The sequence below is a fragment of the Uloborus diversus genome, chromosome 7, assembly GCF_026930045.1.
Source record: "Uloborus diversus isolate 005 chromosome 7, Udiv.v.3.1, whole genome shotgun sequence".
NCBI lineage: Eukaryota > Metazoa > Arthropoda > Arachnida > Araneae > Uloboridae > Uloborus > Uloborus diversus.
The window spans coordinates 45,829,879-45,974,057 of record NC_072737.1 but is presented as its reverse complement, the minus strand read 5'-3'; the positions used below and the strand labels follow the sequence as shown (position 1 = coordinate 45,974,057).

Sequence of the window (144,179 nt, the reverse complement as noted above, 5' to 3'; positions counted from 1 at the left end):
AAAATAAAACCTTCCTTTTAATGTAGAATAGTTTTCCATACGAATATATTACATCTAGTCATTAGCAATATTAAAAAAAATATTTAAAAGCAAACTTAAAGCAGGATGGGAAAACATACGGGTAACACAAAACACCCCTATGTTTTTTAACATTTTTTTTTTTTGCCATTTCGGAAAGTAAGCAATTCACCACGCGCGAACATGATTTTAGATTTAATTGCTAAAAAATACTGTCGCCTTCCGTTTTTCTCTTAGTTATGTGTCATTAGTTATTACTTTTTTCCATCTTATTTTGTTATTTTTGTTTTATTTACTTTAGCATTTAGTTTGGGTATTTTTATAACTAATATATGCATTCCATTGTTTTGACTGTTGAACTGTTTTCTTTTTGTATTAACTGGTTATTTTTTTTTTAAATTCAGAGAGCGTTATCTTGTTTTTATATTATGGAACTAATAACTAAATACAGCTAATTATCAGCTATTCTAACTGAAAGACATGCCATTGCAAAGTATGAACGCAAACGTAAGCCTAATTAATTAACAATCAATAAATCTAATTTACTGTATCCTAAGACCCTAACAAAGCTGAGAACAAAACACTACCAATGAATGAGAATCCAGGATGGTACAAGAAGGCGCATACCAGAACTGCAGTAACTATCCCAAGTAAGAGCTGAATCCAGCACACAATTGTTTCCTGGGCCTAGCATCGAATGAAGTTCTAAAAGATTGCAGAGAACCCACTCGCTGACCCATACGATGACAATTGCATTGAACTTTTAGAAGCTGTCTAGACCGGCGTCCGTCCAATAAGACCTCATTAATGGACAAGCAAACAACAACATTAATACTCACTTTGCTTAGTCTACCAGGATTCTGTATTAATAAAAAGTCATATAATCCAAACTCAATAAATGTAATTTACTGTATCCTAGGACCCTAATAAAGCTGAGAACAAAACACTACCGAAGAATGAAAATCCAGGATGGCACAAGAAGGCATACCAGAATTGTTGTAACTATCTCAAGTAAGAACTGAATCCAGCACACATTATTTACTGGCCTACCATCGAATGAAGTTCTGGAAAATTGCAAATAATCCACTCGAAGACCCATAGAATGACAATTGCATTGAAGTTTTAGATGCTGTCTAGGCCGGCGTCCGTCCAATAAGACCCCATTAATAGACAAGCAAACAAAATTAATACTCAATTTGCTTAGTCAACTAGGATTTTGTATTAATAAAAATCCATAATTCATTCGAGAAGCTATCATTTTGGTTCAGTCATGGTAGAATATCGGATAAAAGAACATCCAGCTTAATGTATTACATTTTCAATGAAGTACCAAAGCGTTGGTTTCTATTATTTTATTCCCCTTTACTGGAATATACCGCCTATTGGAATAAATTTTGGTGTACAATTGGCTTTCCATTAAGCGGGCTCGACTGTAACTGGTTGTGTTGATATGTACTTGAGTACAAGCACTACACAGCTCTTTGCAACCTTACTCATTTTTGCAGCCGCCCTTCAATGGCTAAGCCTTAAAGTTTTTTAACAAGGACAAACATACTTCAAATATTTAAATTTATTTTGTATAAGCTGTAAAAAATGAAATATAATATGTATTTTTTATTTTAATTGATATAGGACAGAAATAAATTTCAAAATATGACTTATTATTCAGCATTTCAGTAAAACACGACTTTTAGACTTTACTTTTATTGGTGACTGACGATCATTATTTAATGCCTTGTTTAGATTAACAAAAAAAATCGATGCTTAGATTTAATTAAGGGCAAAAAGAACATCCTTCGCTTATTTGAATTAGTGTAGTTTTGAAAGGAAAGGGCATTGTGATATTGATTTCTTTCGTTAAAGTGCAGAAATCTCATTAATTCAGGTGTTCGAAAAAGAACATTCCAAACTTGAATAGCGTAAATTTTTCTGTTTAACATCTTTTGTGTCTCGTAAATAACATTTTCCAATTACCCCCCACATTTCATTTCCCAGAGCAGTTTAGATAATTGGATCTGGCTTTTAGATTTTTCAACAGTTTTGATTCGGAAGTGCATGTTCAGTTGATGTTAAAAGATTATTAGTGATATGTGTGCATTTAATATGATTGCGTTTTAAATAGAAAAGTTAGCTTGAAGATAAAAAATTGAACCAATTTATCTTTGCGTAAAACGTTTTTGGTATATATACAGAATTTATGTCAGAATCTAAGTTTTTTTGGAAGCAAATGTTGTGCTAAAATTTTATTGTTGTTTGTTGTATTAAAATTGTAGTTTTAAATAATTAATGGAAATTGAAGGCAGGAGCATATAACTACGCATTCTGATTAATTCTTAATTTTTCGGCAATTTACTGTGTAAATCTAAAACATATTAAGTATTTATATTCAAAAACGAAGATTTCACCACCAAAGTCCTGAAATCGTTCGCGAGTAGTAAGTGACTCCTGAAGACCAGATCTAACTTTCAGTACAATGTTGAAATTCTAAAGTTCTTAGTGACCCACTAGCCACTGTTTGCCATTGCATTTATACCATTTAGATCATTTAAAATGTTATTTGAGGGAGGGTGCAACTGAGGTGCCAAGTGGCTAAGGAAATGGCCTTGAACGTCCATCGTCGTTGGCAAAAATCTCGCTCAAGTTGGCGGATTTTTAAGCTGCGGAAAATCAACAATATGTTTGGCTTATTTTTTGGCATCATGATAAAGATCCTTTGGCTATATCTATGGCTTGGTTAATTTCGACTAAGTTGAAATTACGGGGTGAAAATTTAAATGTTCAAAGCTCAAAAACTTTGCTCGTTGAAATTCTCAAGTTGAAAGAAGGGGGTACACCGATTATAGTATCGCATGGTAGAGTTGATGTTTCTAGTAAATGCCAACAGTCTGCAAAAAGTAAGGGGCCAATGCTATATTGTAAAAAAACTAGCTTCCATATGAAATAAATACATGCCTATCTGCAAAGAAGTGAAAGAAAATAAATAATGTTTTGCCGCACAAAATTAACAGATTACTGCAGACATTTAGAGCTCTTTTCTAGGCAACTAGGAAGCGTTAACTGGGGGGGGGGGATTCATTAAACGTGAGCCTAATGGATACATCTTTCTGTTTGAAATCTACTTCGGATTTATATGTCATTGATAGATTTTTTTTCGTTAATCTGATTTTTTTTTTTTTTTTTCAAAACGATTAAAGCTGACTTCTACTCATTCTAGCGTCAACCTGATTTCATTACTTTGCACTGAAAAAAAGGTTCCTTGATATCCCAAAACACGTGTCTACAGCAATTTGTGCAATAAAACGTTCTATTTCCCGTTTACTTAAGCTTCCGTTTGCTAAAAGCTAAAGATTAGGTAAACAATTTAAAAAAAATACCTTAAATAATTACTTGCACCTGCTCGGGTAATCATTTATCGCACCCTCCGTTGCATAGGTGGGATATTGCTACTACTAAGTTAAAAAAATTTTGCACTTGGGTCATTAACTGAAAGTAGTATGCATAACTTATTTTTGCTTTTTTTGTTTTCAATGTGGGTAACGCGTATCAAATAAAAAAAAAAAAAAATACTGTGATTGAATTACGTAACTTTTGTAGACACATATTTATTTTTTGCAAAAAGAAGAACACATATTCGTTGTGTAAATAAATAAATTTAAAAACAAATGCTTTACTGATTACGGCTACTTTTAATGGAAAAGTTAGATACCCTGCAAGTGAAATCGTATTCATAATTGGAAGTATAAGTCAAATTTAAATGCATATTAAAACGTCTATGAATGATTGAATTATTGCTCACAGACTTGGAGTGCATTGAGAGGCATAACGGCATTTTTTAAATTTATTTCTGAATGCTATGCTTTTTTTTTTCACTTCCTTTCAATATTCCACTTTAATCTGTGGTGAAAAGGTAAATGGTAGTATAAAAGGGGGGGGGGGACAGTATACACACAAGCGCTGTAGTAAAGAAAACGTCATTGAAGCATTTAACACGTGATCTGTTTATGGTAAACTAGAATTATGTTTTTTTTTTAATAATTATTTAAAACTTACACTTTGAAATACGTAATGTTAGAAAGGCTTTAAAATAATTTTCCATTACATGAATTTTAAATTTTAATTTTAGGGACTAAGATTAATTGCTTTTAGTTGCGTTGAAAAATTACTAAAAAGTTTTTTGTGGCAAAAATAAAAATATCTTGAATGTGTTTTGTTAATTTTAATCACCTGATCTAATTTTATCTCAAAATATGATGTAAATAACTATGAAAAACATCTCACCTTATATAATATATAATTGTTTCTTAACTAAAGATTATGGCGCATCAATTTAAGTAGCTTAATACATGAAAATCATCCTAATAAGTTAAATAAGAATGCGAAATGTATAAGTGGAAGCAACACAGTTATACAAGGTAAATATTTTTATTTAAAAAAATATTTCACAGAAAAAAATAAAAACAATAATACAAAAAAAAAACCTATTTCTTTCGAACGTTTCATCGTTTGAGTGCATGTCTTTACTTCCATAACCTTGACATACTTCCATAAGCATATATAGTAAATTTAGTGTAAGATCAAAACCGTCTTGAAATGATAATATATATTACTACTTTACGCTTTTACATATTTTCAATAAAAAAATAAATTAATTTAAAAAAAACATTTTTTTTCTTGTCCAACAATTTATTTAACAATAACTTTTTTTTTTACCTGACACAACCATTTGACGCACTAAGGAAAATATAATACTAGTAACGTTCGGAAAATTTATTCACAAAGCCATTTTTTTAAACACTAAGACGCAAGAATCAAACATCCACGAAGTGAAAGCTTTTGATGTCAGGCAAATAACAGGAGCGCATTACCACTTTTCTTTCGAGCAATTTTATCTTTGTTGGATTTTGATTAATTCAAGAAAAATTCAAAAGTTTTGCTTCAAATATGTCAAGTTACTTTATTTATTTTTTTGAATAACTCTCCTTTTATGTGGTTAAATCTCTCCTCATTTCAAGAAATAGTTTATCTTCTTTATTAAACTCGAATGTATTTCATTCTTTCAATGCAGCATAAAGATTAAAGGGAGCAATAAAATAAAGAGCCATATCAAAGAAACAGAGGACACGGGAGTAAACGGCATCTGTGTATGCTACCCCAGTCGTTAATGTTCTTTTTAAAGAAGTTCTCCCTACAGTTGTTCCCTTTCATAAATCTCTAACATCTTTGTGTAGAGACGGTGGCATGAGGAAATGTAAATTACTCCTTTATGTTGTGAATGGTGGGGTATTTAAAGCCAACCGTTATCCATCACTTTGTACTTTTTTTTGAAAGTACAATGGAGTTGTAGCCAGGAAACTTGAAGTTTCTTGGTGTCAACTCTTTTAATTCGAGCAAACTTCCTCTTTTGAAAGTTTCTCTCTGACAATGTTTCAGTTTTGTTAGAAAATGTATTTGAAAATAGTGATACTAAGCCTTATATTTTTACTTTATGAAAGAAACATATTTAGAAAAATGATGTCTAAAAGATTACCTAAAAACTACTACATTGAGAAACGTATTGAATAATTACATTTTTATTGTAACATTACTTATTAAAAAAAAAAAACATTTTAAATACTGTGATAAAATAAGAACATTATTAAGGTCCAAAACCTGGACAGTGGTGGAACAGGACACTTCTTGTGTTCTAGAAGCCCCAGAAAGGTGGCTGTGACTACTTTTAGATGGACTTAGGACGCAAGTGTTTGAGGTGCCATCTGTACAAATTTTCAATTGCTGATTCTCCTCAATGTACTCTTTGTGACTCCGGTCGGGTTATGATCACTAACCATTTGAACGTGCGCACTGTGCTGAGTGATTTTAGTTCTGCTGTTAAATATATTGGAGAGCAATGCACTAGTGTCATAAGAACTATTTTTAGCTCATGACACTTGAAAATTAAAAAAAAGGACATTCTATAAACATTTATCAATTTGCTAAATCTTGGAATAAAATGTTACTCTCGCTTTTTCCTTATTTAAAACAATCATCTGTATCAAACTAGTATTTATATATTTCGTTAAGTGTTTGATTTATGCCAGTATCAATTTGATCTGCTTAAATTGTAAAACGTATCAATATACTCGTATTTGAATATAACGGAAACAGTTATAATTTATGAAACTGTGATTAAAAGAAACGTTAAATGCACACTGCTCAACAATGAAAATATACGAACGCAGTAATACATCATTAAAAAAAATCATTAGTAAATTATTGCGCCTGTTCATCTTCTCTTTCAGTAAAAAAAAAACACCAGAATAGAGTATTTCTTCAGTATCCCGAAACTTCAAATGTTCTTTAACTTTAATTATGCCAAAGTACTCGACTGTTAAGAAATTCCTTCAGAGAGTATCTTCGAGGAATCAGCAAGTTGAAATTATGTGACACAATAAAATCGTTATCTTACTCTATCTAAACTGACGTACCATAGTGTTCATCAATTCACTCATAGATCTGAAAAACAAAGTACAAAACAGAACACGACTCGCAGAACAATTGATCACTTACAAGTTGTTACATTATTCACTACTTGACACTTAAAGAAACGAACTGAAACATGGTCCTATATTGTTCAGAAGGTTCTTTTAAAATATCATTGTGTTTTGAAAGATGATACTAAAGTCTCATTACGCCATTTATATAGATTAGAAAGTGCTCAAAAAACGTATATTAGAATGTCTTTATAAAAAAGGTTCAAAATACTGCTCGATATAAATTTCTTTTCTTTTCACTTTTTTTCTTTTAAATTACATTACTTTTTGCTGATTTAATGCATCATTTTTTTGACATATCAACATGCGTTGTTTTAAGCTGAATTACTGGGCTATTTAAATTTAGATGCATTTGACTATGCTGAAGAAAAAGATAATAGTATAGCTTTAAATAAAATTGAGATTGATGATCTAGCTTGATGTATGGGTTTAAATAAAGATTGAAAGGGGACAGTTTTAGTTTTTTTTCAAAATACGAGTTTCACATATAAAACGACAGTTGATCGAATACGCTTACATCTTGTGTGTTGTCTTTTTTTTTTCAACGTGAATTTATTTTTACGATTTTGTGTGACTTCTAGTCAGAAAAGGAAGAAAATAGAAGAGAAAAAGCTCAGTTGGTTCAGTTTTATTAATGCATATAGTTTTCTTCATAAATGTATACTCGTGTTTATTTAACTGTAAATTGAAATGAAACAAACAATGAATACTATACAACATATGGTTAGCCATAATAATTCTAATGAGTCTTTCCTTTTTCATAGTTTAATTGCTTTAAATTGTAACTTTAACCAACTCTGTGAAATATTTTAGCTCTTTTTCTTTCATTATGTGTCTAAAACCACGCAGCCCAAAAGGAAAATCCTTTATTATACAAACGACATGTCATTGAATAATAACTATATTAGTTAACTGGCATAAACTTTGTCATTATGTTTAATATGCCGTATTAGACTCAAGGAGACCGCTGCGGAGCGAAATTTTAATAAGCAATAAAATAAGTGTTTTGAAACTAAAATGTGAATTAAATATATAATTTTTTGTATTCAGATTTCATAAGTTTACGACTGTGTCCCTTTAAGATTAACAAACGACACCCATCAGAGAAAAATAACCCTTTCTGCCATTCCTTATTGTCTAAATACCCTTGAAATTAAACTGCGTAGGTTGTTGCCTTGATATAAATAGTACTGTTTAAATTTTACTACCCTTGTATTACAATACAATATACACTTATACTGATATATTTTAAATATATTATTGTGATTTACTGATAAAAATTAATTTAAAATGTGCGTTTTTCTTTTCATTTTAAAGCAATATTTTCCTTTTTCCATGAAAAAAACTAATGCTCATTGAATTGAAAAAAAAAAATTTGGAAATGCTTGAGCAATATAGATGCATTAGATCAAAGACCTTTATGAAAAACATCGGTAGTTTTTTTCTCTTGTATTTACGTGCTTAAAGAAAGACAAAAAAATATTTCGCTAAGTTATTTTTTCTATAGTGATTTCTACGTTCAAAATTTTAATAAGATGATGACAAAAACAAGGATTAAATTAAATTAAAAAAAAATAATAATAAATAAAAACAAGCTGATGTGTGCATCACATGACTTCCTTTTACTTCAATTTAATGCCATTTTCTCATTATTAGCAGTTTTAATGTGATTCAATAGTTTACTTTCTAAATATCACCAACAGTAATCAAATTGAAACCAGATTAAAAAAAAAAAAAAAAAAAAAATCGCCAAATTTGTCGCCAAGTTGGTGACAACACTAGGCGACCAAAAGACTGGCGATATATTGCCAAGTGTCCACCAAATTGTAACACTACTTGAGTTTATATCGAAATTAACAATGATTTCCCCCCGAAAAAGGACAGAAGACCCCCTTTGGAGCATCTGAATGCAACCAAAAAAGAGGTGCACAACAAGACCCCACTAGGAGTCTAAGTACCAAATTTCAACTTTCTAGGACATTCCGTTCTTGAGTTATGCGACATACATACATACATACATACACACATACGCACATACATACGTACATACAGACGTCACGAGAAAACTCGTTGTAGTTAACTCGGGGATCGTCAAAATGGATATTTCGGATGTCTCTGCGTTCCTAGGCATATATCCACGTGTGTTCGGGTTGAAAAATAAACCCGACATTCATTCGAGGGTGAGCGAAATGGAAATTACGGTCGATTTTTGAGTGAAAATTTTTTCGCGAATGCAATGCTTCCTTTTTTGTAAAAGGAAGTAAAAATACCAAAGTTAAATTTTGAGTTAAATTGCTATTTTCTTCACGTTGACAGGAAAATTTACATTATTTGTTTTATTTTATTTAAGTTTTCTGAACATGTGTTGATATACAAAATCTTTATACTCGAATTAACCGTGCAACGCATGGCAACGCAGCGAATGTGTAAATGTAATTGGAAAAGAAGGAAAAAAGGGTCTTTTGTTTCTGCTCATACAACAAATCTATTCAGTAATACAAAGGACAAAGCGAAAACTATTTACGTTCGCATTTCGTTACAAACTTTAGAAGCTGGACAAACACCAAACACAACTGTAATTGAAGTTTAAAAAATGGCGAAACAAAACCATTTCGAACAGAAGAAAGTGTTAAGAAACAGGAAATACTACAGTCCAGTGTGAAAAGTTTCAGAAAAAGAGTTCTTTGAGCTAATGCTGAGAAAGAAAATGCTTAACGATATCGCTTTCAATTCTCTACGGATATCATTAGAATCTCTAGGGATTTTTAAAAGAAAGAAAATAGGGAAATATAAAAGAGAATGCTACTTAAGGCATGACTTAAGACGTTTGTCTTTCCTACTTCCCAAAATGCACAGGTTTTTCTTAGGTAAATAATTTCTTCAGGATCTAAAAATACTTGTTATGTATTGATTACTACCTTTTAATTTCTGAAATAAGTACAGTAAACTCCCGATTATTGGCGTCCGGTTTATCCACGGTTCGGCTTATCCGCGGGTTTTCGCTAATATTTCCAAAAGGGTCATTAAATGTTTTTTTAAACTTAATGGTTGTGTTACTGTTTGTTTTGAGCTTTTACATTTGCATATTTTTTATATTTAATGTTAGTGGATGGAGTATAGCAATGTTTTTAGCTATAATTTAAATGTATACGTGAGTCTTATTCACATTTATTAGCTGTTGTATACAGCAGTGTCGAGTTTTACCTGATATTCAGATTATCCGTGGTTTTCGCTTATCCGCGGTTACGGTGCCACCCTATTCCGCGCATAATCGGAAGTTTCATGCATTGGAGATGAAAAAAAGAAAAAAAGGAAAAGGTGTTTTGCTGTTGCATTTTACAGGTAAAGAAACAACTATTTTAACTTTTTTTTCCGTGTATACTGCCAAAACGTATTTACCGATACAAAAAATAAAAACATAATAATAAACGATTAGTTCTTTTTAATGTTCAAAAACATTTTCACGTTAAATGGCAATCAAACCCGTTTTGACGGACAAAATTAGCAGATTACTGTAGACAAAAGTTTCGGGGTTACATGAAACCTCTTTTTTTCGATGTAAATTGCCTTTGTTTTTGGATGCGACGTTGTTGATTGCCATTTATTATTCCGAACAAAGATATTTATTTATTGTTAAAATCATAACGTTGTTTAAAAAGCCTAGCGTTAACGTTTTTTGAAAATTTCAGTATTAGAGTGTGGATTATGTTATTTACAACCAGAAAGAGACTATTATCCTCACATGCAAACAATTTGCCTCAATGCATTTGGTTATATGCTCCACTTGAAATGAAATCACAGAGTTTAATTTATTTAATGCAATCGGCATTAATAGTTTTTCAGTAAGCACAACATTTATGAGTGTCACAAAATATTTACGTACAGTCGAATTTCGATAAATCGAAGCTCATAACTCGAATATTCATTTTTCCCAAAATCTTTATCGGATCCCAAATGTTTGAAAATATTGCGGAAACTTCCCACAACTCGAACTACCAATAACTTGAACGTTTTAGTCGGTCCCTTGGGAATTCGAAATGTCGAGAGTTGACTGTACATCAAATTAAAAAGTAATGCAGAAGATAAACAAATTTTTTGCATAATCTTAGACATACAACAAAGATACATATAACGATTACCATTCGGTTCGTAGATAAGAATTTCTCTGATTTCTACTCACAGTAATCGGCAGATATATATGAAACTCAAGACAATACGGAAGAAATATTATGGTGGGATGCCAATTCATTTTTGAATTAAGAGGGAAAAAATGCTTCTAAGAACATACTAGCGAAGGAAGAAAAAATGTCAATAGCACACTATATAAAAGATACATCACAAAAGTCTGCTAAAAATCGATTTTACCAGAATTTTCTATTTTGCTACAAACGCTATGTGCAATAGAAAACATCATACATTACTTATTATTACGAAAGGTTATCAGAAATTCCATTGCTATTTGTAAGTGCATTACAATTCCACTCATACAACGAATATGCGAGAGTGACTTTTACGCGATTATAATTGATACATTTGACATAATTAAAAATATTTATTTTATATTTTGGGTGATACAAAATTTTTTAAATGCAGTAGATAAATAAGGTAATTTAAAATGCAAATGTACAACCAATTTTTAAAAAACAAAATAATTTGTCATGGTTTTGTTCCACTTGAAAAAGAATTGCTTCAGCAATAAACATGCTGGATGATTACAGATTAATCGTATTATCGATTAATAATACTGATAACAGTTCTTATTTCTTCAATTTCTCCACCATCATTTTTTTTAAAGTTTTTAGTTTATACCTTTCCGCATCTGTAGATTGCTCGTTTCTGTAACTTTTTTTTTTAATTTTAATCTAAGCTTTTATTAAAATTATGTAAGCAAATAGGCTTTTTAGTGTTAATAAACCCCAATCTGTTGACTGAGCTTAAAATTTCTAAAATTTCTTTAATAACATGATCAGTAAACATTGTTACCTCATTGTTTACCGTTTGACTCAGTTCTATTTTTTACCCTTATGAGCAGCTACTTAATACAAGGATTTTATTCGGGGATTTTATTTCAAGGATTTTACTATTACTAGGTAATCTTAAAACACTATGCTAAGGTAGATTAATAAAAAAAAGTATTGACGCGTGAAGCATGTTGGACCATTTTATCTGTGTGAGTGTACAAAGTACAAAAACTAAATTTAACATACTGACTTTGCCTTACTTTTTTTTTAAAACTATAAAAATTTAAGCAAATTAAATAAAACTAAAGGATGTTAAAAAAATCAAAACATACTGTAATAATATTTTTGTTGAAGTAAAAAGGAGTATTTTTTAAAATAATGTGTAAAATGAAAAGACATTGGTTCAATAAATGAAAACTAAAAAAATAAAATAAAAAAGAGCGAAAACAGCTTCGTGAGCATGATTAAGAATTTCCCTCTAAGGAAACTAAAAGAACTGAGAAAGATATACATATAGCCACCTAATAACCATTTAATTTATTTTTAAACAATAAAAAAAATAATATTTACGTATTGTTTATAAGTTTATTCAGTATAGTTAACTGCTTTACAAAACATTTTCCTGACGACCGAGATTGGACGCTTATAACTACTTCAATATGGTCGCTTAATACAATTTGGTCGCTTACTAATTAGAATAGACAGGGGAAAATTTAAGAGGATTTTTTTCAATGAATTTTCTAATTTTTATTTTTTAGACATTGTGGTTTTATAAAGCAGTTAATGGAGTCAAAATTGTTTTTTTTTTTTTTTTTTTTCAGGTTTTCCTCAGTTTGTGGTTTAATTGTTAAAAAAGTTATTTTTGAGTCCAAGTCCGTTGCATAAACTTGCCCCGCACGCGGGAAACTTTTGCGCACATTTATTTTGACACATAACATGGTTCTGTTCGTGATTTGAACAGAATGTCTCACCATCGTTAAAACAAAACAAATTGATTCTACGCTGAATAGTGTATAACGATGAAGGGAACATGAAGAGTCATGAAGACAGGACTATATGATTGTAAGCTGAAGATACGAATGTGTATCTTAATTAAAAATTAAATGGTAATTTTCAAAACTAAATAGCCGGAAAATAATAAAACGGTTTGAGACAGTTTGGAGAGAAAAAGCGTCAAGGATACGTTTAAGTAAGACACAGTGGGAACGTGCGTAAAGGTGCTCCGGCGTCAACGCGCAAATTTTCCCTGTCGCCAAGTTTGGATTTATTTTTAACGTGCGAAAAAAAATAAAAACATTTCAGTTCATACAAATACAATTCTCAAAAATAGTTAAAATTATAATTTTTATACTTTTTCTTTAACTAAGTATTATTCATTAGCAATTAGCTTCAAAACGTTCAACCCAAAATTTACTCAACTTGGTAGAAAACAGATTATTCTTTCAAGGTGCTATACCGAAGCTCGATTGATGCTCAAAAATTCGTGAGAATATTTCCTAGGGAACATCATTGATCTGTTATGACTGTTGGTTCTCCAGTTATAATTTGTCTTGAAAAAATGGCAATGCGTAAACGTGCTCCGGTCTACCCAACTGCCGCTGTATCAGACCCCAGTTAATTAGTTTCCAGTTAGTTCTCCAGAGTGAGAAATAAATATTTAATTATGCCGTTTTAATAGGAGAGGCAATGCTACTGAATTTGTTTTAAACTGACTGTAACTATAAATGTTTCGAGGAGTCGCGAAGCCAGTATTCAGTAATCAGTTAGCTAAACTTACAATCAGGTCCTATATCCTAAGCAAGTTGAAACTTATCACTAAGTTGAGTTGAAAATATTATTTAGTAGCTATGTTTTAATTTATTTTATATATCACCATGTTTGAGAATATTCGCAAAATAATGGAAATTTATACTGTTAAAAATAAGACGTTCTATTCCGGAGATTTTTATGCTGTGTATAAGAGGAATTTTGATTTCTACAATAAAAAAATGGTACCAAAATTCACCACCAGGGGGAATTTTTGCGCTGCAAAAGAGTATCACTTGCGAATACTGAAAAATTAAATGCCAGAAAATGCTGCACACATCAAGTTTTGGTACAAATAATTGTTGCTTACAACTGAGGTTCAATAAAACCAACAAGAAATTTCAATTTGAAACAAGAGAAGAATTTTACTAAAAGTCGTCAGGAAAAAATTTCAGTGCGACAGCATTGATTACTTTCTGAATAATATACATGTAAGATGGTTCACCACCCCTTGTTGGACTTTAGGTACTGAATGCACGGCGGCAGCGTTTCTTTGATAGCAGTTGTATTAGTCACGCATTTCCTGCGGTATGGAGACCGTAGTCACCCAATGTGATTTTTAACCATGGGGAATTCGTAACGGTGTTGTGTATCTGCGACATATTTCCGATATTTCAACATTCAAAAGTAGAAAAATGTTACAGATAGGTGAAATTAATTCCCCCCCCCTCCAGAGTTGTGGAAATTATTGTGCATTGTATGCAGTACCTGGGAAATCTCGATGTTAGTCATATTGAACTTCATTTGTTGGTAAAAATCATATTTTTGTGAATAAAATTGATGCATATTTTATCGGTTAGCATTTAATCCTTCAATAGTCACAGAAATGCACTTTTTCAACGCCAAAATTTCCCCCGGCGGCGATTTTTGGTACTATTTTTTATTTCAGAAATCGAAATTACATGATCTACTGTGTATGCCCATGAAATTTGGCAATGTTTTGTCCAATACGTCACTCGCTTTAGGGCTCTGAACACCTCACGTTATTTTATAACCACCCTGTATATTTTAAAAAAAAAGTAAATTGTACAGCATCAATTGCACTTTTACCCATCACATTCTTTTGTGAGATGGTTTTTAATCAATATATAGGGGCAGAATGGTCGATGTCATTCTTATTTTTTATTCTAAAATAAATTTAAAATAAAAGAGAACCTTCACAGACAAATTAAAAGATAATAGCTTGGTAGCGTGTGTAAACACATGTATTTTTTATGTTGCTAGCTTTTTTCTCTTAGTGTTGCTGCATTAAATCGCTATTATTTGCGTGTGAATGCATTATTTGCCTGTAAAGCAATCCTAGTGAGGAAGGGATCTTTGATGATAACTATATAAATTTCTATGAATAACAACACAATCGTCGTATTTACATCAATCTTAAAATATTTGTGCGGCAATGAATCGTTATCGTACCTACAATTTGCATAAACTCAATCAAAGGTTTATGAACTTCCATCGGTATTTTAACGATAAATCAACTCATATGTTCCTCAGGTGCTGTCGAAAATTTTCTAATTAAGTAGTTTGACATAGTTACTTTAAACAGCATTTGATATTTCCATAAATTGTGCGCAATTTATTCATGAAAACAGTTATGATTTAGTTGAAAGCCGTCTGTTGGATAAAGCATGCAATTTACTCACACGGTTAACAATAATTCTAATGGTAACTTTTAAGCAATTGTACTTGAAAGCATTGTTGATCCTAAAGCAATAATTGGTGTATTAATTGTTTTCGCTGAATATTTTTATATTGTTGGAATGTTTCTTCAAAATATATGTTTAAATAATGTTTACTTTATTGTAATTGAATAAGCATAAGCGAAATATACTTATAACTAAGTTGTAAATCAACAGTTTTACAAAAAAAATGCGAGTTTGGAAATTGGTGCTTTTTTCTTTACCACTTCATTTAAGTGTTCATTTATTCAAGTTTATTAACTTGCACGTTATATGTACATTACATTTAATTACATTACATTCTAGGGTCTCCCACACCTACTAATACGAGTGATTAAAGTTGTTGAACGGGGTCCTGATGACAGCTTAGTTTATTGTAACAATTTTATCCAGACCAGTAACTAAGAAATCTCTAATCAAGCACCCTTAGGCTTGCAGATTTTGAATGGGAAGTAGGAGTACTCTGAGACACGACATTCTGAACATGTCCCAGTCCCCATTAGTGGACATGGACCAAAGCCATACTAAACAGGTCATCACAGTCGTATATAATAAGTATAGTAGTTCTTTGGTAGGTGAAAAGATCCCGGATTTCATTTCAGAGAAAATGCCCCTTTTTTGGATTATTAAATATCTGAATATAAAGCACAACTGTTGTGCTATGTTACAGTTAACACTCACAAAACATCTATTAGTTTTTTTCCGTACCCTTTGGGAGTAACCGCCTGATGATGTCCCAGGGTATTTTCGGATTTTTTCAAATTTTCGTTCTTTTATGCTCAAATTTAATACAGATATATATTAGCACTGTATAGCTTTTTATTCACCAAAAAACCAATAATAGGGTACAATAAAAGGAAACACTTTTTCTCCCATCATTAATATGTTCATTATTTAAAAGATAGTAAAATCTTTTTCAAGCCACCAGTAGCTGTACTAAAAGTGTGCAGTTATAAATTTAGTCTTAAAAATATATTTGTTAGTTAGAAAAAAAATATGAAAATTGCTGTTAATATATTATTATGTTTCCTCTTTCCATATGAATGTTCTGTGAAAGTACACTCGAAGGAATAAGCCATATTTTCTTTTTTTTAAATCTCGAAAACTCCTAAAATGTTCATGATGCATTTATGTTATATACCATATAACGACAATACTCCCCTAATTTGGGCAGTTTTTAAAATTAAACTTTCGGGACTTAACTGCGAATGCATGTGACTATTTTAATGTATATAATTATATGTTTTATGCTGAAAAAATGTAAATGTATAGTTTTGGACGTAAATGTGTTGAACTTTTCAATCGCCTCTAAGTTGAGTTTTTGTTTTTTCACAGTAGTTTTGTTTAATTATTCAGACACAATCCATAACCAAAAACTTTTTTTTCTTTCTGAACTTTCTAAGAATAAGAAAAACCCTCAAGGTCATAGCTCAAATTACCTATGCAACACTACAAAACAGCATCTCTGCTCCATGCGCAGTACTGTTAGAAATAAACGTTGTTTGAAAAACTAGGAAACGATGGGAGTAAACATGCATCATACGATACCTTCACTGGCACTCTTATTGATAACCAACTGCTACCGAAAACAAAACAAATCTAGACAAAAATTCCATGTCCAAAAATCAAAACTTTTATTACTTCTACTTTACAAAACATAAAACAACCAAAAGCACTACGAAAGAAACTTTCAACAAAGTGAATTTGTAAGAAATTTCTGTGGAAATCGTTTTTCATTGTCTGATGAAAGGGGAACATCAAACCTGAGAGCCTGTTTCATCTGAATACTAAGAGAAACAATTTTAGGTTTCTGAAGAATCGCCTAAGATTTCTTCGATGACGTAATAGCTGCAGCAGTTGTTGCCAAATGGTAAAAAGTAATATTATGTTTCATTGAAAAACAGAAACCTCGGGAAAACATTAAAAAGACTCTAAGAAATGGTCGTATCTTCTCAAGACAAATTTATTTATTGTGCTCAGAATTGAGACTAAGAGCCAATCATTTCAAACGGTTCTATGTCTGATAAGTCGTAAATAAATGTCAGGAAGTAAATAAATGTAACCTTAAAAAACAGAAAGACTGTACATAATTCATGGTTCAAAGTTAAAAAAAATGGAATAACATGAATTTAAATAAATTATGTACCTAATCATGAAATGGTATTTTTTTTTACGTATTAGACTGATTTTTTTTCTTTGAAGTGAACAATTTTATGCGAGAGCTTTGAAGTTGAGAGATCCTTTTGTGTGACAGAAGAGACGTAGTTGCTCCTCAACTGATGCTAAAAACAATGAAAAATATTAGTAATTATAAAATTAGTTTTGTTAAACAAATTAACAAATTCAAGGCTGAAACTAAGCAAGCATGTAACTCAAGTCAAATCCGTAGTTAAACGCGTAATCCACAATGCTTAAATTCAGCATTGACATTTATTTTTTAAAAACTTTTTTGAATAAAAGTGACTGTATAATTACTAATATTTGTCATTGTTTCTGACAATTATTAAAAAGCTGAATGAGAGTATTGCTTAGTTTTCTCGTTAATATTAGTAATTATAAAATTAGTTTTGTTAAAAAAATTAACAAATTCAAGGCTGAAACTAAGCAAGCATGTAACTCAAGTCAAATCCGTAGTTAAACGCGTAATCCACAATGCTTAAATTCAGCATTGACATTTATTTTTTAAAAACTTTTTTGAATAAAAGTGACTGTATAATTACTAATATTTGTCATTGTTTCTGACAATTATTAAAAATCTGAATGAGAGTATTGCTTAGTTTTCTCGTTGTTTTTATTGGTTTCCTTCGTTAACATATACAACTTTGTTTTGAATATCCCTTAGTTAATACGAGAAAGAACAACATCGCGTTATGAGTGTAAACATGTGGGTGAAGTGATAGTTCAGAATGTGAAAAAAAAAATCGTTTCTATCGCTTGTTTTTGTGACACAGATACACAGAGTTTTAAAATTGCTAAAGAATTTGACGATTTTGAAAACATCTTCTTAAGAAAGGTGTTTATTGATTAGGTAGTCAAAGCAAAAGCAATAGTAGGGGTAAGTGGGGTAAAATCGGGACCCTAAGTTTTGCCAGCTTCCAGAAATCAGTTTTTAGCATAAAGGAACAAAATTTTGCTAAAGTATTTACTACTTATCTATTAATGCAACCACAGTTTCAAAGCCACAAGTGTTTTTGTTTTTTTTAATTTTTATTAATGTTTTTTGTAAAAAAGGTCATTTTACTTGGTTTTGCCCACTAATGTGGTAAAACTGGGTAAACATGTTATTGCCATGCAAAAATAAAAAAAAATTGAAAGTTTCCAGAAAAGTCTAGTTTTATTTAGTGACATACCTTAATTATTGTTATAACATTCTAGAATAAGTATAAAAGGACACATATTGATGAGTTGAAAGCAAATTTGTCTTTACCTGTAATATTTTGCTGTAATATAAGATCGATTGACACCAGTCGCAAGTAAAATTATTCTACTGGCTGCCTGGGGCCGAGTCTTCCTCCTCGGCCCCAGAGCAGTTTTCAAGGGCCCGACGACGACATTAGAAGTATAGGATCCATCCCTCACCTCCCTTGGAATCCGAAGCTCATTGCAGTAAATGAAGGTAGTATTGTCATCCTCTTCACTGGACTGATCCCTCATTTGCCCCTTCAGTTTTTCTTTTTTTTTTTTTTTTTTTTTTGGGACGTTTTTTTTTTTTTTATTTTCTGTCTGTTCCTTTTTGGCATCTTTATAATGTTGCCTTTTCTTTCATTCGTTTATCTTTCTTTCGGGGTTTTTTTCTTCCGTCCATCTTTGGTCTTCTTTCTCTCTATCATTTTTCTTTTTCTTTTCTTATAATACTGCCTGAAAATGAAGCTTGTATTGGGAGCCCGTCTAAATGAGTTTTTTCTTTTCTCTTGCCCTCCATCGGCTGCGTCTTTCTCTCAATGTTTGGGGATAGTATCCGGCATTGCCCCTCATTTTGTATCCGGTTTGGCCCCGCACGTACAGCTTTCATAAAAATGCCGTCATATGAATATATTGAACGCTACAGATAATTACTTAGAATGATAATGAACGTAATTAAATGTTGTACAAAGAGAGCTACATACCTTTACTGTTGCAAAAACAGGAACGTAGTATAATCGGTCTAATTTTGTTCCAAAATTTTAAGCAAAAACCACTCAAACAGAATTTTCTTCACAGGAACAAAAGAAGCGAGTCTAGTGCGTTCTAATTTAATGGTCGCTGCTTTTTCATCAAGGTGGAATGTAGTTAATCTCTTGTCCACGCGATTGCAGCTCTTACAGGGGCTAGAAGGGGGTACCCGGTTTGCTCCCGACTTCCCGGTTTTACCTCACTTTCCCATGCGTACTCATTTTTGCATTAAAATGTTTTTCATAACTCGTACTAATGGTTCGTTCAACTCGACTTTTTTCGACTTGATCAAATTCATTTTAGCTTCTTAGTAGCGAGAAATTTCCCTCTGGGTGGTTTCAAAAGAAATTTCTAGCTGCGATATTAGTAGATACAATAAATCTAATTCAATTCGTTCGAATCCTGTTAGAGTTGAATAAAGTTCAGAGTTTCATTTTGTCAGTGATACTTATTTAATCCTTATATGTTGTGTTTTGCGACGAAAACCCCCTTTTTTTTTTAAAATAAGTCATACAGTTATTACTGAAGGAAAAGTAAGGACATCACAATTTTATTTAAACATTCATGTAGTCTAAGGGGCATGTTATATTATATCATAACTTCATCGCATGGAATACAATCAATCGTAGGCACCAATAACAAATCCAGCCATTATCTTTGCCCCACCCAGAAGACACCTCTCGCTACGTTACTAATGAGATAATAATTCGAACGAATGAAACACAATTAAGTTGACTCAGAAGGCTTTGCATTTCATTTTTTAGTAACATTTTTACAGTTATGTTTACTATGTTCCTTGTAATAGTTAAAAAATTTTAATTCTATGGAATGTCTTTACTCAATGTTTAAAGAATTGTTTTACTTTAATTGAAAACCCAAAACAGTTGAAAAGGAAAATCAACATTTTTCTCACACTTTTTTTTAATCAATAAAATCGTTTTCTTTAAACAATAACTATCTAAAGTTGTTTAATTAATACACATGTTTAAAGAAATATTCACTGCAAACACCATTTCAATGTGGTATGCTGTAACTAATTTCCCCCCAGTGGTTTTCAAAGATAACATTTCTTTTACGAATTAATTGATTGTCCTTGAGGATACAGAAGTACATTTAGATTATTCAAAGCACGCTGCTTTGAAGTTTCATTTAGCGACACAATTTACTGTTTTCTAACTTTATTTTAATTTCTACCTCATGTACGGGACTAATTTGCATATCTGTTTTCGAAAGAAGTAGTTTTAAATGAATTAGTTGTCTCAAATGGTACAAAAATGTTCCATTTGTGGCAATACGTTTTTTTTTCCTTTTAGTTTAGTTACGCATTTTTGGATTGAGTTTCTAATGATGCGGAGTTCAAAAGTAAAGATATTTTGATTTGAATGGTGTAAAATAGTGCTAAAAATGGATTTCTTTAACGATTATCAAAAACAAAAAATGAGAATTCTTTAATTTAGAGCAATGTATTTTACTAAAAATCTGAATTTATTTTGCAAAATATAGAAGAAAAACGTGCATTGCACAACTTTAATGCCAATTTAATGATAATAGTGCCATGGAATAAGCAAGGAAACACTTTTTTTTTCAACCCTAATTTATTGCGAACCGAAGCAAGAAAACTTGTACACAGATTTATTTCCCCATTATTGGAAATTTTAATGTGATTCAATGGTTCACTCTCTGAATATTGCCAATACTGCTCGAAGTGATACCAGATTTTTAAAAAAAGCAGGGGGTTGAGTAGAATGAAAATTAAGGCCGATTTTTGAGTTAATTTTTTTTCTCGAATACAATACTTTCTGTACTATGTAACAAGAAGCAAAAAAAAAAAAAAAAAAATTGATATCTTGAATTTAAATCATGTTTTTCGCAATCACGACTGTGTGTGTGGGGGGGGGGTATGTTTGTTTGTGTGTGGGCGGTTTGTGTATGTGTGTGTAGGCATGTGTGTGTGCGTGGATAGTTGTGTGAATGTGTATTTGTGTGGGGGGTATGTGTATGTGTGGGTAGTTGTGTGTATGTATTTGTGTGTGTAGGTGTATGTGTGTGTAGATGTATGTGTGTAGATGTATGTGTGTGTAGGTGTATGTGTTTGTGTAGGTGTATGTGTAGGCAAGTAAGTGACGCAACCTGGAGACGGTTTTCGCAAGAGGAGCAGCATCGTGAGGCGGCCGGCCGGTTTACGGTGGTAATGGCAGAGGGTGCTGGCGGAAAAATAAAATCATAGCACATCAAAACAGTCATTTGAGAACAATAAGCAATCGTGATTGCTCAAAAAAAAAGTTTCAGATAATATGGCCAAGACCACATGACAGCATGAATTACATGCCTCTTTGGAAGTGCATAAAAATCATATAATGAGATAGCTAATTCTGCACCATTCATAGTTTATAAGAAAATGCGAGACATAAAAGCGACGCTTTAACGCGGTGAAGAGGGCGGTCTCAAACAAATAAAGGATACAGCTAAAGTTTTACAAGTAATAAATAATCATACCAAACATGAAATTCCTCTTAAGGTAGACAGCAGGTCCTACCATAGTGAAAACTATAAATTCCTGTTACAATCTATTGAAAATCAAATAACCCAGCTAGCAGGGTCAGAAGTCAATACACTTTATAAATACGCTCAGTTAATCTTTAAACTGGGAGCTAAAAATATTTTTCACAAATGTGAGAAGTCTGCATTCATGCGAGTTGTAGCAATTCAGGAAATTTTTTGATAATTATACTTGTTTTTTCCAGGAAGTGTATGAAAACCATTAAAATCCCCAAACGTTACACGGAAATCCTCAGGAACGTTTCGGAACATTTTTACAGTGTATTTATGACACATATTATTTCGGTACACTAATAAAAACAACATACTCGTCTAACTATAGTGCATATCCTTTAGACGTCACTGTGAAATTTGTTGATAGCTTTATAAAATATATATATATATATATATATATATATATATATATATTTTTTTTTTTTTTGATGCAAGCTCAACTTTATAGAAAGCATGCTCTTCCATACGGTCAAATGTTAGTTGATATATGTTATATTTTCCACATTAATGACTCAACGATTAAGCCAGTTTTTAACACGCCCATAACAGTTTTTATATACACATTAATAATTGACGGTCCTTTGCAGCCTCACAATGGGCCACCCTCACGTTAGGATCATCAATTAATGTCTGCCCCTTTTTTTCAGTTTTAACGGTTTAAGTGCAAGCATACATGTTTCATTTTTTTTTTCTTTTTTATAATTACCTTAATTTGCCTTTTTGTCTGATGAATAACTATAATTTTTCAAACCTCTACCAGAGTGGGTGATACCATTTTAGAATACATCTGTCGTTTAAAAGATATACTTCTGATGCATTAAAACTAAAATAAGTGGTGAAGAAACTGTTCACACATTTTTGCCTTTCACATCAATTATCAAAAATTCGTTTCTTAAGTTTTTAACATCGGAATCCTGTTTTCTAGCTAAATTTTTAATACATTTTATATAAATTCAAAATAATAATTTTTAAAAAAAAGAATTTTTTTTTCCTATTTTTTGAACAACTTCCTGCTGTCAAATCTCATATATTTTATAAGAAATATGTTCCTTAAATTCACTGTAAAAAGAAAAAATCCTTTATTTTTAATCACAAATTATGTTTATTTATTTTTCTATTGTATTCATTTTTACCACGCATTTTACCTGAACTAGCACTTTAAAGTACTATTGTTATTATTTTTATAGACAGTGAAACGCTTCTTTTTATTACTCCACCTTGAGGATTAATAAATAATCAGGCTTCAACACCACTTGTTCATGGTTGAACACTTTGTTCCTGTTTTTGAGACGAAATCTAAGAGAGAGGAAAACTCAATTAATTCTTCTAGCGATCACAGATCCGTTCTCGGATAATCAAAAGAGATTACACGCCAGAATTGTTCTTGTTACTCTAGTTGTTGTAAAAGCAATTTACTTGAAGCATTTGTTAAATATAAGTAGAAACTGATCTTAAAGAATGTAAAAGTAATTTCTTTTGATTTTGACAAGAGAGAATTTTATTAGAAAAGCGATTGTAAGGAGGTTTTGTTGTAAAATTAGTTTATAAACCATTTATTGTGTTTTTATTTGTGAATAATTGTGTTTTTAAATATAAGGGTTTCCATTGCTTTTTGTCAAAAATATATAGTTTACACATGAGGCACAAAAAGCAAAGAAATGCAAGTGGATATTTTCAAATTTTGAGTAAAACGCGTTTAAAGATAAGGTCTTAGGTAGACTTTCATCGAAAAGTTTTTTTTGAGCAATCACGATTGCTTATTGTTTTCACTTGACTGTTTTGATGTCCTATGGTTTTATTTTCCACCCGCCTCCCTCTGCAGCACCACCGTCGGCCGGCCGCCTCACGATGCTGCTAATCTAGCGAAAACCGTCTTCAGGTTGTCCCAGGCGTCGCTTACTTGCCTAGACATACACGTACACTTACACACACACTTACACGTGCACATACACCTACACACGAAAACACTTACACACACGCATACATACAGACACACAAAAACATACACACAAATAAATACACACAACTACTCACACATACATACCCCCACACACTCAAAAAAACATACACACAACTACCTACACACGCACATAACCCCCACACACAAACCAACATAACCCCCCACACGCAAACGCACACGCCTACACGCTCATACTCGTGATTGCGAAAAACATAATTTGAATTCAAGATGTTAAAGTTCAAATTATTTTTTTTTTATTATGCTGTATAATAGCACCTACCAATGCTACTAGTACTATTGCCCCAAGACCCCCCCAGTGGAGAGGTTCATCTACCATCAGGGCCGTCCGAAGAGGGGGGGCGAGCGGTGCAATCGCCCCGGGCGCCACGATACGAGGAGGCGCCCCTTCATTTCGTGTATCATAGATGCACAGTCATAAACACACAACCCAGAGATGAAAAATGAAATTTTACAGGAGAAGCGTTTGAAGTTGAACTCTTCAGGTAATTTGCATTAAATTATGTAAGTAAGTTTGCTGTGCTTTCCCGTGGTTTATATTAGAACAAAAATTCTGATGTTATTTTCCATAGAAGATAACGTCATTTGAAAGTCTTCAAGCGAAAAAAAAAGAAAGAAAAATTTCGTATTGCGGAAGCTTTTTCCAAACGAGCGAGATATGAAAGATGGTATTATATTCATAGAAGTAAAAGCAAAAAAATCTTGAAAAAGAATCACTGAATAAGTCCATATTGAAATTTAATTTTAATGTTTCTTCAATAAATATGTTTTCCATTTATGCTCAATAAATTTTTGGTTCATGTTCTTAGTTTGATCAATGTGAGTAACTATATGAGTTAAGTTTAATTGTTTATTTATCTTGTGGGGTAACATTGTACAAGAAAAATACTGTCTGACCACGGATTGTATGGAAAGACAAACATCCGTTTTACAGCCGGAAATGGACGAATCTATTATTTTTTTTTTACCGATGTCAGCTTTTGCAGAAGCAGAGTCTCATTCAAATCAGCAAAATACGCGCATCTAATTTTTTCTTTTCCCCCTTATTCACATATATTCGTCTTTTTTGGACATTTGAAAATTCCATGCAATCCGGGTTGCAATTTTAACATTTCCATTTTATGCAAAGTTTTTGGGGTATTAATGAATGATAAATATTAGAGACAGATTCATTTCTTTAATTTGTATTATCTATACCCCTCTGATTGTTTTGTCGTTCACGCGTACAATGCAATGATGTTAATAACTAACTTGATTTTTCTGTGTTTATAAAGGGGGGTCGGGAGGATCCAGGAAGCTTTCGCCCCGGGCGCCGTCAGCTCTTCAGACGGCTCTGTCTACCATTTGTACTGGTTACCTCCAAATTTTTAATTTTGCCATTTGCACCTCTTTGCTTCTCACTGCCTCACTTGCACCTGAAGTATTATTGCTTTTAAATGGAAGAAATACCCACAAAAATATAAAATATTTTGATTTTCAAAAAAAAAAACCGTAATGTCGCAGTGAAGTATTATTTATTCTTCTTGTTCATTTTAAAAATGTAGTGTTAGGTTTTTCAAGATACTTTAAAAATAATTTCTACTTCTAATTTTTTTTTCACTTTCACTTTTTAAACTGATTGCTTCATAAGAAAAAGTCCTGTGATGGTGTTGCTATTTGATAAATTTTGGTAAATCATATGATACATTCTGCCGTGTGCAAGTAAAGGGCAGTAACAGCAAAATTTTCATTTTTCATTTTTTGGGATTTTTGTCGTCTATTGTACGTTATCTTTATTGTGCAAGCTCGCTTATTTGGTTTCCGCTGACAAAAAGGCGCGAAAAAGACGTCTCATTCCAACATTTTCCTAATGTTAGTATTGAATCCACCAACACATTTCTTCAAATATCTCGGAAACTCATTTCTGCAGATACTGCCATTATCTGCACACGGCACCATCAATGTTCATCCGTGATCGTGTTCTGTTCAGTAGAATGGAAACGAGGACATTACTAATATTATTAAGCTCTTATTTTCAGGGATTATATCAAGATATATTAATTCAAATGGTACTCAGTCCACTAAAAGGCATTAGGATATTCAAATAATAATGAAAGGCTCATTTTTCAATACAAATACAACTGATTAGGAATGCCTTACTTATTTTTTCAAACGAGGCATACGGGGCGGCATCTGAACGGTGTTATCCACACCCACTATATCTCTTCTCTCGGTTCCTCATCTGTTTTCAAACATTTCCTCCGGAACCCAGACAAGTTCCTTGCCAATTCGCTTCCCCCATAGTGAAAGAAAAACACGCCAAAAGCACCAACACACGTACATTTTCCACTGCTCTTCCGCGAGACAGGTTACCATATTAAAGAGATTTATATATTCAGGCAAAAAATAAGTAATCATGTAATGTCGGCATTACATAAACCCGGTAGGTAGATCATAGCGCTGTGAAATTCCACGCCGAAAGACCACGTGCTCACTTCCTGGGTTGGGCACTGTCAGTTAAGACCTTCATCCCTTCAGTTGCAGGATAAAATGAGCATCGAGCGTGCTTAGGAGCTAAACCCTGAGAGTTCCACGCTAGGTGTATCAACTAGCGGGAGCAACTGCCTTGTACCCCTGAGCCCTTAGTCACGAAAACTGGGATGCGCACAGTAGGGTTTGGACCTCATGGGCTGTTGCGCTACTGAGCTTAGTTCATATTTCCCTGTAGAAATGATAAAACTTTAATCAAAGACTTGCAAAAGAAGGAAAAAAAGATCATGGATTGTCTAAACAAATAATTTTTGCGTAAAACTCGCATTAAAATTTTGAGCGGCTGTTTTAAGAAAATGACCCACTACATAAAACTACCAAAGTTAGCTTGGGATATTTTCTTTACTGGAGAAAAAAACACTCCCCCCCCCCCCCAATTGCACAGTAACTAAAATGGGGGCCATTATGCACGAGTCACTTGATCACGTTTGCGTGACGGTTACGAAACGTCATAGTAAAGTCGTCACCAGGTTGTAACAAGAAAATAATATCAGTTCTTTAAGACATCACAAAGTGGTCGGTCACAAACTAATTGCTGCAGTGACGTCGCATTGAATATCATTTATATCATGTCATGTCATAAACGACTCACAGGGTGAATCTTATGAAGTGCCGCAACTAGATTTGCGTTTGCAGATTTGCGTTTTGTCGATGAAGCAGTTATCTGAGGCTCTTAGGGATACCCGACTGCTATGAAACAAAAAACATTTAACTATCGTCCGCAGCGCCGATTTTTACTCCCTAAAACCAGTTTTTGGTCTGCGTTGCCATCACAGAATGCCGCATTGTACGGATCCGTCAACGTGAGGAGAAGCTAGATATTTGACGTCTATGCAGTTGTGAGTCGAATTTCATTTGTCTTCACAAGGTTCTCTCTATTTGGTGAAAACTGTCATGTGTTATGCTTCCGCAATATATGAATGCTTCTCCTCTTTCGGAAAACGTACGCCTATCCGCTTAACGAGACTATTGTGAAGTGTGGATGATGTCTGGCATACGCTTAACTAGTAGTGTAACCTTATAACGCACATTGACGTGTTGTGCTATCAGGGATAGGTTTAAATTCAGAAATCTTTGATATGATGTGTACAAATTTTGCATTTCTAGCTAGTTACCATGTTTACTCAAAGTTAAAAATGCACGTAGAAAAATTTCAAAATGAACCACATTTTACTGTCTTTTCAACAATATACTGAGACAAAAGCTACTTTTTTTTTTTTTACAGAATAATAATACATAAAATTAGAAAAGTCGAGGGATTTCATACAGAAAATAGTTGAAGAATTGACTTCCCAAATCATGGAGTCCAATCAATTACGTTCATTTTATCTACATTTTTCGATAAATATTTTCATAAAAATCCAAGTGCTTGTTCTGTTTTTTTTTCTTTTTTAATATTTACTCTCTTTTGCAAATAAATTTATATTCTTTTATTCGTAACAAGTGCACATCAATAACACGAATAAACAATTTCTTTTTAATCCATTTCCTTAACTAAGGAATTCACGTATTCTTGCTTTTTTTCGTAAATACGAACAAGAAAAACAAATCAGGTGTTTTGTTGGCAGGTGTGATTGAGTGGCATGTTACGTTGTAAAGAGGATAAAGCATCGAAAGCAACTTTGCAAAAAGTGGCTCTTCTTAAATCCTATTTCTTCTCAATACATATGTTGAAGATTTAGGGTATCTTCTTTTCACGGGAAAAAAGGGATATGGTTTTTCCGGAGATATTGATTTGAATTGGGAACGCCTGAATACCTCTACTTAGATGCTATCTTTTACGTTAAGAGATGCTGCTTTGTTCGATACATTCAAAAAAAAAATTCTTACAAGGAAAATGGAAAAGAAATAAATGTTGGAGTAATGTAATTTAATGCTGAAAAAAAAATCCTTTTAACTGAAATTATTTTACAGACATAAAAAATGTGTCATTTTTGTGTTTGGTGAGACGATAAATTTTTAAGTCAAAAAAAATGTTTTGATCGTATTTTTTTTTTTTTTTGCATTGGACAAGAATTAGATAAAATTTTGCTTAAGTTTGATTATTACTATCATAAATCAAATTACATAAAGAGTTAGAATGTAAAATGTATAATATAAATAGTGAAAGTGAAAAATCTTTTATTTTCTTACGTGTGAATAGTTTCTTATCTGAGTAGTAAAAAAAAAAACTAAACTTACAAAAATATGTTTTATTTGCTTTTAAACTGCATTTGAACTTGTTTTGGATGAACCAGGGTAAACATTACTAATTTGCATCTAATTCAGCCTTACAATAAGGTCGTTTAATGGAAAACATAGGATTCGACCATTTTTTAAAAATAATTTAACAAAGTTAAAATAAAATTTAAATCGGTGAGCAGACTCAATTTTCTTTTTTACGCTTCTGCAAAGTAGTACTTTTACTGACGGAAACAACCCCATTTGGAAAAACGGGGAGGACATTTTGCTAAATTTTGAACACGCATATCGCGAAAACGACAATGCTTTGAAAAGGTATGTCATAAGCACCAGATACACGGACCTCGATGTATATAAAACCATGTTTGGAGTCCTTTTCTTGAAAAACACGTTCATATCCCCCTTGTAGAAGGAATAGTTATAGTGCAGCCATCTACCTATCAGCGATTGATCATCAACTTGTTAACTTGTTACTCGATCCACAAATAGTTCCGTTACCTTAATTCAGCAGAGTTAATTTTCTACCAAACTTACCGTGTGTATCACGCTCAACTTATATTTTTCTTCTTTTAGCATTTTTTAAAAACTTTAACTGAAGAGCTATATGGCCGCCTCAATTGCCAAATCGATTAACTCCAATTAAAAAAAAAAAAACTCATTTCTGCTGTAGTTGTGCTTTATCAAGGCTTAGCAAGTAAATTTATATTAAAGTTCTGGTTCAGTAAATTTCTGACCATGTGATGGCAGAAAATGTAACACGAGGGCCTATATACTCCAACGGGTAACACCATATTCTTCATAACTATTCTTTTTTTTTTCTTGTTTTATGGAGTTCGTCGATTTGAAAACTTCTATATATAAATGAAAATAACCAGTGATCGGTCTATTATGTTAATGGATCTTTTTTTCTTTTTTAACTTTACTTTTCTTCCGGAGTTTACTCTTTTTTTCGTTACTTAATGTTTTATACATCCGAGGTAACTATGCATTGAATTATATGATGGATTAAAAGAAAGATATATATTGAAATTACTTAAAGTTTGATGTGCTATTTTTGGCCTAGTATTAAGTACACAGTTAGTTCCTATACTAAGCTCTTTCTAAAATATTTTGCACGTCAAATTGGCAAATGAATAAAAGAAAATTCATAGGCATTCGCACACATGTAATATGCTACGTAAATTTCAAAACTGATTGCTCAAAGCTGATATTAAGATACTATGGATGAAACATTACGGTCATCTAGCACAATTCGTTTTATCAAGGCAATAAAACTGTCGACAACGGAATGACAGAGCTATGACAACCAGTAAGTGTCAATGCATGACAACTATTTGAAAACGTTATGGAAATATTTTATACGTTACATGTGGCTATATGAGTTATCCACATAATGCTAATTTATAACTAGGCCCCATTTAATTCTTATAGGCCATGACAATCGTTGAAACTCATGGAAACAAAGAGGGCTCTGCAGAGAACTCCTGTTCCCATTACGTTGCCATTAATTGGTGGAATCAGGGGTTCTTATCAGCGCCTCTTGCGGTCAAAATAGGCGACGTCCAATCAAAATAAATAAACTATGAAACATTTACATTGATTGATGGATGCATGAGCGGATCGTAGTTGCATCGGTTTAATACAGAAAAGTCAGAAATTGCCAAGGCCCGTTAAGCGTCAGCGCCACCTAGTGGGGGCCCCAAGTGACTTTAAACTCACAATTTTACGACTTTTAAAAATACTGATCTTTAAAGTTTTATAAAATAATGTAGTCACACGTTTTCTAATAATAATCACGAAGTTTAATAGGATTTCAAACTAATAACTGATGGATTTATTAATAAAGAACCACTTTCAAAAAATTCAAGAAGTATTCAGAAATTTCATCACACATTTCCTTGTTTAAGAGCATCGTTTTCACGCATGAAATGAAAACTTAATTTTAATTGAGATAAATGTGAATAAGTTAATCGAAGCATTAAGCTCTCAAAGAAATCTTAAAATCGCTACTTAACAGCTCATTAGCGTGCATGTAATTATTTTTTCTCTTTTATCTTTACGTTTATCATTAAAATTTCTCTGAAGTGCTCTAACAGGTGAAACAGTTTCGAAATCATGTCCTAGATAAAATTTCAACTGATAATAAGACAATAATATGAATCAGAGGTTTGCATCAATAGCTAGATTCATAACCTGGTTTTATGTGTGTATGGTTTTTGTTCTGAAAAAAAATGCACCTCAGTAAAAAATTAAACGCTTCGCAAGTGTATTTGAAATTAGAAATAGCCTGATTTCAGGAAAATATGCAAATTTATCGTGACCGTCATTTAGGGGGGTGCCCCCCCCCCCCCCCCCCGCTGGATTTGAAAAATTATTTTCTTACCTGTAAGTGGGCTTGGCTTTGCTGTTACCCGATTAAATTTGTATGAAGTACTCACCTTTTGACCCCCACCCCCACCTTTCCGCTTCATATTTATTTTTTTGGAATGGTTAATACACACATTTTTTCGCGTTGTTTTCAAAAAGAGGTAGCCTCAAATATTTTTAAATTGACTTTAAACTCAGTGTTAACCATTATAAAAACAATAAATCCTCAATTCAACCATTTTTTTTAAATTTATTTTTTTCATATTTTTTAAGGCTTCTGCATTTGTATACGTATTTTTAGTTTAACTTGCAGTACCAGGAGCAGCTATAAGTACAAAATCATTTTGAATATGTCATGGGTAAAAATGCAAGCCCATTACTTTTCATGTTTGATAAGTGATATTTTTTTCCTGCATGTTTTGAAGTGAGTACTACAGATATAAATACCTCACAAACATTGCTCATAAAAGTTTTTCAAACTGCAAATCGGGATATTTTCTAACTCAAGTTTATTTTAAAAATACTTTATTTTCCATTTTGTTTAGTAAATAAGAAGAAAAAAAAGTTTTTATTAATATTCTTACATCAAAAAAGGATTATCACAAAATTTTGCATTGCAAATACCCTACTTCTAATCAAGCAAAAATGGAAAAAAAAAATATTTCTGCTTGAAATTTTGAGCTTGTGGAACGTAAGAGGATTTCCTAAAAGCGTCTGCCAAAAGCATTCAACGATGCTATAATGCAAGGAATGAGAAATCCATTTATAGAAAATAATCGATTGAAGCTAAAGAATGGCGTTATGGGAAAACTACGCAAGGAGAAGGAGTAAACAAAAGATTAACATAAAGTTTTTTTTTTTAATGATCGTATGAAAAAAAAAATAACAGCTACATTTACTTTTTTACATAGCAAATCAAATTATATGAAACTTGCGAACATCATTCTTTTAAAGGCAAACCTATTTCAATTATTTAAAATAAGTATTCCTTTTTATTTTTTTAATGTCCATAAAAATGAAAAACATGTTAGCCGTCGCCGCTTTTTTTTAACCCATTCAATGACCAGCCCGAAAACCCTTAACGCGCATGCCGCAGATAACGAAACGGAGTTGCTTTTTGCTACGTTGTAATAACACTTTTCTCCCCATTTTGCTATCGGTATTTTAATGTTGTTTTTGCTGTTCAGCTTGCATTCGAAAATCGCTTCGCTTTATTTGTTTTTAAGCACTGAATTAAATAGTGCAATAAAATACAAGGTTGCTAATATGTGCTGAAATATTCATACATTTACGCAGTACATAACAGGAAAATAGGAAACAATAGAGGATTGGACGAAAAGCAATTATTTTCATAACACTAATTATTTTATTGATTTATTTTTCCTTTTTGCTTTTATCTCAGTATATCTTTTTTTTTTCTTTTACTGTTAAATGTAAGATGATCTATCTTTCAAAAGGCCTCAACAAAACATTCTTCAAACAATTGACTGATCGATCCAACGTGTGAGCAAGCGAATTGCATGGACAAAAACGCTTTAAGTGTGGGAATGATATTCTAAGAGGATAAAAAGTATTCTTCGGTGCCTTTTGATATATTGTGCCACTTCAAAACGACCAATAAATACAGAGACATCCCTTTGATGGCAGGACTATGGTCGACTTTTATCGTAATTCAGGTGACTTTTAAATCCCTTCTGAATGCCTAGATATCAGTTACTCAAGCGTGGGAAGTATTTTAAAGATAAATGATTACAAAAGATCAAAACTTGCGGCTAATCCCCTATTTCCCTAAAGGATACTTTTGTGCATGCAACTAAAAGCCCCCAGCTGAGAGGAATAACTAGACTGACTGGGAGGTCTGTATTCTCCAAGGACCCTCTTTGCAAACATCCGAGCAAGTTAGTTCCATTCAAAGAATGGTCAGAAGGTTTTAGTGTTTTGTGGTCAACCCTTCCACATTATTTTCTTACAACAAAACAGTTTAGCTCAGAAAGGAATTTCAAAGCAAGCTTTTATGCTTATATGACGAAACATGTCTTCAGAAGGAAAAAAAAAGGAGATCTTGCATGAAATCGAGTCGGATTTTAAATCATTTTTTTAAACATACTTGGATAAATTTTAGTTAGTTTCATATGATTATTTACTAATTATGGCAATTTGATTATTGAAAAGAAACCAAATATTTAATTTATATTTTTAAAATCTCATAAAAGAAGGTACAATTAAAACATTGGAGCTATTTTAAGACAATAAATAAAATCTGAAAAAGAATGGGAGATAAGGAATGTTTCGTTTCTTATGAGTAAAGCGTATAACAAAAGAACTCAAGATATTATCATTTTATTCGTACTGTCGTATCTATTTTATGTTTTACATAGACAACTTTTACGTATAGTCAATGCGGTCGTCATTTCTTTTTTCGTGAAATAAAAAATATTCAAAACCGTATCACTAAAAATCCATCAAATGGTGCCGCGTATATAAAAAGATATAATTTGCGTTTCAAAATATCATGGTTTAAAAATAAATAAGTAATAAATAATAATAATAGTATACAAAAAAATAAAACGCGTAGTAAACACATTATAATAAAAAAAAACATACTCGTACAAAATTAAGATATATAAGATAATTTAAAAAAATAATATTGCGAAAAATAAATTATAAAATTTGAGGATTATGAACAATTTAGTGAAGGATACTTGCGTAAGAAGGTGGATTTTTGATAACAAGAAAAACATATTTTTGTTTATTTGCTTTATTCAGGCATAGAAATATTGATAAATATGTAAGGAAATATTTTCACACTTGTTCATCAGGAGTTCAAATGCCAGAATGCTAAGAAACAAAGCTTCCACGAAAAGATAAAAATAAAGTGCCTGATTATTTGAAGTATTATACGTGTCCCATCCAAGAGTACTTGAAAAGTTAATATCTTAGTAAAATAAAATAAATTACAACAAGTTCCGTGAAATACTCTAAGTTACATCCCTTTTGTCTCAGAAAAGAGCTTGATTACCGCTCCCCTAAAAGCTCCAGAACCCAACAGAGAAGCGCAATAACAGGGTTCTGCCCCTGGAAGGATCGCCGACGCATATTCGGCCGAAGCAAAAACTGCTAGAATCGCCGTGACGACACAGGATCGTCGAGGGCAGTTAGGAACCATTTTCTTGCGACGAGCCTGAATCGGCCGGGGCAGTATTAACACAAACTGCGCGGCCGATCCTGTATCGGCCGGGGCAAGGAATGGGTTAACATAAAAATAATTTATTAGATAATTAATAGAAATAAGTTTCTAGTCCGTGTAACATCCAAAAGCTGCACTTGAATGTTGAAAATGTATTCTATTGAGACATACATAAGACTATTTATAAGTTACAATAGTTATTACTAGAAATATTTGATTTTCTGGACAACTTTTTTTTTAAATATAATGAACGCTAATTCTTTAAAAATTTTCCTGTTTTTTAAAGGTTTATTTTAATAAATAAAACAATTTTTAATTTAGTATTAAACATCCTTGTTGGCTATCACAACATCGTAAATATCGATATTAGATCAGATACTGTACATTCTGAAGCTAAAAATTATGATTAATTGATTTTTACTCGTTCTAAATCATGACAAATTTAACTACCAAAGGGTACTAATATACTTTAAAAGCAATTGTTCCTTTGTGTACGTATCATATAAAGAAATAACTAAGAACAAAATATTGTCTAGCCGTTGTTACTTAATATTGCTAATAACTTTCAACTACGGGTAAATAATGGAGGTTTCTTAGGACCCTATTCAGTCGGTAAAATTCCATTGCGTAGTTTATATTGTTACGGTAAATGTGATAAATTGGTGATTGTATATAATCCCCGGTGATTATACACAATCACAAATATTGTTGATAATGCTGAACAATTATTCAGTATGTACCAAATGTATCGGTTTTGTCATACAATCCTCGACACGTGATGGGAAATGTAACAAATATATATATATATATATATATATATATATAATTTCGTGGAATATCAAAAGTTAAATCACCAAAAAAAGAAAAAGAAAAAAGAAACTGAAATGTTTTTTTACCATTAAAACAAGGTTTGATAGCTATAAAAACTTATAAAAATACTCAAATAAAAATAATTAAATCGGTAATGATGTTGTTTCATTAAGTAGGGGAGACTGGGGGTTAGTTGTGCCAGGGACAACTTGTGTTATCGAGCTTCTTAAGGAAACCGATAGGTTGTGGCATCTGCCGTGCCACTAAGGACACTGAAGTGTGTAAACTTTTCAAACATATTTAAATATTTATATTTTAAGCTGTTATTCTATGTATTTCATTCGCCAGTCATAAACACTTTTCGGAAACTAATAAAAAAAGTTAAAAATTGTGTAATTCCGTGCTAGTTGTGACAAAGTCAAGTGGCATGTAATGACAGAGTCACTACATGCCATAGCATAATATCAATGTATCCAAGGGAAGTCTTACAGAAATACGACCGCTACCTAAAGCGAGATGTCGCAAATCAAGTTCTCCACTTGTAAATGTTAGAGATCTGTCATTCTTATAAGCGCCTCTGTGGAAAAGAAAAGTCAAGTAGATCAAAAGGGACCTCCGTAGCTCTGTGCCAGAAGCTTTGTCTTTTGAGCAGTAGGTCGTGAGTACGATTGCGGCTGGTGTCCTGGGTGTTATTTCCTTAACTTGTGTGATAAATCTTTTCTGATTTTGTTCGGAGGCAAGGCACATTTTACACCGTCTTCTATGTATGTGAAGCTATTGAGCTTCTGTATGAATTACAGAAAAAGTAATATAATTAATAAAATCAATACAAAACAATAAAATAAAATCGACCAAAAAGCAGGCAAGCGCAAGAAAAGAGTTAAAGAAGAAAGGACATAAAAGAAACATTATGGAGTATCCAAAAACATTTTTATCATATATTGTACGTTAGCACTACTGTACAAACTTGCTTATTTGGTTTTCATTGAAAAAAACGCGAAACAAATAACGTCGGATTCCAACCTATCGCTATTGTTAGCATTGGATCCAAAACGCGTTTCGTTAAATGTCTCAAAAATTCATTTCTGCAGATACTGCTGTTTACCGGTCCACAGCAGTACACACACACACACACACACACACACACACACACACACACACACACACACACACACACACACACACACACACACACACATACATACATACATACATACATACATACATACATACATACATACATATAGATAGATAGATATATAATATGATAGATGTATGAAATTATTAAGAATTTCTATCGCATGACTGCATCCGTTTCGGAAATGTTTTGAGAGATGAAAATTTCCGTTCATCATAATGGCAAACAACTTCCGAAGTAAAATGTCACCGATGTCAATCATCAGTCATTTTCACTGATGTTTTGACACATCATTGGCGTAAGATAATGTTTTCTTTTAAACAATTCTAGGCTTGACAACCATGACCCCGAATCTAAAATGTTGGTTTGACGTTGACTGATTGGATTTTAAAACACGTCGTCCAAGTCAGAATGTATTGCGGAAAAAAATAATTCAGTAAAAAGAAGTGCAACAGACGTTTAAACATCTTGTTTTATTATTTTTTAGATCAGATAGAGGAAATAGTTAGGGTGCATCACAGTTATCTTTGTTTAAGAGAGCGAGAAATATCCGTTTTCCCATTTCTTTTGGCTTCTAGTAAGAAGCACAAACGTAAATTTTATGCTTCTTTTTCTTTTTCAATCTTCCTTTTTATTTTTGCTTATTGAGCTTAAATTTATAGTACCTCGTCTTTACTGGTTGCAGCTGATGTATAAAATAAAGTATTTGATCGTTAGTTTGGATTGGTATTATTTGAAATACTATAAAACTAACAGGTATATTTTTCGCATGTATTATCAATAATTAATTTTAAAACCGTCTCCGAAAATTAGCACTTATTTAAAAAGTTTTTGTTAATATTGTTTTAAAATGTTTATTTTTTCCCGTTGTATTCTTTAAGTGTTGAAAATTTTATTCTCTAAAGTTCTTTTTTTCTGTTTCACGCTCCTTTCAGATACTGTTATTACAATGTAACAATTTATTTTGGCACGTAAGAAAAACTTTTCAGAAACTGGCCAGTAGCTTTTTTTTTAACCGAATACAAAATTGTACTTTGAAATTTGGCTCTAAGGGCACACCAATAGTACAAATTAATAAAAAGAGTTTATATTTGTTTTATTGAGAAAGCTTTTTAAGCTGTTTTACATTATTGTTAATTAGTTATGAATTGTCTCAATTGTCTGCTGAATTTTAGAGTTGAAATAAAGGATTTTTTTCCTTTTGTGCACTGTTTTCCCCTACTTACTAACATTGTATTTTTCTCTTTAAGTGATCTGTGTTTGCTATTTTTCACTTGGAAAACGAAGAATGTTCAAAAGGACAAAACTATATTGGTCAAAAAAAATGACATTAGGTTTTTGTTGAAATAATTGCTATGTTAAATACTTGATATTTTAGGTAAATGTCTAGCGATATTTCCGATACCTGAAGATCAGCACTGGCCTACTTAGAAAAACACAGCCACATGACAAGTTACATGTCGTTAAAGAAATCTTATAAAGATTCAGAAGGGTTTGAGCTTTATTTTTTATTGGATAAAAGTCGCAGCAGTGAGAAGCAGAGGGATGTAAGTGGACTTTTTAAAATTTCGAATGAAACGCGTTATAAGTTCAGATCCTATGTAGACTTTCAATGATTTTTTTTTCTAAATCCTATTGTACAGCAGAAACGTTTAGGTCTACTAGTACCATATCTTGCCCCAAAGCAGAGGAGATGTTCTCCTACCAGTTGTACTGATTATCAACAAATTTTTAATTTTGTCACTCACATCCCTTTGCTTCTAACTACCTCAGTTGAAGTCTGCAAATGTAAAATGCTTCAACTTTGGCAAAAGTTGGTCAGAGCATATACATGGTGCATTTCAGCTAAATACTGCAACCAGCCTTTATAAATGATATCTCTTTTCCCGTTTTAAAATTCTACTTTGAAAATTGTGGGTTTACATGGGTCGCATGCGGCAATGCAACCTATGCAATGTGCTTCTACTTTAACTATTAAATACTATTTTTAGTTCATTCTTTGACTGTTTCTTACGTAAGGTTCTGTTAAATTCCAGTGAGGTATTTTTTCGGTAAAGGGTGAGAAAGTATGCTTGAAAGAGTTAACCAAAGGACGACATACTTAAAAAAAATACTTCCAAACAGCTTTGAATTTTGTAATGACTGGAAAAAATGGGGTTTTAAAGCAACATCTAGGTGATGTGGCATTCTAAAATAAACTATCTTAGACTATTTGAAATTAGACGACTTAGAAGTCATCATTTTTTAAAAGAAACATAAAAAAAAGCATTAGAAAATCGAACTTTTAGTTGAAAGGGATGGTGACGTAAAGGAAATGAGTACTATCCATCAAAGATCAAGCTTTATTGCCTGAAAATATCAGAAAAGATGAAGAAATGATTATTCTGAAAACCAGGAAGAGAGATTTGGATGTTGGCTACATTGAAATATGCAAAAAAAAAGAAAAGAAAAGCCGATGACAGTACAAGCCAAACCCTATTAGACAGCTCGACATAATATGCTTGTGAAAAACTAGAAATAATATTTTTAAGCTATGGTTAAATAAATTCCTACGTAATAGTAGAATGGATATGAAAAATAGAGTGAAAGAGTTAATTTCAAGTTCGCCTCATTCTCCCACAGGAAAATTTAAAAAAAAAAAAAGGAAAATTCGACTTCTTTTACAGGTACAAATTTTGTTGTTTAGTGGCATTAAAACTTCATACGGGTTGATAACGTAAATATAATGTAAGGGTCATTTTTCAGAAAATGTAACTTTTGAACGCATTTTTTTTTTCCAATTTTGAAATCTTTTTATTTTTTTTTATTTTTACATGAAAGTCTTACCTACTAGAAATGCCCATAAACAGTGGCCCAGCTAAGTTCCAATTATTTTTCTTATAAATTAAGAAAATGCCTTGTTCACGGAAATAAAAAAATAATAAAACTTTATAAATATTTAAAAATTGCTGCCAATTTAATATCAAGGTAGTAATTTTGTTAATTGTGCAAATAATCAGCTATTTTAATAATTAGTGGGAATACAATATTAAGCTCTTTTAATTAAATTACGACTCAATTAGTAGTTTCAAATGTATGTTAAAAAATAGTATTTAGTAAATTTAAGGACATACTGGCAATTATCTTATTATTTCTTAGAATCCCTATTATTGACGTATTTCCCCTCCATCAGTTATTTTCACTTCAGAAATAATGACATTGATAAGATCTGTCACGAGTGTGAGGATCTTTCCATTAATATAGGCCTAATATATTCATTTTCATGGATTTTTTTCTTCGTTGCTACAGTCCGCGCATTTTATAGATATGAAAACATGTTCACTTCTTTGTTTACCAAAATTTACATCCCTGAAATTCAAGTTCACGGAGGTGAGAAGTTTTTAAATCAAAATCTATCTTCTTGTTATTCGACAAAAATCTCACAACTTTAACTATGGCTACAAGGCCCTTGTATCATGGAAAATACTATTTCATGTCATTACTGCCAAATGTTAATGAGGAATGGCATTTTGTGTTTAGATAATGGATGTGAGAATTTATTGTGGTACATGACTCCTTTGCCTTTTAAAACGAACTAAAACACAATATTAAAAAATAAAATATACTTAAACATTTAGTATTTGAGACACTTGTGAAAGGAATAATAAATAAATGAGTATATACTTTTAGTTAAAGAAGTTATTAAGCAATATAAACATGCCACGGAAGTGAGATTTCACATGTTGTGAACCAAAAATATATTAAAATAAAAATTATTATTAAAAAATTGTTGGCTGTTCTAAATAGATATATTTTTGAAGAAATTAAAAAGCTTTGTTAAATGAATTGTTCCTTAAATTTTTTACTGCAAAAGGCGTGTGACAGAAAAGTTACAGTTTTTGAAGAATGATCCGTAAGTTGATTAAGGCAGTGTAACGCTTGTGCATAAATTATTGTAAATATAAAATGCTTGAGGTACATGAATCTGAGGGTTCTATCACTTACTCCGCAAAGTAGAACAAGTGCAATCGTAAGCAGTGGTGCTATAAACAGCACTTTGAAACTTGTGCCTGCGGTTTAGTTGCAGAATTAATTGCTTGAAGAACTTAATAACAGGTCGAACAAATTAAACTTATTAACTTGGTAACTGCAAAAGATTTTTCAACAGAGCACAATCCTTTCTAATGTGATATGTTTAAAGACTTTTGTACCCACGTACTTGGCCCACCTTACCTCTGTTTCTGTTGACTGCATTTAAAAATAGGAGTCTCAAAATTACGTATCGCCAAGTTTGAATAATAAAAGCATGCATTTATTAATGATTTCTTTTTTCAATTTTTTTGTTAAAAATGTCTTATTCTTGATGCACAAATAATCTGTTAAAAATGGTATTTCTTTTTTTCTTTTTCATTCCTTGCATAATCATAATCGCATAGCTTTGCTTTTATTTCCCTTTCGTATAAAGCTAAAAATTATATTACATTGAACTTTAAGAAAACGTTTTACTAAATGTGTTTAAATTAACTTCGGCATGCATCTGAAATTACAGTACTACTTAAACTTTCTTTTCCTTTTATAATCAAAGTACTTTTCAATAGAACAAATCGGAAGTAAACGACTTTAAATTACCCTCTGCTGGAGGAAATGTGCAATTTTCTTGCTAATGGAAAACTAATACTGAAACACTTATGAACAGAAGCTAGTGTCAAAACTGAGAGATAAGGATCCAACATGCATTAAACTTCAGCTTTATCCAGTCAAATAGATATTTATATTGTATCAAGTCAATTATAAAGGTATTAGATGATAGTTAAACACATTTTTAAAAACGATTTTGGTGATAAAAATGATATCAAAATTGCTTATTAAGATTTTTATTTTTATTTATTTATTTTTTTTTTGTAAAAACATGTTGCGTGTTATTTTTACAACTGTACAAAATTTATCATCAAGAGCCATTTTACAAAAGGTCGTCTTCCTCTTAATGGTAATTTCATTTGTGTGTTAAGTAGATGCCATTTCTTAAATAAATGTTTTCGTGGGCTCCTTGTTATTAGCATTTCTTATCAGTACACTCATTTAGGGTAATTTAAACATGTTTATTTACTTTGACCTTGTTTTGTTTTTGCTTGATGGACATCAAGATAAATTGTGTAAGTCTTTATGCTGCACTATTCTGGCAAAGTTTATAGTATGTTTTATTCTTTTGTTTTAAACAATTTAGCAATATTGTACACAGCAACTGGAATTCATTATTTAGTTTGTTGTGCTTCTTGTTTTTATCAGTTCTTATCATTACACTAATTTAGGGTAATTTGAACTTGTCGATTAACTTTGCACCTTGTTTCATTTTGATATGATGAACTTGGAGAGAAAGTGTCTAAGATCTTATGCTGCCCTATTCTGGAAAGATAATATTATGTTTTATTATTTTTTTTTCTTTTACAAGTTAGCAACACTAAACATAGCAAACTGTGAGACAGTATTTCAGTTTTTGCTCTTTAGAAGTCACTCTTGTTTGCAGATTAGCTCTCTGGCTGCTTAATTTGTTTAAATATTGATATTGCTCAGTATAGTTTGATTTCAGTGGTCAAGCGGTGAAAATCGGAATATGTTCCTATAACTATAGGGAGAAAACACCATGCCGCAGAAATCTATGCTGATTTTATTTATTTTGATTTACATTTGAATAGATTTTTAGTGTCTTCAACACTATGTCTTCAATTAGTACAGGTTTTGTTGCAAAACTGAAATTTACTTTCGTTAAAGGATTGTCTGCTGAAACTAAGCAAAATGTTTTTTTTTTCAATATAATTTCAATGATTACTTTTTGAAAATCTTTAACTAAAGATCATTGGGAAAGGAAAAATGCGTTGTGGACAAATACCTTGTAGAAAGTTGAGTTGAAAAAGTTACCTTTAACTTAATATTTGCTACAAACAGTCTCAAGTTTAAAACAACATAAGAAATACGTTGCTTATGTAAAGTTGCATATTTTTAGCTGTTACTATAATTCTGAAAACAATGATTATTTACATTTTTTGAGCTTTTACAAATCTTATATCACTTTTATAAAGTGGAATAATTTAAAAGACTGACGAAAAAATCCCTTACTCGCTTGAATGAATTAATAAAATAACAACCCAGTTAAAAGTACAGAGCTCTTTAAAGGGTGGGGAAAAGTGGAATATTTAAGTTATCTTAACACTTTCAAAATCATTATATTAGAAATGTTTATAAAAGTCGCACTTCATTGGAAAAAATAATGTTTCTTGTAATAGAGCTTACATTGAAAGATTATTTTTCATTCTGACAGTATACTTTCCTTTTTTCTATGAGACAAAGTAAAAATAGAGTATTTTTCTTGTTAAATATTTTCTACTTTGCTATTAAAAGTATTTTTTATCAAGTAAATGCATGAAAAAATAAAACAGTTGTACTCATCCAAATTAAAGTCAGTACATTTTTTTATAAAACATAAAGAAATAACTGAGTTAATTAATAGATTATTTAATTGCCATCCTAAAAGATAACTTTTTAAAGTTATGCTTATCCTATTGAAAGAGAAAATCTAAGTCTGCACACGAGTCAAGAAATTTTAAATAAATCTATACTAATATTATAAAGAAAGGGCGGATTTTTGTGTGTTCATATGTTCGAGGTAATCTCCAGAACCATTGCAGCTCTTTGAAAAATTATTTCACTACATGAAATGTGCATTTTTACTGAGTGACATAGGCTATAAATTATGCACGTATATGTACTTATACTATTTTTTTTAACCAATAGTTTGTCTTTGCTACCAATTTATGTTTCGTACTGATCTATTGTTATATATGTAAACACAAGAGCGGAGTTTCTTGCACTTGCATCAATAAAATAGTTGAAGGTTTCCTATGAGCTGGATGCTAAGGAATAGGAACAAGTAAAAAGATAACGATGATGGAATAAGAACTGTCATAACCGACACATGTATTTCAGGCTACTGAGGATAACGTAAATAGCATTCTATTAGCCGTGGACATAGCGAAACATTTAGACTTGCATAAGTTTAAGGCTTCAATATTTATTCAAATCTACTAGCTGCGTGCCCGGCGTTGCACGGGCTACTTAAAACATGAAAGTGATGACCAATTGATGATTTTGTATTACTCTGACATCAGTTTTTGAAGCGCTAAGAAGTAAATAAATACGTGTAATGCAAGTTTTGCAAAACACGAGTAGAGCATATTTTTGGCAAAAATCTCTTTAACGTTAATCATAGTTGTCAACGATACAAGTTATGAGTATTTTCAATTAGCACAAAAAATGAAAATATCTACATTATCAACTATAATCTGTGCTCACGTTAAAATGAATTACATCTGATAGACTATATCTGAAATATATATGTACAATTGCAATTAGATTTTTACATAAAATGACACTCATTTTGGTTGATTACGTGAAACTAAAGCATAAAGACTAAATAAATACCGATAATTTAATACCAAGTCATCAGATTCCAAATTAGCTTTAGTTAAAATCCTTAAAAACAATCATTTTTGTTCAACTCTGTTTCACTTAAAGAAATCCAAACAATCTTAATTTAACATGTTCTTTTAACGATACAAACTGTATTTCAAAAATAGAAACAGGAAGGAAAAAGAGAGTTATTACAATTTGAAAACTCACCCATGTAACGGAAAAAAATCCAACAAAATAAACATAGCTAGTCTTACATCTTAAAAGTACCAAAATATGAGGCCGGTGAATGATAAACTTACACTAAAATTAATAAACATAGCTAAAGAAACAACTTTCATATGCTGAAAAGAGTTAAGAACGTTAAATTCAAAAAATAAAAGAAAGACAGACGATAAAATAAAAGCTATGTCGGAATAGAGTAACCAATTTTAAACTAATTTAAAATGAAATTCTAGATAGAAACGTTGTTTTAAAATTTGGACAGCAGCCAAAAAAAATCGCTTTTAAAAGAATTATTAGAATTTTACTTGCTCACGCATATGCAAAATGGCAACAGGAAAGAAATAAAAATTCCTGAACAACGTTATGTTGATTAACGTTTTAATTAATGTCTCCGCTAATTAAAGTCGCACAATTACGAGATTGGTCCTATTGTTTTCTTTGGAAAATTTTGAATTTATCGGTATCTTGTTTGACTCTCGATTCGCAGCGGTTCTCGAGAAGATCGATCTTCAGACAGACAGACAGACAGACAGAGAGACAGACGGACGTGAACAGATTTTAATATTATAGTGGATACTAATACTATAAAGAGAGAGAGAGCGGATTTTTGTATGTTTATATGTGCGAGGTAATTTCCGGAACCATTGCCACTGTTTGAAAAATTCTTTCGCTGTATGAAAGGTGAATTCTTACTGATTTACACAGGCTGTAAATCATGCTTATATGTACTTATACTAATTTTTTAAGCCAATAATTTGTCTTTGCCACCAGTTTATGTTTCGTACCGTTTTATTGTTATAAACGTAAAATCAAATACCGATTGTCCCGCACTTGCAGCGACTTGTAAGCGTCAAAGGTCTCTACGGACTGAATGTAGGAGGATGGAAATACGTGAAAGAAAATAAAATTGCGATGTCGGCATAAGAAACGCCAAAATATTCACATGTATTTAAGACTGCAAAGGATAAGGCATATATCTTTCCATTATCCTTGAAAATTGTGAGCCATTGAGAGTCGCAGAATGTTTTGCATCAAAATTTATCTAACCAAATTATAACCGACATTCGCTTCGAGTAAATTAATATTTGAATTCGAGTAGTGCAGGTAGACAATATTAATCCATGTTTTAAAAGTTGTAATTTTGCATGAATTTCGGCCTATCCTTGGAGGTTTTAGCTGTTCCTCGGACTTTTAGAGGAATATACCTTTTAAAGGTAACCTTACTCGATGCATACAATTTTTAAAACTCTGATACTAAACTCAGAGATTTTTTTGTAACAACTTTACTATAAAATCAACTTTTTGATCTTTCACTTTACGGCAAACATTTAAAATATATTTGTGATGACAAATTGCAAAGAGAGTGTAAAACATACAGAAAAAAACAGAATAGACAATGATTGTATGAAGCAATGAGTCAATGCTGCAGTTTTGTTTGCCAGCGCCGCGAATCAACGAAAACGATTCTGTAACAAGATTGCAACTTACTAATTAAGTATCTTTAAAATCAAGCAACTAAATTTGAAATCGATCAGCGACTTGCCTATAACACCAGAACGCAAAGTAATGTTTATCGGCATACCTGGTGAAACTGAAAAAAGTTGAATAAATTTACAGCTGGTCAAGATCAACAAGCACACTAAGGTGCAAGGTTTTTTTTAAAACTAAATTTCAGCAATTTTACTTACTTACTGACCACGCTAAGTTTAAACTACTTTGAATGTCTCCCTTTATAAATATTTTGTACGTTTCATAAGAAAAAATGGTCCATTTGGAATTTGCAAAGCCTGTTCAAGAGGTCAGCCTCATAATGCAGGACGGATGCTCGATGAGCAACTGTTTGAATATAGAAACCGCGGATGGAACTCTAAAAGAACTAAAAGATTGAAAAAACATTATGAGAGGTGTCATCTTTGCATTTGCCTGTGATTTTTTTTAAAAACTATTCCAGTGGTTCCTTAGATGAACACTTGAAGATATACTTCAAGCCTGTTTTAAGTTAAACTTTGTTTAAAGGGTTGATTAAAGTTAACCCTTTAAAAAACTTTGTACGATCTCTGTATTTTTAACACCACTTTTAAAAGCTCATATTTATGCTATTAAAATTAAAGGCAGTATTCAAATAACATAGTTTCGAAACTTAAATTTGTTCTATGTATACAATGGAAAGAGACCCCCAAGTAAAATCAATATGAACTAATATTATTTTAAGTATTATTGTAACTGGACCAGCAGCATGTCAGTCAGCTCATATTTCTCGAATTCCTGTGTCCTTGCACATTTCCATTTCCAATATAAGTAATTGCAGTTTGCAATTAAGATTTCTTATGCCATCACCATCATCAAAACTGACAGTCAAAGGTACAATTATACGCAGTTAGGAAATGAAGTGGATTAATTTCTTTTTAAACCTCATTAAATCGGAACAAAAAATGTTGTATACCACGATATTTCAAAATAAAAAAAAAACCTACCTAATATTTATTTTAAACGATAATTTTTCAACCCGAGCAAGTTCTGGACGGATTTCTAGTATATGATAAATTCCTACATCCGCTTTGCCGAAATGCACGTTTTTTATTTTAATAATTATAACCTTAAAATAATAATTTTAAAAAAAGCGGAAGAACCATTGTAGTTTATAGGTTGACAGTGTAAGAACAAGTTAATATTATTGACAATAAAAAGATAAGCTGGCCTTTGACTAATCACAAGTTACAAAACTTTTTTAAATGAATCTTTTTTTTTATTTTAAGCCTGATTGCGCCATGCCGCTTTACTGCTGCTGCGCTGGGACTGATAATAACTCGGAGGTGTTCGGGTAAACACGACATACGTATGCATCTCCGCTAACACACCATGGGGGGGGGGGGCATAAGAAAACCTAACCGCTTTGGGTCACCCTCCCCTAGATATTAACACTCCGTCGGGCGCAACTGATCTATTAGGCACACCTCAAATTCTTTAGTTAGCCACGCCCCTTCAATAGCTCATGGAAAAATGTATATTCATTTTTTTAAACTTATGTTAAAAAAAATCATGAGTGTTCGAAAATCATGAAAAACTGTTTTATTTCTCTTCTTTGGTGTTTGTAGTTGACAATTTTTTCGTAAGAAAATGTAAACATGCGTAGAAAAAATCAGTAGATCAAAGTGTGCTTCCTAGGCTCAATGCGCCCGATCGTGTTCTACAACATATTGCGCCCGACGGAGTGTTAAAGAACCAAATTTAAAAAAAAAAGGTAGGTGGCTCTGAAAACAGGATGAATATTTTGACATTTCACTTTACATAAAATTGCCTTATTACGGTAACGTTAAAGGAAAGCAGTTTAATGGCAGTTAAAGCACCGATTTAATGGACACAAACTTTTAATGTCAGTAAATACCAGGTAGATTAATAAAATAAGAAAACCTTTAATGTGACACTAATATTCTAGACTGTCATTTGATTTAACCGTATCCTTATACTTATTTTACTACAAAATCACCCGTCATGTATGACAGATGCAAATTGATTCTATTTAGAAAAAAATCCCGTAAAGGTAAACGTGTTCAAATAGATAAATATTAGAGATAAATAAAAAATAAAAATACCATAACGGTATACGCCGTAAATATAGTATATATATTAAGTATATGGGTGAAAATTGGTGTCTCCATTTTAATTACCGTTTATTTTTTATAGATATACCTCGTAAAACCTACTGCAGAAAATCACCATTCATAAAAATACGTGTGCAAATTTCTTCTTCATTCATATAAAGTCACATGACTGTTCTCATTCGTTAAATCCCAATTAAATTGTCTTGCTACTCAACGCTTAGCAGAATGAAACGTGCATCTTGTTTGGCCATACTGGTTTAAGCTGGAAGCGGATCCCCCAAGTTATCTCTCTTCAATGCCTCAGCAGCAGAGCAAAACAGTTTACTTATTGTATCTAGTTCAGCCTTGTCAAAACAAAGCACTTCTCTGCTTCTCAAACAATGTCAAAAATTGTTATTAGAGCATAAAAAATGACTGAACTTTAGGTGCTCCAGCAATGATATTTTGTCTTCTCGCAAGCTATGCCAAGTTCCACTGTTGGTGACTTCAAAGCATTATTCGATCAGTGATATTGGCTGTTATATATTTGAGGATTTTTAATGTAATTACGAATAACTTTTTTTTCAAACATTAGCTTTTAACTGATAACACGCTTCCTGGAACCATGGAGAATAAGATATATTTCCACAGAATTTGTAATAAAAGAATAACACATAGTAAGCAATTTATAATAATTAGGATCATTTAGCAATAAAGATTCAATATTATATTATTTTCTATTTTTCAATTCAAACTAAAAGAAATTGGCATTTGAGTTTGCTTTTGTTTTAAAAGTTTATTGTAAAAGCTCACTATTTATGAACAAAAGTATGATATTTTTGCTTACAAATTCCTAACTTTAAAGCATTTTGCGCATAAAAACCTCTACATAAATCCATAATAATAATTTATGTTTAAAAGTAAATAAACTTCTCAGAAAATTATACCTCTACAATTTTGTGAAGAGGATTGAAATTTATTTCCAGATACAGCGGTTTTGAGCAAACTGCATCCACTATTAAACCCGCTAAGTAAAGTAATATTTTAACACATGAAGCTTAACGTTTGCTGAGAGCGTTATTGTGCTCCCATACTGTTGCTCCACCATCAATAAATCCAAATTTAATCGAAGACATAGCTGCGGTAATAAATTCGGAAATTCCGAGCACATTTGCGTTTCCACAATCGCTCGTTATTCGAAAAGAAATGGAATTAGCCTACAAATGTGCATCAATTTTAAGTTATTTATGGTCCAGCGACTCCCTCTCCAGACTAATTCAGTCGATGATATTTGCTTCTGGATACCGATGTCGGGCGATATTTCTCGCTGATTCAGTTTAAAACTTGAATCCTGTTTATTGGAGTGGTGGAAGTTTTGCTTGCTCTGCAAAAAGACTATATTTGGGGGGCGGGGGCTTTTATGCTGGAGCTTTGCTATCCTTTTTCCGAATCAATGCCGCTGGCTGATGGGGCACAAAATTCTACTGTTTCCGGTAATTTAGATGTTTTATAAGAACATTGGAATTTATATCGACTCATTTTAGCGTACGGTTTGATTAATGTAAAATATTGCAAACTCTGAAGGCGGGGAAAGTTTGGGATTTATGCCCATTTAAAAGGTTATTTTTTTTCCGTCGGATTTTATGCCGGTATTTAAACATTCATATATCTTGAGAAAAGTATTTTGCAGATCATTCCTTGCACTTTTTCTTTTTCTTTTGGCTTTATTGGCTCTTTCAACTATTATTTTCACTTATAATGATGCGTGAAATTGTATTTCAGTCTAAACCGTTAAGCGTTTTGAGATAACGTAAAAGCAGTTTTAATTTTAACAAACGGCGATCATTAGTTTTCGGAATCATAAAAATTTGACTACAAATTACTACAGTCTGACCATCCATTGTATGGAAAGGCTAATTTCCAGTTTACAGGCGGAAATTGACGCGTCTAATACCTTTCATGGATGGTAGTTTTTTTGATATACAGATGTGCGCGTTTGCCTATAAATTATTTCGACTCAGTTTTATAAAAAATGACAATTTATACACTGCAATAATTTTTCAATCAAAGCTATATTCGATCTATATTATTACTCAAAAATTAATTGATTGATTTTGTATCAAACATAGTTTCGAGCTTAAGATTTTGCATCTAAATTTACGAAAAAAAATGAAAACATTTTATTTTCTTTTCGTTTCCACATAAACCCATTTTGTTTCCATTCATTTTCACCTCAATTAAGACAATAAATAAATAAGGCCCTAGTGAAATTATTAATCACGTGCATCAAAATCCCATTGTTATTTTTCCTACTCTCCGACTAGATTCATTCAGATGGAATAATCTTAACTTCGCCGATTGCCAAATTAAGAATAACCCGTGATCAAACAGTATTTATTATTGTGAAGCAGATGAAATCGGAAAATCATTAACATACAAAAAAACATTGTTTTAAAAAATATATCAACATGATTTCAGCGTGTGAACCATTAAAATTTGAAATTTTCTAGCGACGTCCATCTTCTACAGTCTTAATATACAGCAAAAAGTAAAAAGAATGATTGATCCACATATGGTACATATTAATTTGAATTTTAAAATCAAATACAAAAAGGCGCATCAAAATGTCTACAATCTATTTAAGCAATAGTCAACCGTCATTCTATATTTCCGATTCTATTAAGTTTAACACTATTGATTTTGCCAACCATTTCTTGAGGTTAAATGATAAAATATCTTTTTAGGAATTCCAACCTATACATTCCTCACGGGAACTGCAGTAGAGCTTCCATGTGACTTGAATGTCAGCTCAAGCGAAGACGAAGTTTCTCTCGTCTTATGGCACAGAGACGAATCCGGAAGCCCCCTGTACAGTGTGGATGCACGTGACGCTGCCTTGCCAACTGCCACCCACTTCCCAGCAATCCACATGGGGTCTAGAGCTTATTTCAATTCCTCCGCCACCCCAGCTTACCTAAGGATTAATGACATTCAGAAAGACGAGGAGGGTGTTTACAGGTGTCGTGTCGAATATAGGAGAGCTAGGACGGAAACATTCGACATGATGCTCGCTGTTGTAGGTGAGTTGTGTGTCAAACATTTATTGTGTTTTGTTAGTAACGAAATATTGGTTTTAATGAGGTACCAGCAAAACATAGTTATTCACTTTCTTACGATTAGTATGCTACTAAGCCATATCAAGTGTTATTTTCCATCGCAGGGGTTAGAAAACTACATTTTGCCTGCAGCGAACTACAACTATTTTATTACAAATGTAGTCAACTATAACTACAACTACTTTTTTTAATGTTGCGACTACAAATTACTTTTGAAATGTAGTCGTTACTTCGCTACTTTTTAGAAAAATAAATAAATAAAAAGCGCACACACACACGTTGATTGAACGACAAAATTGGAAAAGTTGCTCATAGTAATATATTAATTAATTCAGATTAATCTCATTTGAACATGGACTATTACTTTGAATTATTTTTTAATTAATTATTTCCATTTAAAACCATTTTCATTAATATTCGCTACAAGAAAAGATTAAAAAATTGAAATATTTAAATTTTTACAATTCGACTATTTGAAAAATGTACCTAGAAGCAGTCATAATTTGATTTACATTTTACATCGGCATACATATACCTAAAATCGATTTGATGAAGAAAACATCTATGAAACCAAAGAGAAAAGCTTTCTATATTGTAATTAAGTTAATAGGAACTTGTGTTTTGTAAGATCTAATTAATTAATTTTGAACTTCGAGCTAGGGATCTGGATCTGAACATCATCACCTTTCTTACGCTACTGATAAAACCTTTTTATTTTTATCTCGATTTCAAAGTAGTTACAAGAAATCGCTACAAATAATTTTTTTTAAGTAGTGAGCTGCACTAAAAACTACTCAAAATGTAGCTCTGACACTTGCGTCACTACTTGTAGCGCGCTTCTTCCGACCACTGTTCCATCAATATTAAAATTGACCTTTGGATTATGAGCAGTGTTTCCTATTTTTTTTTTTCTCTCAAACATAGATTGGTTGGCAATATTTTTTGTTACTTTTAAAGTGGAATTTATTTGAATTTTTTTTTTTCATTCGCCATTTTTTAAGGCTTTCCATTTTAACCTTCATTTGTTCTCGTTATTTATCAATCAAGAGTACTAATATACTTCCGAATTTTCCTTTCAAATATATCTCAAAAGCATTGAGCATCATCTCTAACGGCTAGCATAATAAGCAAGGTTTTCATTGTTAAACTTATTTTTAATATTTTTTAAAATTATTATTATTATTAATATCGTTATTATCATTATCATTATTATTATTAATATTTTATAATAATAATAATTTTAAAAAATAATAAAAATAAGTTAAACAATTAAAAACCTTGTGCTTATTATTATTATTAAGGTTATTATTATTATTACTATTATTGTTATTATTATTATTATTAGTATTAATAATAATAATAATATTATTATTATTATTATTATTATTATTATTATTATTATTAAGGTTATTATCATTAGTATTAATAATATTACTATTATTGTAATTATAATTAGTATTACTATAATTATTATCGCCATCACGATAATCATCATTATTATTTATTTATTTTTAGCTATTCTTCTTATTCTTCTTATTATTTTATTATCAGTATTCGAATTTAAACAAACAATATTTCACAGCGCAACGAATAACACTTGGACTAGGGTTTTGTTCGCAATATTATTTTGCGAATTTTCCTTATTACTATAATTGTTATTATTACAAATATTAATTCTTTTTAGCTAAGTGCACAAAACATCAAACACATTTTTTCTTTCTGCTGTTAATTGTGCGTAACACGTATCTTCATCTCTCTCTCTTCTTCTTTGTTCTACAACTTAATTACAATAAACAACACATTATATTAGTCCAAATGATTTTTAAAAAAATAGAAGCAACTGCAGAAAAAAAAAACCTGTTCTCCTAACTTAAAGGTTAAAAAAGTATGCTTTACACCTTTTAGAGAAATAAATAAATGATTATTTTGTAAAAGACTATAACCGTTTAATTATTTTACAGCTTTTGGTAACACGACACATTTTGAAAGTTTAAGAATACACTCATAATTCGCTACTATAAAGAAAATTCATACTTTAGTGAAACACAGTAAACTTTACAGAGCTCAACCTTTTAGGATACGTAAAAAGTACTCAAGATTTACTTGAAATTGAGTAAAAATTGTCTAAAAAAGATAACAGTGGAATGAAAAGCATTAGAAGACATTGCAAGTAACCGTTACCTTGCTGGATACTAAATCTGAAATTACAGAAACTTTCTAAATCGAATTTCTTACGAAGATTTAAAATTATACTTTCTTTCTGTCATTAGCAAAAACTACAATATTTTTTTTCATACAAGAACAATTTATAAATATTGTACAATTTCAAGGAAGGAAAGGAATTATATGTAAGAACAATCACACAAAACTATGTTGAACAGATGTTTAAAAAATCTGTTAATTTTTGAAAAATTTTTAAAGCGAGGAGAACATATTAGCTTTTGAAAAAAAAAGACTTTGAGACTGTGATAAATTAAGAGAATACCAGGGTTTTTCTTTATAAATCTGCAAATGTTTTTCTAAATAGCTGAATTATTGAGAAAACTACAAGAAATTTTTTAACTCAAATGCTCTGCTTATAACTGAAAATTACTTTTTCTTTCTTGATTTTCTCATAACGACGTTTTTTAAGTTTGTATTTATACCAACAGCTCTAGTGAAAAAAGTATTAACTCTAAAGATATGAAACTTTGCAAAAATGGTCATTGAACATATCACTGTGATATAAACCCTTTAAAAAGTTAACGTACATGGTTTTGAAATGATGTTCAATTAAACTTAGGGGGCGAAAAGAAATTTTTAGGGGGAATTTTTCAAACATTTACCCATAAAACTTGTTTTTAGTAAATTGTTTCCGAATTGGAGAGTTATATCGCTCACTGGAATTTAAGAAAGAGATTGATAAAACAATTTTTTAAATTATGAAAATGTGAATGCACTGGAAGCAATTACGAAATAGCATCTAAGTAATAAAGAATTTAATTTTCTTAAAAATATGGCTTTTTTTATTAAACAAAAAATCTTATAGATTTTTTTTCAACAAATTGGTGTCAAAATGTATTATTACGGTCATATTTAATATTTGTATAAACTTTAAGAAAAGTGCAATGAAAACGAAGAATAAATATTTAGGGTGTTCGCCTACATCTTTAAACAATTATTTTTCATAGTTTAGCTAAATTTCCTAAACCAATCGTTCATTTTAATGTGAAAATGAGTTATATGCAAGAACCTGTTAAGAGAAAATGTGTATATTCTCCAAATCTCCTCTAACGTGCTAATTTTCACACAAGAGTCAAATCGAGTGTCCTCCCCATCATTAACCACGTGATAAATGGTACTCTTTCAACGCTCTTGGCACTTTGAGTTACAGTTCCCTGAAATTGATCTACAAAGAGCTCTCTCAATCCACTCTAAATTTCTTCCTTCCTTGTCCACTTTCCAGTTCTGTAGCATCTTCAATCAATCTTTCTTTCGTAGAAAAAGGAGCCAGATATAAAGATTGAACTTTGATTGATAATTTTAATTTAAAATCGCTTTTGTATTTGTGTGCCAACTTCTCCAAATATATTTTTTGGCTGTTTAAGACGCTTTAATATATTGTAAAAGCATTAGTTAATAGCAATTCTGAAAAATAAAAGTTGAATTAACTACTTCAATAAATCGTCTTTACTAATATTAAAGCTGAAAGGTTGGATCTCTGTCTGGATGTCTGGATCTTTGATGCGCTTAGCGCCTAGACAGTTCTGCCGATTTTCATCGAATTTGGCACAGTTAATTTGTCGCATATGCGTGTTCATCTCAAAGCGATTAGACGATTAGTTGAAAATTCGATTTTGGTTTTATTTTTATTCAAATTTTAAGCCAAATTTTCACATAAATTTGAAAATACGAGGGATGAATATTTCATTCATATTTCATTCACATTTTTAGGTCTTCGGTCACTTCAAAACTTGGAACTTTTTGCGAAAGGTGATTTTTTCACGAAGTTTCTATGAAATTAGAATATATGTAGGAATAACTTACAGAAATAGAAACTCGAGAATAAAAATACAATTAAAGATAAATGTAAATTAATTTGCAAAACGGTAATTAATTTTTTTATGTTACTATGTTTACACTTTTAATCCCTCTGGTACAATAAATGATTAAAATATTTATGTTCGGTAAAACGTCTTATATTGCGTACAAACTATTTTTTCTCGAAAATATTTTGGATAGGAAACTTCAATTTCATTTTCTTTTTTCCCTTTTTTCTTCCTGATTTCTTTCTTTTTTTTTTTTTTTTTGAATTAATACATTTATTGCACAAGTTTTCACGCTTAAAAAAAGTAAGCATAAGGGGCTGTGAGGTGAATTAAGGCATAATAGATTCCAAATTAAAAAGATGCATTGGTTTTGGGTAAAATCTTTTAAAACATTACTTTTCCAAGTAGTATGTGCACAAATCAACGTTTTAAATTTGTCCAGAAGAAAAAAAAATCAAAAAAAATTGTAGATTATGATCTTTATCTTTAATTGTCAGAAAACTATATTTGTAATAATTCTTAAATATTCAATAGAGATGTACGTCTGATGTCATATGTTAAAAATAGATGATGTCATACGGGAAAGTAATGCTGAGTAATTCAAGAAGAACTTTTTCTTCAGTAGAAAGACAGTTTTACGTTTGCTCAGTTGTATGCTTAAGCTGAAAAAGTTTTTTTGAGCAGCCGCGATTGCTAATTGTTTTCAATTGACCTTCCTTGATGTTTGGTTCCTTTTTCAACCTAACCGTCCTCTGCAGGCTCGGCTCCTGTGGTCCTGAGCACTGTCTCCCGCAATCCGCTTCTCCTGGTTGGTAGCATCCATGTCCTACACACACGCATGCTCATACACATACACACTCACACACATACATACAGGTTTATGCACATACACAAGCATACACATACAACTATACACATCTAACCGCCCAAGAGGAGAGACAGACTTGGAGGGACAAGAGCCGTTTCTAGAAACAATAATTCCAATGAGTTGGGTCTCGTCGTCACTCGTGATTGCGAAAAACATAATTTGGATTCATAATTTAAAAATTTCAGAATTCAAACTAATTATGTTTTTGCGCTGACTTTTTACATTATATTTAATATTCGACGTTGTTCAAATACAAAAATTGTATTTGAATTCTGAGAGCAATTTCCAGCGGCAATTTTGAAGCCGGTTCTATTTCATTTATTTTTTGTGAGAACACGTAGTTTGTGTTGATACAAAATGCTTCGCATCTTTAGATATCAACAATAATAAAAACTATGCGATTGTTAGTGTTGATTTTAATATAAGGTTATAAATAGTTTGAAAAATTGTGACATATGTACCAAACGTATGAATAAATAATGTAACGACTGGACGTTACGAGCTGACCTTGCAAAGTATTCAACCTCAACAGAGGTAATTCAATTTTTTTCAGTGTAATAAAAAAAACCGGTCAAAATATGAATTGCTTGATTTTTTTCGCAAAAAATAAAACTTTTAATGTTTCACTTTTGTGGTTCACAAAACAATTAAAACCAAGCTTCAAAAAAAAAAAAAAAATGATATTGCGTTTTTTTAAGATAAAATAAAAGTTTTCTTTTCTGATTTTAACACAACAACAAAACTGTGGGCCGGAATTCTGCAATGATTTCAGATTATTTGTTCTTGAAAATTGGAATCAATATTCTGCCAAGGAAGTACTGAAAACATCCAGAGGTAATGTCCTTTAAAATCAGCAATTTTTCCTCACCGCAGGTGACAATGGGGGTTGGCAAACGATGAAAGCAGGGCTGTCGACCCCTAGTATTCTACGAAAACTTAAGCATGCGTTCTTGGTTGTGTTAATTACTAAAAATATTGTGTCAGTTTGTATAAAAACTCAAGTTTTTTTTTTTTTTTAATTATTATTACCTTTTTTTCTTACGAGCTATGCGGATAAATATTTTGTTATATCTAAAACTTTAACAAACTTAAAACATATTAGCATTGCAAATTTTCAAAAAATGTGTCATATATTTTGTGTTATATTGCCTAGTAAATTTTTTTTTTCCTTTCAATATTTGTAGTAAAAAAAAATGACAGTGGACATTTTCTTGTAAAATGTTCGTATACTATTATATTTGCGCGGAATTACAAGTATATTATAAATTATGTTTTTTTTTTTTTTTGTACCGTACATCTTTGTAAGCATGTCTACGCAACGTTCAGAAACGATGATAATTTAGCTAGTCTGATTCTATGAAAGGTAACTCAGAAATGCACTAAAACCTTTGCAAGATTTATCTAAACGTCTTTGAATTTCTCATTTTGTAATATCTACAAAATTAGAACTTTAATGCACTATTAAATTCAAAAAGCATATAATCGGTAACATATAGCCCTAAAATACAATATTTTCCAACGTTGTTGGCATAGGTTTTTACTTAAACGTACCGTCCACGCAATAACTCAGTCACTCTTGTTACAGAACTATGTACTTGCATTGAACTTGTTTCACACTATGAAAACAAGATGCAAAATGAATAGCAAAAGTGAAAATTCTTTTAAACTTGAGATGTTTCTTTGGTTACATATTAAATTCAAGATACCCATTTCAAGTGTTTTTCAGCGGCATTGAAGACCATTTTTACGTATTTTTATTAAAAGATACAGTCTGGGCAATATTAGAACGTTTATATAAGTTTTTGAGTAAAACACTGAAGAACAAAATCCTCACTGAAGTTTTAAGAATATTATATTAAAAGTATTATATTTAATATACATCTTTAAAACATAAATATACCTCTGTAAATAAAAATGACAACATGAATCTTATATTAGATAGTTTCTGCACGTAAGAAAACATTTTTATGGTTTTGTCAAGGAACCAAAGTTATGAAAATTCAAGTACTAACTATATTCATATCCTTTTGATAAACGAGTTGTTTCACCTAAATTTACATTCAGTGCACATTAACTAAAGAATTTGCACAAATAAACCATTTTTACGAAGCGTGCATAAAAATATTTCTATTACTCAGACTCCAATTTAATGCTCCGACATCGTGGCGGCTAAGCTGATTTGTCTCAAACCAAAATCAAACATTCGATCTGATAATGTCAGTTTCTCTAAGTAAGAAAGAGAATTTCTTTCCCAAACCTTTTGTTAACAACCTAGTCTGGTAAAAAAAAAATAATAGAAAGACATAATCATATTTATAGCTTCATCTAAGTACAACTATGATCCTAGTCTTTTATTTTTTTTCATTAATGTACGCATTTTTTGTTTAGTAAAATGAATATTTATCAGAGGGAAAAAATAAAGAATGTACTGTTTGAAAAATACCCAATTTTTTAGCAAGGAAATAGGCTTAAAAATTAAGTGGAAAGTGGAGTGAAGTAAAGTCTTAAGGATGAACAAACAAGCAAAAAAAAAAAAAAAGAAGAAGAAGAAGAAAAAACCGTCTATATAAGATCACGCTAGACCATGAGGCCGTTTTTGCTATGTGTAAAATAAAATTTAAAACATTAGGAGTCAAAAAAAAAAAGGCTTTTAAGAATCAACTTAAGTATAATCGGGACAAACCTAACCTGGCAGCACCGTGATGTCATGATTAGGACTTGCATAGCCTTCCCACTCCTGCCAGGCTAAATTTGCCTCGACAATTCACACATTTGCTCTAATTATGAAAATAAAAATATTTTGAATCCATTTGCAAAAGTCCAAACTAGGAATACAAGTCCCAAAAATGGACCATGCTCTTCTTAAGTTGGACCAACAACGGGAATGACAGAAAAAAAACCTAATTAAACTGGGTAATTGTTTTGTAGGATTTACTGACGATCTTATTTCGCGTAAGGTCCATTTTGGCACACTATAGATGTAATTATGATGACATTCCATGTAGTCAATTTTGTGATGTTTTTAGCTAGTTGTTATGGTCTATGTCCACTTAGAATTACACTGACATGAAATACTTGTATATTTGCAAGAAAAAGTTATGTCCTTGAAAAACCTACTCACTACTTTGGCCACGCTCATAGCTAATTTATAAGTTTTGAAAAACAAACCTGCTACTTATTATTAAATTATTAATCTCACTGAATGATTTCACATAAAAGTATCAGATGTTCAATGAAATCATAATATAATAAAATCTATTGAAGCTTTTGGACAATGCAAAAAATTTTTTTATCATTCTTAAACATTCTAGTTTCACATAAATTATGTTCATCAACAATTCTTTTCGACATATTAAATAATCTTATTACTTTCTCTCATTTCCAATTTTCAACTCAGGGTTAAATCTGTTCAATAAATTATTTCTTTTAGCTGCTGGGAATGCAAATAGCCGAAGGTTATAGCGTGTCAGTCCAAACAATTTTTCCTCTGAAATGAATGCCTTAATTTTCATCACGTAAGAGAAACCGTCTTTTCAATAGACTTTATTTTCTAGAGTAGTAATGTTGACATCATCATGTCTGTGGGCAAGTTTTAGATTTATTATAAATACGACCTGCCTAATTCAGTCCCATATAATTGTTCCAACATACAAAAATAAGGCTTTTCCCCTCATTTCATCCTCCCAATAGCATTTCCTAAAACTAAGTATTTATATATATACTGGATGGTTATAAAATAATTATATTTTTTGGAGTGGTCTTTATTTTTTGAAAATAATCCGAGTGACGCGAAAGTTAGCATACTTATTAATAATGAAATTGAAAGAAGGCTGGGGTAATAGAAAAAAAATAGTTTCCGCAATTACCAACAGTCTACTAGATGATGTCGCGTGTTCAAACAATTTAATCTTATGAAAACAAAGGAGCAGTCGTTCTGCTTCGTCTTTATTATTTTAAGGAGTTATTGAGAATTGGATTGGTAATGCATTCTGTTACTGGACAGCGATAGCTGCTTATGTTTCGAACATTCGTCAGCAAATATAGTGTCTTTTTACGACGTTTTATGCAGGATGGAGCCCCACATCATACTGAAAGAGCAGAACAAGGTTTGTTACGAAATTTATTCACCTATAGTAGGGTTATTACCCATTATTTTCATCAACGTGACTCCTTGAATCCCTGATCTGGCACTAGGTAGTTTTTGAATTTGGGGATAGTTAAATCTAATGCGTACCATGGAAGTAACTCAAATCTCTATTAACTAAAAGATGACATACAACACTATGTGCAAACACATCACTCCTGGTGCATTACATTCACAGTTACATTCACTGTTACATTTCACTGTTACATTCGCAGTTGAGCACGCCGCTTGCTTCCAGAATTGTACTAGCTCATTGATCATATGGAACCTGAACTTGATCAGCATCGCTATGCGCAAGTGTATTCTATTTGTAACCGTTTTGAATAAATAAGGTCTGCCTTTCGATTTTAAACTTTTATTGTTGTTTCTTCTGTATATCATGATATTTAAAAAGCGCCATCTGTCGGTGATTGTTACAACTATGTTGTATTATTTCATTCTTCTTCCCCTATTATGATTAGTAATTGCACCAAGTTTTGTTTCATTCGGATTATTTCTTAAATAAATACAGAATTTCCACCTTTCTTTGTGGTTAAAAAAAAAAAAAAAAAAAAAAAAACATTTTTTTTTTTTTTTAATTTTGAAAACGGATACTACTACATGAGAAAAGTAATTGTGTTTTCTGCTTACACATTGTCTTTTAGTTATCTAAATCCATAAAGAATAATACAATTGTTTTTTCTCGTTTTCGTAAATTTAAACTATATCCTTGTGAATTCCGCAGTGACGTTATGTGACTGCAATTCGTGAAATGATCTTGTTTAAGAAACAATTAATGGTTCACAATTTGTTTCACTTATAAATTAACAAAATTAAGTTAGGTGGATTTTAAGTAAGTAAGCTGTATCTTTCACAATTCACTAAAATGGTCTGAAAAGACTTGAATGTTAAGCATGAAATATTTTACGTTACCAAAGTAGGGATAATTCGAGAGTAATATTATTAGGGCAATCATTTTTACTTTTAAGTCGCTGTTTAGCACTAAAAATGTACAGAACTAAAAAAAAGAATACGAATGAAAAACCACCAAAAACACGGCAGCAGGAACTTCGGGAATTGAAATATATATATATATATATATATATATATATATATATATATATATATATATATATATATATATATATATATATATATATATATTAATGTTCATTGCGCAGTCGGAAGATATGATGGATTAGTATTATTTTCTTTTGGATTTTTAGCTATCACCGGTCACAACTTTTTTTTCCCGGAACGTGCAAATTTCGGTTTTTGTTCCCCCTCGCCCCTATTACACAGGCTGAAACTGAGTTATGGATTTTTTAACTGGGAGTTAGTTTTCAGAGCTACTGTTATGCTAACTTTACTGCCGATGCTTAAAAGCAATACAGTTACGTTGTGAAATATACGAAAAAAAAAGGAAAATAAAATGTCGCATTTTTCGTTGATATTAATGATAAAATGCTTTTAAAGGCAATTTGTAAAGAGATAAGTTATTTACTTTTCCAAAATAGAAGCACACGTTGCCACCTTTTTGTACTAGAGCATTATGAAAAACATATTTGAGCAGATTTTAAAATATCACAAGAAAACTAATACATTCTCCATTTGATAATTTTCAGGCTCGTGGGCAATATACTTTAGTGCTTTTGTCAATGGGGTCGTTTCCTAAATTTTGAAAGTATGTTTTTCTGAAAGAGCATGCTTAAAAACATAGGATTTGACCATTTCTTAAATAATTTGATGAAGTTTACTGTTTAAAAAAAAATATTTAAGTCAGTGCGCAGACTCAATTTCATCTTCTACGCTTCTGCGCATGACATCACAAATGATGAACTGCCATTCGCTGTTGCCATCCGCGCAGACAGTAATATTTAATTCGCTTCTTTACTCTCATTTCTGGCAACAATATGGTTGATAACAAACATAAAGCGCAATATTTAATTTGCAAGAGTAAGCGTTCAATGCGCAAATGGAATATGCGCCTAAGTTCATCATTTTTGACGTAATAAAGACCATGCCTTGTTTGAAAAATGGGACATTTTAAAAAATTAATAAAAAAAATAACTGTTGGGAAAATGAAAGAATTTTCTAGGTCCATGTTATTATTTTTATTTTTTTGCTCATTCTATCAACTTCAGTGACTAAAAGTAGTACTCTTGACTGAAGGAAACCACCCCATTGGTACACTTAGAAAGATACACTAAAAATTCGCTCAAACCCAGGCTTAAATTCTTTCTATTTTTTTTTCACCATGATACTATCTTTCCAACCCATCCATAGAAATAAAGTAAAGTGCATTTCTTTTTAACATGAGCTTTGTTTGAAAAACATTTCTGTATCAAATTTCGTATTGTGTGTAGCTGGAAATCAGGACGTAGGTTGAGTGTGAGGTTTCTATTTCCAGAGGTGGAAAGTTCCAATTTTACAAATACCATTTTCTATTTTACTTTCTTTTTCCTCCCTTCCAGAAAGTGACTATTTCCAAAATTAGCTGTTCCGTCTTTGTGATCTATTTTATTTGTCCGTGTGCAGTATTGATTTTCTTGCAGAAACTGAACTATTCCTAAAGTACTTTTTGGTCTAATGTGTTATATTTTCAGTAAGTTACCGCCCTACAGCCAGGGCTAAGGCATAAAATACATAAAATACATAAATACAATGCGTTAAAAATTTTCATTTTCCTCATGTTTCACACTTAACGGTTTACAGCTGCATTATGCAATTAAAAATGTTTCCTGATTTTCCACGGCATGCTGTTTATTAATTAGACTACGAAAGTCAAAGCTAAGTGTGCTTAGTTGTACAACGATGACTTTAAAACTACTGAGGCAGTAGAACTATCGTATTTCAAAAGTGACACATTTTAAGTAAATTAATATTAAGCATGATTAGCCACTGGGTAAGGGAAATATGACTTACAATTCCACTCATTTCCTTTCTCATTTAAACCGTTTTGTTTAAATAAATGAAACCATCTTGGGTACTCGTACCTCTTGTACAATTTTCTGACACATCTTTGAGTGATTAACATTAAAGTGGTAGTGTTAAAACATTTTAAAACTTGGAATCGGAAATAGTTTTAAAAGCTTCAGTTTGTTTTCGGGAATTTAATTTAGCTCGTGCGTTACTTCTAAACCCGGGAAGATTAATTACCCTTAGGTCTTCGTTGTACCTAGTTCAGTATAATTTATAAATCATCTGAGTACAGCTCGTTTAAAATAGCCTTCAAGAAGAAGTCTTCAGATGATAAATGAAGTTGTAGGAAGGTCATGTCGTGTCACAGAAATTTGAAATTTGCAATTCATGAAAGTTTTACTGGGAACTCCTTTTCCAGCAGCTAAACTTGTGACTGTGTACCCATATTGTCAAAGTCCTGAATGATTAATAGTATGTCATATATGAAAAAGGTGACAGTTCAATTTCGGTTTATCTTGCCTCATGTTTGTGGTTAGTTTGGTTTTGAAATACTATTTTGTTATTTTTAATTCGGTAGTTTATCCAAAAGTAATTGATTTTGCGTAAAAAGAGAAATGTGTCTCAAATATTAGTTCTGGATTGTTTGGTTCAATTGATTTAGAGATTTGCTATTTTCGAGTATTTAGGCTTTAGTTCGTACTTTCGTGGAAACAATGCGAAAAGTTAAAACATTAATAAATGAATCTATGAGAAAATGAAATAAAATATGTGTTACATGTGGTGTTTGGAACCAAAGAATCCTCTCTTTAATCATCTCTGTAATGCAAGAGTACGACAAGAATTTCAATGCTTTTTGTATTGAACTATTATTTTTCTGGTAAATGATGCAAGCATTTAATTAATGTAAACATTGCCTCAAAGATGCAAACATTTAATTAAACAACACTATGACTAATTATTAACACATTTAATTAAATATCGATGCTATACAAATCCAGTCATTACTCATATTTTTTTTAAATGTTTAATAGTAAACAAAACAAGAGTTTAAATAATAAATTACTGCAGTAACAATAACACCGTGTAAGTTGCTTTATCTATCTCCAATAGTCTCAGCAATCAATTTTTAATTGTGTTTATTTTATTCAGAAACCAAACGTAATTAATCATCTGTCTACTGACCTGAATTTCAATAAAATGTGCTTTAATCTGTTCTTGGCGCACATACATAAATTAAATAAAAGAGTATTTTTTACTCTTATTCATCCATCAATTAACGGGGACACATCCACAATTTGCTTAAGTGCAATTCTTAGGACAAGAACTGCCAAAAATGAAAATTTTATAAATTTTATTCATAAGTTTCAATTTTTGAAACTTGAGTAAATTTGACCAGCCAGTGTTTAGATTGCTTCTTTTTAAATGGAAATAGGTTCTTTAGATTCGTATTGAACTTAAAAGCTATAGTATATTACTTTATCAGCAAATCAGGTAATTTTAAATATGTACCTATTCAAAAATAAGTTTCATCTAAAGGTAAACGAGCCTACTTTCCCACATACCAGTATTGGTTTTTTAGCATTACATCAATGTTTTTTGAACGAAAATAGCAATGTCAACATTTTAAACATTTAACATTATTTATAAAAAATATTTAATGATATATAATGTATATCAAGTTCAGTTTTCGAACTTTTTTTATAAATTTATTTTAACCTTCAAAGCTCGACCTGTTTATTTAGACCACATAAAATGAAGTAGCTCAAATGTCCAATTTTTACTAAATTGCTATTTTAAGAGAGGTAAATTAAAGAAAGAATTGCAAACAGTATTTCTCCCAACATACTATTTCGAATCTGAATAGGTAAAAAAAAAAAAAAAAAAATACGAAACAGAAAAATAATGTAATATCATCTTTTTCAGAATAATACGAAGGCAAATTTTGTGTTAAATAAAGAATGCCTTGTATTTTTTTAACACTTTCCTTTTCCTCCCCCTTCCCGCCAAAAAACCTTCAGAAAAAAAAGTTTATTTGACAAAATATCATTTTGTTAAAAATTTAACTATTTGCAGATCTCTATTTCGGTTAAAAAATAAAGCACTCTGAATGGATTTTTATTTTCCATTGCAAAATTAAGAATTTCAACTGAGACTTAAATGAAAAATGAAAATAACTGAACAATCATTATTTAAAGTAAAAACATGTGTGCTTTGAATTTACTTGGTTTAGCCATATTTATCTCTGTTTTGCGCCATTGTTAAGTCTACAAGTGTTGTTGTTTTGATTTTTATAAGTTTTTCTTTCTTGATTTTTCGAAACCAAAATGTAAAAATACATATTTAAAATCTGCAGTTTTTTTTTTTATGTTAAAAATATTTTTTTATTTTTGTTGCTTAGATGATAAACTTTGAAGTTCCCCCGTAGATATTTTTTTTAAACATTGAATTGTTAAAAAAAATACCCTTACAGTATCCAAATAAAAATCATATTTATTTTACTTCATCTTCTTCAAGCACTTTGTCCAACAGAGCTTGTTCAGAACAAGCCCGCTTTTAAGTTTGGGATCTAAATATTTGCTTTTAAATTCTCTGTAGATGATATGTTTTAAATTGTTCAAAATTGAACGAAACATTGCTCAATTAAAAAATTTCGTTGCGGTTTTTATTCGTTGTTTTTCGAATGTTTTTACTAATACTTTCAAAATACCTAAAAAAACCTTCTTTCTTTTTTTCCTTATAAACTCTTACTGAAAAGTAGGCTTAAATGGGAAAAAAAAAATATTTTAATTATCATTGCAAGTTATTAATAGGATACTAATACAGTTTCATGTTATTAAACGATGCTTGCAATCACTTAATTTCCATGAACGGGAATTCTTTATCGTTCACTATTCTGTACAAAAGTTGAGGTAAATTTACATTTTTTAACTCGTTTAAAAAAGTCTATTATTCTAATAATTTTAACCTGATAATTTTTTCATAATTATGAACGGTTAACTACATTAAAATAATGTAAACTTTTTTAAAAATATATTTTTAATGTGGTCATTTATGGTAGGAAGAAACCATCAGAGTAAATATTGTTAAACTGCTTTTCCGTGTGCAACTTGTGGACGTATTTCACGTAATATTGAAAAAAAAAAAGGGTTAAAAGTTGATAACTGTAACTAAATTTTCTAAAAAAAAGTCGAAGACAGTAAAAAAGATACAGTGGCTCTCAAAAGTGTTCGTACACTTTGAAATGTTTTAGTAAAACCAAAATAACTCAAAACTGAATTCGAATATGAAGTCCAATATTTTTTCACATCCTTCCTATGTCATTCTAAATATAACCCATTGGATTTTTTCAAAATATTGACGGATCTTTTTTTTTGAAATGGGTCAGAAAACGAAGAGACAGAGAAATAACACGCCACAAAAGTCATCGTACACTCAAATATTTTCGAATAAATTCATGATTAAAATTATCATATGCCGTTTTATTAATATTTTTGCATTATGTTGACCCTTATAAGTCATTTGGCTTTAATTTTTTGTTTATTTATTCCTTAATATATTGCTTATTACTGTAAAGTGGCTGGTATTCGTAAAAAACCGCAAACGCCATTCAAAATTTGAATTTTTTCCCATAGTAGTGGTGAATTGGTTTAAAATGTCTCTAAATTAGTTAATTTATTTGTTTATAGTAAATTGCTTGATAAAATGCTTTAAAGAAAGAAATCGGACCGAAAACAAGGTAAGAAAAGGTCAACCGGCAAAGTTGACAAAACGTGATCGTAGATTTAAAGTTAAAAAATTAATGAAAAATACACATTTGAGCACTGTAAAAGTTTCTGCAGAGTTAAATGAAACATTTTACATTTAATTTTCACCTGAAATTGTTCGCCAAGTTCTTTGATTAGCTGGATTAAATGGGACCTCTTCCTGCAGAAATTTTCTTGGTCGTGCGAAAAACAGAAAGCTTACGCTTTTCGGCCCAAAATCAATAATAAATAAGCTAAAAACAGTTTAGAATCATGTCTTACTTACAGAAAAAAATTATTTCAACATTTTTGGTTAAATTGTTGTATAACTGTAAGTAGAAGAAAAAATTAGGAACTTAATCTTAAGAACTTAGTTGGATCAGTTAATCAGGTCGGTGAAGGTGTTTTAGTGTGAGGGTGCATATCAGCATCAGGACTTGATAGTTTGTATTTTTTTGATAAAATAATGAATCATGCTGTTCCTTTAAATATTTTAAAAACCAATTTTGAACTCTTAGCCAAAAATTTGGTTATTGGAAACAACTTTGTTTTTTTATCAAGATAACGATAAGAAGCACACGTTTGCGTCTAGTGACTCGAAAATTGTCCTAAAGATTAGAAAATACCCCCTAAATCTCCAGATTGTAACTTAATGTAACGTATGTAGAGATATCTGGAGGCCAGATTACGAAAATAGGGCTTTAAAACGAAAATAGAGCTAGAAATTGTAATACTCGAAGTGTGGTAGAACACTTACTCAGAAATTACGCTAAAAAAAGAAAGAAAAATAATGAAATCTATTCCCAGACGTTTAAAAGGTGTTATTAATACTGTATGATATTCTACTGATTAATAACTTAATCAAAAGTTGGATTATTCAATAATATATAGACATTTAATAAAGTGTACGAAGATTTTTGTGAGATAAAATTTCCGGCACTTTTCGGGTTTTGATTTTTTTTAAATTAAGTTTTAATATTTTTTAAAAAAATTTCATGCAGTTTTGTTAAAAATTGATCATAAATCTTATAATTAAATACCTATTCCGAAATATTAATTCTAACCAATGATTTAGGGCCTATTTCGTTGAAAGTCGTAGGTGTACGAAGACTTTTGGGAGCCACTGTATTTTCACGCAGATTTTTTTTTATTGTAACGAAGCACAAATAAAACCATTTTATTTGACAATAAATTAGATATAATTAATTTAATATAATTAAAATACAAAAAGTGCATTATTATCTTGGGTGTATAAAAGTTATTCCTATTCAATATAAATTGCAAAGTTGATTGAGAAAATATTACAAAAATACTCCATGATTTTTTTCCCTAAAATAATTTAGAAAAAAAAATAGGTTGAAAAAACGGAAAATCATAACAACACTGCATGGCAAAATAAGGAAAATACTTTTAAAAAGAAAAAAAAAAGTTTCGAATTGCTTCTGACATTAATCTTGCTTATTCTTACGTGATCTCATGAATCCAAAAATGAACGACCATCATTTTCTCCTTACCCCCACCCCTCGAAATAATTTCAATGGTTAATATAATGCTGCCTTCTGCTCCAAATAAAAAAATGGCTATGAAGCTGTCGAAAATAAAAACTAAAAAAGGGAAGCTATACTCCAAAATTGTGGGGTGATTGGAAAAACGGTGGTCATATTTTGATTCAGGGAGCCATTTTCCACAATTGTTCCAAAGCATTTTGAAGGGTTTTTTTTTTTTTGGCTACACAGCATAATTGCTCTAGATCACGGTATTTTGCGTGAACATGACGTAGTGCACCCTGAAGAAATTTACGGACATTCTGTACATTTAAATATGCTTTTTTAAAAAACTTAACAACATACTTTTTAACTATATTATTTTTCTGCGCCATTTTAATTTTTTTTTGAAACTTCAAAAAAAAAAAAAAAAAAAAGAGAGTACTTGAAGAGAAATTTTCTTCTGCGTTGGCAAAATGTACTCTTAAATACTGAAAATTTATTGCTTTTCTTTCCTAATAGCAGAAAGTGCATTTTTGGAAAGCATCTACTTAAAATTAAATGGGATACATTATGCATAATAGAACGACATATACTTGCTGAAAGTTTTGGCATTTTTTTTTTATTATTTCAGTTCCTCCAAGAGAAGCAATTATAATGGATGAGTTTGGGCAGCGCTTGCATGGAATAATAGGACCGTATAATGAAGGACACCCAGTTTCGCTCATTTGCGAAGGAGAAGGCGGTAAGTTCATTTGAATATTTTAAAGCTCCTAGGCCTGTATAATTAACATTTTGAATATTGTTTTCAAGTTTCATGAAAAACAAAATTTGTTGAAATTCATACTACAGGATGTTTCGTTTTAACATGCAAGGACATCTATTTTTGCCACCGTTAGCCCTACATGCATATTTCCAATTCCAAAAATGTTCAAAATCAGATGCGGTGTTAAGATGTTCAAAGTTTCAAGCAAAAATAAAAACGAGTCAAAATTATAGTTTAACTTTTTATACGGGCCCTAGGTCCCCTAACTTATATTTAGAGAAATAATCTGCATTGAAAATTATTATCGACACAAAAAACTTGACATGTGTGCAACCAAAACTCAAGTTGGTATTCCAATTCAAATTTTTAAGGGATCATACAGAAGATGAGATTGGTTATTATCGCCATTTCAGGAGAATGAGAGGTTGTCAAAGTAAAAAAAAAACGAAAACAAAGTATTTTTGTTTTTTACTGGCATTCAAAAATGTATACAAATATCATGCCGTGATATGCAAAAACACACTGCAAAAACCTTAAACAATTTGAAAAACCATACTCTATGCAAACATATAATTTTAAGCCTTTGCTAACCGCTATATTTTCCCCTAAAAGGTGTTATTGACGGCGAGTGCAAAGTGGTGTAAGTTACACGTTTCATATTTCGGGGACTGTTAGTCGTACTAATTTTAAACTTTTTTGTTGGAAATTTTTTTCAATGGATATTATTTCACAAAAAAGTTAGGGGACCTGAGGCTCGTATGAAAAGTTAAATTTGGTATTTTTTGACTCATTTTAATTTTCACTTCAAACTTTCAATATTTTATTTCTACATCTGATTTTGAAGATTTTTGCAATTGAAAGTTTGCATGTAGGACTAACGATTGCGAAAATAGAGGTAAATGACATTAGTACATTTTTTTAATTCATTTATTTTACTTATTTATTATTATTATTATTATTTTGTAATTATCAGTATACTACTTTCATAAAAGTTCATATGGTGATACATTCATTTTTGATATATTCTCATTTTCAATCAAAGAGAAATCCCGTAGTAAGTACCATTTTAAAATGTATTGTGCATTGATTTGACGCAGAGAGCGGATAATAGGGCATGTACAATGTTTTTTTTTTTTTGTTTAACTAAGTTACGATAAAAATAACAATCATGCATAGTTTGATAGATGATAGTTCTCATATATATAGCAGCGAATGAAATGAACGAGTAACGATTTGACGTCATCAACAATGAAACTTGCGCCATAGCATGATAATTTGATAATATCATTTTGGTATTGTTTGACATGCAGGGATATGTTATCTACTGGAGTTAGGGTTAAAATTTCAACTATCAAAATATCACCAAACAGGCAATAAATTCGTTCAATTGTTGAAGCAATTCTCACCGGTCATACCTTAACGGGCAATTTTCTATTTATATTTTAAAGGTATTACTGTCACATTATAGTAATATGTTGTACATGGGAGCTAAAAAAATACTTTTGCGCTTAAAAGTCAAAATAAGGGAAAAAAACAACGTTTAGTTGCACCAAAATTTGCATAAACATGTTTCAGCGTTACAAGGAACGTATTTTTAAATGAAATTAAATGGAAGTATTTTGCAATGAAAAGGACGTTCCTTTTATCGCCAAAACACGTGTCTGCCGGAATTTCCTGCATTTTTCTGCAATTGAAGGTTATTATTTCGTATTTTACTTATCACATGCATGTATCATTGCATACTACGTGATGTATGCATGTATTACTATCACATTGCTTTTGTTTTGCTCGAAGAGTAAAAATTGCCTGAAGACTGAAGAGCTTTTAGAACAAGAAGCAGTACATGAACATTAGATTTTCTGAAAAAGTGTTGTATACCTCGGAAGAAAAAAGATACCACTGTGGCTCCCCTACCTTTTTTTTTTTTTGAATAACATAGTTTTTGAAATGTTCTTGAGTGTGTCTACATGCCTGATGTATCTCCTTTTGTAACTAAGTAAAAGTGAGGTCATATCAATTTTCAGTGGTGCTTTTTCTACACGACAAAATGTAGAGTCTCTTTCTCTTTCAAAAAACATGTTAGAGACCTGTTGTTGTTGTTTTTGTTACTTATGCCACTCGGTAACCCGAGCCCGAGTAGCTATGCTACTCGATTTTAAGGCAGAGAGGCTACGGCTTCCATTTTAATCGAGCGACTATTTCTAGGTGGAAGTCCGATTCGGCTTCAGACAACACGATAAATGGCATAACTATCTACGAAAAGTTCGATAATTTAGAACCAGATCAGAAGTCGCATAACTTTCTGGTCTAGCACCCCCAGAGGTATCGTTTCACTTGGAGGACATTGTGATCACTAGCATATTTAACGTTGCCCAGTCACCATTAATGACGACAGTGGATCTTCGACCAGCGAGGATCGAACACGACATCCTCTGGTCACAAGTCCGATGCCTTACCGATCAGGCCACCACGGCCCCAGAGACCTGTTGTTAGTGTTTTTAGCATTTTTAGTTCCATTCTGCTACAAATGGAGGGAGTCAAAGGTGAAACTCAAAATTACTCCAACGTTTTCTGCTACATCATGTATGATAAAATGAAAATGTCTTTTTTTTATGCTAAACTACATTAGGAATCACATTGGCTACTCTCTCTCTTTTTGGAGGGGGGGTGTAAAGTTTAATGTGTACATTGCTGTGAAGCTTAAACCGTAATGTTAAATTAAAGACTCAAATAATACTTCTTAAAGGAAAGGCAGAACATTCCATTTAGTTCTGCTAGTTATCCAACTACTGGCATTTCAAATAATTTAAAATGAAAAATATGTATATATGAGTGCATTTTTCAGCGTTATTTTATGAAACAGAAACTAGAACATAAAAACGCTGAGCAAAATAAACGACAAATTCAATAAAATTTTCACACAATTGTTAAGTAAATATATTTTACTTAGTTCTGTATTATGCGATCTTAGTGTCGAAAAAAATATTGCATTGTATTAAGGTGGTCCGGGACATTAAAATTGTCAAGTTTTGCATTTTTAAAAAATAATTTAATAAATTCTTCGGATTTTTTCTGCATAAAATGACATTTGAATCATGTTTGCATTTTTATTAGAGCAAAACACATATTTATTTTTGTATCATGCATTTAATAAAGATTTATTCTTAACTTTAAAAACTTAAAACGTATTTTTCTCCATGATACACTTTTTTCTGATTTTTTGCAATGAAACTCTTATAAGTCAAGAACTTATAAAGATAAAGTAATAAAATTTGGAGCATATCTTTTTTAAACAGTTTATTTCAATTTATATTCGACAAAATAAAATCATAATTTTGGGAAATTTTTCTTTAAATATTTTCCATTTTTTATTGAATCAATATTTTTCAAATTGCCAAATCAAAAGTAAAGCTTAGATATTTGTTCCGTTGAAAATTTTCCAAGACTATTTTGAGTTTTTGCGATTTAAAAGAATCCCATTAAAAAATAACTAAAAGAAAAAATACATTAATATTATGATTTTGCATGTTAAAAATACGGGGAATCAGTGCCAAAAAATTCAAACTCTAAGCTGTTTACTTTTATCCTTTTTTTTTTCGAAATGTGTCCCGGATCTTCTTAAAATGTTTTTCATGAGTTTAAATAGATTATGTATGTGTGCACCGCAGCCATATGCAAAACATTTATACACATCATACTTATTTTCCAAAAACAATAAATAGCAAACTTTAGTTTTCTCAAAATAAAAAACTAAGGGAACATCTTTATATAGAAAAAAAGACTTACTATTTATGCTAGCAATACTTTAAGATTTTTGAAAATAATAACCTCTTCCATTTATGCATGATAAATTAGTTTGAAATGCATAAATGCTCCATGTCTTAACAGCAAAATATAGCAATGGACATGTATCGTCTGAGAAAAAAGAGGATATATGATCGCACTATTAACTATCAGAAGTTGTATATGGGCACTTTTAATCCGATAAAATGCATTTTTAACCTTAAAGTCGGAATAAAGTATTTGAAAGATAAGTTATGGTAAAAATACCCAGAGCTTTTAACTCATATTTTGAAAAAAAAAAAAAAACATCTGTACGTTTACTTTCATCTGAGAAAGAACATTTTTAAGCGTTTTAATTCGCTAAGCTTAAAAATAAGCCTTAATAAAGGCTATTACTTTCAGATATCGTATATCGTGCTATTTATATACGATATACGATATCTGAAAGTAATAGCCTTTTCCATTCATGCTTTCAAATTCTAAATTTAATAACTTAACCCATTTAAGCATTATATTAAAATGTAGAAAACATTGCATCGCTTTAGAATTAGGAAAAAGTATGAATACTAAAACAGCAGCTAAAAATTTGTATTAAAAAAGTATTTTAGTCGAATAAAATGCAACTTGAATTCATAAAGCCGAGTCATAAAATATTTTTGAGATAAATTAGAATGCGCATTTGTCTTAAAGTTGCAAATCATTCAAAAAGTAAAGGTTTTAATTTTTACTTTAAATAAGAAATAACATTTTTTAAATTGTCGATTTGTTTGTTTAACTTACAGTAACTGATTGTAACATTAAGGAAAGTGTGGGTACATTAAGATCCTAAAATTCAATGTCATTTTTATCATTAAAATCGCATAAATTCAATTTTTTCAAATGTTGCAATATTTTCGTCTGTAATAAATGTTAGAAAACTGGACCTAGAAAAAACTATAAATTCACAAAAACGAGGGAAAAAATAAAAAAATAATAATTTGAATTTTGTCATCTTGAATTCAAATTATGTTTTTTGCAATCACGAGTGTGTGTGTATATGTAAGCGTGTGTGTTTGTGTGTGGGGGGTATGTGTGTGTGTGAAGGCATGTGTGTTTGTGTCTGTGTGCAGGCATGAGTGTGTGGGTAGTTGTGTGTATGTGAGTGTGTGTGTGTGTGTGTGTGTGTGTGTGTTTGTGTTTGTTTGTAGGTGTATGTATGTGTGTAGGTGTATATATTGGTATATGTGTGTAGGTGCGTGTATGTATGCGTGTAAGTGTGGGATATTGACGAAACCTGGAGACGGTTTTCGCTAGAGGTGCAGCATCGTGAGGACCCGGTCGACGGTGAAGCTGCGGAGGGTGGCGGTGGGAAAAATGATAGGAACGTCAAAAACAGTCAAATGAAAGCAATAAGCAATCGTGATTGCTCAATAAAACAAAATGCTATTATTCACGTAATTTTTGAATAAGTAAACTTTGAAAATATCTAAATTCACCAGGTAAAAGATTAATAACTTTTCCCGTTTGGTTCGTTTATTAACTAATGCCTTGGAAAGGCAACTTAATGTAGTTTTACAGACAGTAGTGACCTCAACCGCCTATTTTATTGGGACTGAGATAGAATGATTTAGATGATTCTATATTGATAAATTGACTTTAAGTGTCATTCTGTGATGTAGCATTTCATTACGACGGAATGCAAAACTGTAAGATTTGTATTTCATTAATACAGCATTTTCTTTCATTCATTTTTCAGAAAATCTCAAAAATAGCTTATTTGACTTCCTTTTTTCCACGCATGTGTAAATTTGGAAATGTGGATACATATTATTACATTTAACTTATTACATGCGAAGACAAAAAAAAAATAATAATAATAATTCAAATTTAGCAAGCATGGAACGGAAATATTTATGGGATGTGATATAGCTATAAAAGTCATATCCATTCAAGCATCCACAGTTTGCTGGTGCAGTGTGATCCAACCTATTTGGCTATTATTTGAATCAACAGATTATTTGTTTTTAAATTTAACTCAATGTGTAGTTTTCCGACTTTTTATTTTAAAGTTTTACAGGGGCAGTGAGCACCAAATTTATGTTGTCTTACTATCCCCTCATAGGAAAATATAAACTCAATAGCTGCCTTTATTTGACAAAAAAATATTAACAAGATCATTGTATTGCTAAAATGAAAGTGAATTAATAGACTATTATACGAAGTTAAACTTGAAGTTATCCTAACAGTTTAGACACAGTGCAATAAACAATGGCGATATTTTACTTCTATGGATTCAAACTATGATGACATATTCAGTAAGTTACCGCCCTATAGCCAGGGCTAAAGCAGAAATACATGAAAGACACAGATAACTCAGTCGATTCCAGCCAGAGACTGCAGTTTCGTGCTTATTAGCACTCATCAGCTCGGCATAGGAAGTGAATGACCTGAAGGAGGAAAACCTCTTAAGGAAGCCAAGAGTGCCCAACAAACTGGTAGCTAATATAGAATTAGCATTGACCAGACGAGTAACTGAAGCAATGGTTCGGTTCAACTCCAATATTAAAGGCAAGGCATGGTATATTCAGTAAGTTGTCGCCCTATCGCCAGGACTAAGGCAGAAATACATGAAATACACCGTCAGCTCAGCCAATTCCAGTCGGATACTGCAGTTTCGTGCTTATTAGCACTCAAAAGCCCGGCATAGGGGTGACTGAGCTGGAGGTGGAACACCTCTTAAGGAAGCCAATAATGCCAAACAAACTAGTAGCGAATACTGAATTAGCACTTGCAAATTGTTATTAAAAATGTTAAACCATTTCTTCGGTCACTCGTCTGGTCAGTACTAATTCTGTATTAGCTACCAGTTTGTTTCGCACTCTTGGCTTCCTTAAGAGGTTTTCCACCTCCAGCTCAGTCACACCTATGCCGGGCTGATGAGTGCTAATAAGCACGAAACTGCAGTCCTCGGCTGGAATTGACTGAGCTGGCGGGGTATTTCATGTATGATGACGGTTTTTTTTTTTTTTTTTTTTTTTTTTTACAGGATACTTGAAAATAGCCCTTTTTTCAATAATATTGTTCACAACACGTCGACTTGACTGTTCTAAAATTTTATTAGGCAGCAAATATTCAAACAGAAAATTAATTGATGTTATCTTACTACTTCCTCCGGTCTCACCGAACCTAATCCTCCTCTTTTGTTCTTTACTCTGTGTTTCAGGTTTATCTTCATGTTTATTTGTAAATTTTAATTTGTTATTTGTTTTTTGTTGGAGAAAGGCATTTGGAACAAAATTTTAAACACTAATTTTGCCAACTTAGAGGTAGCAATGATCTAAGCGCGTCTCATCATATTTTACCGAGTTAAAAATGTTTCCAGACCATTAAATTACCAAATACGTAATTATATTTAGGATAATAGTATTTTTCATAAAATTAGATCTACATACAGTAATACGTATTAGCATTTTAACTACTATTTATATTAGAGCAGCACCCCCTTAAGACTTTTGAGGAATGCTATGGATTAAAAAAAGCGTGGTAGTTTTTTCTTCTAACGTGAGCAAACTTCAACTTTTGGGAAATAAAGTGTGTATAGGAAAAGTAGAGTAACTCAAAAAAAAAAAAAAAAATGCTTATCCACAAACATTTTTTTTTTCCAAAAATGTGTTAAAGATTTGAGAAAGATCATGAATTCTTCAAGGAGAAATTCCCAGCGAAAAATACTTTTAAGTAAAATCCTATAAGCATATATTCAGTTTTATTCCAAAGGAAAAGGAAATCTTCAACTACGTTTTTCAAAATACGGGAAACAAAATCAACAGTCTCGCAGGGTTTTCGAAGAATTTGTTTAAAACAAGAAGCTGAAAGAATCCACATTTAGAAATATTGTTTGCTTCTCTCTTTTTTTTTTCGTTTATGTATTTTTTTTTTTTTTTCAACTTCACGATGAAAAAAAAAATCTATATTTACTGTAAGAAAAGGGAGTTCTCAGAAATGTATTTTGTGTGTGCAGTAGATTCAGCCTATTTTACTGTCATTGTACTATTTACATTATTTGCTATTAATTAATGCTAATATTAAAACTTAATTGTACTGATGTTTATTAACATTTAACAAAAGCAACAAACAAAATACTATAAATGAGTGTATAAAATAAAGATTCATGTAATACAAATCACTTTTTTTACGTTTTTCTTTAAAAGGTAACGTTCATCGTTTGTTAAAAAGTGATTTAAAAAACAGACAACGAAATAAATTATTTTTGTCCACAATCAATCCATTTTCTGCTCTTAGTTTTTAAAAAAAATACTATGAATTTATTTCTTATTTTTTTGCCAAAAATATTAGAATAATACCAAAGGAAAAGTTTATAATGAAAACAAAGATACCACCTAATCTTTAAAAAAAAATTTGAACATAAAGTAAATTAGTTTCCTCTTTAAAATAAACTCCTTTTGATTCAATTAATTTAAACGATGTATGGGAATGTGGGGCAAGTGAAACGGTTAAGATAACTGAACTTTTTCAAAATTAACAAACTGGAATTTTGTTTTGAAAACTACATTATATAAAGGAAGAACAATGTATTTTATAATAAAATTTGCATTAAAACATTATTTTTTATTTTTTTCAGTTAAATTTTGCCTTTGATAAAAAGTGGAAATTAAAAATTTTTTTCATGGGACAAAGTAAAAATTGAAATATTTTTTTAATGAAATATTTTTTATTCGATTGCGAATTTTTTTTACAGATTAATGAGCAAATAAAAGGATAATAATGAAAATATATCGAAACAATAAACTAATAAATTAATAAATGAATTAATTAATACGCGAGGAGAAGTAAATGAGTGAATAAAATAGTGAATGAATAAGAAAATAAGTGAAAGGATGATTTATAAGTAAATTATTAAATGAAGGAGTGTAAATAAATTAGTAACTGAAACCCAATCTGCGGCGGTAGCGGTGGACGATCCTTTTTAAATATGGGCGAGACATCCTCGCTGTTTTTCTGAAATTTCTTCGTGGCGACTTTTGGTATTCTCATTTTTTTAGAGATGGGTATTCAAAGGCGATGAGTTTAGGTAACTTCTTTTGCAAGCAACAACAATTTTCATTAAAAAAAAATTTACTAGAACATTTGGCATCTTTTTTTTACTGTTTATGGCAATACCCTTTAGCAGAACCTTAACTCTCCTGGATGGCTACTTTTGGCACAATTTTCTAATGAAAAAATGGAAGTCCCATGGTTTGCTATGTACGCTCATGAAGTTTGGCAAGTTTTCGTTTAATACATCGCTCACTGGAAGGCTCTGAACAACTTAAGTTATTTTTAACCACATTGTTCATAAGAACGGTACGCTAAAAATATCTTCGAGTTATTTAGTACGGAAAAGTTGCGATTGGTGAACACTTTAAAAATAGTAACATGCTCTTGAAATAGGATAACAGTGTATTCCAACAACACGAAAAGCCAAAAAACTAAAAAAAATAAAAAAGCTAGAAATTTGCCGTTTTCGTCGTATTTAAAGAAAAAAATTGCTGCAAATCATTTGTGTATGCTATAAGACGGATAAGTAGCAAATTGTAAATTCACATTAAACACATCACAAACGTGAAACAGCGTGACTCGAGTAGGAAGTCACAAATTTGACAACGAATGCGAATGCGTTACGAAGCTAATGATGGCGCAACTTATAGCACAAAATATCTAAGCAAAACATTTGCAAAGTTTTTTGCAATTCTTGTGCTTCTCGCATCATGATAAGTAATTTTTTAAGGAGTATTTTTGTTGCTGACACTGTTTCTTTAACTTTTCTTTTGACTGCAAAATAATGTCCTCAACATTTAATAATTTATTTTAATTATATCCACATGCCCTTGAATATGGAAATAGAAAATGTGTATTTAAACCACTCGTGCTCTAATTCTGCTGCGCAAAAGCATAAGAAGAGAAACAATAAACAGTAGATAAGCATTCGACCGCAAAAGTATTGGAAGACTTAGAAAAGCTCAAGAATGTTGTTCCTTAGCATTTCTTTTTTTTCCGTTAGAACTATTTGTATCGGAACAACTCCGTGCTTTTACTTTCTAAAGCTCAAATGTAACCTCGGCAATCAAGAAAACATCAACATCAATCATAAATGCTCCCTTTGGATTTTCAGAAGGCGAAGGGAAAAGAAGAAAAAAGCACGAAGTTGGAGGTAAGGAATGCTGAAAACTGGGGAGCACGAAGAAATAAAACAGAAAATGCAAAGACGGGAGATGTCAGCGCAGTTTTCGATAAACAAAATCACACGCCAATGTTCTTAACGTTTTTACTGGCATAAAAGTTTGAAAGTGCGGTGACTTCAAAAAGCAATGATTTTTATTTAATAAAAGCACTCAAGTTTAAAGTTGTGAGTTATGACAATTAGTTATTTTGTTGATTTTGCAGTTTAAATTAGTTTTTGATGCATTTTCACGATGTTTTCGTTTCAATACTACTTTTGGAAATTTAAAATATAAACAAAGCAGAATAATAGTTATTTAACAATAGTAATAGCTTATTGATGATGATTAAAAACCAGTTCGTGCAAATTTTAAAGATATATACAAAACTAATTTATTTTTTCTGTCAAAGTAGCAATCAATATACAAGAAAAGAAAATCATGAAAAAAAAAAAAAAAAACATTTGTGCAGTCACATAAAACTCTTAAACTTATGCTCTAATTAAACTAAAGTGTAAAATAAGAAAAAAAACTTTACCAACAAGTAAACTAACTATTTCTTTTCTTTCTTTTCTGAGATGTAGTACTTTAGTTTGTAAGATTTATTATTTTACTGAGTAGTTTTCTAAGGGTTTTTTTATTTAATCACTTGTACTATTAAAACACGTTCAAACATTTTTTAAAATTTAATTTGTTCTCATTTTTCTGATATAGTATGTCACTTGCTTTTTAACAAGTATACATAACATATCCGACAAGCAACTTGTGCGAATTCTAGTTAGCAGTACAACACACCATTGACCTATCTCAACACCGTTAATAAGACTAAACCGCTATCTTTTATCAACTTTTATACAAAACATCTTTTAATTGCTCACAACCTAGCATGCGTCGATACATTTTTTTTTTGAATTTCTCTCTCTGAGTTTCTTTAAGGTGACCTGCGTTAAAATAAAATAACAGAAAATTTTTAAAATAACGACTCGTTAATGGTGTCAAATCAAAATTGTCTTTGATACATGTCTTATCAACAATTGCCAAATAGGCTTACCCACAGATGTAGAAATATTTCCTACACCTTGTAGAAAATATCTTGACACGAGAAACGATTCAAAATGAACATTGATCCACTGCAAAATAATAGAAAATAAATGGTTCATTACTAGACGGTAAAAGGGTTTTACAAACAGGAGTTCGTGTTCTAAGTTTTGTGATATACGAACATACGCTTAACCTGCTGAAAATCTTTGTTTCCAAATCGGGTATCGTAGTCAAACGTTTGTACGTATGCACGTACGCATGGATAGGTCAGAAAAAGAAAACAAAATTGATTCAGGGTTCTTTATTAATAAAATTTAGCTTGACGCCTAGGTGTCAATCAATTTGAAAAGAAAAAAAAAAAGAACGTAATGTTCTCCGTGCAAGGAAGTAATAAGAAAATGCAGAGCAAACAACTGCTGAAATTTCAGTTCATCAAATTTATGATTGGTAATTCAACAAAGGTTTGATTTTTCACTATCTATGAAACTTTAGCGTTTAGTTTTTTTCAACTAAACGTCAAACTATCTGCACTTTGTAATTTTCCACTTGGTATCTACAAAAATATGCAAACAACAATTTCAAAGAACCCGCTTTTTTTTCTTATTAAAGCTGAAACACAAACAGTATAATACAATTAATTAAAATTTTGTTTTTATGACAATTATAAATTAATGATAAAGAAAATATATGCTTACACCCTATGCATAGTTTTGCAGTAGCGGTTTTTTAATAAGTCTATGATTTATTGGAAAATTTTTAATTACGTAAGTTACTCAATTGCTGCAATAATTACATGAGAAAAAAAACCATTCAATTTAACGCTTTGTGTTTAAGTTTTAATGTAAATTTGTGATTACTTTTTCAAGTCAATGACCACTTAACGTCGGTGCAAATACTTTAAGAAAACAAACCGTCACACTAAATAATACAGATTAGTTTTGTTTGGTAATTATTTCTATATCAATTTCTCATCGTAAACTTTGCGAAATTTAAAGTATTATTCTTCACTTGGAAAACTGCGAATAACTTTAACGTAATTCTAGTTTTCTGGTTACCATAACAACATCATGCTTACTGTTTAAATGAACTATGTGAATGTCATATGTTTCCATTCTCAATGATTCTCCATGTTGCTAATGAGCAAACAACCAAAGCCATCTGCAAAATCCCTTAGTTGAGTGGCTTACTGGATTTCTGACTTCTAGAAGCCGTATAAACTATAATTTCTATTTGTTCATTTCCTCTTTACAGTTGAGCCAATTTACTCCGAAATAGTTTGACTTTAATATGATTTGCAAGAATATTTAAAAGATTATCAATGCATTTTGCGATTTAGAAGGGATCTCTTATAATATATTTGCAAAAGAAATTGTAAATTTTTGAGTATTTAAAGCTTATTTATGGATATTATTGAAATAAGAAATAAAAAATATTTGAAATATGGTAGAATTTCGCAATTTGTTGCTACATATCTATATTATTTTGAAACTGCATAATCTAAATTATTTAATTTCCTAAACGAAAACGCATATTCAATATATAGCACAGAAAATAAGAAATGAAAATGATGCATTTCCTGATTTGGATTTTCATTTTAGCGATAAATTGCATCATTAAACAGTTAGTGCATCTTAAATTTCATCTTAATAACTTAAGTATTTGTTACGCTATGTGGTTTGAAAATTATTCAAACTCTGTCAAAGATAAGCTGTAAATTTATAATGTCTGATATACGCGTTTCTTAAAATGTTATTTAATTCTGCTGCTTGTTGAATTTGAGCGTGATTTATTAAGTTAACATCATCGTTGCTAAAATGTAATTGTTGAAATACTACGAGTGGTATTCATTTGAATATTAAGTGATAGGGCAGTGATAATAAATTAATACCAAAATTGTGGATTAAAAGCCAAACCGCCAACGGGCTACATTGTTTCTGGACTAGCTTGTTTAAAAAGAAAAAGAAAGAAAAAAAAAACAGAATTTTGTTTGCCTGTCACGTGGCAATCCGTCACTCTACCATAGTCAATTGAATTTTTCCGATAAGCCCGTTTCTCTCTCAACCTGTTTTTAACCTCAAAAAAAAAAAAAAAAAAAAGTTGGTATAAATATACTATTTTACCCACATGTATACATTTTTCTTACATAGGTGATCCTTCTCCTTCAGTGAAATGGTTTAAGAAAGCGGAACTCCTAGATGGTACCTATTATGTCACACCTCAAGGTTTTGCAAGAAATGAAATCAACTTACCCAATCTTCAACGAACGGATCTATTGACGACTTTAACGTGTGAAGTGTCTAATTCCAATCTTACAGCACCAGTTTCAAGTTCTGTAAGCCTGGATATGAATCGTAAGTTATTATTTGATTTATAATTTAATAAGCGATGGCCAAAATACAGACCAAAAAAGTAAGAAAGGAAGAGACACATGTAGTTTTTAAAATTGACGAACAAGTAGAAACACGACTCTTGATGAACATACTAAAAGAATTCGATGGAAGGGGGGAGGAGGCTCTCCAACAAGGATTTTAGATGCGGTTTTTCAGTTTTCGTCTTATATATCACAAACTATTTATTTGCGACTAAAAACATTAATCAAAAAATTAAGATCGAGAAATTGTTTAAAAAAAATATTTTATGCTCTTGTTGTAGCTATAATAGGTTCCGAGAAAGTTAATTTAAAGGTTGGGATATTTGTAATAGCTGAAATAACAGAAAAAAATTAAAGGGTGTTAAGCGAGAAAAGGACGATTATAAGTGCCTGCAAAGACTTTCATCTTGCAAAATATATTTTATTGGTGCAATTTTATTCATATCCAAATATCGCATCACATTATAGACTTTTAAGTAAAATATTTTTGCTAAAAATATCATTCAGAACAAATCCAAGTACGCATCCAAAACAAATTCAAGTACGCATTCAAAATACATCATTTATACACAAAACTTGTTCACTGTAAAAACGATTCAGACGCGTTTCTGGAAAATAATGGGCAGCTGATGTGTCCAATTTCTGCCAGTAACATATCTTGCAAAAACCAGGAACGTTTTCCGCAAATATTCAGTAACCTTCCTGATATTATCCTGGAAGACTTGCCGTTAAAAGCCAATCGCATCTCTGGAGAATTAGTGTAAACTTAGAAAGGTGTAACATGGTGGCTGGCATATTCCTGATTTATCACGGAAGTTCCAGTGGCCAAAGCTAAGCCAGAATTGCTGGTAAGTAACAAGAATTTTACTCGCTTGCAATTCTTGCAAAGCAATGTAGTCCAAACTTATTCGCTCCATCCGGGAGCTTAATTAGCATGGACAGGCCGTAATTTAACGGAAGCCGATACACTTTATAAATACACTCAGTTAATTTTTAAACTGGGAGTTAAAAATATTTTTCACAACAGTGAAAGGTCTGCATTCGTGCAACTTGTAGCAATTCAGGAAACTTTTTGACAGTGATACATGATTTTTCCAGGAAGTGGATAAAAACCATTAAAATCCTGAAACGTAACGCGGAAATACTCAATAACGTTTTGGAATTTTTTTACAGTGTGGCTTTGTTTTATGAAGCATGAAATAAATGTAAAAGTAATATTCAAATACATTTAATTCTTCTTTTTTTTTCTTTTTTTTTTATCAATCTCGTTTAAATTAATATACCACGTGTAAAATTAGACTACCATCGGCAGGTAAAGGTCACTAACTGTTTTTTTTTTTATTTTTTTTTTTAATGTTTTGGCATTTTTGACATCTAATGTGCAAACGCTTTATTGTACAAACTTGCCAATTTGGTTTCCGCTTAAAACAAATCACAAAACACATAATTTTTCAACATTTTCCTCTTGTTAATACTGAATACAATACATGTTTCTTCAAACAACTCAAAAACTCATTTCTGCAGATACTGCTGTTTACCTGCCCACGGCATAACAGATGTACATCAGTTTTTAATGTTGTTAAGTAGTTGAATTCTAGAAAGAGTCTATAAACAATACATAAGTTAAAAACACAATACAGGCGTTATTACTAACTTTAAAATATACTTCCTGTTGCGTGGCAACACTACAATCACTTTTAAATTAATTTGAATGACTCAACACATTTTTTCATCGTATAAACTCGAAATAGATATCGTATCAGCATATTTTTTCTCTCTAAACGATCAGTGGTTGGTCGCGATTTCCATTCCAGTGCACTTTTGATGTAAAAATACTCAATAAATCACGCGTTATCGACAGTTCAAAAAGCAGCTTTCAAAAATATCTACCTAAATGTGAAATCGATTTTTCGATATTTAATGCCAGTGAAAAGATTGCTTCAATTTCTTTCAACTCAGCTGGCTATGTCAAGAACAAAGAAAAAAAATTTCTATTAATAGATACAATGTAACATATACGAATTGGTGAATAATTTAATATACCATGAGTAGAGAGTAAGAAAATTCAAACATCATTGATTCCAGCAGTATCGAAAGTTTTTATTTTGAATTTCAGTTCGTTATGCATCTTATTTTAAGCACTAGATTTGAAGATAAGATGTCATAAGACCACATTTAAAAAATATAAATAAATATTTATTCAAATTATTTACACTTTTCATGTAATGTCCACCGTTGATTTATCCTTTTTACGTTCGTCTATAAGAAACGTTTACATTATTATTTATGCGGTATTCACAAAAAATACAGAATATTTAATCTGTTTGATTCCCGCTATACAGAGTTTGAACAGATTGTCTTTATTAGACTCGAAAACTGGATTTATTTCAGATTGTTTCCAGAGCTAATGCATAAGTAATTAGTTGAAATGTGTTACTATTTTAGATGAAATTCGGATCTCCTCTCGGATAAGAGGTGCACGTGGGATGGAACATACAGCTATTGATATATGTCGGTAAATCTATGCTAAAATAGCGATATTTCCTTATTTGAATCGTTCATAGAGTCATCAACATTGTAGTAGAACAATTATCAGTACTTATTTTTGCTACCATAATAATAAGAATCAAAACAAATAAATATTAAATATTTATTTAAATGCAGTTTGTAACTGTTTCAAAGCGACAGTCTCTTATCTAAGCTTTTTATCACATGCACGCAAATCAAATGCGAGAAGTTGAATAAACATAAATAATAGACACAAGTTATTTAAAAATAAAAGTTATAAACATTTGAAAAACATGTTTGTTAGAATGTGGTTAACATCATCGTAGTACACGAGTTTAGCAGTAACAAAATAAATATGTGTTTCTCAAGCATGGTTTAGCTTTTAAAAATCCCTATTTAAATTTTTTTTGCTAATGTTCAAGGAGAATATGATTGAGTTTTGGCTCAATATGTTGTTAATAATAAGCAGGAAACGAGTTTAACATGAAAATTTGACATTGAAATTAATAAAAAAACAAAAATATCAGTTAAACACGCATGACCTTATCAAAATCTCTATTTTTTATGGTTAAATGTTGTAATCAAAAAAATATAAATGAAAGAATTTCAATGAAAAGTTTAGAAAGTCAAGTAATTTTATTTTTTAGAAAATGCGTCATAGTTAAAGAACCCGAGCTGATCAGAGCTGATCAAAACTCTTTAAATCTGACCTTAAAGAGCTTTTTTTTTCTTTTAACTCCCACTATCTGATTTTTCAATTCATCTAAGAAGAGTAATGCACATTTACAACTTATTGAATTGGTTGTTGCTTGTTGCTATTATGTGTGATACGCATGTTTCTTATAGACTTACATATCAAAAAAACTTATCAGAGATGAAATAACAGATTTACCCCCCCCCCCCTTACAAATACCATTCAAGACTTCATTTTGGGAAACAGCCATAATGATTTTGTCAAAAGGATGCTTTTGTCATGTTTTAGTATTGTGATGATTTTGTAATCACTGATTCGGTTCTAAAATTGGACTATAACTTGGCAGTTATTACTGTATTCAAGATAACTAAAAGTCGTATGAAACAAAAATATGTTGATTCCTTGCAAAGTTCTTCATTATTGATAAGGTCTAGTAATTCTCTGAAAACGTTTATTATCTCATTTTGTATATTTTTATTCGTTAAACTGAGAACGTTAGAGATTTTGTTGGCGACAGTTACTGTTAAAAAACTGAAATTAGATAGAACAATTCGATTTCTTAGAACTTCCTTCATTACTGATTGTGTGTCCAGTAATTCCCTAAAAAATCTTTCTCCTCTTTTCTTTCTTTAAGTACGACCAACTGATGTGAGAATTACAAGCCCATACCAACCTCTCTCTGCTGGCAAAGATGCAGACATAGTGTGTGTTGCCAGAGGAGCCAGACCACCTGCTCAAATATCGTGGTGGCTTGATGGAGAAAAACTAACAACGGGCATCACAGAAAGTACTGCCGAGGAGGACAATTTGACAATCAGCAGTTTGAGCATAAGGCCAGAAATACACGACAACTTGAGAAACCTCTCCTGTAGAGGTGATAATCCACAACTGACAGATAGTGTTCTTGAAGACACGTGGCTCATAAATGTCCATTGTGAGTATTCCACTTTTATGTAAAATGCTAATGGCATGTCTTATATTAAAAAAAACCCCTCCAACAAGTTTATTTTAAGGCATTTAGTATTAATATTAATTATAGTGAACACCCGTTTTACGTTCCTCGAATCTACGTTTTTCCCGCATTTCACGTTTTTTTCATCGGATCCGAGTTTTTCCATGTACTATTAATGTTTATTTTGCCCGCGATTGTAAGTTTGTTATTATGAATTTATTTTTCTGCTTTTCTAAGGATAATCTACGTTCTTGAAAGTTAATCAATGAAAACATAGAAGTTAACGGACTGTACTTCCGCCAATGAAGACTAGCAATAAGAACCGGAAGCTTTGCCTGCACTTTCTTTCAATATTTCATTAAACAGGTTACAAGTAGTAAAAGATAATTTTCTTTCTCATTAAGATCAAATAAAAAACTTGCGGAACATTTGAGCTCTATAAGAGATGCTGTATTTACTTTGAACTCTATGACAAAAAAAAGAAACATTATTGGGAAATTTTTTAATCCTAAAATTTTGAATTTGTAGCTAAACGTGTTAAAATGATCTTAATTGGCATACATAACAATGTTATTTCCGTAAAATGTAGATATTATACCTTCAGTTATCTTTACCACCTTTGGTTTTTTTTCTTTTTAATTTTTGCTTTCTATGTATTTCCCAGTTTTTTTCTTCTTTTTTTAAATTTTTTTAAAATAATTATCCAGTCTCTAGAGTAACGAAAAATTGGCGTTTCACTGCACTTTCTTATTAAAAAATATGCAGATAAGTTAGTGGTCACGTGAAGAGAAAATAACATTGAAGTTGGCCTTCAAAGCAAACATTTTCTAAAAGAATATCAGTCATACACTTGGTAATACGTATGTCTACTTCCTCTTTTTTAAATTTGATTACCTTTAATTATTTTACTGTTTGTAAAAGTATAATATTCAGTTCAAGTACTTTTATGCAGCAAAAAAAAAAAAAAAAGAAAAGAAAAAAAAACAATAAAATACTGAAGTTATGCAAGTTATTTATAATAGTAATTTTATTTTTAGATCTTCCGAAGCTTTCTGTCAAAATCAACACCATAATTCCAGTAAAAGAAGGCACTGATATCAGTATTACATGTGATGTCCAGGCTCATCCTCCTGTAACAGAGCTTGAATGGCTTCAAGATGGACGTTCCTTAGGTCCGCCGGCTAAAGACAGCTTTTCAAACAGAACGTTTTTTATCGCTTCTGTTGGTCCACAACACAAAGGAGAATATTCCTGTGCTGGGACGAACAGTGAAGGTCGGAGCGTAAGCGATCCTGCATTACTTCAAGTAAATTGTAAGCATTAATGATCTTGTTTGGAGAAATTTACTCTATTTGATCTACGTAATGAGTAGTTTGATAGCCTGTTAAGTTTAAAAAAAATCCCTTTGTGATTAAAAAAAAAAAAAAATACGTGTTAGAAAAAAAATCATGCTGGTTTAAATAATATTGTAATGTATTTTGTGTTTTTCGTTTACTCCCCAAATTAATGCTCGTAACCATCCACTGCGAGTTTGTGTGTGTGTGTGTGTGATTGTGCCTTTGTATGTGTCTGTCAACATGTATTTGAACATTTGTGTGTCTATATCTGTGTGTGTGTGAGAGAGAGAGATGCGTCTTTTTTATGCGTCTATTACACGTGTTTGTACATTTGTGTTTTATGTAGCTCACACCTAATCCAACATCACCACAAGTCACAAAATTGTAATTTTGATTTATATGCACGTCCTGATGCATTTTTGTTAGTTTTATTAAAATGCAAGACAACCACACACAAAAAAACTAATTTTTGAGATGTCTCGGTGTGGGTCTATACAACATGAAGCTACAGCGCATGTACATTTAAATTGATCTTTCTCGAAAAGTAGTTTTTGCGGATTTGGGAGTGTTGTATTAGATGCGCGATATGTGTGCGTGTGTCTGTGTATGGGGCCTGTGTCTACACGTCTTTGTACATTTCTATGTCTATATTTGTGCACGTATGTGTGTGTGCCTGTGTATGCGTCTGCCAACACGTCTTTGTACATTCTATGTCTATATTTGTGTACGTGTGTGAGCCTGTCTACACGTCTTTGTGCATTAGTGGGTCGAATGTGCATGTGTCTTTTTTCATTCTTGTGTGTGTGGTGCCACATTAGTGTGCTACATGTGCATGTGTATGTGTGTACCTATGTACGTTTAAATATTGTATGTATCCGCATGTTATGTGTGGGTTTCCCTCTATATGTCTCTGTAAGTGCCTGAGCGTTTGCGTTTTTGCATACATGTGAGTATGCACTCAAATGTATTGGCATGCATCTCGCTCTGTAAGAGATATTGTATGTGTGTGTTTCCCTCTATATGTCTCTGCAGGTTCCTGTGCAATTGTGTTTTTGCATACCTGTGAGTATGTACTCAAATGTATTGGCATGTATCTTGCTCTGTAAGATATATTGTACGTGTTTTTCTCCATTCCGCTTTCTGTACAGCTTTCTCGATGTGTAGAGTACGCATGTGGACTCAACTCCGTTTTTTTTTAAATTACGTCGGATTTATACTAGGTTTGTTCGTTATAGATGCTCCTAGATGTGAAAGTGTCCGAAGTAGCGTCTACGGCGTTGGACGAACAGAATCTGTTAGCGTTACTTGTGCTATAGATGCTTTTCCACCAATCGTCAACTTTTCTTGGGTCCTAAATAATGCTGCTGGCAGCTCTTTCCTTCCAATTGCTCAATACTCAAGTAATGGCACTAAAAGTGTCGCAACGGTTTCTCCCAGATCTCCTCAAGACTATGGGATCCTACAATGTTCTGCACAGAATGAAATTGGGAAACAAAGAGATCCCTGTTCCTTTAGAATAATTCCTGCTGGTAAGATTTATCAATAAGATCATTTATTGGTAGCATTTTAGCATTTTTAAAATGGTGTTGTGAAGCATAATTAATGCTTTTATTTACACAAATATTCACACAAATATTGCATAAAGATATAGAAGTGTACTTATGCAATTCATTGTTTGCGTTTTAATTAATTAATACCTATTTCAAGTTTTACTTATTTTACTGCGATGAAAGTAAAGTGTCATCACGAAATGGAAATAATATGTGTAATGAAATGACTCAAAAATTTGTTGATTATTCGGAAACCGCACTGGTGATTCATTGTCAAATATATTAGTCAAAATATATTATATTATTAGTCAAAAAGGAAGTGCCAAATCAAATCTCATCTTTGCAATTTTGATAATACCAATCATATTCGTATAGCCACTTTTTCAAACCATTGGTGACATTTTTAATCAGTTTTTGAACCAGTGTTTAACAACCACTGGCATTTCAAAGAGGCTTCTATTCATTCCAAATCCTTCCCATATTGTATTTCAATGTTACCAATGTTATATTTATGGCAAAAACATGTTCAAACTCAAGCAGAAGCATCAGATAAACTAGTTTGCTAGCTAGACGTCTTAGTAGTTTGGTAATACTTTCTTAAGCTCAAGGTCGTGGATTCTGCATTCGGGGAACTATCAACATGCAGATCATTAGCACCCGTGCCAGATGTTAGTTACGGCTATACGGAATGTTAAATATCTCATCAGTAAGCATTTGACTTTGATACTACTAGATACTCGATACTACTAGATGCTTGATAAATTTTGTATCAAGAGAGCCCAAGCAGTGGCGATGCAAATAGTTTTTTTTTTAATTTTCAGTGGAAGTTTCCGAAGTTAAAGGCCAAAAAGCGCAATTTTAGGCCCTTGCATGCAAGTTCATATCTACCATTTGTTTGCTTAATGTGAAGAAGGGGGGGATGACTGCCCATCTCCCCTTGACTACGCCACTGAACTCAAGTGCATCCATGAAGAGAAAAGCTGAGTGTAAAAATTTTCGATTGGTAGTTAAAGTGCACGCCATCCCTTGGGAAAAGCCTATATCTACAAATGAAAAATAGAAAAAAAAATAACTTCATCAAACATTTGCCTGTTCAAATCCGAGGTTTCTTATTCGTCTTCATTGTCGTAATTGTAAGTGTAGATGAGAAATAAATATTCTTCTTTAAACCTATTCACCTAAGCCTTTAAAAAAACAGATTATTAACTACTGTTCCTCCTAACCAGCCGTTCATGTATGTTTCTGTTCTGTACCTCCTACGCATTGTATTAGGTATTTACTTTTCACACAGGCAAACCTGCTCAATGAAATTGTCAATTTGAGAGGAAGAACTATTCTGATAAGCAGAATTTTTCATTATCTGGGATTAATATGAAAAATTACATAAGTTTGGTACTTCGAAAATGTATTACAATAAGCTGGATATTATTTTAACCAATATTGAAATAAATGGGCTCAACTCTATTTAACTCGGTATAAAAACCCTTAAGTATCTTTGTTTCTGAAACTCATAACAATTATTATTTTACATGCGCCATATACATTTTTAGGTACAAAACTATTATATGTATGAAATAAACTACAAACTGGTATGCAAATGAAGTATTTTATGTCTTGATATAATTACTTTGCCAACAGAACTACACTACCAAATTTAACTGCAATATAATTATTTATTTTGCACTACTGCTATAATTTAAAATTAGATTGTTTTCTAAATAAATATTTCAGAAATCCAACCTTTTGGTAACCGCCTTTTTGTGAAAGGAAGATCGTTTCTTTCCTTGAGAAATAAAAGAAGTATTTTTTCCGCTCGTGGTATTTATTCTCTTGGATAAGCAACAGAATTATAAAACTTGAAAATATCCATGAAATAAAAATAAGTAACGTAATTTTTGAAGGAAAAACGAAACTTAATAACATGTTTCCTAATATTGAATTATAAAATTTTAAGAAATTCAGTTTACATCAAAGATTGCGTTTCTACAAAAATCCTTTTTATAATTTTGTTTTCTTTCACGGCAAATTGAATTATCTTTTTATGTTATGTTATTTCATCAAAAGTTCTAATGTTAGAAATATCTAAAAATTTCAATATATGTTTCTTATCTTGCACAGTTTTTTTGATCAGTTACTGGATTTGATGCTAGAACTTTTATTTAATGTTTGATTTCAGTATAAGTAATGATAAAATATTTATTTCATGCTGGTATCTGATCTCAATATCAAAGCAGGACTCACTTTATAGTTTTAAGAAAACTTTTGTTTTAAAATTACAAAAAAAAAAGAACATATAAATGTTTAATATTTTTATTATTTGGTTCTTAATTCAAGTAAAATTTGTTAAAAAAAAGCTAATATATTATTATATTTTACTCGAGCGTCATTTTACACGTAATGATAATAAAAATATAATAATAATTCACTTTAAAAACGCTTATTTACTTATTTTAATGTAAAAATCAAGCGTTAAATACCAGTTGTTTTCGATGATAAACTGACACAAATGTTCCGAAAGTTCAAAAATGTTATTTCTGTCGTTATAGAATATTTAATGTTTTATCAATTTGTGCCAACAGTCACTTCTCTAGTAGTTACTTCAAGTACCATTTGATCTATATCAACAAAATCGTTTCCCCTAATAATCCCATTAAGGATAGTGTATTTTTCTAGTTGGCATTTTAAACGCTTTTGTTGAATCAATATCTTCCCAGTTTTATATTTATCTTGATTTTATGACCGAGGAAAAGCTTACTTTAGATAGCTAATTACATTTAAAACTAATATTCTTTTTTTTTCAAAGTTTTTCTTTTTTAAAAATGACTGTATTATTGCAAATGATGAAACAAGCATGATTTGTGTTTGTACGCGTAAACCAAGCGTTTCATATTTGATTTGAGAAAAATTATTTCAGTTAAGGGGATGTTCTTCAAAAGCGTTAATTTTTCTGTGGGATGGTTTCATATTCATAATTTTGTATCTTTTTATAATGAAAAGGAGGTACCTTTCAACTCTGAAGCACACGGATTTGTTTCCTAGATCGTGTATTTATAATGTTGCTTAGATCGCCTTACTTTTTAGAACCTAGATGATATTGTGTTCTATTCTTTCTTTCTTTTTGTATTTATTTCAACTCAAGTATAAGCTTCGTTGCTAATGCTTTCATTTTAAGTATGTGCATGAAACTAGAATCCTTTGAAGCTGGGCGAACAACCTTAATATTTTTTTTCTTCAATGTTCACTGCACCTATCTAAAATTTTATACGATTATGAAACATGACATAAATAACACACATTTTACTACTTATCTGTTGAAAAAAAATGTCTATAGGTTTTTTCTTTTTAAAGACATATTTTAAGCAAAAATCTGCCCTTACTTTAACACTTCCTGTGCATTCAATTTTTCATATTTTTAAAAAAATTTTCGTGCTCATCTTTGCCAGATACCAGAGAGTAACATGACCCTCTAGTTTTGAAATAATTAACTAAAACAGGTTTTATGAGTAAATTTTTGAAAAATTCCGCCGCAAACCGGGCTTTTTGCCCCCGCAAGATAACTAATCATTATTTCAAAAATACATAATGCATATACATTAACTTTTCAAGGTTTATATCACTGCAATATGTTCAATTACCATTTTTGCAAAGTTTCAACTCTTTGGATGGAATACTTTTTTTGTCATAGCTGTTGGCGTAAATAAAAACTTTGAAGACGTCTTTTCGAGAAAATCAAATAAGACAAAATAAATTTCAGTTGTAAGTAATGCATTAGAGTTCAGTAAATTCCTTCTAGTTTTCTCAATAATTCATCGATGTATAAAAAAAAATGTGAAATCAGAAAGAACACGGGAGCTCTCTAGATTCCTCGAAATCGATTTTTTTCGAAAATTAGGATGTTCGCTTACTTTAAGAAACAGTCATGTATACGATGAAAGCAAACGACTTCTAATATTATATTACAGTTAAACTCGCCTATAGCAAGCCCTGTTTTAACGGGAACCCGGTTTTTTGAGGAAATAAGAAGTATTTAGTTGGTACAATGTTAAGTCTTTTAGCTCATTTAACTCGCTTTTAACAAGTAAACACCGTCTAAAGCGATCAATACAAGCTTTTCCCTCTAAACACTTTAAACGTTTTCCGACACCAGTGGTACGAATGTCGGGTTTTCAGGCAATGAGCTTTCTCCGATAAGCAAGGAGTAATAAAACTTTTGAAAGTAAAGTAACCAACTTATTCGACACTGTAAAGAAACAAAAATATATTTTTTTTGTCACTAACTTGTTTTATACGAGCACTCAGTTATAACGAGCTAATATCATGTTTTCTTCCCGGTTGTTATCAGCAAGTTTGACCATGCTTCTAATAGCATTTTACACTAAAACTACTAGCGTAATCAGGATCAGCCAAATAAATTTTTGTACATAATTTTAGTTTATAAATTTCGTTTCAAAAGAAAATGATTTAAAGACTGTAAGGGAGGTTAATAGCTTTTTGTTAGCATATTTGTGGTGATAGTTACTAGTACAGTGGTTTAATACAGCGGTACCAAAGATGGTTCCATGGCACCATGGATTGCCACAAAGAGATAGAGAAGCGAGGGTTGTCGCAATGTGTCAACAGTATCAATATATATATACTGTTGACACATCGAGATGAACTAGGGTCCCGTGAAAAAAATTTAATTCTTCAAAAGAGTTCAAAGATTCGAAAAAGTTTGGGAACCCCAGGTATAATAAGAACTTCTATTGCGTGCAATCTTTCTGAAGTACTGTGTTATTATTTGCCGCTTGTATGGTATACGTAACATGTATTTAATATTAAAATAAAGTAAATCTAAAAAAAACACATTTCTAAGTATTCAACATCCGTAATGTATATACAAAGAAGAAAAAAAGTCGGTCGACAGCATTACAATAAGTATTAAAGTGACGTATTTCGAAATCAAAAATTATTTTTACCGAATGAATATTTTTATCAATCCTACTTTTTAAAGTCTGAAATGAAGAATTTTAAGAACAAATTTACTTTAATTTGATTTTAAGCACATATCGCTAAGTGATTTCCGTAATTACTTTCGTCCGTATTTCTTCGAAAACATAGAGGAATACGAACGGAAATAGTGAATGCCAGAGTTGCAAATGGAATTTTAATGACTCTCTCCCTCCATCCCTCCAAAGGCGTTCCTGATGAACCACGTGATTGCCAAGTGACGAACAAAACATCAGACTGCATAATGTTGGAATGCGAAAGCGGAGAGGACGGAGGACTTCAGCAAATATTCCAACTTGAAGTGATGAGCACAGATTCTGATAAGTTTCTGGCAAATTTGACTTCAAGAAACTCCCCATCATTCACCGTGTGTTCATTACCATCAAAGGAATCACTCATTCTCGTCGTCTACGCTGTAAATAGTAAAGGAAGAAGTAAACAGGTTGCCTTACATTCTAGTACATTAGCTGGAGCTTCTAACGAAGAAGGTAAATATATTTTAATTTCCAGACTGATTGATGATTTCGTTTCATATTTTAACATTGATGTTTTTAGCTATAAATTAGGAACGGTTGTGCTCTATCCATTTGTAAGTGGGTAATGTTTTTATTCATATATTTACATTACATTTAAGTAAAATTTAAATTTGGATATTCGTTGTGATATATTCAAATGTGAGCACCCATTATGTGTCATAATATGTAATATAATTGCAAAAATATATCTAAAAATAAAAACATGGACTTGAAAGTACTGCTTTATTTCCGTTGCGAGCGCGACCTTTTGGTCACAACTGCAAATATATTCGAATATAAGAAACCATTATGTATAATTATATGAATCATCAACTTTGTAAGAATGAACTTGGAAACATATAATTTTCACTTGTTGCTGGTGTGACCTTACGGTCACGCATCATGTACGAATTTCTTTCTTTTTTTTAATACAAGAAACTTTTTAAAAGGTTAATAAATCAAATTATGCTGCCGAATGGCATCTTGTTTTGAAACATATCTCTACTTAGCGGGGTCAGTACCCTGTATACTCGTAAAGTTAAATCGTAAAGTTAATGTACCTTTTTCTCACAAAGTTAAAATGTTATGAACTTATAATTTTTACAGTGTTTTAAAGAAATATCTAAGAGTCTACTGAAGTAGCATTGTATAGCAATTTATTTCATTTCATAGACCATAAAAGTTTAACCAATGTCCACTTTTTAAATGGAGAAAATACACTTTTCGACCATACAATTGGCTGTTTAGGAAAAAGTATGAGTCCTAAAGCAAAAAAAAAAAAGTTTAACTTCAGTATAGTTATGATAAAGACTATTAAGAAAATGTGACCAGTATTTCAAAGCAATATGTAAAGTAGTTTTCTAGGAAAGGGAACATAAATTTTAAAAATTGGCGTTTTGAGAGAATCGCGTTTTAAAATAAAATTGCACTAACATTTTAATCCATCCCTGCCTAATTAATAATTCAATCGACTTAATTTTAATCGACATAGAAACATAAATGCGAGGTAGCTTTAAAGCTCTCGCTATAAAGATATTGAATACGTAAAACCTACGTAAAACCTGATTATTTTTTTAGGTTTTAGGGTGTCACCCACGGGTTTAAGATTTAGGTTTTCTCTACTGGCTTAGTAGTCAAAGTTTAATTTTCTTGGAATACAGTGCAAATATATACATAAAAATTTCAGCTTTGTTCAAATTCCCCAATTGAGAAAAACTTCATTAATAAAAATGGCAAATTTATTGTTGTCAAGCGTTTCGGGTTTGCATCCAAAACACACATTTTTCTGGCATTCTTTAACATATGATTTCGTTTTTTTTTTCCTTTTTTTGTTTCTTTCTTTGAAATATAGTTCCCTGTTCCCGAAAAGCACGTTTGCAGGCATTTTCAAATGCTAAGCTTTCTAAAATATTTTTTTTTTTAAATCTCTTAATTTAATTTTACAGACTATATTAGAATACATAATTGCAAACCATTGAATTGTATTGAATCATGCTTATATGCGATAGTAGGTAAGTATATTGCATGTTGTTCTGGTGACACAATATATCATTTTTCAACCAGAAATACCTAAAATTATGCTTTTAAATAGTTTCATGTTTATATTTTTATACTAAATCAAACATCTAAATCATAAAAACAGTCGCAACTATATTATACTAGAGCAATTGAGCATTCATTAGGAAAAAATAGGAAAGAAAATGTCCTTTATTATTATCAATTTCTTTCAGATTGACAATATATGAACTTTTTGATATAAAATTTTCTATTTCACACACATGACTAATATTTGTGGAAGTTAGTCTTCATTGTTAATTTTGACGGTCAGTTATCAAATAATGTACATTATTGTGTAGCTGAAAATAATGCTGCAGCAAGTAATAAAAGTGCCACAAAGCTAAAGTATTGAGAGAAGAGTTAAAACCATTCAACGCAAGCATTATAGTCCTAAAGAAAAGAAACGGCATCAACACTAGAAAAGTGAAATTTTCTGTATACCTAGTAGGACTGAAGGGGCCAGTGTGGCCCCTATCCACTTTAGGGGTGAATTCTTTTAAAAAGGTCGTTCTGAGTAAGTACACATGCCCGATGCATCTTCTTTTATGACTAAATAAAAACTTAGTACGTAATTATTGTTGTTTTTTAGGACTTAACTTGCCAACAGCTAGAACTAGTTTCTTTCCAAGATCAATGGCTATCGTTTGAATGAAGTAATCGGTACTGTTTATAGCATTTGGATATAAAACTGGCTGCATAAAGAGGGAGTCATGGGTTAAACTAGAGTGAATAGCATATTTTTATGATAGAACAATTAAAATAAAGGAAAGACTATATTTTTTAATAGTAAAATAGCCTAGGGGCCACTGTGGCCCATTCCGTCTTTCTAGGTATAACGATCAATATTTACAGTACTATGAGGCAAATTATTCAATGACTTAGCGAGCATTCACATATTGTCGCTTAAATAAAAGTCAGAAAGTTCCTTCAAGCTCCGTTTGATATTATTCGAGTTATGGAACCACAAACTACGCGAGGGGCCACAAGGGCCCCTCCGTCCTTCTAGTGTTAACTAATGTTACATTTTGAAACTATTCTATAAACTTGATTTGAAGTTACAAGGAACTCTGTAATGAGCCAGAATGCGTGACCCAATATTTCTGCTTGATTAACGTTGTCAATATAACTTTAATTTTATTTCAAAAGTACCGACATATTTCTTATTTTTATTCCGGAAAACCATGTGTGGCTATTGTACATATTTTTGTGTGTTTATGCATAGCGTACCAGGACGCAAAGATGCTAAGCAACAGCGAAATATCGTAGGCTAAGGTTCATGATGTCACATTACACATTGCATTTATCCACACTTACTGAAAGAAGCATGTTTATTCATTTTAAAAAATGAATCCTTTATCAGTGTAGTATAGTGGTATAAATAGTGAAATAATCATAAATATATTTAATTATTATATCTACAATAGTAGTAAATAGCATCATTTTATTAATAATAAAGCTCAAAGTCTCTCTGTCTGTAGGATGTCCGGATGTCTGTGACGCGCATAGCGCCTAGACCGTTCGGCCGATTTTCATGAAATGTGTTACAAAATCAGTTTGTAGCATGAGAGTTAGCCCCTTGAAGCGATTCTTTGAAATTTCGATTTTGTTCTTTTTTTATTTCAATTTTAAGAACATTTTCCGGAGCGTAATTATCATAAGATGGATGAGTAAATTACGAAATTATCATGACGTGGAATGGGAGAGCGAATGAACATAGCCAATTGGCGAGAAATTTGTCATCCATTATTTGTATATATACAGGCGAACCAAATGACCTTTCAATTTTTAACTACGAGCAAAGCCGTACGGGTACCACTAGTACAGAAATAAAGTTGTAGGGGTTTTTTTTTCAAAATCACTAACTTTAAATTCAGAATAATGTCTTAAAACTTTCAATAATACAAATCATTTATCTCTATGCATAAGGCATTTTCACATAGTTTTTAAAGTTTTGTTTCCTTAAGGGCGTCCGGGACACATTTTGAAATTTTTTTTATTATGTACTTTAGAGTTTTGAAATTTTTTGAACTGATTCATCATTTATTTAATAAGCAAAATCATAACGTAAATATGAAAAAAAAAATATTTTTTTATTTACATTTAATTAGTTTTTTTCAAAAAATGGGGTTGCTTTAAATTGGCTTAACTCAAAATATTGTTGGTCAATTTTCAATTTTTTTTCAAAAAAGTATGCACAAATATCTAAGCTTTAATTTTTATTCGGCGATTTTAAAAATATTGATTCAATAAAAAATAAAAAATATTTGAAGAAAAATTTCGAAAAATTCGAAGATACTTTTTTTTTAAAAAATCATAATTTTTGCAGTAAACGTTTTTTTCAAATTCGCCGAATAAAAATTAAAGTAAATTGCTTGAAAAAGATATGCTCCAAGTTTCATTACTTTATCTCTATCGGTTCCTGACTTATAAGAGTTTGAATGCAAGAAATCGAGAAAAATTGCATCATGGAGAAAAACGCGTTTAAAGTTTTAAAGTTATGTACACATTCGTTAGATGCATGCAACAAAAATAACTATAACTTTCGTTCTATTTAAGGTAGAAACAAGATTCAAACATCCTCTTAAGCAGAAAAAAACGGAGCAATTTTTCAAATTACAAAAAAAAATTGCAAAATTTGAGGATTTTTGTGTCCCGGACCCCCTTAAGTTATGTTGTTTGCTTCATCTTCTTCGCTTAAAAAATATAACCTTCATAATAATGATAAATTCAAAACCCTAAATGCATTGTTTTTCTTTTTTTCAAAAAAAAATAAAAAGGAAAAATAAAAAATTTTCATCACGGCACATGAAATAAAATACAATTTTTGTTCTCTTTTAAATTCATCACAAAATTACTTTGTGAAGATACAAAAACCGAAAATTATATCCAATGATTACAAAGGCGAACACGTAAACCTAAAAAAGAAAGTAAATATATCGAAAGAAAAATTAATTAATAAAAAGTAAAAGCTCTGTAACAAGAGTGAACCTATGGCATTCTTTGATGATCTTGTTTTCATAGAAAGTAAATAATTATATAATGAGAACAACAACATCTGCAGGGAGTTCTTATTAAGCCATTTGCATACGCCGAAATTTTAATAACCTCTTTAAAAGGGAAAGCCAAATTTTAATATTAACTATTCAAAGTATGCTCCCTTTCAGAAAAGATATTAAATCTGTCAAATCCCTCCGCTTTCAGAAAATATCTAAAGTATCAGCTCATTTTAAAATCAATCTCTTTTTTTCGAAGCAATATGATCTCAATTTATGAGCACTTAATGATTAACATTATTATCTGAAAAAAAAATATTAATGTTTATACACACATACACAAATCACTGTCATTTTTTCTATTGGTTTTTCCACTAATTAAATTGAAAATTACGGCATATCATAAAGAGTTAACATATCATATAGAGTAAATATTTGCATGGGCACGATATTTATTTATAATACGGCTGAACAAGTTGAACTACTTATATATAGGTTAAGTGAAAAACAGAATTAAGGTTTTTATTTTTTCTTAGAGTGTTGTTTAACTGTGTGTTGCAGTTCTAGTTCATGGAAAAATAATAATTCTCACAGTGTAAGGGCTTAAGAAATAGCGCTTTTAAATCTGTGAAATTTTCATAAATTTTCAACTATGATTTATATTTTTTAAAGTCAATTTTAATACACTGGTTTTACCATTTATGATCACACTCGTTTAGTTATGGGAATGCTAAAAACTGGTAATGATCATGCGTGCTGATTTCAATTATATCAAGCAAATTCACAACGAAATACTCAACCAATCATAGTAATACATTTATTTATTTTTACAATATAATGAAATTGCAACTTATTAATTCATGTAAAAAGGTTTTAAAAAAGACGAATCGCTTTTGAAAGGTTTGTCTGCACAATAAGATCAAAATTAAATAGAACTATTCTACTGCTGCTATTTTTATTTATCGTTTCCTAAACTTAATTTATGTTTTATCATTAGTTATAGATGATAACATTGACTAAGATTGGCGAAAAAGTCGATTATGGTCACTTGTGCCCATAATTGAAAAAATAAATTTTACTTGACTGGTTATGGGCATATTAGGTTGAGGAGAGCCTATGATTGGTAAAAAGCAAAGGAATGAGTACGTACCAATAAAATTGCCAATACGATGTAGCAATGTCAGGTCCTTAAGAAAGAAACCCTCGAAAAAATTAATTGCAACGAAAACTTTATTTTTTCCTTTTTAAACATTTTTTTTTAACAAATATAAAACTTATGTTTGGAAAATCTATAATAGAGATTTTATTCAAAGCTGGTATTCTGTACAATCATTAGAGTAACGCCTCTGAAAGTGCAAATAAACAAAATTAATGTAACACAAATAAAATTAGAAAAAAAAATAGATTTTGATGCATGGAAATTTGAATTATAGATTTTTGTTTTGACAAGTTTTCTTCTGTCACAGACAAAATTTGAAAAACTGGCACAAAAACCCTTTGTTGAATCGAGCATTTATAGAAACTTACTAACGTATGAAATACACCGTCTGCTCAGTCAATTCCAGCCAAGGACTGCTGTTTCGTGCTTATTAGCACTCATAAGCCCGCCTTAGGAAGTAGCTGAGCTTTAGCTGGAAAACCTTTTAAGGAAGCTAAGAACTCAGGCCCAGCTCAGCCACTTCCTAAGCCGGGCTGATGAGTGCTGATAAGCACGAAACTGCAATCCTCGGATGGAATTGACTGAGCTGGCGGTGCATTTCATGTGTTTCTTCCTTAGTCCTGGCTATAGGGCGGTAATTCACTGAATACACTTACGTAGTGTCAAATAAGAAAAAACCTGAAACGCATTTGGCACTAGGCTGGTGTACTAAATGTTGATGCAATTAAAGCGCTTGGTTGCATTAAGTGAAATTCTGTCTCCAACACGGGCTAAATATTTATAAAAGATTTTTTATTATTTTTTAAATGTACACCCTTCTGACGAGTTATATTTTATTTGTAATCATTTATTTATTTTCCCCATTTAATGCTAAATGTGTATTCGTGCAAATTCTTTGTATAGTAAATGACATTTTACCAGTATTTCATGAAGCATGGTATCAGTTACCAACCAAATTTTCACAGACTGTCATGCAAGGTTTCCTACACTGTTTCCACATCTTTAGGGCTGGAAAAACAATTAACTTAATTATCTGTGACTTGTATTCATTTTATTTGGCGTTTAATTTTAGAATTAGAATAAATTCACATTTTTTGTATTTAGATTTTTTCTCTTGGATTAAAACGTTCCTTTATCTAAATTTAAAACTAAATACATTTTTAATTATTTCAAAGAATAAAAATAATAATTTTCTGCACGGGTTGAGTGCCCTTAAAGATTTTAAGCTTTCCTTTTTCTGTTTTTTGCTTTGTTCTGTATAAAAATCGCTCAACTAATGGTAAGACGTTTCCAGCATTGTTTAATGATTTGAAATAAAATTAGTTCCAGCACAAAAGCAAAAGAGAAGTTATAGATGTTTTTTTCTCTTTTTTATTGTTTATTTGTGTTTTATTTTGCTTTGTTCGGTAGAGAAAGTTTTAATTTTATGTGTTTTTTTTTCTTTACTCTCTCTCTCTCTCTTTTTCCTTTACATTAAGACTTTAATTTTATCCGTTTCACATAATGTTGGATGATATTAATCACTTTAGTCGACTAAAACATTTTCCCCATGCAAATTTAGTGAAATGTTCTTTGTGATAAGTTATTCGCAAAATAAATCTTGTTAAAAGCTCAGAAGTTAGTACATTTTATTACTCCTAGTATTATGATTGCATTTTTTTAATTGAAATGAAAAAAAAACAAATCTGTAGCATTTAAACAAAAATATTAACAAAACAAAACCAAAGCACAAGTGCTAAGTGTTGTTAAGAATTGAATTATGATTTGGAAGATTCATTCCGAACGATAAACTTACCGACCTATATATATATATTTTCTTTTCATGCTCGATTTGTAAAACTTTTTTTCCGTGCATTTTTAATACATTTCAATACATAATAGTTCTTTCATATTAATTTATATCTTTTATTAATGTTTTTAGTATGTTGTTTTAAATTAATACCGATACCTAATTATTTATTATTATTATTATTATTATTTTGGATTATTATTTACTTAATACAACATATAATTAGGGAAAAAAAAGTACTCTTCTCCGCAAAGGATAATATGAATGTAAAAGTTGGAAAAGTAAATCACTTAAAATTTATCTTTCAAAGCATCTTATTAAAGCAACAGATTCAAAATAAAAGATACTTTTAAAAAATCATCTGCGATATATTTGTTTAGTTAAGTTTTTATTTTTATTTATTTATTTTTTTTAGATTTTCTGTTTAGAAAAAAAAAATCAGATCAATAACCACTCAGTGTAAAATAGCACAAAACCTTTTGATGATTATTAGTTTTGCTCCACTCTGTAGAAGTCTTGATCATCCGTCCTGATATGTGTGAAGCGATCATTATATGTCTGTTTCCGCCTACCAATGTGGATTAACGTTGGTAAACACGATCTATATAATGATGGAAAACAAGAAATACTAAGTTGTAAAATTTCTGAAAGTATCTACTATCGAAAAATTAGTAATATTATAAGTGTTATAAGTGTAAAAAAATAGTATTCTGAGAGCTCACGGAAAATTTCTATCCGCATCTCTTTATAAACAAAGCATTTTTTTTACTCATGATTATTAGTGGAATGCGTTTTTTTCCGGACTTCCTATCATAATATGCCGAACGTATTCGGAACTGTTCTACCATCTGTTCTACCATGTGCTACCATCTAAGATTTAGTTTGTGTATTTTTCAGTTTTCGTTCAGTGTCTCAAAAACTGTTTCCTTGCGAGAAAAATCCTCACATGAGAAAGAAACGAGCAAAAAATACCTTTAAAATGGTGTGTTTTTACTGTTGCTGTGGGGGGCGGTGCAATAGTACTGCATTACAAAGTTCGTGAATTTTGAACCATAGCCCGAGTTGATTTTTTTTCTTATTATATGGAGGCGAGTACAGCGGTTTTTTTTTTTTTTTTTTTTTTTTTACAAAAGAATGCTCACTTGTACGATGTGAATGTACGGATGAGTAACAGAAACTATGGGACTTAGGATTGTATTCCACCTTAAGAGGAAGAAGAATGATAACAAAACTTTTTTCCTAAAATATGAGCACTGTAAAAAAAAAGTTTCAAAGGTTGCAACGATACGAAAGGTTACACACTCTGATATACTGCTATGTAAAGAAAAACTTAAGTGGTAACAGCGGTAACTAAGTACTTTCCTTCAGTTTACACCAGCAACTAAAAAAAAAAATCCGGTTCCTTTTGCTTTAATATTCCTCTAGTGATCTTTTTGTCTGCCACCACACTTGTTTTCGTAACGGCATCTTACATCGAATACAAATTCATCGTGCTATGAGAATTCTATGTGCACAGAAGAGAAGTCCAGTTGATTGAATGCCGGTGAAATAATAGGCTAAGTCACATGCCCGCCACCTTTGATATACCTCGTGGGAAATGCATGGAGATTCAACGATCATTATATTTTTGAGCAATCACAACTGCTTATTGTTTTCACTTGACTGTTTTGATGTCCTATCATTTTATTTTCCCACCGCCACTCTCCGCACCATCACCGTCGACCGGGTCCTCACGATACTGCTCCTATAGCGAAAGTCGTCTCCAGGTTGCATCTATGTCCTACACACACGCGCATACATACACAACTACACACACACGCACGCACACACACACACACAAACACACACAAACACATACACACACATACACACAACAACCACACAGACACAAACACATATGCCTACACACACATACAGAAACCCCCACACACACACATTCATACACACAACTACCCACACACTTATGCCAGCACACATACACAAACACACATGCCTACACACATACACATACCCCTACACACAAACACGCATACCCCCCACACACGCCTACATACACACACTCGTGATTGCGAAAAACATAATTTGAATTCAAGAGGTCAAAATTCAAATTAATTTACTTTTTTTTTTAAATTTCTATTGTTCAAAGATTAATGGAGTTTCCTGTTCCATTGAAGTCATCCTCTTCTTAAAAAGAAAAATCACTTATCTTATTTTCTGGAAACAACATAGTTTTCCTTGGAATGTACAACACCAAACTTCAACTAAAATCGCAAATGTGCTTAACTATAATGTTTTAAAATGGAAGAAAAATGGCAAAATTAGATAAAACCCGATCCTAAGCATTTAAGAACCGGTCAGGAAAGTACCGTATAAGAAGGATATCGTCCAAAATCTTTAAATATATTGTGGATTTTGCAAGAATGGGAAAACCGATTTTGTTTAGTAGGAATTCTAACGACTATTTTATAAAGAAATACTTTGAAATTAGTATACGTTTTTTGCATAATAATTAACGCATTAAATGTAAAAATGAAGTATTTTCTAAATTAAATTAATTACCAACAAGAATACCTTTTTAAAACTTATAACAGCATTATCAGCATCCTGACGTGGATATTTAATGCAAAAAGAAACCCCCTCACTAAATAGGAACTATTTTAAAACTTATTCTCTTTTTATTTAAGATTTGGAAGAAGACTTTGGAGTTAGAAATGCTCTGATTGGAATAATTGGAGGGACAATTTTTGCCATTCTTCTTTTTGCAATCGCAATCTTACTTGTCTTGAAGTTTCATAAAAAGAGAACTATAAAAGGTAAGACTTTTTTATTTAGCTTAAATTTCTTTCACTTGTTTTATTGTTTTCGTTTTACATAATGTCTGCACTTGAATACTTATAAAATATTTCGTATTATATACGTATTTAAAGAAATCAATTTTGCTTTTTCCTTTTTAAGGGAGAAATTATAGTCCTGATGCTGATAAGTATGTATACAATTTCTTATAATTCTTGTACTAACATTAAATATTTATTTTTGAATGTATTAAAAATAATATTAAACATTATTCCTGTATTATACTAGTTACTATACTTCAATTTGTTTTTTTTTTACGATAATGAAGTCATCATCAGGTAGCCACGAAGTTTCAATGAGAGTTTAACATGTTACCAAGAACAATTACAAATGAAATTGTCCATAATATCACATATTTGCATTTTAAAATTTTATGGTTTAAGATAATAAATCTGTAACCAAAGCCTGAACCCTATACAGTTGGCACTAACGATAAAAAAATTTTAAAAAAATGCTTTAGAAATTAAAGTACCTTCAAAACATTTTGTTTTAGTAGTAAATTATGTTTTTCTTTGAAACCATAACATGCACACTTACTTCGCTATCAATAATTTGTTTTCCAATTTTCCAAAAAATTGCCCACGTTTTTAAAAAAAAATCAAAAAAATTACAAAGATTCAATTTTTTTGACATTTTCAGACTTTTTTGTTTTTTAACTTTTGTTTTAAAAGTTTTTCGCTAAACAATCACAATAGTCATCTCTGAAAATCTGTGCATTCATTTGCTTATATATTTATTAGAAAAATTTATGTGATTAATTATGTAAAAAATCGCATTTTTTTTATGTATAACATGCTCTAAACATTTGTTTAATTTATAAAAAGCGTATCTAATATGCAGTTTCGTTAAATATATTATCCTGACTGCAAAAAATATTACTTTAAAGCTGTATCTAACTGTAAATAACTGTTCATTTCGAGCATTTCATTGTAGCTGTAAATAACTGTTCATTTTCGAGCAGAAAAAAATCGTTAGGGAATTTTAGGACATGAAATAGCAAAAAAAAAAAAAAAAAAACGATCATCGAGGAAAAGCAATTTCAAGTTTTTTTTTTTTTTCTTTTTTTTTTTTTTTTTTTTGTGCATAAGAACACATAGCGAGCATGACCTAAAACCACTCATTACTTTTTAAATACTTGAACTAAAACGGCGGAACTTTTTTCCTGTGTTTGAAATAATTTTTAGTTTTGAAATAAATAATTTAAAGAAAAGGTTGATCGTTTGATCATTTTTGAGGTACTGTAAACCCTTAAAATCATTTTTGCCTGTGCCCAAGCAAAAATGACGAATTTTAAAATAACAAGTTTTTAAATTAGTATTTGTTTACGTAGCATAATACTTCTCGTGTGTTCTTTACGCCATTTTTTTTTTGTGTGTGTAATGAATTGTTCCATTCTAGGTGTGACGCACACCTTATGAAAGAATGCAAAGACCCATGCGTCACTAATAATCAAGGTCCAGATATAATTCCTGAAAAGAGTTTCTTTCAAGGTACGATGTCGTTTTCGTTATTTTGTAAAATATATTTTCAACTGAATTCTTTGCAAAATACCTCTTTCGTATTTCTAGTTGATTTAAAAACTATTTTCGAGAAAGGAAACCACAAATTAAAGCATGAAACAAAATATTTACTATATTAGCATTTGTTAAATGTGTATCTTGTTTCGTTTGCAGTGTTTTATTGTTAGTTGTTACTTTTGTATTGTATATTTTGTGAATTTAAAAGAGTACACGCTTTTATAGAAAAGTATTTAACTTTCTACTTAAATGACTGTTGCATTATTCGTAAGCGTTTTATTTTTAAGGTTTTTTTCTCATGATATAAATTTATTTTCATATTTAAAAAAGAATAAAAGATTGTTTTGGGGCGTTTCTGAAGATAGTTTGAAATGTCTTACAAGAAGACGATAGGAACTCGTGTTTCTGAAAAACAATTAAACATGGTCATCTTCATATCAAGGATGCTAAATTCAATTGTATAAGGTTTAATATTTTTCAGGGTTTCCATTTTCAACATAAATGTAATTGAAATGTAGCAAATAACTGTACAATTTCGAAGCAGCAAAGTCTCAGCAGTACGCTATGAAGCAGCCCCAATTTAAGAAACATAACATACGGTCAGTTTTGTTATTAGTTTATAGTAATAATATTTATCAGTTTTGTACTTAACTCATCTAATATATACTGTTCAAAGCGACTTTTTTCTTCGTTTGACTTTAGGAAAACGAATCTGAGAATCGGAAATGTGGGCTTTCTTAGTTTTACATGAATCTTCTGTTAAGTTGAAAGTTTTGGTTTTCCACTGGAATGAATTGATTTATTAAGGAGACCGTCTGCTTTTCAACGCTTGAAAGTTTCTAATACTATTCATGCGTTAACTCTGTTTATTGCTTTTTCATACTAGGCAACTTAGTTGAATCAACTTTCAAACGGGTTAGGAAGTGTAACCAGGTGGAAAGGTGAAGGAATTGCATGTCATGTTTCCACACAGTAATCAACTGTTCCTGGTGTTCCCAGCATAGCAGGCACTAGTGCCTTTACCATTCTCATCAAAGCTTATGTGCCGGGTGTGCCGACACACTGGCACAGTTGATTGCCGTGTGCAGAATGACAGGCAATTCCTTTATTTGTCAACCTGGTTACACTTCCTAATATTCCCCCCCCCCCCCATGTCTATTCAAATGTTGGTTTAATTAAGTTGTCTCATGTTAAGGAGGCTTACGTGTCACAAGGCCAGCTTAGAGGTCTAAAGTTTAGGATTCATGGACAACTGGAATGTTGAAAAAAAAAAACAGCCCTATATGCATATGGCTGAAAAAATACAAAAAGGAATGTACCTTTAATAAAGATACCTTCACGATTATAAACACATTTGTGGATTTTTGTTTCAAGAAATAGGAAAAAAAATGAACACTTAAATTTATTTCATTGCTTATCTAGTTCTCAGGGAAATGAAAAACAGTGAATTGAGATAGCTAAATTCAAATTTCTTGTTTTTTTTACTTTTTTATATATTTTTTATTTATTTAGTTTTTTTTTTTTTTTTCATTCATTTGGGATTAATGTTATAAAATTAGTGTTGTTATTTTAACAAGTAGGTTCATCAATGAACTGTTGTTGTTTTTTGATGATGTTATTAATTAAAATAATAACACTTTTTTTATTCCGTCTTCTTGCCCAAATTCAATATAAATGTGAAGGAGTCATCCCGCCGTCACTTGTGAGATATTTTGTTTCTATGATTTTACCAGTATTTGGTTGTAAGGGAGACTGAGGGATAATGAGACGAGTGCATATCTACATGCCATTAAAAGTGCATGACTATGTATAATCCGTATCTCATTAGCTGTTACGACAGTTGTTAGAAAAAAGCTCGTTAATGCTTTTTATCGCGTTTTCAAATAGTTCCTTCTGTCTTTGATACATTTCTTCACACCATTCATCCCTGCTTTTTGGGAACTTAATTAGATGTTCTTCTTTTACAATTCTCAATTTGAGGTGTTTTTAAATAGTTAGCCAAACGCTGGTATAGTAGCACAAACTGACATGGGAGATAACAGGACACGTGCGTTTAAAGCTACAGAACATTATTAAGACATATATTTTTTATTTATGTTAAAATTATATTTCCCTTAAAAAATGTTAGTGACGCTAAAATGTAGTTTGTTGCACCACTCATATGAATTCCTTTTTTAACACATAAAAAATCTAGTAATATGATTCCCTTTTTTACTTGTATATTTTTAATGCGACGAGTTGAAGAAATAAAAACTGAGGTAAAAAGTAACTGATGATGCAATGAAAGTAGACATGCAAAAGGGTTGCAGGACATTATCCCCATAAGAATAGCAGCTGAAAAATATGGTAAAATATAGGCGACATTGTATCAAGACTTAGTTGCTGTTAATAAAACTATTGACTAAAAAAAAAAGTTGTTGTTGCTTGTCTCACATGGCAGACAGAAACATCATACCAAGTCCATGAAGCCGTGCGAACAAAGTCCCTCCAAAACAGCAGAAGGGTCGGAATACAGCTGATTCAGGTCACAGCCGATGCAAGAGAGAATATCGGCGGGAGCAGCCTGAGTCGAATTGCATTTTGGGCACAAGGGGAAAACCTTAATACCAGCCACATGTCGCTGTGCTCGAATGTGTCCACTTCTCAGTCGGGCTAGGACGGTTTGATGTTCTCTACTACCTGCCCGAAGTAAGGCAGCACCAGGGCGGGATGCCTCCACCTCTGGTAATTGATCTGAACAAGGAAAAACTTTTTCAGAATTTTTGATTGCTTCATTCAAACGCATAACTGAAAAACAACTGTTGAATACTGAAGTTTAAAATATTAATATGTAAAATCCATAAGAGATGATTAATAACTGGGTTGAAAACTTTCAGGCTGTACCAGATAGTATTTCGAATTCGATAAGTGAATGTTGTTGTTAAAACTCTGCTAGCATCCGCTTGCATTGGATATGTGACACGACCATTGACCATATTTTTGAATATGATGGATACAATGGTTTTCAGGATTATTTACGCACATAAAGCAATGAATTTGACATTGATTCCATATACAGTACTTCAATTCGTGTTTGCCATTAGACCCTTGGCAAGTCCAATTGAGCCCCAGAGTAAGGCTCAGCGGGACAAAATGTATTTTTTCGAAATAAATCAAATTACAGTCGAAAAGGGAGGAAAAACGAGATGATGTGTACATCATGTGACTTCTTTTTACTCCAATTTAATGTAATTTTCTCATTATTGACAATTTTAATATGATTCAATAGTTTACTCTCTAAATATCACCAACAATTGCCAAATTAAAACAAGATTTTAAAAAAAATCGCCAAATTTGTCGCCAAGTTAGCGACAAAACGTGGCGACCAAAACACTGGCGATATATCGCCAAGTGTCCGCCAAATTATAACACCACGTGAGTTTACATCGAAATTAACAATGATTTTCCCCAAAAAAGAGGTAAAGAAGCCCTTTGAAGCATCCAAATGCAACCAAAAAGGAAGGTGCACAACTAGACCCAACTAGAAGTCTACGTACCAAATTTCAACTTTCTAGGACATTCCGTTCTTGAGTTATGTGACATACAGACGTCATGAGAAAACTCGTTGTAATTAACTCGGGGATCGTCAAAATGGATATATGGTGTCTTTACGTTTCTAGACACATATCCACATGTGATCAGGTCGAAAAAAAAACTCAACATTCATTTGGTGGTGAGCAAAATGGAAATTAAGGCCGATTTTTGGGTGAAAATTTTTTCGCGAATACAATACTTCCTTTTTTGTAAAAGGAAGTAAAAAGGAAACTATGATTTCAGGTTTTTATCCCTGAATAGAGTTATACTGCTTTTTCCTCGTTTACTGCCAAGCCCATATCCTTCTATCCTTGTTGTGCTGTCTCTAAAAATGGATTGCAAAAACCTTTTAAGATTTGGCCGTTTTAAAGGGTTACATAATATGTTCCGTTAGCTTTTAGATTCTATCTAGATCTTAATATTGTAATGACACAGGAGTCAGCACATACTTTTAAGTCTTTATATTTAATACGAAGATATTCCAGATACCTTTATCCTTATTCAGTAAATTACTGCCCATTAGCCAGAGCTAAAGCAGAAATACTTGAAATACACCGCCAGCTCAGCCATTTCCAGCCGAGGACTGCAGTTTCGTGCTTATTAGCACTCATCAGCCCGGCATAGGAAAATGACTGAGCTGGAGATGGAAAACCTCTTATGGAAGCCAAGAGGGCCAAACAAACTGGTAGCTAATGTAGAATTAGCACAGACCAGACGAGTGACAAAAGCATTGGTTCGGTTCAACTCGAAAATTGATGGCAAGGCATGGTATATTCAGTAAATTACCGCCCATTAGCCAGGGCTAAAGCAGAAATACATGAAATACACCTCCAGCTCAGCCATTTCCAGCCGAGGACTGCAGTTTCGAGCTTATTAGCACTCATCAGCCCGACATAGGAAAGTGACTGAGCTGGAGCCAAGAGGGCCAAACAAACTGGTAGCTAATGTGTTGTCACTCGTCTGGTCTGTGCTAATTCTACATTAGCTACCAGTTTGTTTGGCCCTCTTGGCTTCCATAAGAGCGTTTCCATCTCCAGCTCAGTCACTTTCCTATGCCGGGCTGATGAGTGCTAATAAGCTCGGAACTGCAGTCCTCGGCTGAAAATGGCTGAGCTGGCGGTGTATTTCATGTACCTTTATCCTTATTAATTATTTTTGTCATTTCAAATTTGAATTATACATATGTGCATCTGAAGTCAAACCTCTTGTAATTGGTCTATCAGTTAGATAGTATGTTAGCTCTATTAATATCAGCGACGAAAACTATTTGAAGGTTTGAACTGTTACGGTTTGAATGTAAAGCAAGAGTATTTCATTTGTTACAGAGAAAGAAGTGTTGACCAAAAATGTATAGGGGCTTTCCAAGAATAAGCCACCAATTTGTTGCACTAATTACAGTTCATTCATTTTATTGAAAACTAATAAGTATAAAATGTGATCAACATTTTTTGTGCTTAGGAAGTCACACACGTATATGTTTTATTAAGCGTTGCTTATTATCCGCTGAAATTATTATTTTTAATAAAATGAGTTATAAAGTGCGGGACAAATGACCGTTTTTCATTCGAATGGTCCAAAACTAGTTTGGACTGGTTTAGCCTTTTATCTGATTACACTGTGTGACTAAATTTTACTTTTTTTTCTATAACATTGAGAGAAACAGCTGATTTTTGTCAAGTTGATTCTGCTAAACATAAATATGTAAGCTAAATTCTTGTAACAGGTGCCATTTTAAAGTTATGACAAATTTAATTTCCATAAATGTCTAAAAAACTGAAATTCTTAAATATATTCTAAACATGTTTATCAACTTATATTTTGAATCTTAATGCAAAAACAGTGAAAATATACTCCTATACATACTGTGAGGAGCAATAGCACAGGTTTTATCATTGAGTAGAAAAACAAGTCACGTGATATAAAAGAAAATGATGAAGAATTAACTTTTTCCCTAGTGAATAATAAAATCCTCTTTAATTAGAAACCAACAGTTATCTCCCACCATTTTTGCATTGCATTTTTTTGGTAGTGTTTGTCTATACGTTTAATATCTTGATGAAAACGTTCACCTTGCTCAACACTCACCATTGCTAGATTAGGAGGGTAACAATCTAAGTGAGGATGCAAGAAATGTACCTTCAATGACATTCTGCACAATTTTGCGAACATTTGCAACAAGTTTTTCACTACAAATTGGGCATTTTTAGCTTTATAACTGACTAAAAATTCTACAGCAACCTCCTTCAGAGACAACAAAGCTGCTAGTTTATTTTGGGTGAGATTTTCATCAAGCTCATTATTCTTCATAAACGTTCAAACTTGTGGGTCAACAAAAATGCTTTCTTTTAATTTCGCATCACTCAATTTGGGAAAAATACTATTAAATAGCCTTTGCAATTTTTATCCATCGGCATGACAAAATTTTTCGTCAAATCAAAATGTATTTGTAATAGTGGAAGAATCATTTTCTTGCGGAATTAGAGGTAAAATTAAGCGTTGCCACTTGAGAAACTTGCAGCATTTCTAATTGAAATAAAATATCCTATTAAACAATAACCGTTGCAGATGATATTTGTCACAGTATACGAGTATACTGGTAGGCTGATTTGTACTTCTTACAATTGAAATTTTTATGTAATTAAGTTCTTTTTATCACATTATAAACGAGGGTGCAGAAAAATTCAATAGAGGCTATAACTGAGAAACGTAACGTGTTAGACACACATAACATTTGTCAATTTTGGTTACAGTTAAATAAGTAACTCAATATACGTGTCAGTATTCATGTTAAGAAAATCTTGTCACACAGTGTTATTAAAGATTTTTTTCCTTTTCAACTCCTTAAGAATGTTGTGAATATATTTTTCTGAAGCAACACAAAGCAAATCGGGTTTTGGTTTAATTTCATGTGACATAAAAACTGAGTAGAGGCTTTTAAATGTTTGATCGAATTTTTGTCATATTTTAATGACGAGTTTTTTTTATAGAACGAACGGACACCATGACAAAAGTGAGTGAATCTGAAGAAGACACAAATCTTTCAATAATTAAAACAGATATAAAATATGGTGAATACCAAAGTGTTACTTATGGAGAAGATCATGAGCTCATATCGGTAAATGTTGACAAATGTTTAATGAGTTGTTAAAATATTTGCAATTATTAATATATCGTTTACTTTTATATCTCAAGTTTTGAAAAATCAATTTTATTTTGGGAAACGGAAAATAGAAAGCAATTCGGACTGCTTAGTTTTTTTTTCAAGAAAATAGTGCCGAAAACGAGTCTATTTTTTATGAAATGCAATCATTTGAGATGTTTTTTATTTATTTATTTTTTTTTAGTTTCTTTATTTATATTTACTTTTTGTTAATGGAATAAGTGTAAAATCCTATGTTCTATATTTTTGTTTAAAAAAAGAGGTGTATTTTTTTTTTTTTTTTTTTGATAAAGAATATTTATTTTGTTGCAATTTCTATTTCTGATACTTATTATTTCTAAATGTTTCTTAAATATTTAAAAACTTTTTATGGAAAGACGTTATCTGCTTTTGCTATGTTAAAAGATGATGATACTTTGCTTGCATGCCTGTTAATTTGTTACGTATATTTTTCATCATTTTTTTAAAGTGATAGGAATCATTTGTTTTAAGAAACCAGCTTTAAAATTTTGAAAAGCTCATGTTGACGAAATTTTTAATATTAATTAGGGGAGGGTGGCCCAAAGCAGGTAGGTTTTCGAAGAATGCTCGAAAATTGTAGTTTTTGGATTTTAATCGCAACAATTTCGGTTTTAATTCCATGCAGGGTTCTTGAACTTCAAAATAAAAAGTGATTTTTGCATCATTTTAAACCCAATATTCATTTATTATCAAAGATTTAAATACTTCAAAACGCCGCTTTGCCCTACCAGGGGGCCCAAAGCGGGTAAGCTTAACTAATAGTGATTTAGTACATTTGCCATTCAAATATGAAGTTATATAAAATTAAAATAATTTACTAGCTACCTGCCCATTATTGAAAAAAGATGTATAGAAAAGTTGTACTTATAAAATTTAAAGTCAGCACATTTCTTTATAAAACGTACAGAAATAACTGATAAATTAATAGACTAATTGATTGCCATCTTAAAGAATAAATTTTTAAAGTTATACTTATCCTATTGAAATAGCAAATCTAAGTCAGCACATGTGTGAAAAACTTATAAATAAATGTATAATTAAATCCTATACTCGCTTTGCCCGAAGGCACGATTTCTTTTTCAATACTTATAACCTTAAACTTAAAAAATAAGAAACAAACGAAATGATCATCGTAGTTTGTAGGTGGATGGTGTCAGAATAACGTAATAGTATTGACAATCAAAAAAATAAGCTGGTCTTCGACTAATCACAAGTTACAAAACTTCGATTTTTTAAAGAAATGTATGATTTTTTGAATTTAAAGCCTGGCTGCGCTATTCCGCTCCACTGCTGCTTCACTGGGACTGATTAAAACTCGGAGGTGTTGGGTAAACACGGCATATGTCTGCATCGTCACGAGGGGGGGGGGCAGACGAAAGCCTACCCGCTTTGGGCCACCCTCCCCTAATTAATGTAATTTTGAACATACGCTAAAAAGTCAAAGATGGTAAACGGGAAAGTAAGATCATTCAGTTCTAGAGAAATTCGTGCTCTTCAAAGGAAAAAAAAAAAGATAATTTATAAACAAGTCTAGTTTGAAACAGTCTGAAAAAAGTGTGCCTAACGTATACACCACTAAAACTTCTTTCTGTACACTTTTACACTTTCTCTTTGTTGTTTTCACTGCAGGTTCTCTAAATTAACAGCTGCTATATTTTTTGCATGTGTCATTTCGCAATATTTCAGAGCACCAGCACTTAATAGTTGAGCCTGTTTTTTGAACCCAAATACAATTCAAGCAATCGAGAAGAACTTCAATTTTAATGTTTATTGTATGTCGATATTTTACGCAATTACCAAGAAATATGTTTTTTTTTTCTTTAGCAAAAGTTGTTAATTTGGATGTATTTTCCGGAGATAACTAAACGTTTCTTTAATTGCATTCCTTAAGGAAATCCAGTTACATTGTTAGATTCAAGAGATTCCAAAAAAAAAAAAAACATATCAAATTAGAATTTCGACTCAAATGTCAGGTAGTATTTGTCCTGAAGTTGTTGTTTTTTTAATTATTTTTTATTTTTAATAATATGTTATTTTTTGCGTGCATAAATACATGTAGATATCAAAATTAGTCCTATCGCCATGCTGAAAAAAAAACAATTATTTATTTCATCAAAATGTGTTTTAAACATTATTTTTTTAAAAAACATTAAGCTCTTGTTAGATTGTTTAACTTATTTTTTACTGAGCTACTCATCTCTTTTCAGACGCCTAAAAAGCTGCGGCTACTACAAGAGATTGAAGGTGACACAGAAGAATCTGGAATCACGGTTGAAACACCACTAATTTCCAGTATACCTTCTGTAGTTCAGGTAAAACAATAGATATATTTCTCGACAAGCGTTGGGGTGTTATTTTCATTATATCACCAGAGATTGTTAGCAACAATGGAGAAGTTAACACTAAATAAAACTAATAACCAATTGAAAAACTGTATAACTTTGATAACAAGAACGTAATTATAAGTACCCTAAGTTTTTACTTTTTGTTTAGAAATATGTAAGATAAAGCGCTTTCGAGACCATGTTTTAATTAAACGTCGCGTGTGCTTGTTTTAAAACATGTGTATAAATGCGTTGAGAAATTGTTAGAAAATTGTTCCCCGCCATTTAGCGACCCGTGAGACGAAAAATAATTTTTAAATGATTTCCTGTGATGTTTGCTTCAGCTAATAGAATAGATAACATTTACTATACAGAATTATGTAATGAAGAACAAGGCTTACAGCGTACGCTGACAGAAAGTAACTGTCAGGCAGCTGATTTGGTTGCCACGCTTATTGGTCTAAATTACAAGCATACATTTCCGAAAGTAATGCAACCTTGAAATACCAAAAGTAAATCTCAAAAATTTGTGTGAAGTTTGGGTATTTAATCCAGGTCAGCCACACAAAAAAGCACAATTTTTAATATAATGGGTAGTGGGCTACAGCAAAATATACGAAAACCGGTAGGGAATAGACCAATACACGACTACTTAAGGGTTAAAATTTTTAAGTCAAAGATTGCTTGTTTAAACAGCATCAAAAACATGCAAAAAACTACCTGGCACAATAATTTTTCCGTGCATTTTAATTAGAAAGAAGAAGACTTTATTGTATTTAACTTTATAAGTGTTGAGTAATAATTTTGAGGCTACAGAATACAAAATCATTAAATACGTCTCTTTCATTCATTTTATTGACACAAAAATTGTTGAAACGAAACTCATAAACTGATCCATTACGTCTTTCCTTTCATTAAAAATGTTTTTTCTTTGCAATTCTCCGCAAAGTAATCACTATCAAGAAATGTTTTCAGCATTGCTTTAGAATCATTCAGCGCGTTTTGTTGTTGTTTTCCATGCCAATGGATTGATGAACTGAGTTGTAAAGACTAACGATAGCAAATTGTCATTTATTTCAAATAAAAAGTTTTATTTATAGATGTTATGTAAGTGAATAGTTCAACTGGTAAGTTATGCCTTTGTTTTGGTCACGATAAAGATAACATGTGTAGTTTCGATTAAAAAAAAAATAAATAAAATAAGTTATAAATAGCAAGGTTTTCATGCTATTATTATTATTATCATTAACATTATGATTAACTTTTTTATTATTATTACTATTATTATTTAAAAATATATATCATTGTGCAGTGTTAAACATGCTTTCATAAAATTAGACTATGTGAATAAAAATGCTTTGTTTTGTTCAAAAATAGAGAAGAAATAGTAATAAATTAATAAAGTGACAGTTTTTGAGCATGGAATTTCTTTTTAACTTTTTTTTAAACCTCTGTTACTCCAACTGCTTAGAGAGATTATATATTTCTAACCTTAGATGAATTGGTTTCGACTCTAGTCGACTCTTTAAAAATATTTTTTTTTCTATATTGTGTCAAATTGTTACACAAAACTAATTTTTACAAAATTCAAAAGAAAAAAAAGGAAAAGGCTAAATTAATTAAAGTAAATTGTCTAAAAGTTTGATTATTTTTTTAGTATCAAACTCATACCTGAAACCTTATATGTTTAGTAGCAAGAAACATGAAAAACGAACGCTGAGGTTATGAGTGCCAACGTATTGCTATGCGTTGACATCTGCAAAATTTGCCGACAGAAATATATTATACAGTACGGATTGAAAACGTAATATAGATACATTTGCTTTACGTATTCAGTACTTTGATTTGCTTTATGCTTGTTATGTCATATAAGGGGTATGTCAAACTGAATATTTTGTATGTGACGTAAAATTTGTCTTAGAGAGATTCAAATACAAATTGCCAAATATACCAAAGGATTTTTTTTTTCAATTTTAGTAAGATAAAACTAAATTAAAAAATCTTTAACACTAGAACGACTGACATTTTCTGTATACCTAGAAAGACTGAAGGGGCCAGTGCGGCCCCTACCCATTTTTGGAGTGAATTCTTTTAAAAATTCTTCCTGAGAGAGTCCACATGCCTGATACACCTTCTTTTATGACTAAATAAAAACTTAGTACTTAATTATTTTTAGTTTTTCTCTCTATACTGGGCAAAAGGTTGAATTAGTTTTCCTTTCTAAGAGCAATGGCCACCGTTAGGATGGTAAGCAGTCGGTACTGTTTATAGCATTTGGATATCCAATCGGCTGCATAAAGAAGAAGTTACAGGTTAAACTAGAGTGAATGGCATTTCTTATGCTACAACAATTAGGAGAAAGGAAAAAAATAAGTTTTTTAATTGTCAAAATGCTTAGGGGCCACTGTGGCCCCTCCCGTCTTTCTAGGTATAAGGATCAATATTTACAGTACTATGATGCGAATGATCAAATGATTAAACAAGCATTCAAATAGTGTCATATAATGAAAAGTCAGAAAATTCCATTAAGTTTCGTTAGATATTATCCGAGTTATTAAACAACAAACTACGCGAGGGGCCACACAGGCCCCTCCGTCTTTCTAGTGTTAAGAAAATTAGCTAATCAAATTTTTTTCAAAATTGAAGAGAAAAAAAACGTAAGTAGGACAACTCAAGACCAGATAAAAAAAAAAAACTTTCGGGTAAAGACAAACATCGTTACATAAATAAAGGAAACAATTTCCGTCAGGTTTATTCCCTGCTTTCATAAAATGTTTTTCATAAGAATTTATGACATACATTTTGTTTTTTTGTTATTTTCTGCCTATCTAGCAATGGACGGACCACAGAAAAGAAGGACTTAGATTGTCTACACCAGTGTGAAAATAAAGCATCCTTCCATTACAAAGAAAGATTTTTCTACTTTGAGAGAGATTTAGTGACTGCAATGAGAGAAAAGCAGATATCATAGAGCATATATTGCCGCTTCCATGAGAAGAGCACGGCTCGGATTGCGCAACCCACTGCGCAGCTGAAGTGATTTTACACTCAAGTCAAAATGTGTCTTGTCCATGATATAAAGACAGATTCATTGTTTCATTTGTTCTTTTTTTTCAAATGGACAGTTCTGAAGATAAATCTTAAGTCTAAGATTTGCTATATTTTGTTGTAACGAGTTAAATGTATTTAAATGTCATCTGCTTTTGCATTTCATTTCACTGTACGATGTGTTGAAATGAAAGTTAGCAGTTCGGTCGTTGCAAAATGTACGCTGTATCAAGTATTATATTGAATGCTCAAAGTGCATTACGTGTGATAAAAAGAGCTGATAGGAGATTTTATATATTTTTAAGCTTTCCGCAAGACAAATATTATGTAGATATTAAGCAAATATTTATATTCAAAATTATTGACTTAATCTTTTAAGTTTTAATTTATAAAATATACTAACACTTACATAGCTAAATGCTTTGACAATTTTATTTTCATTCGAAAAAAAAATGTTGTATGATTTTATATACAACATGATTTATGAAGAACTTATCATCCAAAGAACCTTCAACTGCAGCAAAAAAAAAAAAAAAAAAAATGCTCTTCAGATTTCAAAGGAGTAAAAGTATTTAGTAGTGAGGTATGAAAACCTTTCTACTGGTACAACTTCCATATAAAGCTGTCTGCCATATGAATAAGTCTTTTCCAACTCTGCAATAGAATCCGTCTTTTTATCTCTTGCATCGCCTGCTTTTTGTAGCACAATTGGCGATATATGCGGAATATTATTTTTTTTTCTTTTACAAAATTTTGTTTTACCGCAAAATGTAAATTTTCTTTGAGTTAAAAACAAACTGAAATCTAGTTCAAGCTTTCCTTCAATTACGAACCGCTAATTAAGAAATGAAAATATATATATATATATATATATATATATATATATATATATATATATATATATATATATATATATATATATATATATATATATATATATATATATATATATATATATGTTTTAATATATAAGTTTGCTTCTCGCAACGCATATTTGCAATTTTAAATGGTATACAATTTTCCTTCTTTTGTTTTTTTTTCGCATAAGTAACTATAAGTGTTCCATAAAATACCCAATTTTTCAAGTATTCAAGTAAAGATATAAAATTATAAGATGGATTGTGTTATTGAAAGATCTCATATGGTGTTTTAATTTTAGCATTTGGTACTGTAAAAATAACTACGTGACTTGTTTTAAAGTCCCTATTTGTTATTTTTCAAGTTAACAAGAAATGTAGACTGAATCTCAAGTGTTTTTACATTTAATGAATAATTGTACATATGAAACAAGAAATGATAAATAAACTTGTTACCTTATATTGATGGCTCATGTGTTCTCATTCCCATTAAATCTTGTAATTAAACTGACATTATCGATGTAATCGTAAATTCAAAAATCTGCATTACCCCAAAATTATTGCCATCTTGATTAACTTAGAACATTTTAATAACAGTTTAAGTAAAGCTAGAAATATATATGAGGCAGTAGGAAGCAAAGGGATGTAAGTGGATATCTTCAAGTTTTGAGTAAAATGCGTTTAAAGATAAGGTTCTAGGTAGGCTTTCATTGATGATTTTTTCTGAATCATGCTGTATAACAGCACATACCCGGGTTACTATTACTGTATTTTGTCTCTAACGAGATGATAGGTGTATCTAACATTTGTACTAATTATCTCCAAATTTTTAATTTTGGCACTTACACTGCCTTGTGATTTTTTTTCGTACAAAGTAATTTATACATAACATTAGTAAATGGTTTTATAACATTAAAACGCAAATAAATTGATTAAAACGGAATAAAGATGTGAAAAAGTTGTATTCTGTTTATCCCAACAGCTGTCGTCTTAGTAATATAATTACTTTTTACCTTAATCAATCACCTTATCACATTTACACACTATTTTAAGTGTATTTTATTACATTATAGTCAAGCAGATGCAACGATTTACTCATAAATCTTGTTTAATGCAATGTGCGAACTTCAATACCAAACCATGTCCTAAGATACTAAGGCCTTTTAATAATGCATCGTGAAAAATAAAACAGAAAAAACCAGCTTTTTAAATATAACTAAGCGGTTAAAGATTAGATCATGATAGAAACTGTTTGTATCTTTAGTTACAATCTCTAATCCATTTAAAGAGTTTTCTTTCCTAAATGTGTTACTAGTGATAAACTGCTCTTTATAAAGCTTTAGAGGCATTTATACGGCAGTTTAGTCACGTGTATTGTAAGACATGTTTGTTTCACTTCTAGCCAATATTTTTTTTTTCAATCATAATATGAGACAGTGAGAAGCAAAGGTATGTAAGTGGACATTTTGAAGTTTTAAGTAAAACGCGTTTAAAGATAACATCCTAGGGAGGCTTTCATTGATTTTTTTTTCTAAATCATGCTGTACCTCAGCACCTACCAGGGCTACTAGTACCATCTCTTGCCCCAAGACGGAGGAGAGGTTTAACTTCCATTTGTACTGGTTATCTCCAAGTATTTAATTTTGCCACTTACATCCCTTTGCTTCTCACTGTCTCATATGATATTTTAAAGGTTAAAAATGTTTACATACATAAAATACTGCATTGTTTTGTTTACTATTTTATCTTATACTAGCAGTACCCGCACAGCGATGCCCGTGCTAAGAAATTAAAGAAAGTCCGTTGAATAAAAAAAAAATCCACTCCCCCCCCCTTCTGATGTGAAATGACAATTTTTCTTCAACTAAAATGCATACACACCTCTTCAAAAGATCATTAAAGTATCTTTGGAATTCAAAACTATTCCCCAAAACACATAAAAATATTAACAGTGGCTTAAAAATTCAAAATAACCCTTCAAATAACTATTTCATCGCTTAACGCGTTAAGCAAACACACTACTGTAATCTTGCTCTTTAGCGAGTGAAGTGTCCCCCCCCCCTCTGATATTTAAAGTGTTTTGACAAATGAATAATAGTATGATAAAAACGTTATGAAGAACAATCACAATTGAATAATACAACAAATCAAATTATTTACTTACTACCAAACGGCACGACCTTGAGGGACACAGATTTGGACAAAATTCTAGATATAGGTCAATTCCCACCAGATATGAGCCCAGGTATAGCAGTGTGACTGCATAGGCCCTAGTTCGACTGCAACAGGGGTCCAAAGTTGATAATTTGGACCTAGAAATGCAATGGAGTTTCCTTTTAAGTTTAAAATTACCATTTGTATCGCTTTTTCTGCTATTGTACTGCATTATGAGCCATGCTTACCTTTGAATTAATTACGTTGAAAACTAGTTTTTAATAAGCTGTTCTCAAATTCAACTTGGCTACTTCTTTTAATTTCAATAACTTGAATGCTAAAATAACATAGTTACAGGATATTCATCGTTTGCACATGGCACAAAAAAAAAAATCTTTCGACTTTTCAATTAGCTTAGATAATGCTCATAAATAAATACATGTTCCCCTTATACTCAATTTACCAAAAAAAAAATGCCAAGGTGTTGGGAGATCGAACATAGTTTCGAATTCTGAAATTCCAGTTGAAACGCCGTTGCAAATCTGGGGCCTAACTAGCAACTTTGGACCCTCGTAGCAGAGAAATTAGGGCCTATGCAGTCAAACCGCTTTGCCTGAGCTCATATGTAGTGGGAATGGACCTATAGCTAGAATTTTGTCCAAATCCGTGACCCTCAAGGTCGTGCCGTTTGGTCGTTAGATAAATAACTATCTTCAACTATAAGAACAAAAACAATAGTTGAAGAAATAAGGAAAACAAAACCCAGTAGAAAAATCCTACAAAATCAAATTATGTACCTGAACATCGAAAAAAAAAAAACCATTCAAAAATCTGTTCGCGGATCACAACAGCGTAGCAAAGGCATGGTTCCTCGCAGCTATCGACACTGTCGGCCAGCGTCCTCTCGAAGGGTTGACTTACCCCGCCATCTATTAGGAATTCATAGAACTAAACAAATAATTAAACGTTTAATTTGCAATTACAAATATTTTGGTCAATCTGATTTTTTAAAAACATAGCCTTTAGCCTTCCTCAATAAATGAACTATTCAACTCATTTTTTTTTATTCGAACCAGTTGTTCTTGAGATTACCGTATTCTAACAAACTCTTCAGCTTTATGATATTATTATATATAGGAATTTTCCTGTTTTCATAACATTTTCTATTGCTGCTGTACTCCTTTTAGTCATAACAGGATGTTTTATAACCTGTAGCCTTCCTCAATGAATGGACTATTCAACACAAAAAGAATTTTTCAATTCGAACCAGCAGTTTCTGAGATTAGAGTGTTGAAACAAACAAACTTTACAGCTTTATATTATTAGTATAGATTGATATACTAGACTTAATAGGCAGTAAATATAATCATTGAATATCTTAGGATGTTTTGGTTTTTGTCCTGTTCTTTTCTTTTTTTTTTCATTGTATTGCTTTTTATCTTCATATATATCATAGCCAAACCAGTGATCCAGTAACGCTGTGACGTCACGAGCAATGAAGTTATTTTTAGGCATGAATTACAAATGAGAAAGTATTTTGAATTTTGTAAATATTTTTACGAGAAAATAGCTGAGATTCTTGAGATTTTTTTTTTCAACTGTTGCCATTTTTTACCACCAAAAAGAGTTAATGTCCTTTGACGTCACTGATTTGTCCAGTCAAGAACACTTACCCATAGTTATTTGATCCGAATTTTAAACGATCAAAATACCCTAAAACAGGCAGTTGCTTCACTCAAATGAACAAGCAGTTTTATTCCCGTCAAGGTATGACGAGTGATTTTTCTAGTGCTTAATTAATGATGAATGTTACTGTTTCTAATTTCAAAAGGCATATTTTTAAATCTTAGGGTATAATTAAATAGTATATATGGTTTCATTAAAATCACCTGAATGAAATAAGTCACATTAATAATGGGGTTGTTTCCTTCATCCAAAAGTACTACTTTTAGTCGGTGAAGTTGATTAAATGAGCAAAAAAATAAAAAAAGCATGGATTCAGAAAATACTTTCATTTTCCCAGCATTATATGCTTAATTAATTTTTCAAAACGTCCGATTTTTTAAATAAGGCGTGATCTTTATGACAACACAAGCGATGTACACTGGCGCGCCGAATTTTTACGCTTGTTGTCTACTGCATTTTTAGGTAATGATAATTCAGAAGCGAATTAAATATTGCGCACTACGCTTGCCATCAACAATATCGTTACTACTACATATGATTAAAAAAGCTAATGAAATATTATTCTCTGCGCTAACAGCATCAGTGAATGGCATTTCATCATTTGTGATGTCATCTGCAGAAGCATAATAAATGAAATTGACACTGCACACTGTATAAAATAATTGTTAAAAAAATACTAAACATTGTCAAATCACTTTAAAAAATGGTGAAATCCGATGTTTTTAAGCACGCTCTTTCAGAAAAAATACTTGTAAAATTTCGGAAACGAACCCACACCTTTCAAAAATGTAGGAACTAAGATAAATTTAGATAATACTAGCTGTACCCGACGCGCGTTGCTACGCCAACAAAAAAAAATACATCATTATACTGATTTTCAGGGGCAGAAGTTGCTATTCTGCAGTGCCACCTGGTGGCGAGTGGCTTCAATGAGCATATTATGCACCTTCTCCGTTAAATGTTTTTTATATATATAGCAATTTTCATAATAATCGGTCCAGGTATCAAGTGAAGCCGTGACTATACTCAAATTTTGTACTCACGCAGTTTGCAAGATCAATCAATCGCTAAAAATATCAAATAGAAAAAGTTTTAAATCCCCCCGTTGCATGAAAAGCCATAAAACAATGAAGAAAGAATTTATTTGTTCAAACTCAAGAAAAATGGCAACAGCTAACTTCTTATCAATGAGATCTTTCACGCGAATTAATTTCTGCAGTCGATAATTTTATTCGAATTAATCCAATGGATTGTGACTTAAATTGGAATAAAAAAGGAACTATCGATCGGATTTTTTTCGAACTGGTCTATAAGCATTCCCAGTACCAAAAATAACAAACGGTGAAAGTTTCAGCCAAATCTGCCGGCTAGTTTTTGAGTTCATGGATGACATACAGACAAACATTCATTTTTATATATATAGATATATTATGAACAAAGTTTATCGAGTGTAAAAAATCAGAAATTTTCTGATATAGTAATACTAATTTTAAACTAAATTTAAACAGTACATTAAATATATATTACGTATATATATTAAAAGTAAAAAGAATCGTCTGTTACCTAAAATGTGAGCTCTTGCTAACGAATTAGAAGAAACAGTATCAAAAACAAAAAGTGAAATTCGGGAACGGGAAGAAAGAAAACGCGTTTTCGAATAGTTTCGAATTTCGTTCAAATGTTTTTGGGAGGGCGGGGGGGGGGGGGGACAATAACATACGGAATAATTTCCCAGCGCAAAACTCTAAAATTTTTAAATTTTCAATATTTATTTATGTTTTTTTTTCTTATATTTTGCGATATTTTTTCGGTGCGTTTTGTTCCTTTTCATGCATTTTGTCATTTTTTTAAAAACTTTTTTAAACTGTATTAGATGCTTAAATATTTTTTAGACAGTATAATATTTCAAGAAATATTAAATTTATTATATGGTTTTCCTCTTTAATGAAAGAACGCAATAGAAATAAAACACATAGAAAACATTAGTCGTAATGTGCTTATACAACAAAACTACCGTTTTAGAGCAGATCTGTTGTATATTATTTCTAGGAAAACATTACACATGAGTTTGAATTAAAATATAGTATTAGAGAAGATCTATTTTATTTGAATTGCATGTGAAAGGATTAATTTAGGACACACATTGTTTCGAAATGCTTCTATTGTTTAATATCGTGAAATGAAACTCTATAAATACACAAGGAAAAAAAAATTTAACAAACCATTCTAACCTGTGGCATATTTATTAATGGAGCTACCATTTGATGTGTTCGATAAATTTGCTCTTTGAATATTTTGAATCGACTGTAACATTTCGAGAAATGTATTTTGTGGAACTAGTGTTTTTGTTTAAACACCGAAAATGTATTAAGTAGTGCGTATTTTATAAGTTTAAGTTTCGTTTTTTTTTTTCAACATAGAAGTTTTCTTGAGCTCAGGCAGATTTGCATGCATTGAAATAGTTATAACAAAGTTAATACAGGTAATTTATGGGCAGTATTACATTTTTAATTGAACAACGTAAGGTTTTGAAAGTTGTTTTTCCCCTGCAAGCTAATTATTAAATAAAAACAGGAGCAATGAAGCGGACTTAATGGTCATAAACTGCTGATAAATCGGTGGCAATGTGGTGATATCTCACTTAATGTGGCTCCAAAAATGTGATTACATCGGTAAAGTGACAGTAGTGTAGTCTTTAAAGTATTGAGATTTGCAGTTTGTTATTTTTCAAGCAACATATTTCATATTTCAATGGAGAAAAAAATTAGCGGCGGTGAGTTGTTTGTTGCTTTAAATAATAATTATACTGATAATGAGAACTTAAAAACAAACACCTTAAACTGGTAAACCAATGTGTTTTAAAAGTACTCTAATTCGGTGCAATGAATGTAAAGTCGAACTTTTGATACACTATTTACAACAAATATATGCACCTAGAAGCAAACCAGCTATCTTCACGAAACCTTACGGGGATAGTGGTATATTAGAAGATGCAAAAATGATTATAAGTTCAGAACAAAGGATTGTTTTACTAAGGAGTTATGACGTGAAAAACGTTGCAAAGACGTAGAAGTAGTATATATTCCTCTGACAACTATACGAGCCGAAATGCGGCATGATATGGAATGATCTAGGTGACCTATGATCCAAAACGAGAACCATGCCACAGTCTTAGCAGTTGGGCAGCCAATTAATCAGTATTATGAGATGGTTTGCAGTTGCCTGCCAAGCATGATCCACATGTACTCTATTGGCGAGAGGTGGACTTTTGACTTAGAAGGCCATGGGAGCATTTTATTTCCTCAAAAACATTATTAGGAGAACCCGCACTATTTCGGAAACCCTCTCCAATTGATAAATGACACTCGGGCGACTTGATAGCATATGCAGTACAACCGGTATTAAAATCATTCATATCACTGCTAGAAGGACAACTGGAAGTACTTTGTGACGCTACAAATTGTTCCCATCACACTTTTTTCGGTTGCTTTATGCTGCTTAAAAATAAATGCCAAGTTTGATTACTTGCCACCTCCACACTCGTGTGAGAAGTTAGGAGCACTGTGTCTGTGAATCAGGAATCATGGCAGAAGGTCCAGGATTCCAGTTTGACAATTGTAGCCAAAGTCCAGTAGAAGCTACTTATGATGTGGGTAAGCATCATAACGGACACCGGCTTTAAATACCATCGTCTTCCAGTTGTTTCTGAATGGTTGTTCAGGTTCGCACAAGATGCTTGGAAGGTGTTAAACGGCGTGAAACCGATGGTAGTGATGTTGTTGGTAAGGAGTAGCCGCTTTTATTAGCTATTTCAAGTCACTCCGCCCGAAGTGGCGACTAATACGCCTGTACAACCAACCTGCTTCTTTGAGACCGACTGTATGACCCTTTTCAAAGTTCAAAGACTGTTCGTATTGCCACCAGTTACCTCTCAAAGTTCGTCTTAGCGTCCACAGAAGTTACCATTTTATTTTTAATAGCCTTACGAAGCGGGTAAATACTTTCAATCTTCCGTAGCTCAGCAACTAGTATGCGCTTCGTCTTCACCCTTGTCTCACTTGCGACTTGTTTTTCGCTCGCTGGGAATCTTACATAATGCAGGTCGATGAACAGCCATAATAAAAATTACGAATGATTTTTTGAATCATATTTTTTTTTTTATTTTTTAAAATATATTTTTTTCCACATAAGTGATTTAAAAATTTCAAATTTCAAAAGTTTATAAAAATAATTTTTTCAACACAAGTTGATGACTTTTGTTTATTGAAAAACACTTGCTAATTAACTAAAATAAAACTTGAAGAAATTATTTTTTAAAGGATTTAAAATACATTAGTTTAATTAGCATTAAGTCTTAAACATAGTTTGAAGATAAAGTGATCTTTTACGTTATCTTCATGCATTTTTTCATGTTCAAAAAATAGCTTATTTCATTCTGCAAAGCAGGTTAAAAAATAAATAAATACATAAGAATAAATAAATAAAAACAAATATATTAAATGCAATTTTACCCATTAATTTGTGTAAAGCAGCATAAATGATGTTTTCATTTTCACTTAATGGATTTAACAGTTAAAAAACTTTAGTGAAAAAAAAAACAGCATTTTCTCTGCATAAAACATTTACCGCTTTTCGCAACATTAACATCGGGTAGAAAATAGCTTACAGATGCTTGCTGAAATATGCTTTACATATTACGATCTTAAATGAATGCATAAACTTAATGATTTTTTTAGCCCGAAAATTTTGTGAACTAATTAATAAAAATGGTATAATAAGTACATTGATACAAAGCTTAAGAATACAAATAATGCAATAGAAACTTTTGAAGAACAAGTGTTGAAAAAATCGTCCTTGTTTTTGTGTGAGCAAAAAAAAAATAAAGACGAGAAGATATTCTAGCAGACTTATAAATTAAAAGACATTGATAAAAAAAGTTTGGGTTTTCAATATCCATGCCGAAAAAAATATATATAAATTACTGAATTTTAAACTTTAAACCTACAACCCCCAACGTATTAGAGATACAAAATGGGTGTCTGAGTTTGTAGCTCAAGTTATAAAACTAGAATGTAAGCAGGAGAACAAAATCCTAATGGAAAGAATGAGAAATCAGGTGCAAGACCGGTTATGATTTGCCAACACTTTAGTACCCATTTCCCCCTCGTTTACAACTGCAACGCTGCAAGAAACTTATATTTTAATTTTTAAAAAAAATGTATCTTTTTATTTTCAGCGATTCAGTTAAAGCAGTTTTTAAATGCAAAACGTAAAAAGTTAAAACCATAGAAGTTGACCAAAAAATAAACGTATCCCCACTCGTAATAAAATTGCGTCGGATTTTCTTTTAAACAGAAAAAATCCTTCTAATTTTCCTTCATAGGAAGAGAATGATTTAAATATGCTACAAAAATAAAATTTGATGAAGATTATGCTTGTTACTCGGTAGATGTGACTTATTGAATCTCCCAATTGAAAAATCATAAAAAAATTAATTTAGATAAGGAGTGAAAACACCCAACTTTTCACAGAATAACATCTGTTTTTTACACTAAGGGAGAAAAGTTTTTGCTTGAAATTGATAACAAATTCAGCTTAATTGGTTGAAAACAAAGAAATTAGAGAGAGTTTTCGAAATTTATGCCAATAGAGATATCCATTTGTAAAAACATAACGGACAAAATCGGACACAAGGCAGCACATGGCATTAGGTGATTTGTGATTCAACAGTAGAAAACTTCGTTTGTGCACGGAGATTCGTCTACATATTGTAATGGCTATGCTACATGTGTATTTCAGTTCTCAATGCGGTTAGACAAGCATCAAGTTTTTTACTGGGTAATGTATGTTGTATAATTCCTTAAATTTATTCGAAAATACCAGGTAATCAATTAAATCTGCCAATTACAAGCTATTGGTTTTATCTGCAATATTGTAGTCTATGAGGCACCACTGCTTATTTGTACAGTTGTGTTGGACGAATTCATTTCTCTGATAAAAAGCAAAGTAAAAGGAAAAATGAACAATGCGGTCCCCATTATCATACTCAAAAAAGTACTGACATTAAAATAATGAGTGAACAGTTTTACGAAGACAATAAATAAATGCGACGATTACATCCCTTGAGAAATACGACGCTAAATCAATCATCTTAAAGCCCAAGATATCTGCGAAACAATTTTTTTTCAACTTCAGTAAAATGACCTTTTAGTTAAGAAATAATTCGGAACAAGTAATGAAAGTATTTGAAAATTGAACTACATAAATACCTAATGGCTTGCAAGTAACAAGAATTTATTCAAAGATATAATTATGTCAAACTCTTTCCTAGCTCTCAAGCGACACCATGCTTTTTGGAAATTGTATTCTTTTATTTAAGTCATGAGTGCCAGAAAGGGGGAAAAATTGTTTTTTTCCCCCGAATGCTTACAAGTTATTGTGGCATTAGCAAAGTAAAGTAAGTTTCCATTTGTTTTGTTTATTATCTAGCAATTCATTGTAAGGGTAGAAGTTTCAGAAATAGTTCATAATAACCAATAAAGAATACTATTTTTCTCAGATTCTTACTCTTTTACATAAAGTCTCACATATTATACTTTTTACGCCAAATCTAAAAGCATAACAATGGGGATAAAAATAGCGGACGCTTATAATAGTTAATTAAAACGTTACGAATCTTTTAATTTGCGACTAGTACTATCACGAATATTTATTCACGTTTCAAGAGTACACCAAAAGAGTTATAAACGTCAATTTCCCAATGGCATCTTCTATTATTTCTGATGTCCTAAATTAGGCCACGAGACTAAAATAAGTGTCTTGGACATCATTAACCTCAGACAAATTATACCGCTTCAAAAGTTTTGCTCTCTACATTTAATGGATCCTTTGGATGGTGAACTCTTTTTGCTGCCGTTAAATCAACTTCTTTTCTTTTTTATTTACAGCAAAAAAAGTTTATATTATTTTTTCTTTTAAGAGAAGGATGATTACCACGCTAATGAAATTTATTTATAAACTATATCAAACGCAGAAGAACTAAACTTTCAATATTTTACAATAAGAAAAAGAGATTTTGTTTGTTGATTCCAAATGAAACGTTCATTCTGTAATCCAGTACATCCGTAAAAAAGAAAATACTTAACAATATTATTGATAGATAAATAGTTAGTACTTTGAAGTAAATGTTAGTTGCTCCAGTGTTTAATGGTTGCAGTGATGCGATGTATATTGAACTGAAAAGTTAAATAACTAGAAAGCATTAAAAAGTCAACTGAAAGTCAACTGAAAACAGAAACTTTCACTGAATGCTTAAAGCTTCTGGAAGTAATTCCTTAGTTGAGGCAGCGAAAAAAAAAGGGATGTAATTTTCTATACTTAAAATTTGAAGACAACCAGTAGAAAATGTAGGTGAATCACTCCTCTGTCTTGGGGAAAGAAAAAGTGTTCGTAGCCCTGGTAGGTGCTGTTATACAGCATGATTTAGAAAAACTTTTCAATGAAAGACTACCTAGGACCTTCCTTTGCATCTCACTGCCACAATTGTAGCTGCAGTTTCCTTGTGATAATTTTTTCCAATAAAATGGGATTGTTATATTGATAATAAAACTAAACATGGAACAAAAATGTCTACTAAGCAATTTTAGAAACCTGAAGCATTTTGAAAATTTGTAGATTGTTTTGTTTTTCATCCCGAATGTACAGTTTCATCATTAATGAAATGCGCACAAATAACATGTAGTATAAAAATTAGTTTAGAAAACTTGAAAATGTCCACTTACATCCCTTTGCTTCTCAATGCCTTAATTCTTAGTAAAATAAAAAAAAATGATTAATTGAAATCGAAATTGTAATTTTTTTAAAAGTACAGTGTAACCTTTCTTTTCCTTTTTTTTTGCACTCGTTTACATTAGATAGTAAAAAACCCAAATAAATTTTGTGCAATAAATTTATGTTTAGTTTTGAAAATCATATTTAAATAATTGAATATATTCTCCAAAACAAATAATTTTGCATACTTTAAGATTTGCATATCTGAGTTTACAACACTATATAATCTTAAAAAATATTAGTTCATAAAACGAAAAGCAGATATCATTTCCAACTATAAGCACACCAGACATTTAGTAATTGTGTCGTGCAAACATTTTACTTTTCTGGGTAGCACGCGATGCATGTTTGTCCTTTATCAAGTAAGCGAAACTTCTGCTTCAAAAGTATTGTCCAGTCTTATTAACGCTTTTGTGTTTCCTAGAAAACTAGTTTCCAAGCGTAATGACATAATTAATGTGTAAACATATACTAATGGCATACATTTAGGGTGTTTACGTGCGAACATTTATTGCTAGTAGTGTGCACATTAAAGTAATTAAAAATCATATAAAAATAAAATGATATTTTCATCGAGATATGCAAACTATCGTTGTTACATTGCATAAAAAACACAGTATAACCGTACAATTGTGCGAATAAATGCAGTTTTGTTTTTCACCACCGTTAATGGCCAAATTAAAATATTTCAGACGCACAATACTGGAAAGATTTGAAAAAAGGGAGAAATGGAAACAAGTAGCAACATGATTAATTTGTATCAATTATTTAAGTGTCAGAGTAAAATCAAATAATATGAAATGTTCGCAATAATCAATAACATATATAAAAAAATGGTGAGATAGAATATATCTTAAGAAAAAACGGACAAAGGTCGTGAACTACGTTCTATCGAGGTTTTAACAACAGAGTACGTATGCATCTTTTTGTAGGAAAACGCATAAGGATGCAAACGTTTTTTTTTTTTTTTTTTTTTGTTTGTTTCGGATATTGCTGTCCCTTTTTATGTATTTTTTTTATTTATTTTTAATTTTTAATGCAATGCATAAGATGTTTAAGGCATATAAAAGCATAAAAAATCAACAGTTCACTGCTGAAATACCGGTAAAAGTATAATTTGTACGAGGACAAATCAAAAAGTTATTGCGCCTATTTTTTTCAGCCAAAACATGGCTGTGAATACAAAGTAAACATATACATTCCCAGAAGTGACAGTTCTTTGAACCGCACCAGCCGTATCTGCTTTTTGCTCGGAAGAGCGGAATTGCTTTCAGTAATTTAAGATGACGGCTGTTCTTCAGACGTCCACCACTTATGAGCATAAAAGGACAAAAGCTTATGGCAATTCACAGAGTCACCTACAGTCCAGATCTTTCCCTAGTGATTTTCCCGTTTTCACTCCACTGAAGAAGTTTCTGGCAGGACAGAGATTAACATGTGACGAAGAAGCTAAGAACGCAGTCTGACGGTGGTTCCACAGGCAGCCGGAAGAATGTATCCCAGGGGGATCTCTAATTTAGTGCTGTGATGGGAGAAAGGTCTGAACCGGCGTGGTAACTGTGTGGATAAATAATGTAAGGTGCGTAGTACACTACGTATGTTTGTAAATACATGTATGTACCTGTTCTTGGCGAATAAAATATAGGCGCAAAGACTTTTTAATTCGCTCTCGTATTTAACAATTTTATATAATCTATATTTTACTAAAAACAAAATGTATTAAACATTTTTGTAAATCAATGTTCTCTGCAAAACTTATTAATAAATCAGAAATTATTAAACTATTAAAAATGTTCTTTTTATTGCGTATGATCAAAAAAAAAAAAAAAAAAAAACAATAAGTTACAGCACACCCCCTTGTTAGGGCTTTTAAATTACTCTTATATTGATTTTAAATCGGAAATATGTGCGTGTAATATGCTTCTCTTTTATTTTTTTTATTGTTTTTTTTTTTAATTTTATTTTATTTATTTTTCTTTTTTGACGAAAACAAATGCAATTTTAAAAATAAACCAAGATCAAAACTTTAACGTTATCATTGCATGTTTAAAAAGTGTATTTTGATATGTATCACATTAAGAATTATTATAGTGAGAACCTACCATTAGATGGTTTTTAAATATAGCAATGTCATAATAAATGAGTGGATGATTGATTGTTTTTTTTTTCTCTTGTGCTATAAATGATCTACGTGTTGAATTAAACCTAAAGAGATGCACAAAGTATGGTACAAATATCTATAAATCCGCAGTCTAATATAATGAACGGTTAGAACTACTTAAAATAAGTTATTTTATTGCAATCTAACCGTTAAATAAGATAAGTGCTGATAGATGACTGCAGTTAGATGACTAAGAATGCCCAATTGAAGTACTTGAAATAAGTTGATCTTGGAATGCGGGCGCAGTTTTTGTGTTTCTAACAAGATATTTCACAAATATAATGCTATGTGATCAATATAAATATTATAGCTTGAATAAAATATATTTTTTCAGTGACTTGACAATCATTGCTACTTACGAGGTTAATTTGTAAGGAATAGTTAAATACGTTACCCTAAGAATTTTTAAAGCATTAAAGTACATAACTGCATTTTCCAAAGTCATATTAGGTTCAACCGATTTTCTATACTTTAAAGTTAATAAAAAACCGGCCCAAAAAATCACAAAAGTTTTCCCTAAAATATACATATGCGTTATATATATATATATATATATATATATATATATATATATATATATATATATATATATATATATATATATATAGGAGGGTGGAACAAAAAAGGTAGGCATTCGTTTGCCCCCCCCCCCCCCGCCCTTGATGTGTAAGCGGCGATGCATACGCATGTAGTCTTTACATGAGCACCTCCGAGTTTTTACCAGTCCCAGCGAAGCAGCAGTGAAGCGTCATGGCAATGAAAAATGATACATTTCTTTAAAAAAAATAAACTTTTGCAACTTGTGATTAGTTGAAGACCAGCTTATCGTTTTGATTGTCTATATTAATACGTTATTCTGACACTATCCATCTACAAACTACAACAGTCATTTCGTTTGTTTCTTTTTTAATGTAAGGTTATAATTATTCAAAGAAAAAACGTGCCTTTGGGCAAAGCGGATATAGGATTTAATCATATATTTATTTATAATTTCCTGACTCGTGTGCTTACTTAGATTTTCTAATTTAATAGAATAAGTATAACTTTAAAAAGTTATTTTTAGGATGGAAATTAATTGCTCTATTAATTTAATCAGTTATTTCTTTATGTTTTATAAACAAATGTGCTGACTTTAAATTGAATTTACAACTGTTTTACTTTTTTATGTAATGGCAAGTAGCTAGTCAACTTATTTAATCACGTATAACTTCATATATAATTAGCAAATGTACCAAACCACAATTAGTTAAGCTTACCCGCTTTGGGCTCCCTGGTAGGGCAAAGCGGGTTTTTTGAATGTTTGTAAAAATTGATAATAAATAAATATTGGGTTTGAAATATTACATAAACTACTTTTATTTTAAAATTCAAAAACTCTACTAGGAATTAAAACCGAAGTTGTTGCGATAAAAATCCAAAAACTACAATTTTTAAGCGTTCTTCGAAAACCTACCCGTTTTGGGCCACCCTCCCCTATACATTCAGGTCGCTGCACGAGGCCTTAAGATTTCAATTTGTTTCAAGCAATTGATTTTTCTATAAACTTTTATTTTAATCAAAGATGGAAAAAAAAATATGTAGAAAGTTGTAAGCAAAAAAGGTATATACTAATGTTTTTTACTCTTACGCATCATTTAGATACTCCGCATAGAGCCCAAAAGTAAGCCTTTTTTTAAATAAAAAAAACAATATTTTAATGAAAGATGTTATCAAATTTTATTTTCATAAATAAAAGTTTGAAAAATCGTCTGCTTACAAACATTTTCGACGCAAGTTTCATGTTCTAACATTTTTATATATTTTTTTCTGTTTATAGTTTTGAAAAACAATTTGAAAAATTAATTCTTCAAATGTTTTTTTTTTTTTTTTTTTCTGAATTTATTCTGTAGTATTCAATTCTATTAATAAGTTTTATTAATAGAATTGAATGTGAAATTTCACTGTCAAAACAAATGTAAATGTATTATTTGTCAAAACAAATGTAATGTTTATATTAGTGCTAGAGAAATATATTGATAATTTTGCAAATATTTTTTTTTAGAAATGCGGGAGTTTCGTAAACGCACAAATTACATGATTTCGTAAACTGATCCCTACTATTGTTTACAAGCTTATAAAAACACAACTGTTTTAGCTAAAAAAAAATAAAATAGTACTAACTAAAATATCTGTCTGTCCTAAAGCGACCATTTTCATCCAGAAAGTCGTTTCTTTTATTTTGTTTTATATATTAAAGGAATATTTAATTTAGGACTCCAAAAATGTTTGAAAATTGTGTTTACACAATTAGGAAAAAAAATAGAGCTCTCATTAAATACACCGGAAGTGATGTCGTAAGAACCCAAAGTTGAACTTTAAAACCCCGAAGATCCCAAAAACTAGGGCAAAAATAAAGAAAAGTACACACACTGACAAGTAAACTCACAGATTGTACGAGACACTTACAATGAGAATTTTAGTCTAAAAAATGTCTGAAACACTGATATTAAAATCTTTAAACGCGTTTTCTGAAAAGCTACATTTTTCGATATGTTTATTTACGACAAATATCATAACTTGAAAAGTTTTTTCCTCAATATTAATCTGATTTTTTCAAATAATGTTTCTCAGATTTCTTAGCTATGCTTTGAACTATAATCTAAGCTGTATGTCAGTGTTTAAAAATTTTACGGCAATTAAACCGTTAAAATTTAAGGGTTTTCTGGAAGAAATTCTGTGAATTGACGGTATTTTTTTTTAATTGTGGGACTGGTATAAAGCGTTTAATTCAAAACACAGGCATGCAATGTAGCAACTTAAATATATTACAGCTTTTAAATGCATTGAGTTGAAATAAGTTTAGAGCGGTTGGTGAGAACTGTAAAATTAGTTAAATTTTTGCTCAAGTTTCCCATATATATATATATATATATATATATATATATATATATATATATATATATATATATATATATATATATATATATATATATATATATATATATACAGAGAGAGAGTCAATATTTGATTTTAAAAAAAATGCTCCGAACGTAGGCAGACCCCTTAAATGAAATTCAAAAAAACCGTAAACTAGAGACACGTGATGCGACGGATAAACGCAACACCCTGTTTCTCATTTGAAGTTACTGGATGGAGGTACTGGATAGAAGGTAATTCGATAAAAGCTAATGGAAGGATATATTTCAGGGAATTTTTTGTAAAGCTCTGAAGCCATCACTGGTTAAGTTGTTACCAACATACTTCTCTGGTTGTTGATCAATTATTTCACATAATCTTTTGGTGAAACACCTGTTTACACAAAGTTAATGACGTGTAGATAACGGTAAGATAGTTAGCGTTTTTCTGATTGGCATACTAAAAATTACTATAAAACGTAAGCATCCCTTATTAGCCGTCGGAAAACTAGGAAACAAAGAAAATTGATTTAACATAAATATATAACAACGTATATCAACATAAGTTTGGGAGTTGAATTTCCATATTTGAGTCCCCACATTTTTTATTCATAGAAGAACATAAAATTTACAGCTAAAACTGAGAATAAGAAAACACATTTTCGAACCAGGATTTACGAAAACAAATTTAAACAATTATTTTTCATTGAACAATTTATCTATCTATTTAGGAGTCCATCTAACGTATGTGACCATGGACCGAATAGTAATATTTAATATAAACAAACCAAAACGTTTAAAATTGAAAACTTTCAAATGTTGATTAAATTTAATAAATAGCGTACGTTTTGGCAGTTGTCAAAAGCTAGTCAATGGACTTACAAAATGCTATTAGAAATGGTTGAAAAAGATCTCGCTAGTTCCGAAACTTCCATTCGGCTAGAGTTTAAGATGTAAAAGAGAACTAATGACAGAAATATAAGTCTAACAGATAACTTAACTTATCTTCGTTGGAAACTCTCCAAGCTTCTGAAATAGTGTGAAATATTTGTTAATACAACTGCAAGGTACATTTCTTCATGTCTGAAGATACTGTACTTGAGGGTAGATGATATGCTCTTTTTCGGCTATTAAATGAAAAAAAAACCAAGAAGTTCTGTCTAGAACTAAACGAGCCTACTTTCCCGTATACCAATATCGACTTTCAAGTATCTAATCAGTATTCTCAAAATTAGCTAAAATCGTAAATTATTTCAAACATATTTTTTTTAATATTTTAAGCTGATTTCGAGAAATAAAGTATGCCTCGCTCATCTAAAGAATTAGATACAAAAAAATAAGTAAAAGAACAAATAAAATAGCAGCACCTTTTAAACAAAGCAGCTAAATACATTTTTTCCACCAAAAAAAAAAAAAAACAATCTTCAACCGCTTTCAAAAAGGAAAAAGAAAAAAGAACTCAAATTAAAAGCTCATTAAAATAAACATAAAAAAATCGTTTGTTTTCCCCCTGTTGCCAAAAAAATTTTTAAGAATGAATAATGTACTTTCAAAAAAAATAAATAAATAAAAACAATAAAATGTCAACTTAAAGAAATATTTTTTTTTGTCGAAAAAAAATCGTCGGCGCATATCTTTATGTAGAAACATAAAGGACTCGGAATTTCTCCGCCAAAAACTGAATACATAAATTAAAACTTTAGCTTGAAAATAAAATCAAAACATATTTAAAACAATTATTTCACAGTGAAAACCATGGTTGTGGAGTTACAGTCGGAGTCCATCTGATTTTGGGACAAACGAGTTAGATTCGAGAGCCGAAAGTTTTAAATTCAAAGACTCGGAGTTGGAATCGGTTATTTCCTCAAAAAGTCCGCAAGTCTACCAATATTTGCAGAGACGGAGTAGGACTTATTATTTGATACAGGAGTTGGAGTCAGAGTCGAATTTCCAAGAGTCGGAGTCAGCAATTTTTCCTCCGTGCATTAATTTTTGCCAAAGCTACGAAGTCAGAATCAAAGTCGGGAAGTCGGAGCAGAGAAGTCGGGCACAGTTTTTCGGGCACAGAAGTCGGAGTCGGAGTCAGGAGCAACACAAATATCGGAGTCGGAGTCGGGAGTAGGTCGTCAAGAGCTATTTCCAACAAAGTTTGTTTGAAGTAAATCCGCCTCTAAGTTCGGAAACTATATTGACTTTCTGTTTCCCCGTAGGCGTTGAGAGATTTGAACTGTTCAAAATTGAACGAAAACTTGTTCAAATCAAAAAGATATTTTCGATACTTGTTTTTCATCAAAAGCTTTTCCCTACAAAGTTTGTTTGGAGTCACTTCGCCTCTAAGTTAAAGATTTTTTTTTGCCTTGAATTTCCCCGTAGGCGCTAATGTTAAGTTTTTTTGAACTGTTCAAAATTGAACGAAAAATTGTTCAAATCAAAAAATGAATTAAGGAAATGAGATGTCCTCGCCGAGATCTTTCTAACAAAAAAAAATTGTTCGAATCGGACGATTCTTTCAAAAGTTATTAGGGGGGGGGGGCAGACAGACAGACCGACAGACATTTTTCCCCATCTCAATACCTTACTTTCCAATTTTTAATTTTTCAATATTTATCTGACTATTTTATTTATATTTTATTTATTTATTTATTTATTTTTGGTTTCTCGGGATATTTTTAAGATGCATTAAGCTTTTTTTCATGCTTTTTTTCTTCTTTCTCTGACTTTTACTGGAAAAGTAGGCTAAAAAGAAACTCCTTATTACTTTAATTATTATAGGACATGAAAACCCTATTTTAGGTGCAATATTTTAGTTTATTGCGTACATTTATTAACATGAATTAACTAAATATGTATCCTTTATTAAACAAAATACGATTTTTTTTCTTTTGAAAATTAACATATATATAAATTTTAGTCTTTGAATAAAATACCTAAGCCTTTTGTTTTTAATATTCTTTTTGTTGTGTTTGGGTACTGGTATGTTGGGAAAACTTTTTATCTACTTCAAATTTTGAATTTTTGAAAACAAATGTTTGTTTTAAGCTTTCAAGTAAATACATACATACTGTTTCAAGTTAATATATACATAAATACATACATGTATATACTTTTGGATACTAGAAATGAGATAGAACGTAACAATTATTTTTGTGAATAAAATGCATGATTTTGTAAATTAACGACATCAAAATAAAATATTTTCTATTTACTCATTATACATGCAGCATTACCTATTCTTATTCGAAAATTATAACACTGTATTCTGTAACAAGGTAGACACTGCTATGCGAAAATTTATATTCATTTTTAAACGGAGGTAACGAAAGAAAAGTTTCTTACTAGGAAAACTAATTAAATAGAATGTTATTACGTTCGTAGTTTCACTGAAAATGCATGTGTGAAAAACTAGACAAACCATTCAATAACTAAATATTTTAGAAAATGTATTTTCTAATCAATTATACGTTTCTAAAATTGAATTGCTCACGATTTAAACTAATTCAAATTGCATACAAAGCATTTTTTTAAAGAATATATAATTAACTTTCAGTTTAAAATTTCTAGAACAGTTTTTTCTCGGATATCTTTTTAACCACAAGTTCAATTGCTTTGTCTTTAAAAATGAGTTCCTTGCTCTTTGTACCTTCTAAAAAGGAATCAAAAGTTAGTACTGCTATTTGTACCATTAACTATATCCATAAAGCAGTATATTTCTGAATCTATTGTTTAAATTAACTGAAAATGAATTTTCGTAATAAATTAGCCACGTTTAGTAGGTTGACAAATTGACTAGAATGTATTTTTTAGGAAATAAACCGAGTTCATTGATCCACATGATATGTAGTCAGCCAGAAACTTTTTAATTTTCCGCTGCACGTCAAAAGACAAATTATAAATCATTCATTTAAAATATATTACTTAAATAATGATATTGTGATCCCCCCTACTTTTTAAAACTATTATTATTTTTATGTTAACATTTCAAGTTTGATGCACTACTTTATAAATTTATTTACCCTTTTTACGTTTATTTTATTCTATTAAGGCTTTTTTTAAGGGGGTATTTCAAAATTCCCTTTTTACTCCTATGAAGAGAGCATGCATTGTTGATTAATAACAACTGCGCAAAATATCCTTTTATTTTGTTTTATATGTGGCATATTTATTGCAACCGCACTATTTGTTTTATAAACATGTTAATTTTTGGCTGGTTATTAAGTTAAAAAACATCGCAAGACCTGACATAATGAAAGAAAAAAGCACGAATAATAGTATTTTCCCAATAAAACCATACATTACATCCAACAAAATTATTTTTATGCAGCATAAAAATAAGAGCCAATGAAAATTAAGCAAAACTAACATTTGAAAGAAATCATGATTTCAAATTCTTTCAATTTATCTATTGATTCCTTAGTAGAAGTGCTTTCATTTCATTTTCTCTAAAAGAAGTTCTAAACATCATTAAAGTAAGACGAATTATTTTACCTCAGTCCTTTCACTACCTAAACTTTAATCCATTAATCAATGAGAGCGAAACATGTTCCTAGTAGTTCTTTAACAGTTTGAATTAATTTGTAAGATAAATAGTTTTTTTTTTTCATTAGTGGAAAAAACGCTTAAAAATAAATGTGTCAAAAATAAAAAGCTTTAATGAAAACAAATGTAGGAATAAAATAGGTAATGCTTCTCCTTTCTAATAATCACAATTTTGCATATTGCTGTAGTTCAAGTAGTGTTCTCTGAGAAGCAGTATCAAATCAGTATCATCAGTACAGATTTTGGAGAGACCTAATAATTATTATATCTTTAGAATAATGTACAGTTGTGGTTAAATCAATATTAGTTCAACCCCGTGAATGTACATATGGAATATAGTCCTTCAATCTCGTGCTTTTAGTCGCAGAAATGGAAACTGTCTTTGAAGTATCATATGCGAAAATGCATCCTTCAAATTGAATAGGCATGCATAACCTAATAAATTTAACAAATTAGTTAGACCACATATATTCTAAATTTACGTTAACACTAAATTTACGGCAGTTTTTGTATACCTAGAAATACGGCGGTGGTCATTTTGACCCCCGCTCAAGAAATCGGCGTAGTTTCCTGCATAATGTCACACATGTTTTTTTTTTTTTTTTTTTAATGAAGTTAAAATAAACTAATTACTATTTTTTGAGGATAGAGAAGTTTTACAGAAATATAATAAACTATTTGTTTTTTTTTTTTTTTTTTTTTTTTTCAGTGAGATTGAAATATCTATAGCGTTGTTTCGGTTTCATTAAGAACATTTTAGATATCTGCAATAAATTAAGTGAATAATTTGTCAAATTTTGCAGAAAACAGTTTTGAACCCAAATATTTAAGTAGATGAATGTTTTTTCAGTCCAGCAAAAATAAAATAACGCACATATAAAATTGACGACCGTCCCAATTTCCGAATTATCGCAAAAGCAAGCAAAGAGCGAAAATTGAAAGTTATTTTAAAAGCCTTGGTTGAATTAATTACAAATATTTTATTTGATAGCAAACATAAGATAACAACAGTAAAACATTTTAAATCAGTGAGATAATATTTCCGATCATTTGACAATAGTTAAAATCACGCGAAATACGAAAACGACAGTCTATTACGATTTATCTTTTATATTGTTGATGAAATTACTTTTATTCGCTCTAAAAAAAATCAACCTCTTTACAGCAATTTGCGCCAAAACTGAACCAACACCTATTTACATATATGTTCACATTTGTTTCAAATTTCATCCAGAACAAAGCATTGCTTTTTAAGATATAGCACTCGCAATTAAAACGAGAGAATGTTCGATTGTGCCACCCCCTTTTCAGCAATTGACTTGAAAATAAATTCAGCTCTCGCACTCTCTAAGGGCTATTTGTTGATAAATTTTTGTTTGATTCCGTTCATTATTTCTTGAGATATAGCAGTCACAAATAGCAACAAAAAACGTTCTATAACTTAACCCCGTTTGAGCTATTGACACCAAAATTGAATCAGCACTTGCACATCTTAGGGGCAACATATGGACCAAATTTTGTTTGATTCCGCCAGTTTCATTTTTAATGATGGACGCTGCAGCAAGTTGCTTCGAATTCCACCTAAAAAACTTCACCCCCCAAAATTCTTGCGATTGGTTCACTTTTTAAACAATGTACCTTTAAATACTTTATTAAGGTGCATAACCAGTTACAAAAGTTAAATTGCAAAAATTAACACCAAACACTCACAATTCGTAGTTTTGAAATAAATAATTAAGTTAAATCTTTAGAGTTTAAGAAACCGAAAAAACTTCTTAAAAAACAAGGTTTTTTACAGCTTTGATTATAGCACACTTGTTAATTTTTCAAGCGTATCAATAAATTTGACCGATGCTGTTTGGACGATTATGACCTATTGTAGTGCTTCTCTACCAGTGGTCCATAGACCACAAGTGGTCCGGGAATATCTAATGAAAATATATATGTATATCATTTGTTTACAATTGTAATTACATAATCACATTTCTTAAAGAATATTTTCGTTATTTATCTCATTTACCCTAATATATAATTGTCGTGAAATATTATTTTTAAGGTGTATGGCCCGCTTCGGGTTCGAAAGAGTGCCAAGGTCATTTGCAGTATTGTCCTTAGACACCAGGGACGTTTAAGAAATTCCAAAACAGCTTTTTCTGATTTTCCAAAAATCGAGCTAGTTAACCAACTCTGACATATACATGTGCTCATAACTAAGCATGCATTAAAACTTTTAAAAAGATGTTATTGAAGAAAAAAATTGTAACACGATGAAAGTCTAAAATACAATAATTAAACAAAACAACAATAAATATGACTGTTGTTTTTCTTTACTTTTTATCTGTCTTTCTTAAAATTAACAATTTCCTAACCCAGGATAGATTTACTCGCTGGTCCGACGAAAATAAAACTTTCGTCAGGAAACTCTATATTCGCGACTATTTTTATTAATATCCAAAGAAAAATTCATGGCTTAATTGATTTTATTCCGCTTAAATTTATTTTCCCCCTCAATTTGCATCATATTATTACATTCATTTGCAGGGTTTGGTATTAATTTTTAAGTTTCGTACATAAACATGAGTGTATATATTTCAAAGTATATATCACAAATCAAATGAAATGAGGGTTTCGTTAAAGCTGAAGTAAAGAAATAGCTAATAACAAAATGTTTGTAGCAGAAAAAAGAACACAATATCATGTGGGCGTCATCACTTTTGGTAAAGTTCCAAGTTTGTGCACCGTCTCATTCATATTCTTAAGCCTTTTTTAGATTTTCGACATATCTTGTTCTTTAGTATTGCCAACGTTTAGCATTTCAGAAATAAATCATTGAGATAACTTTTAGGGAAAATGAAAATTACATCTTTTAAATCGTAACTTTTAAATTTTGGTTTAGTTAGTGCTTTTGTTGGTAATGTGTGCTTTAACATTTCATTTACTTTAGTCTAGAAGAAAACTTTTCAACGTTTCATAAACATATAATAAACTTACCATAAAAACGTTAGTTCCGGTGTTTTTTTTTTTTTTTTTAATAAAAATTCATGTTTTCGAATAATCTTATCAAACTAAAGTGCGGAAATATTGTTTAATTAACTTTAATAGTTAATGTTACTTTGAATATTATCCTTTTAATCATTAGTACATTTATCTTTTCTTTTAAGTTTATCTAAAGACCTATGTCCAAAATTTATACTCCATTTTAATGAACCGTTTATTTCAGTTTCAAATGGAAACTTATTTAACCTAGATAGTGCACGTGCTATTAAAATAACTTTGTTTCTTGCAAATTGTTCAATTTATAAGCAAGTTCAAAACAAAAATGTGCTTTTATTTCAATGTTTCCTCCACCATTTTGAAAAAGTATTTCTGCAAAAGTAATAGTAATTAAGAGCATGAGGAATTCTGACTTATTTGCTGCGCTTAGGTCTCGAAGTATATCATGAGACCAAGCGTCCCGGCCGCCAAGAAAACCAAATGCCAACCGCCAAGAAAATCAAATGTCAGCCACCAACAAAGCCAGATATCCACCGCCAAGAAAGACGAAAGAAATTAAACACGCGACTAAGGATAGTTTACACGACAGAACAAGTTGGGGTTTTCACCCCTCTGTATCTCAGCCCCATGAAGACCCCTAGAGCTGAATTTTGGTATGATCAATCTCATGTGACCCCTGACGAAGTATACTAAAATACAAACCCCAAGACCATCAGGGGGAGGAGGAATTTCAGTTAGAAAATCGCTATTCTAAAACCTTTTCGTGTTCTTTGGCAGGGCTACAGCCCAGACGAAGGATCGAGATGAAATTTCGCACATATAATCCTTGAGCCCTACTGATGTGCCTTTTGTGTCATTTGACCCCCTCCCCTCTCATTTCTGTCCTCCAAATCATACTTTCCCAAGGGTCTGTAACAGCCTCCCGGGGATCTTTGTTAATGATTTTTCGTA

At 31.1% G+C, this 144,179-nt stretch overlaps 1 protein-coding gene across 1 annotated transcript; it reads left to right on the top strand.

The window, feature by feature from the left end:
• Positions 1-48,591: 48,591 nt before the first annotated feature.
• On the top strand, positions 48,592-118,929 carry LOC129226682 (synaptogenesis protein syg-2-like). The gene is made up of 14 exons (XM_054861312.1): positions 48,592-48,631; positions 49,883-50,218; positions 68,057-68,167; positions 81,354-81,557; positions 85,414-85,713; positions 86,769-87,044; positions 88,304-88,597; positions 93,796-94,095; positions 104,305-104,433; positions 104,576-104,603; positions 105,872-105,963; positions 112,551-112,678; positions 114,952-115,056; positions 117,901-118,929. The coding sequence occupies exons 1-14, from the start codon at positions 48,592-48,594 to the stop codon at positions 117,949-117,951; spliced, it is 2,394 nt and encodes a 797-aa protein (XP_054717287.1). The 3' UTR covers positions 117,952-118,929.
• The last annotated feature ends 25,250 nt before the right edge of the window (positions 118,930-144,179 follow it).

Bases quoted from the DNA above. Each gene is read 5' to 3' on its own strand.
- LOC129226682 (XM_054861312.1), top strand. From the start codon at position 48,592: ATGCCGCTGGCTGATGGGGCACAAAATTCTACTGTTTCCG. The intron at 68,168-81,353 runs GTAAGTTCATTT...TTTCTTACATAG, and splicing joins CATTTGCGAAGGAGAAGGCG to GTGATCCTTCTCCTTCAGTG. The intron at 104,604-105,871 runs GTATGTATACAA...GTTCCATTCTAG, and splicing joins TATAGTCCTGATGCTGATAA to GTGTGACGCACACCTTATGA.